Source organism: Plecotus auritus, assembly GCF_963455305.1.
Source record: "Plecotus auritus genome assembly, chromosome: 9".
Taxonomy (NCBI): domain Eukaryota; kingdom Metazoa; phylum Chordata; class Mammalia; order Chiroptera; family Vespertilionidae; genus Plecotus; species Plecotus auritus.
In genome coordinates this window covers 129,938,161-130,082,339 of record NC_137783.1, presented here as the reverse complement: position 1 = coordinate 130,082,339, position 144,179 = coordinate 129,938,161, and the positions used below count along the sequence as shown (strand labels likewise).

General features: G+C 40.1%; 2 protein-coding genes across 7 annotated transcripts; both read right to left on the bottom strand.

The window, feature by feature from the left end:
• Positions 1-14,154: 14,154 nt before the first annotated feature.
• LOC308258176 (peptidyl-prolyl cis-trans isomerase A-like) lies at positions 14,155-14,818 on the bottom strand. The gene has a single exon (XM_080688449.1). The coding sequence runs from the start codon at positions 14,780-14,782 to the stop codon at positions 14,288-14,290; it is 495 nt and encodes a 164-aa protein (XP_080544575.1). The 5' UTR covers positions 14,783-14,818; the 3' UTR covers positions 14,155-14,287.
• Positions 14,819-61,069: 46,251 nt separating this feature from the next.
• On the bottom strand, positions 61,070-118,563 carry BBOX1 (gamma-butyrobetaine hydroxylase 1). 6 transcript variants are annotated; one of them, XM_080642768.1, is made up of 9 exons: positions 117,884-118,235; positions 117,469-117,743; positions 107,873-108,126; positions 106,618-106,732; positions 89,239-89,437; positions 74,097-74,202; positions 68,367-68,563; positions 63,453-63,619; positions 61,070-61,642 (listed from the first exon to the last, which is right to left on the bottom strand). In XM_080642768.1, the coding sequence occupies exons 3-9, from the start codon at positions 108,089-108,091 to the stop codon at positions 61,482-61,484; spliced, it is 1,164 nt and encodes a 387-aa protein (XP_080498894.1). In that variant the 5' UTR covers positions 108,092-108,126; positions 117,469-117,743; positions 117,884-118,235; the 3' UTR covers positions 61,070-61,481. The 6 variants fall into 6 exon arrangements, with proteins under 6 accessions (XP_080498894.1, XP_080498893.1, XP_080498896.1 ...); XM_080642767.1 differs by lacking the exon at positions 117,469-117,743 and having other exon boundaries at positions 117,928-118,563; XM_080642770.1 differs by lacking the exon at positions 117,469-117,743 and having other exon boundaries at positions 118,092-118,402.
• Positions 118,564-144,179: the final 25,616 nt, after the last annotated feature.

Below are 144,179 nucleotides of genomic sequence, written 5' to 3'. Positions count from 1 at the left end.
ATATACTTTTAGTGAACATTTGTTGAATGGAGACATGAGTTGATTTTGTTCATTTAACTAATATTTATTGAATGCCATTTGCCTGAACTCTGACAACACAACACAGGACTTGATAGGATTTGAACTCTCCTGGAACTAGAATCCTGGTGAGGAGGTAAAGACAACAAATAAATGAGCAAAATAATGATAGAGAGTGACGAATGCCACGTGAAGTCGAGGAGGCAGGCTGATGGAGGAGAGAAAGCTGGAGATGAGGAGCTACTTTAGATACAAAGGCCTTCCCTCCTTGAAGAGATGATATTTGAACTAAGACCTGAACAATGGGAAGGCACTAGTCATGGAATATATGGGAATGTGTGTTCCCTGTGAGATAGAACACGTTTCCAGAAGGCGGAAGGCAGACTGAAGTTATGGGAGGGAGGAAACTATGGTCCAAACACCTCAGCTGAGGATGGGGCTCATCTTTCTTCCAGAACGTGGGCGAAGGAGAGGAAGTAAAGTATAAGGAGTAGGAACAAGAGATGGTGGCAAAAACAAGGCGTTTAATGGAAAGTCTATTGCTATTCAGAATAGGTGACTCTCTGCCCTTGTGCTGGGACCTCTGGCAGTTAAGTCTCTAACACCAAGACAAGCCAATGGAAGTGTTATTCTCCGAAGGCACAGGATGGCCTTTAGAGAAATAACTTCTCTATTGAGGCATTTAGGGGATCCCCACAATGTCACTTCCCACCTGAATGCCTTAAGGGGAAGCCCGTTGTTAGCTCCCAGCAGCTGTTGATTGCTTTCTTTGTAAATGTGGACACTGAAGCTTCACTAGATATGTGGACAATACTTGCAGTAGAAATGAATGAATAATAGTTCCACTTATTCAATTCCTGGCCTGTGAATGACTTACTTAGGGCCTATCAGAGTTGGGGCATCCTTGGGAGCCAGGTACCCTGAAAGCTTTCAAAGTTGGGTGTAGTTTTTTTTTTGTTTTTTTTTACATTATTTAGAAATGTGCAGATAGGACTGAAAGAGGAAGATATTCAGTATACATCTTTAAACTTATGTCCCATCACTGAAATGCATGCCTGAACTATAGTATGAATCTATATTACATACATCCTGCATTTAAACTTTGAGTAGCACAATTATAGCACAGTGTATTTTTGAGTGTTAAAAGCGTAATTTTGTTAATTATATGCACCTCATAACTTTTAAAACTGTTTTGACATTTAAAAAAATTTGCTATGAGCCCCAAGAAATGGAAAAGCTCTGGGCACCCGAGTCGTCTGGGTTGGATTGGAGTGTATATTTAAATGTGTAATGTAAGCATCATTATACATTTGCTGCAGCTTCTGGGATGATTCTCTCACTAATGCCGGTTCCTCTTGCATGTGAATTGTACTGACTTATCACTCAAATGAAATCCTTGTATCTGAGATCAAGGGACAGAGCTAACAAGTTGGACGATATCAGCCTACTCAGGAGAGAGCACTGGGTGTCCCCTTAGACTTAGAGCATTTTCAACATGGTAAGAGAAGTCCTAGGTAATAAAGACAGGAGTTAAAACTGAATTAAAATATAGGAAATAGAAGTTTAGGAGGATCAGCAGGGGTTGCGTGGAAGAATATTGCATGCCAGCTTCACGCTGAATGCCTTCTGTAAAGATTTCCAAATAGACTTTTGCAGGCTTTCCCATCATTACTACCAGTCCATCAAAATCCTACCCATTTGTCAAGGTCTGTCAAATGCTGCATTTTCTGTAAAGCTCTCCTTGAATTTCCAGCTGGAAGTAATCACTCCTTTCCTCATATTCTTATGGTGCTCTTAATTCTCTCTCTCATTCCCCACCCCCCTCTCATATCTATCTATCTATCTATCTATCTATCTATCTATCTATCTATCTATCTATCATCTATCTAATCTGTCTATCATCTATCTATTCTGTGCTTCACTCTGCTGAGCATTAATATTTGTACCATGCATTTCAGTTCACAAGGTGACTTTTATGTACATTTTCTCATTTAACCCTCAGCAACTCTATGACACTCACTAAAAATAGAGACACAGAGGTCCAGAGAGGTGAGGTTGTTAGTAGATTGGCTTCATAAATTATGACTACAGGTCAGACAAAATCATGTGAGATATTTAAAATTTGGTAATCAGAGAATACAAGATTCTGTGAAGTTAGAAAAGACATTCACATTGTTTTGGATTTAAGACTTACAGAGATTGTAAGTGCTAAAGAAAACACACAGTCTACTCAAGAGATCAGGCTGAGCTGGAGCTACAGACACTGGGGAGGCTGAAGTGGGGTTATGTATAACTTGAGTTCCAGTATGTTACCCTGCCCCTGTGGAGTTACAGAATCATTGACATAACCTATAAAAATAGAGTTCAGTATGTCACGTCAAGGTTACCAAAGTCTTTGATCACTATTCGTCTAAGAATGCTGAGATGGCAACTCCCCTACTTCTTGGGATGATTTTAATGGTTTTCTTAGTTTTTGTAGAAAGCACCACCCAGGAAGCCTGAATTGCCAAATTGCATGTTCAGCCAAGGTGATTTCAGATAACGGGTGCTTTCTTACCAAGCAGGCAAATTTCATTTCCTGGAAGGTTTAGGTTATATACACACATGTTTAAAATAATCAAAAGTACAGTATAAATATTTTTGTATTAAGGAAGAGTTAAGCCATATTTAGTATTTCTATATACTTATAAGGTTTAAGAATATTTGGCCTTTTGAAATGATATTCTTGTCATTGTAGCTTAAGACATATAATTGACAAATTATCGAGATACAATTTTAAGAGGGAATTCATGTCAATCGTATTTATAAACATACTTTATTAGGTTAACTATTTGGAACACTTGTTGATCAGATAATTGATGTGCTTAAAATGAAAACTAAGTTTATAAATGCAGTTTAAACTATTTGAAGGAATTTAAGACCTAAGTTTGCAAATGTAACCAAACATTGGCTAAAAGCCCTTTCAAAGTGCCTGAAAAAAAGTAATGGTTAAAATTTGCTCCACTTATAAATAGAAAAGTAATATTTGTAAGTGAAATGTAAAACTCAAGGAGAAAGTATCTTTTAAAATGTGTGACTTTAATAAATTGACCATTCATTTATAAATCCAAGCTACACTTCTCAACAGTCTTTTAGTACACAGAACTCCCAGGGCATCAATATAACTTAGAGTCACAGAGGAGACCCTTTCTAGGTCACATGGCTAAGAAGTGGCACAGGCACGTCTTGAACTCAGTGTCTAGATCCTGTATCTCTCAGTTGAACCCTGCTGTCCTCCTTGGCTGCTGCATTTTTAGTACCTCTTTTATAGCACCTGTAATATTTTACCTGGTAGTTGAGTTATTTATCTGTCTTTTTTGACTACTTGCCTCTTCCCAGCCGCCAACACAGGGTCAGACTCAGACATGGGGGGTGGGGAGAATTCAATAAATGTGTCAGATTCAAATGGTTGTGGGTCATAAATAGCCTCTGAAAAAGTGTGGCTGGCATGAGGAATGCATATAGAATGTTATCTCTCTGTGACAATGTAGCTTTAAGGGGGTCTGACTCTATAGCCCTGAACTCCAGAGGCCCAAGCTCTGATGAAGTGGATGTAAACTAGCTTTATGCGTCTTATTTTAAGATTTGAGTCCGTGGGTATCTTTCAATGTCTCCCCACTGCTTAGGAAGTCCTTTCTATGCTTAGTGAGACTGGGATGGTTCAGCCCTTGCCCATCTCTCTAGATTCCTACTCCACTTGCTCTGAGTATGTGACCTTTATTGAGTTCCCCGAACAAACCAAGATTTTCTGCAGATGAAGTTAGGTCTCTACACAAGACACTCTTACAACTCACTGAACCTCTCCATCACAACACTTGCTACAGGTTGTAATGATAGATTTCTTATTTGTAGTTATATAGCTAATATCTTCCTCCTATGGAAGGTCTTACTTTCTTTTTTTTTAAATTAAACTTTATTGTTCAGATTATTACAGATGTTCCTCTTTTTCTCCCCATAGCTCCCCTCCACCTGGTTCCCCCCACCAGGCTCTGCCCCCCCCCCCCCCCCGCCACTGTCCTTGTCCATAGGTGTAAGCTCTTTGTCCAATCTCTTCCTGCACCCCCCACACCTCCTTCTCCCTGAGAATTGTCAGTCCGCACCCTTTCCATGCCCCTGATTCTATTACTTTCACCAGTTTGTTCTGTTCATCATATTTTTTAATAATTTGATTTTTAGATTCACTTGTTGATAGATATGTATTTGTTGTCACTTTGTTGTTCATAATTTTTTATCTTTATCTTTTTCTTCTTCTTCCTCTTCCTAAAGAATACCCTTCAGCATTTCATATAATACTGGTTTAGTGGTGATGAACTCCTGTAGCTTTTTCTTGTCTGTGAAGCTCTTTATCTGACCTTCAATTCTAAATGATAGCTTTGACGGGTAGAGTAATCTTGGTTGTAGGATCTTGCTATTCATCACTTTGAATATTTCTTGCCACTCCCTTCTGGCCTGCATAGTTTCTGTTGAGAAATCAGCTGACAGTTGTATGGGTACTCCCTTGTAGGTAACTAACTGTTTTTCTCTTGCTGCTTTTAAGATTCTCTCTTTGTCTTTTGTCCTTGGCATTTTAATTATGATGTGTCTTGGTGTGGTCCTCTTTGGATTCCTTTTGTTTGGGGTTCTCTGCGCTTCCTGGACTTGTAAGTCTATTTCTTTTACCAGGTAGGGTAAGTTTTCTGTCATTATTTCTTCAAATAGGTTTTCAATATCTTGCTTTCTCTCTTCTTCTGGCACCCCCATAATTCGGATGTTGGTATGCTTGAAGTTGTCCCAGAGGCTCCTTACACTATCTTCATATTTTTGGATTCCTTTTTCTTTTTGCTCTTCCAGTTGGGTGTTTTTGCTTCCTTATATTTCAAATCATTGACTTGATTCTTGAGATCCTCTAGTCTACTGTTGAATCTCTGTATATTATTCTTTATTTCAGTCAGTGTATGCTTAATTTCTGACTGGTCCTTTTTCATTTTTTTGGCATTCTCACTAAGATTCTTGTAGGTCATACTAAGTTCCTCGGAGCTTTCTAGAAGATTCTTGAATAACCTTATAACTGTGGTTTTGAACTCTATATCCATTATTTTGCTTTCATACATTTCTTTCATTTGTGACATGTTTCTTTGTCTCCACATTTTGGCTGCTTCCCTGTGTTTGTTTCTATGTATTGGGTAGCTGCTAAGTCTCCTTGAGTTGAGAGAGTGGCCTTGTGTGTTAGGTGTCCTATAGGGCCCAGTGGCTCAGCCTCCCCAGTCACCTGAAGTGGACATTCTTGGTGCATCCCTTCGTGGGCTGTGTGCACAGTCTTGTTGTAGCTGTGCCTTGATTGCTGTTGGTATCACTGGGAGGAATTGACCTCCAGGCCAATTGGCTGTGAGGACCAGCTGTGTCTACAATGGAAAAGCTGCTATGCAGGAGACACCCTTATGGGGCAGGACTTGCTTCAGTGGGGCTTTGGTGCTCACTGAGTCTGCCCCTTGAGTGTGTCACTTATGGATGTGAAGAATTGTAATCCAGTATGGTCTCACACTGACCACTGGGTACACAGGCTCTTGGATCTCCAAGGAGGTGAAAAGTCAGCCACTGCCTGGGGCTGCCCAGCAGGAGCTACAGAGACATATGCAGATTCCTCCTCTTTGTATTGGGTTTGGAAGTGCCCAGACAAGGCAGGCTGCTGCTGCTGGATTGATTGCTTTGGTGCTCCCTGACCCAGCTGCTGCCTGTTTGACAGGTTTTAGGCTGATAAAGGACAGGCCATTTATATGCAAAAGCTGCTGCACATAGTTTGGGTGGGGTTGTAAATTGGGTGGGGCGGGGTCTCAGGTAGTCACCAGGGCAGAGCAAACAGCAATGGCTGCCAGTCAGCTCTGTGCTGGAGAGGTCCCAGTGCAGGAACAATGATGGCTGCATGCACCTCCATCTGAAAGAAAACCACCCTCCCATTCAAGTCCCGATGCCAGACAGTCCAGTTTCTCCCCTCTGTGTCTGGGTCCCCCAGAGTCTTGCCCAGAACTGGAGCTCAGAGCAAGTGGGAGCTTATATCTCCCTCCTGATTAAAAAAGTAGCACACCCAGGTGCCAGCCCGTTCCACGCCTCCGCACCTCCTACCAGTCTCAGTGCGCTTTCTTCACCTCTCTAGTTGTAGAACTTCCACTCAGCCAGCTTTCTGGGTGATAGTTGTTCTGTCTTTTAGTTGTAATTTTGATGTGGTTGTGAGAGGCATCAAGTATAGGTGTTTACCTATGCCGCCATCTTGGTTAATCCATGGAAAGTCTTTCGCTCTGTGCACTTTGTCTGTTTTGCTCATCATTACAGCATTGTAGGGGCTTAATCAATGTAGGCTTTTATTATTGTTAGTATTAACATTTAATAAATGTCTGTTGTTGGGATGAGTGAATGAATGGATGAATGAATGAGTATGGGAGTATCGACTGTATGGTGATCTTTTAGACTGGCCTGATCTCCACTCAGCCAGGAAGGATTTTAGATTGAAATCTTATCAGACAGGTTGGGGACATGATGTCTGAGATTCCTTCCAGGCCAGCGAACCTTTTGCTCCAGGAAGGCTGTCTGTCACTTTGCTTTAGTCATTGCTTTTATCATTCTCTTGGGGAAGTGTGTGTGTGTGTGTGTGTGAGAGAGAGAGAGAGAGAGAGAGAGAGAGAGAGAAGAGAGAGAGAGAGAGAGAGAGAGAGAGAGAGAGAGAGAGAGAGAGAGATACAGAGGCAGAGACAGAAAGACACACAGAGAAACAGAGAGAAAGAGGTTGTGCTGGGCCGCTAGGTGATGGGAAATGACTCAGGGAGGCCCCTGCAAACAACCCAGGTCTCCCTTTTCACCTCATTCAAGCAAGTGAGATCCATCAGGCAGGGAGTAGGCCAGCTGACAAATGTCAGGCCCCTGAACATCAATGAGTTTGGCATTTCCAAATGATGGGTTTATGATTAAACTCCAATAACTCAAATGCACCCTCCGTGAAGAATGCCAGTTTCAACTGGTCATTCTTGTTCTCTTTAATCCCTCCCCCCACCCTTATTTTTTAATCTATGTCCCCAAATCCCCCCAAACACAGCAATGAGTGGGGCTTTGGTGAAATTTTCTGATACCATGGAGACGCTTACCCATTATAGTGAATTCCTCCTGAAAATTTTAGGAAAAGACACGAAAAAACAAGAGGCTGGGAAGGCAGACAGTTTCTAAAAATAAGCCGTAGGATTCTCGCCTTCTTCCTCAGAGTGACTGGAGTTACACTGACCTCTAGCTGGACGGAGAGAGGGAGTTCAGGTGGTGTTTTCTCCTCTAGTTGTTAGATGTTGGCTGATCTGAAATGAAAAGAGGCTATTTGGAAATGTCTTCCTCTCCTCAAATAATAATATCAACATTTCTTTAGTGTTCATGGTGTACTAGCAATTATAGGTTTCTACATTAGCTCTAATTATTCCCAATGACCCTGTCAGGTAGGTGTTATTGCACCCATTTTTCCTGGCAGGAAAACTGAGGCTTAGGAGTTCTCTAGCTTGCCCAGCATGGACCCTTATGAGGTGGCTGAACCAGTATTCTAACCGAGCTTGTCAACTCCACAGCCTGTGCTCCTTCTGCAAACTCTGAGTCTGGCAGAGACCCAGGGAGAGTTTGGGTGTCTGGTCCTCCCACAGGGGCCGGCTCTCTGGGAAAGGTCTCGCAGTCACTGTGCTTATTTGTTCTGCTTCTACCTTACTAATTCCTGTTTATATTCAGAAGCCAGGCGGAGTCTCCTTCCAGATACGTCAGTCCCTGTAAAAGCAACCAGCTGCCTCCCAGGCCCTTCACTTTCTCAGTGATAACATCTTCATTTTCACAGACTGAGAGCTCTGTGTTAAGCCATCGGGTGCCTTGTTTAGTAGGGAATCAATGAAGCTACCCAATAATGACCTAAAATGGAATCTGAAAACCCACGGAGGATTGAAATGTTCAAGAGAGTGTAATTCAGTTTTCTGTTTATCTTTCGCTGTGTGTTTTTAAAGATGTTCTAGTTGAGATTTTTCTGGGTGATAAATGGGTTTCAAGCTAGCTCTGTTCAAACAGGATTGAGCGTTGAATGGAGGAAAATAGTTTCATTCTCACTTTGATGAAATGATTGAGCTGAGCATGTGGGTGGCGAGATGGGTTTAATAAGAGGAGCAGTTCTAAAAAGAGAAAAGCAATAACAATGTTGGTTCTTTAAGAAGTGCATTAGCTGATGTAAGGCCTATTATTGCTTGTGCAATGGGGGTGTTTCAGCTCCTCATGGTGGGGAGTCTTCCAGCGTGTCTCTGGGTTGTCCCACTGATGTGGCCAAGCTTTCCATGGCTTGCAAGCTATGAGACAATAGGCTAATGGCTTGTTTTCTGGATCACTTCATTCAGATGGAAGCTTCTCTACAGCAATTTGGCATGTTCCATTGAGGTACAGTGTTTAGCTGATTTCATAATATCTTTTTTTTTTTTTAATTTTCAAATCTTTGAGTCACCTAGCAAAAAACAGTCAGGTGTTCTTTTAGACAGTTTCTATAAATGGAAAACATTTTTGTTTAAAAATTTGAATTTAATATCCAAACTACATTTTTATTTATTAACATGGCATTGCCATCTTTAAGGCTGCAAATACTTCTATTTCTATTCCATTTTATTGTTCTGTGTTTATAGGGTAGACACTCTCCCTGGTGTTAGGCTACAGGCTAGAAGATTCCACTCCATTCCATTGTAAAGATAAGTCATGGTTGGACATTTTTATTTTATTTTTTTGTATAAAATTGTTATGCTATAAGCATTGCTGTGGTAAACTTCTGAAGTGGAGTTGCCAGACCAGGAGTGACAACTCCACTTCTAAAAATATGCATTTAAATTCCTCTTCTGAAAAGTGGTACTATTCACGTTTCATCCATGAGTGTGCATTTCATCCATGCTTTAGCCTACACATGTGACTTCTTCACCTACAATAAGAAGTAGAAGGAAACTGACAAAGTTGGAGGCCCTGAATACTGTCCAGGAGTCTCAATGGCAATGAGTGAGGCATTCTGCAAACTTGAAAGAATACAAATACCATTAAGAACAGCCATTGTCTGAGAAACCCAAGGTAGAGTGGGGGGAATTGGATATGAAAGAGCAGAGTGTGTCTGGAGAAACTCTGACAGACTGGTGTGGCTGGAGCTGAGGATGAGACAGAGAACGGGTGGTTAAATGGTGGGACTCGTGAATTTCTCTCTAAGGGCATGGGCTGTTTGTTTGTGGACAGACATGAAAGCTTTGGAGAAAGGAAATGTTATGAGTACATTTGATGTTTTGAAAATCATCCAAGTTCCATTTCATCCTTCTCCCCTTGTAATTCTTCTGTTCCTGCTTCTTTTGGGAAGAGAGGGTTGTGAAAGTACATGGTTGTTTGTGTGTGTCTGCATTGCTTACTTCTTAAAATTAAAAGTTGGGGAAAGAGAAGGTTTTTCTTATTGTGTTGCTGTTCATGTGGAAACCTTGGGAAGCTTAAGAATAAAACAGGGGCTAATAACTCCCTTAACAACATTTTCCATTTTTTTTTTTTTTTTTTTTTTTACGCTGGGACAAAAAAATGGAGATTGATTTTGGAAAAAATTACAAATTTAGCTTTTTTTTTTATAAAAGACATTTTTCTATTTGCATTTCAAATTCATCAGCTTAAATATGTTCAATTCAATAATAATAGTCTGGCCTTATGTTTCAAGAAATTAAATATTATGCATGGCATTCTCATTGAAGAGAATTTAGCACTACAGTTAGTTCTGCAAAGGGTGCTATATTTGAAAAATCTAACAAGTTAAAATATGGATATTAATGAAGAAAGGGCAAATCAAAGGAAGGAGAGCAGGGTAAGAGGTGAAAAAAAGAAGGAAAATTGAGAGCTTGAGTATAGTTTTCCAAGTTTTTTTTTTTTTTTTTTTTTTTCTGAAGCAGGTAAAAAAGAAAATTCTTCACACACATAAACCTTTATTAGTCCTCTTTAGGTTAATTTAACATAAATTGCAACTCATACACAAGACTCAGTGAACCAGTAATCTGTTGTCAGGACAGAGGTCACACCTCTCACATTTTCACCAGAACAGAATGAGCCCCAAGTATGTGCCAGAGCAATGCTGCTGTGCAGTTGACAACTGGCTTTCCTTAAACATATCTGTTTCCAATTCTCCCGAGCTCCAGCCACTCTCGTTTTGTGTCATTTCCCCCTTTGATAACTGGAACCAGGTTTCTCCATGACACTTCTGGTACAGATAATTTTTACTAATTGGTCTTATAATGTCTTACACACTGACCAGGAGTTTTATTGACTCTCCTGTTTAAAAATTAATACTAATGAAACAGGAATGACAATCATTATATTCAGGAATTTCTGAAATAGTTATCATTGTGTTTGATCAATGACCTATAATCTGCTATCATAAATCTCTCTTTTGCAGAAATGGGTCATTCTATTTCTTTCTTGAGTTTTTAAATATGTTTTATTTCATGAACGATGATTCACATTCTACTTAAAACTCCATAAGGCGTTTTTCCAAGATACAAACAAAAGGAAGTAAACAGGCACAATGAAGGAAGACCACCAGGAGGCTCAGAGATAGCTTACAATTTCTTATTAAAAGGAAGGGTCGTTTTTTTTACATTCTGTTATTTTTTAACTAATTCATTTACACAGATTTGCAATGTCAGTTAATTATGGAATTTAAAGGAATAGCCATATGATTTTCTTCTCTAGTCTCTTGCTTTAGACATTTGACTCCTTAAAAATGTTTAATACATTTTCCTGGAGACCTACCTCTCCCCAGCATTTTTATCTCCTATGCTATGCAGGTGTTTTCTATGCACAGCTGGAAACTTCCCAACTTTCTTTAAACCCTGCTGGTTTTGGATAGGCCCCTGATGTTCTATTTGAGGTGAACCTGGGAAGAGAAAGAATGTTAGATTATCCAGGGCCATTGGCTCAGCTTCCAACAGAGTGATCATAGGTCTTGGTTGAAATGAAGGGAATTGATGATCCTGTCCTGAATGGATTATTGATGGAGGACCTGAGTTGCCCAACCTGACCCTTTGGCCTTCAAATCTGGTGGAACATGAAAAACCCCTTCCAGGGCCATCCTTCTTCATGGCAGCGTCAGGAGCCTTTTGTTTGAATATCTGACTTGTTTGGATCCTTAGAAGGGAGACAAGGCCTACTCAGAGAAATGATGTTTACCATGAGCAGGGGAGAAGACTGATGGGAAATCTCCGCTTATCTAAAACCCAGAGGCCAGGCCTTGAGATAACAGTATACTGTTTTAAAAGCAGAAAGAGGAATTTTGCAAAGCACCAAAGCTTGGCCACTGTGGCACGAACAGGATCACCTAAATACTGCCCAACCTTGTGATGCCTTTTTTGGAGAGTACAGAGGTGTCCTTACGAAGATGAAATTATACAGTGTCTATGAGCCTGAAATCTTAACAATTGATAATAGCAAAGCGAGATAATATTGGTTTGGGAGAAAGTGAGGTAAATATGAGAGGTAAATTTATTTATGAATCCCCCCTCCCCATTTGCTGATAATAAATATAAACTTAAGGGCTTACTATTCTAAATGCATTATGTAGACTTATCACAACCTTGATTTTTATCATCCCCTTTTATATTTGAGAAAACTGAGGGTCAGAAAATTTAAATAACTTTCCCATGACTCAGAGCTACATACATTATTATGTTAGGGGCAAAAATAGAATACTGAGGACAGCTATAGTTACTAGTATACAAAATATTAATCATGCTCTGTTAACCGTGATTGCCTTGTTCTGATTAAAGGAAGGACATTCTAACCTGGCTGGAAGTTGTATGCCCCTAGGACCTGGGAGTCAACCATGGACCAGGCAGTCAACTTTGGACCTGGGAAGTCAACCTTGGAATGCAGTCCATTTTCATTCAAGAACTGCCTGTTATCATGGAAAGATTAACAGCCTTGTTGCCCAAACAATGAAGTCCCGCCCCAGTCTGCATTGCCTACTTCCCTTTCCGGTGATTCCTATTTCCCCATGTAATCTTTGTTTTACCTGATATAAGCAGCTGGCTTTTGGGGGGTTGCAGAGCAGATTTTTGTGGATGACCTGCTGCTCTCCCATACTGCCAGCATTATTGGAATAAATGCTCGTATATGATTCAACCCTGTCTCTGCTTAATTGGCTCAAGCAGTGACAGGCAGCCCAGACCCATTGTCTGGTTTCAATTACACATAGATACATATATACACATACACTGATGATTCCATTTATATACACTTAAAAACAGGTGAGACAAAAACAAAAAATGCCCGGTCTAAGAATATTTACATAAGTAGTGAAGCTCAAAAGAGATACCAAGGGAATGGGGGGAAAAGACAAAATTAAAGAGAGTGGACACCTCTTGGCAGGGAGATGGAGCGGTGACAACAGGGAGGGGCACACAAGTAGCTTCTAGCTCATAGATTAAAGGGTGGATGATGGGTGTTTATTATTTTATGTCCTATTACTCTGTGTGTTAAATACATTCCTCTGTAGATAGCTACAATTGCACAAGAAAACAATAAAAAGGGAAGAGAAAAATATCATAGGATCTTTTCAAATGACAAAATAAGTTGGTTCAAAGTATGCCATAAACACCTCGCTGAGGCAGGAGAACCAGTCAGGCCCTTCAGAAGAGAAAGCACATGCATGCTCCTCCTCTACCCACCTTCCAGCCCTGGGTTGATCTGCCGCAGGGTTATAACGCTTTGACAACTTACCCCTTGTCACTTAGCTCAGTGACCTTGACCAGGTCCCTTTCATTCTCTGTGTCTTAGCTTCCCTAACTAAAAAAGAAAGGGGGGTGGGGAGGCTGAACTGGAAGTCAGGGTTGGTAAGCATGCCTATCTTCCTGTATTCTGTGACCATGCCTGACATAAGTGACATGAGTAACTGACATGACACAACACGCATGCTCTCCAAATTGGGAAGAGGCCTCCCAGTTATTTTCAACATAGAACTTCAGTCCATTGGTCACATGGAGCAGAAGAGAAGTCTATATTCCTGAGACTTCATTTCCGAAGTTCTGTCCAAGTTTGTCATCCTTTGTGTCCCTTCCCTCCCATTCTATTAGTCACCCTAATTTGTTTGGGGGCTCTTTAAAGGATGGGACTATGCCTTATTTCCATGGTACCCCCCATTCCTCCTGCTGTTCTTTAAAAACTCACTGGGTAGAAAGCATGATTTCTTCCACCTTCTGTGTCATTCATGTCCCAGATCAAGAGTGAAGCAGTTCTTCTAGAGCCCACTGAATGGGTTCTGCCCATCTGGGAGCTACGCCCATTCAGCATTCTAGGCCACATTCAAAAGAACCAGAATCTAGCTTCTGCCAGAGATTTGTGAAAAAGACAAAGAAACTTTGACTTTTCTCTCTGTTGACTTTGCCAACTCACATAATCTCTCAGGGCTGCACCTCCTCTGCTAAGTCTGTTAAGTGGGGGAGGTAGTTTCTTTGATTCTCTGATTCCAGTTCAGTTGAATGGAAAAGTTGTGAGCAAGAGAACAAAAGGCCAGAAGGATATTTTACAACCAAGCACTGCACGCCCTCCAGTGGCAGGAAACAAATAACTCAGGTGAACATAGAGAACTCAATAGTTGCCTAAACTAGATTTTGGAAGTATTATATTTTTTTTCTTTTGCACTTAGCTGGATACTATACTTAGGATTCTATATATGTTAAGTGCCGCAGTGTTGTGCAGGAGTGTTATGTAATGTTATCAATACATAGAATGTCAGAGCTAAAATGAATCATACCTAAGACATGAAGGTTCAATGAGGTAGAGGGACAGGGCTGATATTGTGATCTCCACCTGCTGGCTCCCAGTTCAGGGCTTGCTCCACTCTGTCTCTTGGCTTCCCCTGTAGCAGTATTTTTTGGGCATTTGCCATGTGCATGGCATTGCATTGTTGGGGAATAATAACAGTTATCCATTATTGTCTTAGTCTTTGTAAAGTACTATTCTAAGTGCTTCCCACTTCTTTCTTTCTTTCTTTTTTTAACGGTTTAGTTTTTATTTCATAATCATAAACTTAACTCTGCAATCCAGCTAGACTGGGAGGGGGAAGGAAATTATGGAACCCAATGAACTGGCAAGAGCAGAGAGGTTATGGAACATTCCAAGCAGCTGGGGGTGAAGGGCGCTCTCCTGAGCGACAGAGGAACCGTCAGGTGGGAAGATAAAGCCCCAGTCAGATTCATCAGAGCTGTCCACAGTCAGCAATGGTGATCTTCTTGCTGGTCTTGCCATTCCTGGACCCAAAGCGCTCCATGGCCGTCACAATATCCATGCCCTCTTTTACTTGGCTGAAGACCACGTGCTTGCCATCCAACCACTCGGTCTTGGCAGTGCAGATGAAAAATTGGGAGCCGTTTGTGTTGGGCCCAGCATTCGCCATGGACAGGATGCCAGGGCCTGTATGTTTCAGGATGAAGTTCTCGTCCTCAAATTTCTCCCCATAGGTGGACTTGCCGCCTGTGCCATTATGGCATGTGAAGTCACCGCCCTGGCACATAAATCCCGGGATGATCCTGTGGAAGCAGGAGCCTTTGTAACCGAATCCTCTCTCCCCAGTGCTCAGCGCACAGAAGTTTTCTGCGGTCTTTGGAACTTGGTCTGCAAACAACTCGAAGGAGACGCGGCCCAAGGGCTCGCCATCAACGGCGATGTCGAAGAACACGGTAGGGTTCACCATGGCTGATCACGAGCGGCTTCGGAGTGGCGGTGTCTGCAAAGCCCCACTTATTTCTTATTACTTCTCACAACAACCTTATAAGATAGTATTATTATCCTTATCTTGTAGATAAAATTGAGGCTCAATGATATTAAGGAAGTTACTAAAAGTAGATGATATGTCCCTGCCCTCAAGCCATTTGCAGCCTACTGGAAAAGACAACCTTGCTTAATTCGCTAGAAGGAAAGAGATGTCTGTCATTAACTGGCTCATTTGTCTGGGACACAGAATTTTGGAGCCAAGACACAAAGGCCTGAGAAAAGTGGGGTTTCTAAGTGGATTTCTTTGTAATGTTAAAAGATGGGACTTACATCAGAGCTTTAGGTCCAGGTGACCAGTAGGTTTCATCTCATAAATCACTCCTACAGAGAGGAGAGTGGTCGTATCTGGGCTCAGGAAGAAAACTGTGTTTGAACAATTAGTTATCTCTGCTATGGGTGAGGGATGGGGGCGGTGGGCATGCTGGCATATATTTGTGTCATTATTGCTCCAAACAAACTGAATTCTGCCCATACATTCTGGAGGGCTGTCTGCAGGCACAGAAGAAGGGCAGCACCTGATAGCTCTATAGAAATGCAGAAACTCAGGCTCCCTTCCAGGCCCATCGAAGGAGCATCTTTCAGCCTGAAGTGACTTGTGTGCCTATCAAAGTTAGGGAAGTGTCGTGTAAAGTTTGTTTACAAACACAGCTGTGACATTTCAGAGCACTAGGCCTGCGTTAGGAATGTGGTTATTTTATGACTTAGGAATGTGGTTATTTTTTCTCTTTTAGTAATTTTATTTTTAAATGATAATATGGTAAAATTGACTGGTTTTTGGTGTATAGTCCCATGAACACGTGTATAGATTTGTGAACCGCAATTACAGTCAGGATGCAACACGGTTTAGTCACCCCAAATAATCTCTTATGCTGTTCCTCTGTGGGCACACCCTGCCCCCATCCTGAACCCCTTAATCAGAGAAACTACCTCCCCTCACTGATCTATTTTCCGTCACTGTAGTTTTTGTCTTTTTGAGAATATCATGTAATTGAAACCATACCATCTGTAACTTTTTGAGACTGGCTTCTTTCACTCAGTAAAATGTCTTTCGTAACTGGGTTTTAATAGCATTTTTTTCCCCCTTTGTTTCCCAGTGGTCAAGAAAATACTGTATAGGAAAGTTCCATGTCTCCACAGAGAAATGGTGATTTCTCACATCAATGCTGAGAGTCTAAGTTATTCTAAGAATAATATGTCAATATTTTCTTGTTTATGCTTTTTTAAGTGACACCTTGTTCCGAGTTTACTCCCTAGACACACTCAATCTGATGATGTCTTGAGTTAAATTGTCACTTGGTATTTGATGTACTTCATTAAATGAATATTCATATTTGCTTTATTGGCTAACATTTTATTTACTTTTATTTTTACTAATATTTAAAAAAATTAATAATATTTTTAAAGAATGCTAGTCTTTAACTGCCTTTGTGAATCACATTTTGGGTGAAGCCGTTATGAACATACCTGCTCCATCCCACCAAACATTACAAAATGGAATGAACTTAATTCTTTAAAAAAAAAAAAATCTTTTGAAACAAAGGGCTCTAAAGGCTCACTTTAAGGAGGAAAACAATAAGTACAACAATAAAAACAATAAAAACAATAAGTACTACAATATAATGTTCACCATCATACCCTCCTTCATGCTTGCAAATCCGGTTCCCATCCACCCTTTTAGGAGTCAGTGGCCCTGGGAATGTTTCTGTCATTATGCAGATGACAAAAGTGAAGACCAGCCCTTGCTAGTTTGGCTCAGGCAGGCGTCCTCAAACTACGGCCTGGGGCCACATGCGGCCCGCCGAGGACATTTATCCGGCCCGCCGGGTGCCACTGCCTGTCCTGCTTAGCAGCCGACTCGTCCCTGGCCCGCGGTGCGCATAGGAATTTGTTCATAGTTTTTTTTTTAAACTATAGTCTGGCCCTCCAACATCTGAGGGACAGTGAACTGGCCCCCTGTTTAAAAAGTTTGAGGACCCCTGGGATAGAGCATCTGCCTGTGGACTGAAGGGTCTCAGGTTTGATTCCAGTCAAGGGCACATGCCGGGATTTCGGGCTCGATCCTCAGTAGGGGGCATGCAGAAGGCAGCCAATTGGTGATTCTCTCTCATCATTGATATTTCTCTCTCTCCCTTTCCCTTCCTCTTTGAAATCAATAAAAATATATTTTTTTAAAAAAGTGAAGACTAGACAGGGAGGAGAGTGGTCAAAGGTTACACAGCTGTCTGGGGATAGAGCCAGAATTAGATTGTAAAACTGAGTTCTAATTATGTTCACTAGCATCTGGCATTATTGATATTTTTCTATCAGCTAATCACAAAGACTTCCTTCAATCTATTGCATTCTAAAAGACAGGGAAAATCAATCTTCTTCTAAAAACCAAAGTTTTTTTCTATTCACGTAATCTTCTAAAACTTCAAGAACATTTTGATGGTGATTCTGTTCCATTGCATTGTTTTTGTTTGACTCCAGCCACACATTTATACCTGGTTTGAGGATATGATCCATTTGCCATGCTAATCACACAAATAGACATTTTTGTTTTTAGAGACTAAAACTGCAAAGGCTGAGGCCATTTGCAGGTTCAGTTCCTCTGCTTCCCAGTTTAGGGCTTTCTAAGGATGGCAACTGTTATGAAGCAGGAGTTTGTAGAAGAGTCAGGCTTCTCCACTCCCTTGGAGTTGCCATGGGATCCGGTAGCTGCTTCTTTACCTCTCTGATCACGGTTACTGGGACATCTTACAAGGCAGGGAGCAATTGGTATTTCAGTGGAAGTGGCTATAATTTTAGTTTACATCTTCAGGGACCCTTCACGTGGCATTGCTCTGAAATGCACTGTCCATTTGTAATTTGGGAGCCAATGTCTTCAAACATATGGACACAAATGGAGAGCCTCTTTGAACTTGATTAGGGTTGCAGGGGTGGGCAAACTTTTTGACTCGAGGACCACAATGGGTTCTTAAACTGGACCGGAGGGCCGGAACAAAAGCATGGATGGAGTGTTTGTGTGAACTAATATAAATTCAAAGTAAAGGAGCGGAGGGGAGAGGAAGAGAACTGGATAGAACAGCCGGATCCGGCCCGTGGGCCGTAGTTTGCCCACGGCTGGTTTAGAGGATGGGAGAAACTTCGAGCATAAAGCTTGCCTTGTGTATGCCAGCCACCGTTTTACCATCCCCACGTCATTCCCTGCACGGCCCCCAATGAAGCCCAGGGCCCAGATGCTGTGCAGCTGTCCTGCAGGGATAACCTGCCACCATCCCACACTGCAGACGTCTATTCAGGGTGAGAAACAGGCCCAGGATTCATTAATTAGTGAGGGCGATGGGAAGTTGTAAACACAGCTGTTGGCGGCTGGCTCCGCAGACCTGCCTGCATATGGCACATGAAGAAAAGTCGGGCAGTAACACAGCCTCATTGTTCGGGCCTCCTTAACTGAACCTGACAGCAGATCGTTGGCAGGGGAGCCAACAGCAACAAGCCAGTCTCTCCGGAGGCACCGAGAGCCTGGGCTCCTTTCTGCCTGGAGTTGCTGTCCTTAGAGTCAACCCGATGATGGGAGAGAGTCTTGGAGAAGAAAGCAGCCCCCTATTTACAGCCACTGAGCACTTACGTTTTGGTGAGTCGCGAGAGGGGACATTAGCTGACCTTTTTCTTCTAACTGCCTTTGAGTAGTGATTACTTATCCATCACCTTAAACTGGACCATGGCAATTTCTTTTTATTTATTTATTATTATTTTTAAAATATATTTTTATTGATTTCAGAGAGGAAGGGAAAGGGAGAGAGAGATAGAAACATCAGTGATGAGAGAGAATCATTGATCAGCTGCCTCCTGCATGCCCCACACTGGGGATCCATCCCTGACCAGGAAGTGAACCGTGACCTCCTGCTTCACAGGTCTACGCTCAACCACTGAGCTATGCGGGCCAGGTGGCAATTTCTTTCTGAAAGAGACACACTCATCCCTTTAGTGGACAAAATTGTTTGATATGTGAGAATGATGGCACCTTATTTTCCAGAGAATCAGAGGCTATAATATATGTCCACACTGGCTTTTTCAGAAAAACTCATTTGAATCTCACCAGTCCCAAGGTACAGATGAAGAAACTGAGGTTCAGAGAGGTTAAGCAGCCCGCACAAGGTGATATAAGGCGCAAGTGACAGGGTTCAAACTTGAGGGGAATCTGCAGTCTCCACACTTAGTTCTCTTTCCACTGTCTCCTAGAAGCCGCCCCAGGCCTCCTGAGAGAAGTGGGGACTCACGAGGAAGTCTGACGGTCGGCCTCAGGTGTTGGAGCCCCTCACATGTCTTTGAAACCGAGGCCCAGCCTGGCTGAGCAGCTCCTGCGCCAGTGTTTGGACCAACACTCCAAGCTCACTGACAGCGGGTTCCAGGAGCAGAAAAAGGAAACACATGTGGCAGCTTGTTTCATAATTAAAAGTGAGAGGAAAACAGGAAAACAAGTGGACTCACAGGCAGGCCAAAGATGATGGTTGGTTTGATGAGTTTCTTCCTGTTTCTGGGAAAGTATTTTCCATTCATGTTTCAGAAGGCCCACACGATGTTTAATGTCACTGGGGTTTCTAACACTGGGTTCTTTGTAACAGTTTAACATGAATATATATATATATATATATATATATATATATATATATATGCACACACACACACATATATATACATATATACATATATATATTTCTTTGCAAATATCAGATGCACTATATATGTATTATATTAATGGCATATTACATATATAATTTCTGACCAGATTTATTGGGCTCCCAATCTACAATATATTTATTGTGCATCTGTGGTTTGCATGGCATGATGGTTGGTAGATGCTGAGGGACATCAGAAGTGACTAAAAGGCTCCCTGCTTTGAGTTGCTTCCAGTCATGTTGGAAAAACAGACCTGTTGTAAACAACTTTTGAAATATGAGGTAGAATGAAGTAAGTGCTATGACTGAATGAAAAATTAAGTGCTATGTGAGCAGAGGAGGGAGAACTTATTCCGAGAGGGATAATGAAGGACTCAGGTAGAGGAGAGATGTGTGGCGTGTCTTGAAGGACAGTAGGATTAGAAAGAAGAAGCCTGGGAAAGGCATTCTGGGCTTAAGGCCCTGGGTATTTGCAATGTTCTTATCACCAGGGGGTAACTGTTGTGTGAGGGACCTGGGACAGGCTGGGAGCAGAGGAAAAGGCCAGCTTAAAGGAGGACTTAGGAATCAAGGTGGAATTTTTGATGGTTCTATGTCCAGAAACCTGGGAAGGCTTAGACCTTCTCCACCAGATACTTTTTCTTCTAGTTGATTTTCCAATGGAAGTAGAGTAAAGGAGCAATGGCTAAATGGGTATCAAATTAGTCCTAGGAGTATCCAGTAACCTGCACTGTGGAGTTCTGGGGAAAATGCTGAAGACTGGGGGAAAAGCTTGAAGACTAAGTAGAATTGCAAGTCTCAAAAACTTGACTTTGAATCCTACTGACTAGCTCAATTACACAGAAAGGGAAGGGCCAGACACTTGGGCGTGTGCATGGAGATATGGTTGGTCTGCCTGAATATGAACTCCTAGCCACAAGGAGAAGGTAAAGGGATAGATGGGTTTTGTACCTTTAGCACACAGTAATCTGACTCCAAAGAAAATGTGGCAGGAAAATGATCTGGAATTTTTAGCAATCAGATTAGTAACTTTTCCTCTCTTGAAGGTAAGGGAGAGAGCTAGGAAGGGCTGGCAGAATTTTTCCTGGCATGAGGAAAGGGTGGAAACATCCCTTCTTCTACAGGTGGGGGGAAGGGGGAGGGGAGTTACTGAATCTCCATGGACTAGGAGGATACCAATTCTGGTTGGTAGAACAAAATGTGCAGGCCCAGGCTAGGAAACAGTCAGAAAATGTTTCCTGGTAAAATTGATGATGTTCATAGGCCAGAAAAAGGTGGATGGTCAAAGGAGCAAGAGACTGAAAGGAAATGAGGAGCAGGGCAACACAGCAGGAGGAGGAACAAGACAAATGGAAACGTTGCCACCCAACTGTCCTCTTACCTGGTTGTGATCGAGTCCCTGGTGAATCTCAGGCAATGGTGACTGCAAGCAGCAGACCTGATAGTAATGAATGGGGGCGGGGGCGGGGGGGCGGGTCATGGGGAGACATTTGTCTGTGGTGGAAGGAAGAAGGGATGGATGGAAGGCACTTCAGGCCCCTCTCCCCAACTCTAACAAGAGTGACTCTGGCATGTTACATACTCATGTGCCATGTACAATATTGTTTTCTTAAAGATGGATTTCAGTGTTTTGAAATGTTTGAAAACTATCAGTATGACAGAAAATATTGGATTGGAAGTCAGCAAACAATAGAGTCTGCTATTTCAGCTATATGACCTTAATTAAAACTATAATAATAACCATGATAATCACCAACTGATAGTATGTTAAGTTGTGTGTTAGACAGTATATGTAGTAAGTACCTTATGTATACTACTTCATTTAATCCTCATAATAACTCTACGATATAGGTATAGTATTCCCATTTCACAGATGAGGCAAATTAGATACAAAAAGGTAACTTACTAATGGAGATACACAGCAGGTATCAGATCTAGGTCACAAACCCAGGTCTGTCTGGTATTCATTCAACTATTTTTTATGACTTTTGCTCCACCTCTAATAGATGAGTAAGGATCCTTGTCTATCCTCACAAAATATACTGAAGAATCAAATGAATGAATGCATGTTGAGAAAAATGTTTTAAGTCAAAAGTGCTTTAAAAAGGAAGCAATATTATTCTATTCAAAGTCTGGTGCTTTTACATGTTTGTTGAATGAATACATACTAAGCTGGGAATGCAATTTATCTCTCTCAGAATTTTTTTTTTTTCATTCTCAGTGTGTGAAGAATTGTTCTAAACCACAGAAAAACAATTTTCTAGAAACACTTTAGTAGAAAAGCTTCCTCCACAAATTTGGTCGGTTTTAGAGGATTTAAAAATGGTTGACCTTGGGGTACCCTTCATGAAAAGAATTATAAAAGAGCTCCCTCTTTTTTTTTTATTAAAAAAAAGATATGTTTTTATTGATTTCAGAGAGGAAGGGAGAGGGGAAGAGAGATAGAAACATCAATGATGAGAGAGAATCATTCATCAGTTGCCTCCTGCATGCCCCCTACTGGGGATGGAGCCCGCAACCCTGGCATGTGCCCTTGACTGGAATCCAGCCCGGGACCCTTCAATCCGCAGGCTGAGGCTCTCCACTGAGCCAAACCTGCTAGTGCAGAGCTCCTACTTTTAAACATACTATACATAGGTGTACTTGTTATCTCATTTAATCCTCAAGTGTGGGCATTATCATTTTCATTCTGTGGGTGAAGGAACTTAACCTTTAAGAGATGGAACAATTCACTCAAATTTATATAGCTCAAAGTGCAAGCATGAAGCCTGGAAATGCAGAATGCCGTGGAAGAGGAACACAGCTTGAGAGGCATAGCCAGGGGATGACTTATTATGACCTTTCACTTCTTACCAAGCCCAGAAGAGAAAATGGGCCTGCTAGAATAACATTCCCCAAAGGTCTGGATACACATGAATCGTTTTGGCAGCCCTGTGACCCCGCAGAGTGAGGCCTGGTGACTCCCCGGAGCCCTGGTACGTGTCTCCAGATCTTCTCAGTAGCCTTGGCTCTCACATGCATCTGGCGGGAATCTTGTTTTCCGCCCCAGCATAGCTGGGCTGGAGTTTTTGATAGCATTTGACTTCAGCAAGCCTCCACATGAGCCTCTGATCTAATGTTGGAACAAAGCAAAGGTGGAGGGAGGCCCAGCGTGGAATGAGTCAGGTGGAGACTGATGCCGGGTTTCTTGTTAAACGCTGTTCTCCCTCCAGGTATGTACTTTTCCCCAACAGTCAAACTCTGTCAACACAAGTCCGGGCTTCCCTCTCCCCACCAAGGCAAACACGGTCAACAGCAGGAGAGGAAAAAAAAAAAAAGTCCATGGCTGGAATTTGAATACCTATGCTTTCATGTGAAGGATCAAGAGCCCTTCACCTTGCCAAACATTATTTGACTTTTGTAGAACCAACACTGGAGTTTAAGTGACATCCTTGAATTCAGTATTTGGCACAGGACTCGCTGGTGGTTACTCCCACTCGGTGTACCGGTGAATTGCTTTGAGATAAAGTGACAGACCCTATCAGAGATTTGTGAGTACACTTGCATCACCTCACTATTTTCTTTTAATTTAAATTCTTTATTGATTAAAGTATTACATAAGTCTCCTTTCCCCGCCCCCATTGACCTCTCCCCGGCTGCTCCCACCTCCCAACACATGCCCTCCCCGCCCCCCCCACCCCGCCCCACACACTGTCTGTGCCCATTGGTTATGCTCATATGCATGCATACAAGTCCTTTGGTTGAACTGAGTCCCAGAGAAGGTGATTTACCCAGGATTCTGCAGCTACTTCAAGCGTGAGCTGTAGAACCAAGGGCTTCTAACTTGTATTAGGGTGACTTTTCAATTGTAGCAGACTTATTTTGTGTATTAGTATCCACTGAAATAAAGCTATTTGTCTTGGATCAGCTTGAAAACACATTCTTAAGATGTGATCTGCTAGTAACTAGTAGTACTTACTATTGCTAAGTATTCTGACTCAGTTTACCAGAATCTTCAATGCTGTGGTTGAGGGTGCAGCTTCAGGAATCGACCTAGGTTTGTGTCTCAGCTGTGCCACTTATTTGCTCTGTTATCTTAGGAAGTGTTACCTCTTTGCATGCCAGCTTCCCATTTCATAAAGTGGCATGCTAATAACACACACCCAGTGAAATTATTGGGAGAATTAAGTGAGATTATACATATGCAGAAGTCTGAACAGTGCCAAGCACATGAGAAATGTCCAATAAATGTCAGGTGTCGCTACTATGACACGAGACCTCAAGACCTTTAGTTCTGTGTTTGTCACTAACTAGCCTCTTACTCTCTGTGCCTCAGTTTTCTCATCTGCAAGATGAAAATTCTTATTGCTTCACCATTCAAAACGGAATGAGTGTCTTACATACCATGCAATGGAGACACTTGTGTGTTTAACTTAATATTATTTTTAAATATATTTTTATTGATTTCAGAGAAGAAGGGAAAGGGAGAGAAATATGGAAACATCAATGATGAGAGAGAATCATTGATCGGCTGCCTCCTGCATGCCCCCAATGAGGATCGAGCTTTCAACCCGGGCATGTGCCCTTGACCAGAATCGAAACCGGGACCCTTCAGTCCACAGGCTGATGCTCTATCCACTGGACCAAACCTGCTAGGGCTGTGCTAGCTTATTTATTACTGAATGACTAGTTATTGAGTGCCAACTGTGCCAGGCACAACGTGAGCAAGACAGAGGAATTCCCTGTTTTTAAGGAGTTTAGAGCCTGTGGGGGAGACAGAAAATATTACGAGCCGTTAGAGTAAAGGGTGATAATTGTAAGGAGAGCTGAAGTATGGGGCACTGTGCAGGTACACAGCGGGGTAACTCAGTCTGAGGGGGAGGTGGGGAGGTTAAGGAAGACTTCTTGGAAGTGATAATTATGCCAAAACCCAGAGGATGGGTGGGAGTGAACCAGGCAAAGGGAGAGAAGTATTGTGGGAGGGGAGGGCGAGCAGAACACATACAAGCCCAGGGTCGGAGAAAGCAACCGGGCAATGTGCTTCTGCCATATTTCATCTTCTATGCGACACCATTCGTTTTAAGGCATGCCTTTATTTTATGTGCCCTGAAGGGGAAAAATGCCAGTCCAGCTACAGCATATGGTTTCCTAATCACTTAGGGCAGTGGTCGGCAAACTGCGGCTCGCGAGCCACATGCGGCTCGTGAGCCGTGGTTTGCTGCTCTGTTGACTAATGAGTTTGCCGACCACTGACTAAGGGTTATAATGCCCCCGATTCACCACCTGCCCCCCCACCTCCCCACAACCTTTGGTACTTAGGGTTTAAAAGGGTCCACTGTTGTTTCTGGGATTTTCTTACAAGCTAACACCCATCCTGACAGTTTTGAAGCTGGTGCTTTTCATGTTTGTGCATGTAAGGCCAAAACAATTAGTTAACAAGTGTTGCCTGCTCTACAACAATTTTCAAATGTGATGACATAAAAAAAAGTGAATCTCCAAAAACGGAGGGTGTGTGTGTGTGTGTGTGTGTGTGTGTGTGTGTGTGTGTGTGTAGCAGGGTGAGGTGAGCAAGTGGTAGCCTGTGGTCAGATCAAATATCTTAAGGTGTTTCGATTTGATTATAAAATGTGAGTTAAGCTAATAAGGATATTAAGCAGAGGAATGACCCTTGCTGCTGAGTGTAGAATAGATTGGGTGGGAGCAAGACAAATATGGCGGTTCCAGGGAAGAGGCAGGCTGTGGAGGATCCCTGCTCTGTGGGTTCTTGTTCTAGAAACAGGAGGAATGATCCTCATCAAGTTGGAAGCTCTCCGTGGGGGCTGCAGCCATGAAAGATCATTCATCCAGGGTAGCCAGCCCCCCTGTCTCCCAACTTCTACAAAAAGGGGGTAGAAAGATGCCTAAAGTTTCACTCTAAATGAATTAATATTCCAGATAACTGAAACTTATTCCTTTAAAAGATGAAATTCTCTTGTGGATTAAAATCTCTCCATTCAGTATCAATTAAAATGCCTTCTTATACTATCGCCTATTAAATATAACCTATGCTTTTTGCTAAGCAGTATCATTAAGAATATTAATATTCTTTGAATGAAGCATCAATATTAATTAGTAAACAGGGAAGCAATGCAATAAGTTCCAAAAGACTATTGAAACTATTGAATTGTATAAAACAATTTCCCTGAATTTTTAAAAAGTGGTAATACCTAATACCTGCTGTTCCTGCTGTTGTTTTTGAAGGATGTTTATAGGGTGTGTAAACGTCTCATTTGATTGTCACAGCATCCTGTGTGTCAGGTCAGGCGCTCCTGAAAGCAGATGCTTAGATACAATTAAAAGTGCGAGAGATTTATTGAAGGAAATGCCTGGGAAAGGTAAAGGAAAGGGGAGAGGAAGCAGGGGCAGGCAGGGAGGACCTTTGAGTACAGTGCAGGTCTGATAGCCATGACTGGGTGAGAGGAGGAAGGAGACTCAGTGGGAGGAGCCTCAGGTGGTAGGGTAGCTGTGAGCAATTCTCTATGGGCTGCTGGGATCAGTGCCCCTCAGAGGGATCCTGGGACAAGCAGAAATGGTCTGCTTCCAGTTTACTCACTAGCTGGGAGCAGCCTGCCACTCCCTGGCCCTGTGAGGTCGGCAGAGAAGGTACTATTAGTCCTATTTTAAAGAAGTGTCAGGTAATTAAAAATGTTCAGTGTGATACTGGCAGATTCACAGGTTTCATGGTTTTAGTAAGTGAATTTTTAAAGCATTTTTGAAAATGCAGGTGTGATAGGCGGTCTTCCAAGATGACTATCATCTATTACTGCATTCCTGTAGGTCAGACTGCTCCTCACATCAGAGGTGGGATCTGTTGGCCCTCTCCTTGAATCTGGGCTGGCGCTATGCCGTGCTTTGACCAACAGAATATAGACAAAGTGGCGTTCTGCAGGTTTTAAGAAGATAAGCAGCTGCCTCTCATAGAAATCCAGCCTCGTGTGAGTATTATGACCATAACCGCATCCCAATTATGAGAAAACATCAGAAAGAACCAAACTGAGTGACATTCTACAAAATAACTGATTAGTCAAAAGTGTTAAGATCCTGAAAGATGAGGCAGATGAATTATTTTTTTAATTTTTTTTAAAATATATTTTATTGATATTTTACAGAGAGGAAGGGAGAGTGATAGAGAGCTAGAAACATCGATGAGAGAGAAACATCGATCAGCTGCCTCCTGCACACCTCCCACTGGGGATGTGCCCGCAACCAAGGTACATGCCCTTGACTGGAATCGAACCCGGAACCCTTCAGTCTGCAGGCTGATGCTCTATCCACTGAGCCAAACCGGTTTTGGCAAGGCAGGTGAATTATTACAGATTGGAAAAGACTAAGGGAGAAATAACAACTGAATACAATGGGGACCCTGGATAGAATCTTGAGATAGGAAAAGATCATTAGTAGATCAACTGGTGAAATGTAATAGTGTCTGTAGCTTAGTTTATAGTATTGTACCATGTTAATTTCTTAGCTGTGATGATGTATTAAGGTTGTATAAGAAGTTAACCTTAGGAGACCCTGGGTGATGGGTATATGGAAACGCTATGTACTATTTTTTTTGCATTTTAATTTCTTTATTGATTAAGGTATTACATATGTGTCCTCATCCCCCCATTACCTTCCAAACCACCCCCCCCCCGATGCCCTCATCCCCCACTTTGTCTGTGTCCATTGGTGCTATGCACTATTTTTGTAACACTAAGTTTCAGGGTAATTTTTGATGCAGCAGTAGATACTTGGAACATCATAACAGACGTGAAAGCTCAGGTAATACCAGCAAAAGTCTTTCTTCTTTAAGAGCCACCTTAGCAGCAATTGTCCATGCTGCCACGCCCTGTGAGGTTGGCAGAGCAGGTACTATTAGTCTTATTTTAAAGAAGTGTCAGGTAATTAAAAATTGACTCAGGGCTATTGGAAAACAGGACTGATCTCAAGTTTGGGGAGTTGATGGCTTTTCCTGTGATGTTATCTAAGGGGACCAGAGACCTTTGGTTTTCAAAGAACCTATTCACTGGTCTATCTTGAAGCCTGAAATTCCCATTCTTCATATAATCCTTTAATTTAAGGCAAGTACCATAAAAGATATCTCATAACAGTTAATCTGGGAGATCCACCACACAAGAAAAATGTTGGGTTAGATTTTGACAAATAATTGCACAATTTATCTACTTTTTGAAGATTAACTATGGACACTAGCATATGAAAAGCTCTGAGAAATTCTACAGTTAAGAAATCTCTGTAACTTTATTTAACCTGGCACTTATTCCCCAAATTCAACCACGGAATTCTAAATGTGTGTATGTAAAATTTTTTCTATGGAAGATACCTTGGGGAATGCCAGATGAAAGCATCATGAACTGCAAGGGATTCTGAGTAGCAAAATGAATTCTCTTTCCCCAGAAGAGATCAAAAGGAGGCTGAATGTCAACATCAATTTAAAAATGGTCTCCCACATGGGAAGTAGTTCAGACTCAATGACCCCTATATGCCTGTTTCCATTTCAAAAATAAGTCAATGGAAGAGTATGTATTAGCCCAAACTCTATAACAGAATTCATTCCGGGGAAGGGATTTGTTATATTCATTAATATTAAGGACATTAATTAGTTTATTAAATTTAAATGAAGGCCAGAGAACCTGATTTGATGCTACACAGCTAAGCTACCATTGCTACTTAGAAGAACACAGCAAGGAGAAACCCTCAACTCCAATATGAAGCCATCTAGAAGAAATCCCACTGCCAAGGATGTCTACCTCTTATTAGCTGTGATGTCAAATCTTAGTCATAGCTATGCAGAACTAAGTGCCTGGTAGCATGGAGTGAGAGTATTACTCTATTTCTTGTCACTTCTGCTTGCCAAGGTTTGAGTGGATATGTCTCTTCACAGACTACAAGTCATATAATAGCTTAGCTGCAAAGGGTTCTGGGAAATGTAGCTCTCACCCGCCCCCCCCCCCCGCCCCCGCTTTTAGCAGTTATAATATAAGAAGGTGTGTGAGAAAAGTTTTTGAACAGGAGTCATGTAAACCAATTTGCAGCATCAGCCAACGGGTGCTACATTTACCCATCCTTCACTGACATATAAAAACATGAGATTGGTTTTATATCATGATGGTCATTTCTCCCCATTTCTACCCAGATCACAGAACTAATTACTACAACACTAAACATGGTGGCAATAATAAAAAATAGAATTGTAATCTATCTATATAAAAGCCTAAGCAACCGTCTGACTGTTCAATCATTCGACTGGTAGCTATGATGCACAATGACCACCAAGGGGCAGATGCTCAACACAGGAGCTACCAAGCTGCGGTGACTTGGCAGCTGTGGTTCTCAGGTGACACACCCGGAACCAGAGAGGAGGGAGCCCGATTCAAGAGTGCATGACCTGAGAACCGCCCTCTTGCAATCTGGGACCCCTTGGGGGATGTCAGAGAGTCGGTTTCGGCCCGATCCTCGCAGGCCAGGCTGAGGGACCCCACCTGTGCATGAATCTGTGTACTGGGCCTCTAGTAATGATAATAATTATCATCATAAAACCAGTCCTAAGATAATACATGCAATATAGTATTTTCTTTTGCAATATAGTATTAATAGCAAGCCAAGTATTATAATTATACTTATACTAAAATTCAAACTATGGCCATAAAACTTAATGCTAATAAAAACTCATTACTAGAGTAGAACAAAAGTCAGTATTATAATGGCAAAAAAACCTTAACTTTCTAAATAGACTGAATGAAATGGTTTGAATCTCAGTATTTGAACTTAGTTTATTTCCTTTTAGTGCTTAAGAACCTGGGTTTTGGTATCAGAGTGCCTGCCTCTACCCTGACTTTCTGACATTAGGTTAGAAAGCAATTTGGCTCTCAGTTTCTCATTAGGAGAACCGGAGATAATAGTAGTACCTCCCTCATGGGGCTGTTGTGAGAATTAAATGAGAAAAAGCAGGAAAGTACCCTGTATGGTTAGCACTCCATAAATGTTAGGGGATAGGGAAGAGCTGAAGGGTATGTCAATGAAACTTTCTCTGCTTCCCCAGGGACAGGAAGCTGCCTCTGTAATCTAGCTTTCTATGACAGATGTCCTATTACTGCCCTGTTTAGCTCATTTCTGCTAAGTTACCATTGCTACTTAGAAGAATTTGCCATTCATTTCCAGTTTCAGATTGATCCCTACTCATAAACATGGGATTTGGGACCTGAATTCTGTCGTCGAGCTGTGAGGTCCTTTCTGGATTTCTGTCTTTAGGGACTAGCCACCCATGGAGCTCTTAACTACCTTTCCTTGGTTGTGGCTTTACAAAGAGAGACAAGGCCTTTGGAGCCAGTCACAGTTGGACTCAAACATTATTTTTATCTCTTAGTAGTTGAGTGACCTTAGGCACATTATTTCACCTCTCGGAATCTTGGGATCTCATGTGAGACGGCATTAATAATACTTTTCTAAAAAGGTTGCTATGAAAAACAGTTAAGTAATATTGGATGGTGTCTGGCACAGTTCTTAGTACATAGTAGGTGCTTTATAACTAATATTCCATTTCCTCTCCACTCTCTGATTCCTGCTTTGACATTATTCTTTCTTCTCATAATACATTTATGGTAGTAGGGGCTGGAGACTGAAACTTGAGTTTGTTCTGACCCCTCGAAACCCCCTGGATGTTGTTGTGAATTTTGTTTTAGTTCAAGGAAAAAGAAGTCAGCATGTTACCTTGTCCGTTTCTTTCCCTAGAAGTGTCAACCAGCTCAAATTCTGGGAACAGAGTGTTCAGGTTAACTAGGTTCTGCTTGAGAGGTTTTGCTGAGCTCTCCGTGGAGTGGGCTGTTCCGGTCTCTTGCTTGGGCAGGTACTTGACTTACTCTTTACTTAAGAGGTTAAAGACTGCATTTTCCTTAGGCCCTCAGTAACTTTGTATAACTTCTGAGACTCTATATCAGATCTTAGTATAATTGTATAATCTTAATATGATTATTATCACAGTGCTGGCATTCAATATTTTGGCTTTAGGGCAGAGAACTGTGGGACATTGAGAAAATTAGATTAGAACCTCCTGTTATGCCTTGAAAGGGTACACTAATGCCCCCAGCTCTTGGGTGGCCAGTGCCCCACCAATGCCAATACCTACAGTGAGATGTACAAATGGTATCCTTTTCTGTTTCTGCTTTGACATGACACATCCCGGGTCCTTCATCTGTAAAATGGGGATAACAATAGTATCTACCCCATAGGGAGCTATAAGGATGAAAATAATTAATATTTACAAAATATTTAGAACATGACCTATCACAGACTAAGTAATACACTGCATGTAAGCAATTATTGTTATTAGCTCTAATTGTTATGTAGCTTTTACCTATGAGGGGATTTATGAATATTTATTTTGTACTTTGGGTAATAATCTGATACTATGTTATTTTGTTGCTCAAATTGTTTTGGTTTTGGCCACTGAGAGCTCTTTCGAGGTGACGCTGTTCATCTCTGGCATGCCTCCATTCTTTGGGTTTTGAGCTCTTTTGTACTTTCTGGCACTGTGAGGTTCTTCCAACTTTGCTTTCCCTGTTGCAGCTCTGGGATTGGCTGTTTCATGAAGATGCCCTGCTTGCTTTTATTGAAGAATGGTATTAGAAACCAAGGTGTGGCCCTAACCAGTTTGGCTCAGTGGATAGAACATCGGCCTGCAGACTGAAAGGTCCCAGGTTCGATTCCAGTCAACCTTGGTTGCATGCGCATCCCCAGTAGAAGGTGTGCAGGAGGCAGCTGATCAATGTTTCTCTCTCATCGATGTTTCTAACTCTCTATCCCTCTCCCTTCCTCTCTGTAAAAAATCAATAAAATATATTTAAAAAAAAAGAAACCAAGGTGTGGATGCTGACTGAGCCACTAGATTTTGATCCAAATCCTTCCATTGTTATGTTACATCTGTGAAATATAACAGACTTCAATAGGTCAGGGAGGCCCTGTAGAGCTGGATATCCTGTATAATAAAAGCCTAATATGCAAATTGACCAAACAGTGCAATGACTGGTTGGTGGGGGGCAGGGCCAGCAAGTGGACGGTATCAGGCCAGCCAAGGTGGGTACCAGTGGGCAGAGGGAGGGGACTGCAATCAGGGGGTGGCGATGACTAGAGGTGGTGGAGGGGTAATCGGGGGGTGGGGGTGGCTGCTCACCAGCTGGTGCCATCCCCTGATCAGCCAGCCAGTTGCCTGGAGGCCAGACTGCAGCTTAGGCCCGCTCCCTGTGGGGAGCGGGCCTAAGCTGTCAGTTGGACGTCCCCCAAGGGCTCCCGGACTGCAAGAGGGTGCAGGCTGGGCTGAGGGGACCCCCCTCCCGAGTGCACGAATTTTCGTGCACCAGGCCTCTAGTCCTATATAAGAAAAGGCTAATATGCAAATTGACTGAATGGTGGAACGACTGGTCGCTATGATGTGCACTGACCACCAGGGGACAGACGCTCAGTGCAGGAGCTGCCTCCTGGTGGTCAGTGTGCTCCCACAGGGGGAGTGCCACTCAGCCAGAAGCTGGGCTCACGGCTGGTGAGTGCAGAGGCAGTGGCGGGAGCCTCTCCCACCTCCACAGCAGTGCTAAGGATGTCTGATTGCTGGCTTAAGCCCACTCCCCATGGGGAACAGGCCTAAGCCATCATTCGTACATCCCCCGAGAACTCCTGGACTGTGAGAGGGTGCAGGCCGGGCTGAGGAAGGTGCCCCCCCCCCCCCCCCCCCGCCGAGTGCTCGGTTTTCTTGCACTGGGCCTCTAGTAGATTAATAAGACCATTCAGGATCCAAGGAAGTAGTCACTATTATACTGGAGCTCAAGCATCCCCGAAGGGGAGATCTACTGAGGGGAAGCTGTGGAAGAAATTGTGCACATATTTATAGACGGTGTGGGACACAGTGATTCTGTAGTAGTGATTATATTCTAACAATTCCTGAGTTCTTTTCTTTTTTTGCTTTAATCTTTCATTCTGTTCCAACTATCCACTGCTGTGTCATAAATTACTCTAAAACATAGTGGTTTAAAACAGAAATTATTATCTCTCTTGGTTTCTGTGGGTTAATAACTTGGGGAAAGGCTCCGCTGATTGGCCCTGGAGTCTTGCATTTAGATTCAATCAGTTGGTGGCTACCGCTGGAACAGTAGGCGGTCCAGAGCAGCTGGGGACCAGCCGGTCTCTCTCGTGTATCTCTCCATCATGCAGTCTCAGGGCTTCTCCACGTGGTCTGTTCCTGTGAACTAGTTTGACTTCCTCACACCATGACGGCCTCAGAATACTTAGACTACTTATGTGGTGGCTAAGGCCTTCAGTGCAGGCATTTCAGTGGACAAGGCAGAGGGACCCTCACCCTTTCTGACCTAACTTTGGGATTTACTTCCATTGCATTCTATTGGTTCTAAGTGAGTCAAAGAGCACTCAGATTTAAGGGCAGGGGACATGGGCCCGCTTTTCACATTTTAAGAAACATCTGCAGAACAAGACACACTGTCTTGGTCATCTTTGCAAAAATGTTCTGCCACACATCACCTCAGCAATGCTGTCAAAATTTCTAGCATTTTATTGTTATTAATTATTATTATTATTTTAAAATATATTTTTATTGATTTCAGAGAGGAAGGGAGAGGGGGACAGAGAGAGAAACAACAATGATGAGAGAGAATCACCAATCAGCTGAGGATCAATCCACACTGGAGATTGAGCCCACAACCTGGGCATGTGCCCTTGACCTGAATCGAACCCAGGACCCTTCAGTCTGCAGGTCGACGCTCTATCCACTGAGCCAAAACAGCTAGGGCAAGATTTCTAGCATTTTCAAATGTGTTACAAAAGTTGAAAGCTGCTGCCTTAAAATTGATGGGTCTGTATCTGGTGTCTTCCTGTATTCCTTTCCCTCCCTCTGTTTTCACGCTCTCATGGTTTCTTAGGGTCCCTTTCCTATCCACGATCATTCATTTGTTTTCCTATGCTGAGTTTTCTGATTCTTTCTTATGGGTATAAATATTTCCTTTAAAAACAGTTTGCTCTTGGTGTTTGAAAGGCTGAAACGCAACACGTCAAATAAAGAAAGCACATATATGGAAAGAAAAGACAAATGGGAAATAAAATAGAAGACACAGGTGGAATAAAAAATGCTGGGGGAAACAGAGTTAGTGGCCTCGAATGAAATGTGAGAGCACACGAAGTAGGGCCTGAAAAATACTGAGGAGTGGAAGGAAGGAAGGAAATACTCAGGAATGTAAAAATTGCACCAGCACTAAGAATTGCCACAGGCCTATTTTTAAAGGAAAAGTGAACCTAGAGATCAGAGATGGGTTTGAGAGACATCTGTAAACCATCAAAATTATGTGCAGCCTTATATATAAAAACGGAAGAAGAAGGTCTATAGCACTTATTAGAACTGCAAAGGGGCATGTGGTCAAAGAGGCTTTAAAATACACGGATAGAGAATGTCAGAAGCTCAGATAGGGACAGACTTAATTCAAGTCACATGCTGTAGGAGCAGGGGGGCTCTGGCGACCTGAGGTCACTTCTTCAGGGCCATGAGCTATGTGTGTCCTGGATGACATTTGGGCCATACTCTGCTTCCCAGTCCCGAGAGGCGCCATGCTGTCCCTCCCTTGAAAGTTTGTGCACCCGCTTTTATTTAATTGCCCATTCATTCCTTCCCATTCATTTATTCTCCTGATGTTCTTATCGGTATGTAACCTATGCCCCCAATTTAACAACTGCTGTTGTTCATTTTATTCCACAACTGGGCTCTTTCTCAGAACATCCCAGCCCATCAGATACACACACACACACACACACACACACACACATGCACACACACAGCTTTGCTTCTTTTGGTAATTAGAAATCATTTTTCTTCTCTGTGCATGAGATAAACTGGATATGAGAGCTCCAGGAATGGAGAAGGTATGGCAGAATCTAGAGGTTAGGAAACCTGCACCTCATGGCCACCGAGGGACAGTGTTCAGGGAGCCCAGAGGGGACTCTTCCAGGCAACAAGAGGGAACTCTATGTTTTCTATTTTCATATAGTTTGTGAAAGGAAATTGTCTGTGTGTGTGTGTGTGTGTGTGTGTAAGGAAGGCTCTGGGATAATTTCCTGTGCACACCACTAGATGGAGGTCCTGCCTAAAGAACACACTGGAAGGCTCAAGCACTTGAATCCCTCTAATTTCCACCTCTTGATGAAAATGTGAATTTATGAGATGAAACCCCAATCCGTCCAAAGGGCTCTGTAACCTTGTTTTGGAACATGCTTCTTCTTGATATGCTTCAGCAACTTACTCAAGAATTGCCCCAAATATGGGCCATTGGGTACCCCATGGTTCATTACACTCATAGGAATGTTTACTTTTTCAATCTTTTTTTCCTGTGAATGCCAGGTGGCCAGTTTTATCTCTTATTTTCCATTTTATGAGCTTTAAGTGCTGCCTGTCCTGTGAAAAGTTCTTTGTTTCTTGAAAGGAAACCTTTAAACACAGGTAATACTCCCCGTATGGGATTTTGAGCAAGGAAGGTAGTAAGTAAAGGCAGATAAATCTGAAGCGAGCTAACCTCTCTTTCTAGGGGTTGAGCTGAGTTTTTCCGACTGATACTGATTATCCCATAGCTAAGGAACTTGGGACAGACTTTATTTTTATTGCAAGGATTACTAGAAGCAAGTATGCATTTTTTTTTCTGCAAATAAAGCTCCATTCATTTAAATGCAGTATGGTTTGATTTAATGAACTATAAACCCACAATATCTGACGTTTTTGCCACAAAAAGGCTTCACACTTGAGATTTGGAAGTGAACTGACCATCACAGGGCTTGCCTGTCTCCCTTTTGTGTGTGAAATCAACAACTTTGTACTTGACAAAGAATGATTTGTTTTCTAGCTCAGCCAGATGAAGAATTAGGTTGCACTGTCAGCCTTAGGAAAGCTTGATACTAAGTAGTCTCTGAATCCCTCCCTGCTAGGCAGATTACGGTCAAGGTGTCAGAAGCAAATTTAAGGGCTGAAGATGTTTCTTTTATTTTCATCTTTTTTTTATTGTTTGAAGTATTGAAGATGTTTCTTTTTTAAAAATATATTTTTAAATTGATTTCAGAGAGAAAAGGAGAGGGAGAGAGAGAGGCGGGGGGTGGGGGGAGAGAGAGAGAGAGAGAGAGAGAGAGAGAGAGAGAGAGAGAGAGAAATAGATCAATGATGAGAGTATCACTGATTGGCTGCCTCCTGCATGCCCCTGGTTCATAGGTCGAACCTCAACCACTGAACCATGCTGGCTGAGCTGAAGATGTTTCTTTCCAGTGTCCTCAGTGCTGTGTTAGGGTCCCTGCCACTGTTTAGCTCCCTTAACTCTGCATTCTTTGCAGTCAGTAGCTGGAACACGTTTGTCATTTTGCCTGCTTGCCCCCACCCTTCATCCAGGACTGGGCAGAGGGCAACATTATCCTATAATCCCAGCCAACTAGACCAGGGTGATGCCCTCAAGATCTACCAGGATAAGGTAAACGGTTCTGCGCATTTATTTATTTATTTATTTATGTTTTATTTTTTTATTTTTTTAAATAAATCTTCATTCAGATTATTACAATTGTTTCTCCTTTTTCCCCCCATAGCTCCCCTCCACCCGGTTCCCACCCCACCCTCTGCCCTTACCTCCCCCACACTGTCCTCATCCATGGGTGTATGATTTTTGTCCAGTCTCTTCCTGAACATCCCCATACCCCTTTCCCCCTGAGAATTATCAGTCCACTCCCTTTCTATGCCCCTGATTCTATTATATTCACCAGATTATTCTGTTCCTCAGGTTTTTAATTCACTTGATTTTTAGGTTCACTTGTTGATAGATATGTATTTGTTGTTCATAATTTTTCTCTTTACTTTTTTCTTCTTCCTCTTCTTTAAGAATACCTTTCAGCGTTTCATATAATACTGGTTTGGTGGTGATGAACTCCTTCAGCTTTTTCTTATATGTGAAGCTCTTTATCTGCCCTTCAATTCTGAATGATAGCTTTGCTGGGTAGAGTAATCTTGGTTGTGGGTTCTTGCTATTCATCACTTTGAAAATTTCTTGCCACTCCCGTCTGGCCTGCATAGTTTCTGTAGAGAAATCAGCTGACAATCGTATGGGTGCTCCCTAGTAGGTAATTAACTGTTTTTCTCTTGCTGCTTTTAAGATTCTCTCTTTGTCTTTTGCTCTTGGAATTTTAATTATGATGTGTCTTGGTGTGGTCCTCTTTGGATTCCTTTTGTTTGGGGTTCTGTGTGCTTCCTGGACTTGTAAGTCTATTTCTTTCACCAGGTGGGGGAAGTTTTCAGTCATTATTTCTTCAAATAGGTTTTCAGTATCTCGCTCTCTCTCTTCTTCTGGCACCCCCATAATTCTGATGTTGGTACGCTTAAAGTTGTCCCAGAGTCTTCTTACACTATCTTCAACTTTTTGGATTTTTTTTTCTTTTTGCTTTTTCGGTTGAGTGTTTTTTGCTTCTTTGTATTTCAATTCTTTGACTTGATTCTTGTGTTCCTTTAGTCTGTTGTTGGGTCTCTGTATAATATTTTTTATTTCAGTCAGTGTATGTTTAATTTCTAGTTGGTCCTTTTTCATATCTTCGAGGGTCTCATTATATTTATCGGCCTTCTCTAGGATATTCTTGAAAAGCCTTATAACCGTGGTTTTGAATTCTATATCCAGTCGTTTGTTTTCCTCCATTTCTTTTGTTTGTGATCTGTTTCTTTGATGCCGCATTTTCACTGCTTCCCTGAGTTGGTAGGGTAGATTTGTGTGCTAGGTTTCCTATATGGCTCAATGGGTCGGCCTCCTCAGTTAACCTGAGGTGGACACTCTTGGTGCACCCCTTTGTGGACTGTGTGTACAGCCTTGTTGTAGTTAAGTCTTGATTGTTGTTGGTATCACTGGGAGGAATTGATCTCCAGTTGGCTGTAAGGATCAGCTGTGTCTACGCTGGGAGAAGTTTGGTGTTGGAGACAGCCTTATAGGATTAGACTTGCCAAATTGCAATAGCCTCTGTGCTCAGCTTGGATGGGGTGGAGTCTCAGGGCGGAGCAGACAATCTTGGCTTCCAGTCAGCCTTGCCCTTGCGCACGTGCGTGCCTGCAGACCTCTGCCTTCCCCGGCTCCCGAGTCTCCGCCCGAGAGTCCAGATTCCCCCCCCCGTAAGAACGCGGGTCCCCAGGGGCTCGCCTGGAACTGGGGTTCAGTGCAGTCAGAATTGGGGTTCAGTGCAGTCAGGAGCTTCGGACTCCCTTCTGCTAGGGAAAGCCTGTGGCAACCTCCGCAGCCTTTGTGCACACTGGCGCGCGCGCCTCCAGAACCCTGCCTGCCGGGGGTCCCCCGGGTCTCCCCCGGGTCTCCGAGTCTCCGGGTGCCTTTCTCTCTACCTGACAGTCCAGACTCCCCCTGTATGAGCCTGGGTCCACGGGGTTTCGCCCAGAACTGGGGTTCAGTGCAGTCAGAACTGGGGTTCAGTGCGGTCGGGGGCTTCCTTCCCCCTTCCGCCAGAGAAAGTCAGCCAGGCTCTCAGCCACCCTTCGCTCTGCGTGCGCAAAGACCCTTTGCCGTACCTCCAATTCTCTGTGAGCTTTTCTCTTTCCTTCTAGTTGTAGAATTTTCACTCAGCCAGCTTCTCTGTGGTTCTGGATGGTGTCCGTTCTGTCTTTTAGTTGAAGTTTTGAAATTGTTGTGCGAGGCAGCAGTTTAGGTGCTTACCTATGCCGCCATCTTGGTTTCTCTCCTGTTCTGCATATTTAAAAACAAAGGAAACTATTTAACGCTGGTACTTGGTTACACAAATGATGGAAGATCTGAGAAGCCTGAGAGGGCAGTCAGACAACCCAAGAAGTCATCACTAGGCTGGAAGGGATAAAGGAAGAAGGTGGTGTTACCTGAGCCTAAGGGGCAGGACCACCAAGCAGACCTGGAACTGGAGCCTTGGGGAAGATGCCACCACAGCAGAGCAGGAGCAGGGAACCCTGGCTTTGCCCTTCATTGGTTCTCCAATCCTCCAATGGCCGAGCTCACCAGAAGCCTAAAAGGGTAATAAAAACTCTTCCTACAAGGGGCCAGGACCCGGGTTCTAGGGCAAAACAGAAGAAGGGCAAAGGGGACCAGGGGAGGCACAAAGTAAGGCACACCCACACTAAGTAAGACCAATCCAATCCTTTCCTTCAGGAATTGGTATTGATTATGGAAACTAGTACAGTTGCTTTTGGGTGTTGTAGCCGGGAGGTCATATCGAGCTAGCGCTGTGGTTTCCTGTTAACGTTTTTGCAAAAAAAGGAGAAAACCAGTATGGGAGGGGAAAGGGGGAGATAGAGAGAGGGCAAGCGGGGGAGGGAAAGGGAGAAGCAGAGCTGTTGGCAGTATTATGGAGCTGGGAGATAAAGTTTGGGAATCAGGCCTTTCAAGGACTAAATACTCCAAATAAAAGACAAAAGCACAGGAAGAACTGAACGATACTTAGACTATCTCTAATTAGGAAAGAATCTTTTGATGGAGCTTCTAATTTTTATTGGGTATGTTTATATTCTGTTCCAGAATAGAATGAAATGAAAGGCCTATAATTTTGTAGCACCTAAATTTGGTGACACATTCAAAAGAATTATACAACTTTTTTTTTGATAGCTGTAGCCTTGTAATAAAATATCTAGCAAATGAAGATATTTTAACCAGAGGCTAAAAAAGAGTGCCTTTGGGTATATTTGGGCTGAATTTTGATACATTGAATCCAAAAAGTGTAGAAAATGCTAATGTCTTCTTTTTAGCAGATTTGTATATGTGTTTTCTATGAACCTTAGCATCTATAAAGTAACTTTAAATGAAATAAATGGCCTATTGAGAAGAGTGACATAAAGGTGTCACCAATTTATTACCCCCCCCAAAAGCAACTTGGATGTTTTTAGACAATTTTATGACAGAACTAAAAATATTATGTAAAACAAAATGTTTAGTAGCATACCAGTGACACAATATTAGATCTAGGTATATGTTCCAATGATAGTCTGCTCAGTTATTTTTTCAATGTTTACATTATTAATTGATAGAAACTTTAAAATTATTTAATGTACACAGACATATGTCATTATAACTTTTTAATATGAATATAAAATAGTTTGAAAATTACATATTTTATACATTCGGTAATACAATAAAACTAATTTGTCAATCAGTAAATAAGCATTAAAAAATAATAATAATGATTGGCCCAGCCAGTGTGGCTCAGTGGTTGAGTGTTGACCCATGAACCAGAAGGTCACAGTTTTGATTCCCAGTCAAGGCACGTGCCAGGGTTGCAGGCTTGATTCCTTAGTAGGGGCCATGTAGGAGGCAACTGGTAGATGGGATTCTCTCTCATCATTAATATTCCCCTCTCTCTCTTCCTCTCCCTTCCTCTCTATGAAATCAATTAACAATTAAAAAAATAATAATCAGACCCACTCTTCCCCAGAAGCTGTTGTGATACTGAGGCTCAGAAGTGCTGTTTGCTGACTCTGAGCTGCCCAGCAGCACCCCTGCGTGAAGGACACAGCCTCTCATCTCCTCCTCCCCTTAATTTTACTTGTGGACATTTCTTCTCCCCAGCAGGGGGATTTAAGCCCCCAGCTCTCAGATAGATTCTGTATTATACTTCATCTTAGTTCCCTCACCCTGAGAGCAGACTGTTAGCAATTCTCGCTAACATCTCAGAAATTACCACAGAACAAATTGGCAGGTTCCTGGAGGAGAAAATATTCCACTTTTCTTTCTTGGACTCCAGATTACCCCTGCAGATGATATCCATATGCTTTCCAATGATATAACTTAGATAACCAGAAAAGGTAAAGAATTACTTGACTAGAAAATAAAAAAAAGAATGCTAAAGCAATTCAAATTAGAAAACAGGACAAAATAATAAAATAAACGAATTATAATAAGGCCCTAAAAAGAGCAACAAAAAAAGAGCAGTATATCCTATATAATAAAAGCCCAACAACTGAAATGGCAGAATGACCAGAATGACCAGAACAACCACTGCCCCTTGACCCTGTTGGCTGTAGGGGGACTGGCCTTCAAACCACCATGGCCCCTCAACCCCAGCTGGCCCTGCCCCCTAGCGGGGACCCCCACCCTGATCAGGGGCCCCTATTAGGGCAGGTCGGCCGGCCCCCACCTGTGCACTGGGCCTCTATCCTATATATAAAATGCTAATATGCAAATTGACTGAATGGCAGAATGACTGGTCGCTATGACACGCACTGACCACTACGGGGCAGATGCTTAATGCAGGAGCTGCCCCCTGGTGGTCAGTGTGCTCCCACAGGGGGAGCACCACTCAGCCAGAAGCCAGGCTCACGGCTGGCAAGCACAGCGGTGGTGGCGGGAGCCTCTCCTGCCTTTGTAGTAGCACTAAGAATGTCCGACTGCTGGCTTAGACCTGCTCCCTGCAGGAAGTGGGCCTAAGCCATCAGTTGGACATCCCTAGAGAGCTCCTGGACTGTGAGAGGGTGCAGGCCGGGCTGAGGGACCCGCCCTGCCCCCGAGTACACGGTTTTCTTGCACCAGGCCTCTAGTAAATAATAAAATCACAAAGTAGACCAAAGACAGTGAAAGAAGAATAAAAGATTTGAAATGAAAGGAATAAAATATTCAAAGAATAAATCAAGCTAAAAAGAGATGAGAGTAAGTGCAGGTTTAGGTTTATAATCAGTAAATCAATTAAGGAGTGGACGTGGACTTGGGCAGCATTAGGAGTTCTTTGTCTCACCCTGTCATACAAAAACAATCATGGCTGTACTGGCTGAGCCAGACCTGTAAATTCTAGAGACCTGGAGGGACTGGAAAGAACTCCAGGGCAGAGGGCCCTTAGGGCTATGAGGTGAATACTGTAATGTAGCTTAAATCTGCTAAGAAAAACCTCTTAGACCTCATTGACTGTTTAGGTCACAGATCATGGTGCACTGGATGGTTCCTTAGAAAAATCATCTAGTCCAATTTCTTTTCTATAGTTGCAAACTAAGGCCAAAGTTGAAGAAAAAGCTGTATTCCAGAGGTGGGGATGAATAGGTGGTGACAGGGAAACTTTCTTGGCAACACCACCTGATTAGGAGGCCTGCCCAATTAAAGACCTTCTTCTCAAGCACCTTCTTAAATAATACTTTTTTTTTTTTTTTTTACCTGAACTTTTGGAATTGACACAAGTGGGTTTGATGGTGGTCATTTACTCCTTTGGGATCCATTCCCAGAGTTGGCTAGTTTCGTTCAGTGATCTGAGCTGCACAGCTGAGAGCAATGTTTTCTTATCAAAGACACAGGAAGCTCTGTGGCCTGGGGTGAGTCAAGATTGATTCAGAGGTGGGAGAGGATAGTCCCACAGAACCCTTGGCTGGGTTTAGTAGAGCAGCTGGAGGAAACCCCTCAAGGGGGAAGAAAGATGCAGAGCAGACCACACTCCTGAACTGGCCTCAGATTCACTCTGCCTCTCAAGTGGTGCCTGGGGCTGTCTGCAGAGCTGCTTACAGATCTGGCCCCAAACAGAGCCAGTGGTACTTCAAGGCATCTAAGGTAAGACCCAAAGGGCCTGCAGGCCTTCTCAGTTATGCCAGTTCTTGAGTGAGGGTCTGTATTTGTTTCCTCTTGCTGCTGTAGCAGATTACAACTGTAGTGATTTAAAACAACACAAATTTAGCCCGGCCAGCATGGCTAAGTGGTTGAGTGTCAACCTATGAACCAGGAGGTCATGGTTCAATTCCTGGTCAGGGCACATGCCCGGGTTGTGGGCTTAATCTCCCATGGGAGGTGTGTAAGGAGGTGGCTGATGGGTGATTCTCTCTCATCATTGATGTTTCTATCTCTCTCTCCCTCGTCCTTCATCTCTGAAATTAAAACAAAATATATTAAAAAAAAACACAACACAAAATTATTATTTTGCAGTTCTGGAGGTCAGAAGTCTGAAATGAGCCCTACAGAGCTAAAATCAAGGTGTTGGCAGGGTGATTTCCTTTTAAAGATTCTAGGGGAGAATTCAGTTCTTCTCGTTTCTAGCTTCTAGGGACCACCTATATTTCTTGGTTCCTGGCTCCTTTCTCTGTCTTCCAGCAACTTAATATCTTCACATTTTCCCCCTGACATCTTACCACATATTCTTTTCTCTTTCGTATATTTACTTCTACGCTGACCCTCCCAATTGGCTCTTATGAGTGCCTTGTGATTGTATTGGGCCCACTTAAACAATCCAGGATAATCTCATCATCTCGAAATCCTTAATTGAATCACATCTGCAAAGTCCCCTTGACCATGTAAGAACTCATTCACAGATTCAGGGGGTTAAGATGTGGATATCTTTGGGGGCCATTATTCAGAAGGCCACAAGGGCTCTAATCATGACAGGATCCTTGCAGAATCACCACCTGGAAATGCCTATTCTTTAGCTTCTGGTCCACACCACTCTTCTGGTGGGAGCTGAGGAAGGCTCTGCCTTGTGACTTCATTAAATTGATGAGTAATTGAACCAGCTGCTTTAGGGCGAGTTGGGACTCCACCTGCTGTTGGAATTCTCAGCAACTTAGGCACTGGTTCTTTAGGAATAAGGGAGCTGAGGATTGGGTATAAACTTCATAGTATTAGGCATATTGATTGAACAAATATGTACTTAGTACTTACAGGGTACTGAACACTAGACTAGGCAGCAGAATATTATTGGTGAATAAGTCTTGGATTTTATTGATTTTGCTTATTTATTGTTTCCCCATGTGCTGTAGTCTAAGCTACATTATGGCATAGACTTTTATCTTATTCACTACTGAACACCTATGTTCATCTTTTTAGGAGTGTTTATGGTAAATTCTCAAATTTTTACTGAATTAGAAAAGATTCAATCTTTGACCTCAGTGAGTTTATAGTTTAACTAGAGGCCCAGTGCACGAATTTGTGCATGGGTGAGGTCTGGCTGACTGTCCCAATGGGGGCCGATCGGGGGCGGGTCTTGCCGGGGGGAGGGGCCAAGGGTGGTTGGCTGGCCAGCCCTGCCCTCAATCAGGTTGCGGGGGTGATCAGTTTTGGGGCTGGCTGGGGGGAGGGGCTGTAAGTGGTTGGCCACCAGGCCCCATCCCTGATCAGGGTGGAGGCGGTTGATTGGGGGTGTGGCTGGCTGGGGGGAGGGGCCAAAGGCTGTTGGTGGGGGCTGATTGGGGCCCCATTCAGGCTGGTTGGCCTCCCCAGTCATAGTGTCTAGTTGTTCTGGTTGTTCCATCATTCCGGTTGCTTGATATACTGAACTAGGGGTTGGAAAATTATGGTTCTTGGGCCAAATCTGGCCTACCACTTGTGTTTGTAAATATAGTTCTTTAGATCACTGTCATACCCATTCATTAACATAGTGTTTTGGCTGTGTTTGTGCTACAGCGGTAGAGTTGAATGGCTGTGACAGACTGCACAGGTTGCAGTTTGGGGCTAAGATATTTACTATTTGGCTCTTTACAGAAAATGTTTGTTGTCTCCTGGACTGACAAATAAATAGTAACTGCATGGAGTATAATAAGATCTATGATAGGAAATATACTTTAGAATGGATAGGATGCCTTAGGGCCTAGGCCATACTTTGATTATTCTTAGAGCTTCCATGCTCCCAAGGCCCTTAGGGTATTTGTTAAACTGTCCACAGTGGTTGTCATGGAGATGCCATTGTTCCAGTTTTCATGGTCCCTGTAGGCTTGTTGCCTTCCAGTCACCTATAAAAATCTTTGCTGAGATGGGAACTCTAGTGTTAGCATCTTGAGTCCCTGGACTAGCCACTCTGCTTTCCTTCCTAAGTTCTCTCCACCTTCTTGCTATACTGTTGAAGTGTAGGGCTTGGATCTCTACTGCTCATAAACTTCTCCCTTTTCCCTCAATGGCCTAACAGTTGTTTCCGGTGACCTAATCACTCCTCTTTCTCTGTCTCTCCCTCTCTCCCTTCCATAATCTAATTTCTTCAAAAGATTTAGATGTTTACAAAATCCCTCAGCTTCTAATTTTCTCCTATAAGAATCCTTAAAGCAAGAAATTACCAAGCTTTGTTACTAGTTTGAAATAAGTGAAAAATTCTAGGGATAAAATAGGCAGGTTTAGGGAGTTTTAGGAATAAAGAGGGTCCATAGGGTGGAATGCATAGGTAGGGCATGGAGCTGCCAGAGGACATTCATTCACAGGGAATAAAAAGGTGCCCCAGGATAAGGGGAGAGGAAGACATACATTCTCAGAGGATCAAGAAAAATCACAAGAGTATGGGGAAGAAGGAAACAAACTTTCACAGGGGATAGAGAAATGTTACAAGATAAGGGGAAGAGTAAGAGGAGGGCACCATGTGGGTTTTATGCTTTGAAGCTGATATTATGCAAAAAGAGTGACCAATTAGAAAAGTATAGGATCATAAAATGAGGAAGGGGTCCAATTAGAAGGGAGCATCAAGAGAAAAAGAACTACAGCATTTATAAACCTTAGAAAAAGGGGCTTTGTGGGTTACCCTCTTGGGATCCCCTCCCTACGTAGGAGTTTGTATTTGCTTCCAATAAATTTCCACCCTTTTCACCTACCACCCTTTTCTGTGGCTTCATTCTTCGAATCCATCTGGACAAGGATCCAGGAAAGAAATCACCCTTGCATCCTGCTCGGGAAAACAACCCAAATCATAAGCATTAGGTATTTGAAAAATTGGTATTTGAAAAATTATCTTGTCTTATTTGCTTTGCTAAATAGTTTGGACCATTACCTGAGAGCAATACATTTTAAATAAGAAAAAGGGTTTAAGGAAGAGAGTGACAGCATTAGCCATCAGGATGATATTCAGTATTTAACAACTGCTACAGGCCCAAATAACTGTTATAACAATGTGGGTACATAGGGGCTGAGGATGGGCTGGATTTGTGTGTTGAAAGTGGTCTAGCTGTCAAGGGGAGAAAACAGTAGATGGGAGGCATCCTACAAAATTAGAAGGAGATTAGGAAGGAGATATTAAAGAGATGATGGGGCCTCTACTTGGAAATTGACAGTGGAATGGGTGTGAATGTACAGAATCTGACTTTCAGATGTAGAATCAAAGGGATTAAGAGAGTGATTGGATGCCAATATTGAAACGGAGAAAAAGACATAGATTGCTCATAGGTTATGGGCTTGGGCAATGGGATGAATGGTGAAGCCCTTCACTGAGTTAGGAGACCAGGTGGAGAAGCACGTGTAGAGTACGTGGGGAGAATGTAGAATGAATGTGGTTGGGCCATTGAACCTTCTGCTCTACCTCTGGAGTCACTTCAATAATTTAGTGAAGTACTTAGGTACCTCAGGAAGAAGAAGGCCCCTTAGACAGGAAAGGTGAACATCTCTGCATCAAGAGAACCATTCTGTTTTGATCAAACTCAGTTCAGGGGGCTGAAGGGTGCATATTGTGATGGGGACATGAATGTTTACTAAGTGATTTTCTGCTGGATTGCCAGCATTTCTGTGTGTAGACATCCATTTATTTGGAGCCCTCTAGTCTGATCTCTTTCTCCTCTACTAGTATTTTAGTTCCAGATAGTTCTATGTGGCCTTTGAGATCATGTGAAAAAACACAAAGCCTTTTCCATCCTGATTGTATTAAGAGTTACGGTTTTTAAATTTACTTTTTCTTTCAAAATAAGTTTTATAAACCCCATAAAATACAATCCATGCTGGTGCCATTTACTGTGACTCTACACAGAGAGATTTCCTGACAGGAAAACACAGATAAGGCACATGGTCAAATTGGCATTTGGTCTTAATTTTTTTCTAATCTCAAATATTATGAAAAAAACCTTCTATAAAGACAGGATCTGACAATAATAAAATGGTCATTTATTAGGCTATCAAATTATAACCTGCCATTGAAGCAGATGGCAAAGTTATAGAAAGTATTTAAGACTACTTCCTCCTCTCTCCTCCCACTTTTCCCCCATCCTTTCCTTTTTTTCCACCCTCTGTTTCTCCTCCCTCTTATCTTCCTTCCTCCCATAATAGTAAGCACCGATGACCACACAGTAGTCTAAACACCCTTCTCTGCCTAGAATCCCCAAAATGGAAAACAAGGATGAGGGCAAGAAATGCATGTATGAAGAATCAAATGATGAAAACTGTTCAAAACTTCTCCAAATAAAATTTAATTTCTGATTCAGTCCTAATTCTTTTTAATTTAAGTGTTTGGATCCCGCTTAGGATCTCTTCAGACAGTAAAATAAAATATTAAGAAGCAAAATCCTCCTGGTAATTTAACACACTGGAGCCTGCTGCTCTTGGCTTCCCATTAGGTCCATAGCCAGAGAAGGACAGATGTGTTGAATATGTAAATGTACTTTTAGAGACAGTTTTTAAATTCTTGAATTTATTTTTAAATTCATTAACAATTTTTAGAGCAGTTTACAGAAAAATGAAGCAGAAAGTGCAGAGAATTCTTGTACACTCCCTTACACATGAGCAACCTCCCACACCACAGTGGTATGTTTGTTATAATTGATGAACCTACCTGGACTCATCATCACACAGAGTCCATAGTTTCCATCAGGGTTCACTCTTGGGGTGGTACATTCCATGGGCTTTGACAAATGTACAATGACACGTATCCACCACTCTAGTATACAGACATCTACACATGTACATATATGATTTATATGCATACATATATAATGGTTACTAAGCATAAATCATAGATATAATCATAAAGAAATTTTATTTTTGTTTTCTATTGTCCCTTGAAGGAGCTGGTTCTTCTCCTGCCCTGGATGAAAACACAGTTAGGTGTTAGGCCTTCTCTAGCTACTTCAAGACACAAATGCCACCTCAGTGCACTAATTACCAGGTTAAGGCCCAAGTAACAATTAAAAAACCTGGATTTGCTTTAAAGTTGGGACTTAGTCTCTATTTCATGTTGGCCTTGCTTCAGGAAAAGAGGAGTAATTACTTTTATCCAGATTTCCTCATCTAGACTGTCTGCTTGTCAGAGTACCTTTTTCCTTACTCTGCCCCATCATTGCATGCCTGTTATTTTTTGTTGTTGTTGTTTTAAAAATATATTTTTATTGATTTCAGAGAGGAAGGGAGAGGGAGAGAGAGATAGAAACATCAATGATGAGAGAGAATCATTGATCAGCTGCCTCCTGCACTTCCCCTACTGGGGATCAAGCACCCAACCTACACATGTGCCCTTGATGGTAATTGAACCCAGGACCCTTCAGTCCACAGGCTGATGCTCTATCCACTGAGCCAAATTAGCTAGGGCTGCATGTTCGTTTTTAAATAAATTTTCCCCCACTCTGATAGACAAAAAATTTTAAATTTATAATTTCCTAATTACTAGTGAGATAGAGCATCTTCTCATATATTTATTAGACAATCACATTTCTTCCATAAGTTGCCTGTTCATTTTTATAATTTCTTGATTAGTTACTTAAAATAATTTGTAATCCTTTATTTTGTCTATAATGTCATTTGTATAATATTTTGGAAATATTTTCTCTCAGCTTGTTATATGATTTTTGTCTTTATGTTGATGTTTTGCTTTTTTTATGTCAGAGTTTTCCTTTATCTTCTAGGTTTTGTGTCTTACCTAGGAAGGTCTTCCCTACTCCAAAGATGATCAAATATTCTCCTACAGTTCTTATGATATGCTCATGTTTTCTGCACTTATTTTAAATCCATAATCTATTGAGTTTATTTTTTTATATCACGTAAGGTGGATGGGAAGGTGGAGGGAGGGCCTAAATTTAAAGCTTTCAAAATGCATGGCCCATAGTTTTCAATGCTGTTTATTGATATGCAATACCACTTTTATTCTCCCCATTGATATGAAATATCACTTTTATTAAAATAACATTACATATATATATTTCTGGACTCTATCTTATACCATGAGTTTTCTATTCTTGTGCCAATGCCATGGTTTTTGTTACTGCAGCATAGTTTGCTTTGACATCTGGTTGGGTAGAAGTTCTTTATTCTTCTTTGTTTACTTTGTTTCTCATGTTCTTGGCTATTCCTGCGCCTTTTGTCTTCTTCGTGAATTTTCAAATTAGCTTTTTATAGTTCATAAATGATCCAGTTGGAATTATGGTTCTAATTTTATTTTATTACAAATTAATTAATTGGAACAGAACCGACATTTTTATAATATTGAGTTTTTCCATCCTGAGCCACAGTATCTCTACATTGTTTAGGTCTTTTTATGTGTTCTGGTGAAGTTAACATTGTTTTTCATCTAAATCTTTCATATATGTTGCTAGATTTATTTATTCCTCTCCATTCCAAGTTTTCTTTTAAATTGCCTTCTCTAGTTGGTATTGCCACCCTTGTTTTGGCAAGAGTTTACTCATTTCAGAGAAATTTGTTTGAGTCATGTAGTATTCTGTCATGCTGAACAATATGGTAACATTAATTTTAAGTAGAAGAAAATATACTAGATTTAGAATAAAAAATAGGATTATGCCTCACTACTAGAAATAAATATTAATGAAGGGCCAAGGCCAGGCCCCAGTCTCTGTTCGCCTCAGTGAGTTTGAGGAGAGGGGCGGAATGCCTGCACCCAGCACCATGGAAGATCATTCTTGTTTGCCACCACTTCACCTGGGAACTTCTCTCTTCACTCTTTTATTTTAAAATTTTTTATTATTTTTTGTTAATCCTCACCTGAGGATTTTTTAAAATAAGAATTCTTTATTGTTGCAAGTATTACATATGTTCCCCTTTTCCCCCCATTAACCCCCCTTGAGCCCTACCCGGCTCCAGGCCTTCACCAATCCATTGTCTGTGTCCATGGGCCATGCATATATGCATACAAGGTTCTTGGTTGATTACCTCCCACCCACCCACCCTCCCTGCCTTCCCTCCGAGATTCCACACTCTGTTCCATGCTTTCATGGAACACTGGATCCACTCCATTTATCAGTTTATTTTGTTACTTAGATGCCACATATGAGTGACATCATGTGATACTTGTCTTTCTCTGATGACTTATTTCACTTAGCATGATAATCTCCAGGTCTCTCCATGCTGTCTCAAAGGGTAGGAGATTCTTCCTTTTTACTGCTGCATAGTATTCTATGGTATAAATGTGCCACGGCTTTTTTATCCACTCATCTACTGATCTCTCTTCACTCTTGGGAGGCAATAGCATGGTGAGGAGGTAATAGCTGTAGGTTGTCATGTTGCCAGTCCTGGGGTTTTGGAAGTAAAAGGGTAGGATCTGGGAAGCTGGATCCATTTTCAACAAATCTCACCTCATTGAGGCTTTGAGTTGCCTTGGTTTTACCTGGCTGACTCCTGCAGCCCTGGGTATTGTTCTTTGGGTGCTGAGGGGACAGGCCCTGGTTTTCCCAAGGTAACAAGCCTGAGACAAGAAGAGAATGTAAGAGTCTTTCCCCAACTTACCTTCTCACTGCTTTTCAGACCATCTTCAGCCTCATGCTGCATTCACATATTTCCTACACAACCTGGTCAAGGTACTCATAATTCTCCCAGGGTTTGTCATATTTTCTTGATGCTTCCGGAATCCATGGTTTTCTCTGATGGTTGTGGTTTCATCAGGTTGGATATTTGGTAGGGAGCCAGCAATAGCCCCTTCTGGTTTGCTATTCAGACCAAAAACTTGCAAAAAATTTCTTATATACTCAAGTGGTTATGATTTTATTGTATAACTCTGGGATTTTGGGGGCAGATTATACATGCAGTCTAGGTCCTAGGTTTATTGTCAAGATTTTATTCTTTAAAAAATGTAAGCTCTATATCCATCTATAATTATTTATCGTTTTGTAGATGGTGTAAGATCAGGATAGGGAGGTTTTTTATTTTTATTTTTCCAGAAGGATTGCCAGTTGTGACATCATCATTTAATAAATAACCATCCTTTTACTTTGGAATTGAATTGCCATTTTTGCCATGTAAATTCTTTTACACAGAAGTTTTATTTCTGGATTCTCTATTTCATGTCACTTGATCTGTTTGGCTATTTCAGTATCAATACCATAACAAGTGGATTAAAGTGACTTTGCTGTGAATCTCTTGAATCCTCAGGGGCTCAGCTGAAGTTACTCTCAGGACAATTATGTCACCAAGAACAAGGCACATTTCCAGAGTCCCCAGTGCGGGCCACAGCTCACTATTTTAATCAGAAATACTTGCTGAACCACTTTTTTTTTCATGTGTGCCAAAATGTAAAAGGTAAAAATTGCCAAATTTTACATTTGATATAAGTGTCATCTGGTTTGGTTGGTCTATTAGATAAATAAATTGAATTTTTTTTTCTTTTTAAGTACCACACTGTTTTTAAAAAATGAATGAATGAATGAATTCATTTAAACATATTTTTATTGATTTCAGAGAGGAAGGGAGAGGGAGGACAGATAGAAATATCAATGATGAGAGAAAATCATTGATTGGCTGCCTCCTGCTTGCCCCACATTGGGGATTGAGCCCACAACCTAGGCATGTGCCCTGACAGGGAATCGAACCTCAACCTCCTGGTTCATAGGTCGACACTCATCCACTGAGCCATGCTGGCCAGGCTAAAATTAATTTATTAAAAAAAAACTTTATTGTTCAAAGTATTACATATATCCCCCTTTTAAAAATTAATTTAAATGCTATGTAATTAGTGGTCGTTGCTAAGGGAAATGACCCTTGGTTTGTCTTACCTGAGAGACTTCCCCTTGGATCCTGGTTCAGTTTGTTCATCAGATGGTTCCAGGGAGAATAGCTTGATGACAGCGTCAGATAGGGGCCTCTTCAAACTTGAGATCCTTTGGTTCCTGGGAAAGAAGGTACATTACTTACCATCACCAGTTGCTTTCAGTGGTATCCAAGTAAATGTGGAGGACTTTAATGATCCAGAGATCATTAAATTCTAGCTTTCATGAAGGTTTCATTTTAATTCCAGTTGAAACCAACATTTCAAAGATACTGCCTAAAATTTGAAAGCAAATTGTATAGGTGGAAAACAGAAACCATGAAATAAGTTTTCTTTTCATGTGCATATTTATACTCATTTCATCCTTTTCCCCATCTGGATCTGCCCTACCACTAGCCCAGAAATTAAGACTCTCCATGTTTGATGTAAGTCAAAACAACCAGGGCTGCAATTTTGCCCAAGTGTATTAAAACGGAAATGCTGTAATTGATGTCTTGAAATGAAACCACATATCTATGTGTGTTGCATCTTCCGTACCCTGCTTCTCCACCACCATTTGGAGAATTAAGTCTCTTTGTGTATGACTTAACCCAGAACAACTAGTGTGGTAAGATCTGTAATGTTGCCTAAATCTATTAAAAGGGAAACCTTGTGATTTATGTCTTTAAATATATAATGAGCATTAAGCAGCTGGGGCAGCACAGGAAGATGTCTTGGAGGAAAACTAACAGTGTTTGGGCTCATCAAACATCACTGACAGTGATATTTTCCATATGTCTTCCAGAGAATGGAAAGCATAGCTCAGGGCCACTGCTTACATTATACATACATAAGCCAAAAGAAGCTCCTCTTTTTTTTTTTTTTTTTTAAGCTTATTGTAAATGTTTTCTTATTATATTTATTTAACAGTTGGAGAACATTTATAACTAGAATCTTCCAGGCCACAACATAGAATGACTTTGGAAGTGCCACTTTCTCCAAAAATAAAGGGAGGAAAATTTCCTTTCTTCTACCTACCAAATATAAAATTTTGATCCTTTTCAAAAGAAAAAAAATCTGTACCCCAAAGTGATACTTTTCTTGGGTATTCAGCAACAATCCATTGATTATCTCCTGTCCCCCTTATATGCTGTGTACTATGAATATCACAATGCCCAGGGGAAAATGATCACAATGCCTAGATAATTTATGTGGAAAACTCTTTGATTACAGTTATGATAAACTAGAGGCCCATTGCATGAAGATTCGTGCAATAGGCCTTCCTTCCCCTGGCTTCCGGCACCGGTTTTCCTCTGGCACCCGGGACCCAAGCCTTCGCTCTGGCTACTGTCTTCCACCTTTGCTCTGGCCAGAGTCTGCTGCCTTTGCTGCCAGCCGGAGTCTGCCATCTTCATCTTCACTGCTGACTTCGGCAGGAGTCTGCCATCTTTATCTTCACTGCAGACTCTGACTGGAGTCTGCCGTCTTCGTCTTCGCTGCGGCCAGAGTGCTGCTCCTGTAGATCCCTTCGCCCCCTGCCCTTCCTCTCATAGCAGGCATCCTGCCCCGCCCGGCTGCTCCACACCTGGAGTGGCTGGGTGGCGGGGTCGCCGCCATCTTTGTCCATCTAATTTGCATATTCCCTCCTGATTGGCTGGTGGGCATCGCAGAGGTACAGTCAATTTGCATCGTTCTCTTTTATTAGTGTAGATACTTTCAAGGAAACATTCTGTTTATAAGGAGAGTGTGTGGTGGGCAAGATTCTGAGGAAAAATTGACCTCCTGGGGCTAACAGAAAGACCTAGTGACTGTCTCCTAATAACATAGAGTAGGGCAAGGAGACCCTCTCTGACATCTCTTTTCCTTACTTGTGTACCAAGGAAAATCTTGAGCAAGGAAGGTGAAGCAAATGCAGACAATATGTGGCTATTAGAAGTCCCAGAGGCCTTTGAAGTCAGGACTGGAATACTTCTTTTAGACCATGTGATCAGGGCACTAAGTGTGGTCCATGGACCACCTACCGCCAGATCCCTGGGATGCTTGTTAAATATCAAGATTCCTAGACCGAGGCCTACTGAATCCAACTGAGGGTGTATTGGGAGTCAGCATTTTAAACAGGATTGCCTATGTTTGTACGCATTCTATAATATGAGACCTTTTGCGCTGATTTAGATTCTCATGTTGAGTAGACCCTCACATCAACGACTTTGGTGCCCTTTCACTTTGTCTCTAGATCAATTCTGGGGTTACTTTATAGGAAATGTGAAGTAAAGCCATTGGTCAGACATTTGGAAACAGCAAGGAGCCAACCTAATTCTACATGAAATTAAAATCCTCACAGTGTGGAAAAATAGAAGGAAAGAGAACTGAACTGAAAACCAAAACTTGCGTTTAAATTTTGGCTCCGTCACTCACTCTACATGGCCAAGGAAGTAATTACTCCTCTCTCATTCCATTTGCTTGTTCATAAAATGATCAGCATTTTCCAAACTGCAGTCAATGGAGAACCACCTTCAAAATAGTATCACCTGTACTGTTAGAAATATTTTTTCTTTCAATAGTTAAGTTTCATTTGAAAAAAATCTTTATATCATACCATAAATGGAAAACCAATCATTACTTTCTGTAATTAGAAGTTTGTCACTATAAAACAGATAACAATTAAAATTAAAACGTTTATCCCTGAAGCTCTGAAATGCAAGTCCTTGAATATTCTGCTTTCTATTTTTTTCCAGTCTTTTTTTCTCTTCACTTTACAGTCTTGGAAATTTCTATTTTTATTTTCTCCAGCTTAGAAATTCTTTCCTCAGCTATGTTCACTCTACTAATGAGTCCATCAAAGATATTATTCATTTCAGTTATAGTGTTTTTGATCTCTAGAATTTCTTTCAGAATGTTTCTTAGAAGAATTTTCATCTCTCTGCTTCCACTACCCACCTGTTCTTCCTTTTTTTTAAAAAATTCTAACCTGAGGAGATTTTTCCATTGAGTTTTAGAGAGAGTGGAAAAGAGAGGGAAAGACAGAGAGAAATCTCAATTTGAGAGAAACACATCAATTGGTTGTCTCCTACATGCAGCTTGACCAGGGCCCCAGGCCGGGGAGGAGCCTGCAACCGAGTTACATGCTCTTGACCGGAATCAAACCTGGGACCCTTCGATCTGCAGGCCGATGCTCTATCTAATGAGCCAAATTGGCCAGGCATCCCACCTGTTCTTTCATGTTTTCTACTTTTTCCATTACAGCCCTTAGCTACTAATCATAATTTTTTTTTTTTTTTTTTTTAATTTCCTTGCCTGGCAATTCCAATAGGCCTACCTTACTGAATCTGGTTCTGATGCTTGTTCAGGCTCTTCACACTGGGTTTTGGCCTTTTAGTATGTCATGTAAATTTTTTGTTGTTGAAACCTGGCCATGATGTATTAGGCAAAAGGAAATGTGGTAGATAGGTCTTTAATACTGTAGTGGTTAGATGTGGGAGGGAAGGGGTGTGTTCTCTAATTAAGTCTCTGACTAAGTCTCAGTCCCTCGGTGAACCTGTGTCTCTGAGCTGTGAACTTCACCAGGGCATCTTATTTGTGTATTTTCCTTCCTCCAGGTAAGGTAGGATAAAAGAGTTTCTCCTGAGAGCAGGCCTCCATAAGAACAGAAGAATCTGGCGCATTTCAAAATGGTCTCTCTTCCCCTCCCCCTGTTGGAAACACAGGAAATTTTTTCTGGATAGTCACTATGAGGATCTGTTAGAGTGTCTGAGGCAAAACACACACAAATGTAAAGCCTCCCTGTGGCTGTGTCCCCCTGGAGTTTTTCTCTTTTAGGCTTGTCCACATTGAGCCTGCCCTGGCCCTGGTTCCTAGGGAGGTTTTTTGCTCTGGGAAGTTGTGCTTTTCTGTGTTTGCCTGTTTGTCTCTATAGTTTTGGGGGCAATGATTTGCCCTGTGACCTCACTTGTCTGATGAATCTGAACCGAGTCACTGATTTTTCAGTTTGTCCAGCTTTTCATTTGTTCTTAGGATAGAGTGAGGATATTGAAGCTCCTTACACGATGGCCTGGACACTGGAAGTTCCCTGCTGGGATGTTTTAAATTGATGAATGGACTGATCCTAGTAGAAAATGGGAAAGCTTTTGAGGCTAACATTGGGTATGTGCACAGATAAAACGTGTTAGGAGGGAAGAGAAATGAAGTCCTCCCTGGTATAGAAACCAAGACTTTTCTCCATGACTGAATTCCTGGAGACATGATTTGGTTTCAAGATATAAAATGGAGAATGATCAAAGAAAGAGTCACCTAGCTCCTTTCGTTTGTTTCACAGATATTTAGGCACTGGGGAGACACAGAAATATCTCTGCCTAAACAGTTCACAATTTATTGGACACTGTTGATTGGCTACTCAACTGCTAGACTCATGGTCTTTATCTGTTTATTCGAGAGCTCCATCTTGCCAACTAGGTCAGAGACCTTACTCTGTTCTGCCTGGTACACTCTCCCTGCCTGCTTTCTCCTTCAACCTAGATAAGCATCTCTTATCTAGAGCAGACCCTGGTAGTTGCCTACACATCATCTAACATTCATCTCCATCCTAATTTTTAGTGATCCACTCCTCCACACAACCATGGACTCCAGGGGGTAGAAACCACCTCCCTAGCCTGAGGGTGTATCTGATACATTTAAGGTAATCATGGACATTTCATTTACTATAGCTGTAATTAGTTTATGAGTGTATTTGACATAATTCTGTTTGAGGAGGCATTAGAGAAAGCCTGTAGGAGGGGTTTTAAGGAAGGTTTCTTTTCTTTTAAGAAAGACACAGGAAAAGTTAGCCTCTTAATTTTATCCATGTCATCAGCTTGAGGAGAAAGCACAGAACCAAGAGAACTACAGAGATGTGGGACTGGGAATGTATAATGTGGAGAGCCTGCCTTATATCCTGGACTTTATGTTTTATAAGATTAAAAATGTCCTTATTCTTAGATTCAGAGTTTCTGTTAATTGAAGCCCAAAGTATCATAATTGCATATCATCCTTCATCAAATAGCTCAAAAGTCACTTCCTTAGGGAAGCCTTCCTCGAGCTCCACTCCCCTGAGATGAGTCCTGTCTTATTTTCTGATCTTGTAGCTTCTCAGACTTTTCATATATGGCATTTACCACAGTTAGCAGTGTATTTCTGTGATTATGTGATCAATGCCTGATGTTCCTGTTAGACTTTAGCTTTATGAAATTCCTTATGTCTGTCTTGTGCATCAGTGGCCCGAATAGTGTCTGGCACATAGTAGGTATGCATGAGTAATGCTAGAATGAATAGATAAATGTAAAAACGTGTATGTGAGGCTCAATGGGAACCCAAGGAAAGAGTGCTTAAGCCTAACTGGGAGAACTAGGGAAGGATTTATAGGGGAGGTGAAACTTAAGCTGAATCTTGAAGGAAGAGAAGGAGTTTTCCAGGCATACAAGATTGTAGGGCAGAGGAGTCCAGGCAGCTGGAAAAATATGTGTAGAAGCCCAGAGGTATGCTCTAAGCCTTTAAGTCCAATCAAATCACATTTTCATTGCAAGAACTTACAGTTCAAATTTATCCTCAAAATGATATTTTTTTGAGGATGACATAAAGGCATATTTTTGTTTATAAAATGTCTCCTGTTTCTTAGTTTAAATTCCCGAACAGAGAAATTACCCTCCATGTTACTCAGTTTTTCCATAGAATTCTGTCTGTTGCATAAATTCTCTCTACCTCTCTAGTAGACATTTATGTACTCGCTGTTTAGTGGTCAACTGGGGGGAGAAATAGAAACCAATGAAGATACCTTGTGTCTGACATGTCATTCTGGTGACCTGGGGAGTCATTCCAATGAACCAGCCAAGAAGGTAATGTGCTTTGAGTCAAATCAGTGAAATGAATAGACAGTAAGTCCATGCTGCCAAATAGGGGTAAGTTTTAATCCAAGTTACATCAGATCTATTATGAATTTGGGGGAAAGTCAAATCTTTAGACCGTTATATCCAGGAAACCTAATCATCTGTAGTCGGAACCAACTGCCGTAGCCCATAATATGTCATGTCCTATATAACACTTCAGAAATTGTTGCAACTGTATCCAATCCTTCTGTTCTTCCTTTCCAGGGCAAAAAATAATTTTTTTTTCAACAGAGAAGGAAACAGCTAGTCCATGGGGTGCTGGCTTGGGATGCTGTCATCTAATGACAAAATAAAACGTGTAAGTGGTCTAGCTGATTTTGAATACAAGCCACCATTGTTTCTTTATGTATAAAGTGTAACCGATTCCACAAATGAGGCCAATATAACTAGCTTATCATCATACCATGAGGCTTATAACCTTGGTCCCAATCACGAAATGTCTCCAGGAAAATAAGTAATGATTTCATCCACCATGGATATACTTTCCAACTAGAGATCTCTAATCCATGTCTTTGTCCTGAGCTGTATGTGTATGTATATCCAACTGCCAAGTGAAATAGCTCAGGGGCAATGCAAGTTCAGTCTGTTCAAGATTGCATTCATTTTCTTGCTCAAAATCTCGCTTCTGCTATTGTGGCTTCTCTCCTTGAGCAATGGAATTGGGGTTAATTTCTCCCACCTAGAAACCTGGGAGACATCATAGGCATCTCCCTCATCCTTCACTTACACTGCGTCATCAAGTCTAGATTGAGCCTCTTAAGTATCTCTCCATTCCCTCTTCCAGCATTTTAATTCAATCTTCTTAATTTCTCATATGAGTTCCTAAGGTAGCTTTATAAACGCATACATGGATTTATGACCTCTTATCTTTCTCATTTATAATTTCCTCCACAATGTACCCAGATAGATATTTAAAAAATGAATATCTGATCAAGGCAGTCTATCACTTGAACACCTTTAAATGGCTCCTCACTGCTTTCAGGATTAAATATCAACTCTTTAGTGCAACACATTTTCAACACTTTATGACTTGGCTCTCATCTCTGTCTCCAGCCTTGTATATGTCTTCTCACCTTAATCCATCCTCTCCCTCTTCAGCCTCTTATTATACCTAATAATAGTTAACATCTATTGGGCACTCACCCTAAGCTAGGATCTATGCTAAAGGCTTTTTTAAAAATTTCTTTATTGATTAAGGTATCACATATTTGTGCTCATCCCCCCATTCCCATCCCAAACCCCTCCCCACGCATGCCCCCACCACCTTGTTGTCCGTTACCACTGGTTAGGCTTATATGCACGCATACAAGTCCTTTGTTGATCTCTCCCCCTTACCCCCACCCTCCCCTACCTTCCCTCTGAGGTTTGACAGTCTGATCGATGCTTCCCTGTCTCCGGGTCTGTTTTTGTTCATCAGTTTATGTTGTTCATTATTTCCCCTAGATGAGTGAGATCATGTGATACTAGAAATACACTTATAAGAACCGAAAATGAGACTAGCAATAACGGTTATGCTGAGAGGCAAATGAATCAGTCTGTAGTGAGTTTCTTTCTGGGCCAACAGTTCTTTTGAGTCCCAATTTCAATGTCAAACAGTTCCTTATGTGTACATGTCGGCAATGATATTTCAGTTCTGGATGGTGGACAAATGGTGGTAATGCAGGTCCGACCCTCTCTGGTTTGGTCCTGGGCAACCTGCCGCGACACACAGCTGCTGACTGCTAGTATGCTAAAGGCTTTAAATCAGTATTTTCCAAAATTCTCTGGAGATACGTATCACCTGAGGTGTTTGCTAAAAATCTAATTCCTGGTCCCTATTCCAGACCCATTGAATCAAAATCATCAGGGAATGACTCTGGGAAGTTGAAACAAACACACACACACACACACACACACACACACACACACACACACACACACCATCATGGTGACTCGTATCATTAGAGACATTTGGGAAAACAATGCTTTACATAAGCTTTCATTTAAACCTCATTAAAATGAATGAGATACGAAATGTTGTTAGTCTCATTTATGGATAGAAAAACTGAGGCTTAAGGGAAGAGGTAATTTGTCCAAAGACACATAGTTAACTGATTGTCATTATTATGATTTGAACCGAGGCATCCAGTTCCAGAGTTTACACCACTGTTAATTTCTACTTTATCACGTGTGTGTTAACACATGTGCTGTGTGCACTCTTAATTCTCTGTGCCTCTTCTGCCCTTTGAGTTGGGAAGTCGTTTTCCCATCTTCGCCTAGAAAACTACTATCAATCCTTATTCAACTCAGCTGAAGCTTTCATTACCTCCCCAGTCTGGTTGGCTGCTTTCCTATGAACCATTCTGTTATTTTGTTGACATAATGTATCACCATTTATAACCTTGTCTGTTCCCCTACCAGACTAGAGCAGGCACATCTCCAGTCTTTCTGTGCCCTTGGTTTAGCAGAGTTCCTGACATATCCAAGTTATATGATAAATATCTTCTGAATGAATAAAGTGTAATAAGTCACTTTAGCTTGGCAAGTGCTTGGGGTTTAGATGCTGTGAGTTGATGGGGTTAGGCTCACTCCAGAAAATTACTTGTTTTGGGGTATTGAATGCTGCCTCTGAGAACCAGGCCATGTCCCTTTGAACTCACTTGGTTTTTCATTCTAGGGATGTTGTTAGGAGAGATGGGATTGAGAAACCAACCCATTCTTTTTAAAGTTCAAAGGAATCAAATGTGTGATATGCTTTGGTAGCTCCAATAGGAAAAGAGAATGAAGGCCCCAGAAAGGGGCAGTGTTATTAGGGGAAGGGATGACTGAGCTGGCAATGTGAACTCTGAATATAGAAGGCTCAGTGTCAGAGTTCAGAGAGTTAGAGAGGTGTGCTGACATGGGCGTGGGGCACTCTCGATCCAGACTCCCAGTGCTATGGGTGCACTATACGTGCAAAGCAAAAGCTAAAACATAGTTGGAAGTACTGTTCTCACTTGGTCTTAAGGCAACAGGGAGAGCTCTGTAGTGGTGTCAGTGAGTAAGACTTTTAAGACAGGAGGCTTGGTGAGGGCCCAAAATGTATGGACTAAGGGTCTACCTATTCCCAGGATTTCAGCAAACGGTAATGCTCAGGCTGCCCTTTTTGGCAGGGGTACGAAAGGGACCGGGCTCACAGGAGTGGGATTTCCATGGCTGCCAGTGACATCAGTGTTCCACTATTGGGGACGAGGCCACAGAGGAAGCCAAGACCATCAGGTGAAGCTGTCCAGAAGTTCACCAGACACCGTGTTCATTTATGAGGGTTGCATGTGTCTTGGTTATACCTTTCCCAGTTATGAGTTGAAGGCAAGGAATGAGGGGAGCTGGCTCATGGACAGGTGTAAGCTATCCTGGCAGGTCTTGAAATATTTATTTGTGGCACGAGAAACTTAGGCAGACTAGATTTTTCTCTTAATGTGCATGCTTGGGTGTGGTGTCATAACTTATGTTTAAAGGAAATGTTGAAATCACCAGGTCCAGGAGATGTGGAAATTTGGGTAATAGAATTCTTTAACAAAAGTGAATTAAACAAGATCAACCAAAGACTTGTCTGCATACATATAAGCATAACCAATGGACACAGACACTAGGGGGGGTGAGGGCACGAGCAGAGTGTGGGGGCAATGGGGGGATAAGGAAACATATGTAATACCTTAATCAATAAAGAAAAAAAAGTAAAAAAAACACCCTAAAAATAAACAAACAAACAAAAAACCCAAGAAAGGCATCCTTTGTCGGGGGGAACTTGTATGCATATATGCATAGCCCATGGACACAGACAACAGTTTGGTGAGGGCCTGGGGGGAGGGAGGAAGTGGAGGGAAAATAGGCAACATCTGTAATAATGTCAACAATAAAAAATAAACTTAAAGTGAATAAAACAAATCTTTGAAAATATGAACCTTTTCTCAAGCATGGTCAAGACAATCATATGCAGTCACAAAAAAATGAGACCATATAGGCAATAGAGCAAAACCACATTTTATATGAGACAAGTTTTATTTGAAACAAGCTTTATTTGAAACAAAGGCTTTCTTTAAAAAAGGTGTTATTTGAAGAAAGGTTTTATTTGGTACAACACTATTTGTGGGCATTCTGGAGACTCATTTATGGGCAACAGAAATTAGATCTCACATGCGCTACCCCAGAAGGGATGCTCTGTTAGGAAAAAGAGAGAGCACAGCTGCAAACACCTAAAGAGTTGGCACTGGAGATGGTTACAAAGAAAAGAAAACTCTCTTGAGAAAGGTGACACATTCAATGCCAAAGAAATTAATATGTAAATGACATGGATCAGGTCCGTGAAGACAAATATCCTTAGCATAGCTTACCAGATACACTCATTGGAATCTTACTGAGATTACAGGCAGGAGATTCAGTTTCTATTCTGAACACTCCGCCTTAAGATGCGAAGCCTTGACATGACCACATCCCAGTCGGCGTAAGCTCCTTCTAGATGGCGGGATATCTCAGTCCCAGCTTCGTAGCTGCGGCGGCCATGCAGTAAGCGCCAGTTATCAAAAGTAATCACATCACCTGGACAAAAGATTTTTCAATATGAACAATCATGTCTTTAATGTTTGCAGAGCTAGAAAATGCAAAATATCCTTGCTGCTTAGCTCACATCAAGAAACAGTATGTTTACTTCATTACATAAACCCCATGCATTCACTTTGCACCCAAATCAGGCCACTGGATGCAAACAGCTTTAGACATTTTGACATTTAAACTACACAGCCTGGCCAGCTCCTGTGGGCATTTATATTGTTCTTACTTAAAAGCTTATCTTTGTGTAAAATGTTTGAGTTGTTCTTCCTGACGGTTATTTATCTCTTACTTAGAAATGTTTATTTCCAGGATAATAGCATCAAATAATTATAAAGATAATGACCTTCTTGGTTTGTCTTCTATGTTTCTGGTATTTTATGGACATTATTTCGAAGCCTTGTAAAAATCCTAAAGAAAGAGAGCATTATCTCATCTTTTCATACGTGAGAAAACTGGGGCTCCGAGAAGTTGAGGGATTTGCCTGAAGCTACGGTGCCATTAAATGGTGAAGCTTAGATTCCAGCTCCTATTTATTTTGTATTTTTCTCCCATGGTATTTCCATTTTACGTTACTGCTCTAAAAATCAGCCTGGTGTGACTGCATAGTAGTGGGTTTATGAAGATTCCCAGTATTTATTATACCACGATCAATTCAAGAAATAATCACAAGTGAAAAAAGTCTTCTATTTGGTCAAATCAGTGGTAGAGAGAAATTATGCTTTTTATTTGAAGCCTGGAGTTTGATGTTGTTTTACTGAGTCAAGATAGTCCAGGAAAAACACAGTGCTTCCTGTTCCTTTATTTATTTATTTTTTAAAACATTTTTTTTTTTTTATTGAGAGAGGAAGGGTAAGGGATATAGAGATAGAAACATCATCGATCAGCTTCCTCCTGCATGCCCATTCCTGGAGACAGAGCCCACAACCTGGGCATGTGCCCTGACAGAGAATTGAACCAGTGATCTCTTGGTTCAAAGGTCCATGCTCTACCACCGAGCCACATCGTTCCAGCAAAATAAAGCAGTTCTTGAAGTTTTCCAGCTACTTGAAATAAAGGAGCAGAACAGGCTGTTGTGGCTCATTGGTTGAGCATTGACCCATGAACCAAGAGGTCACTGGTTTGATTCTCAGTCAGGGCACATGCCAGGTTGTGGGCTTGATCCCCAGTAGGGGTGTGCAGGAGGCAGCTGATCATTGATTCTCTGTCATCATTGATGTTTCTATCTCTCTCTCTCCCTCTCCCTTCCTTTCTGAAATAAATAAAAAAATATCTTTTTTAAAAAAAGAACTGCTTTATTTCTGGTAACACTATGTTGACCAGATCAGATAAGTTTAATGAATAAACATTACTCTTATAGTTTAGAGTGAGAATCATGAGGCTAATTTGATGTCTACCAGGATAGAAGAATTAAGTACAAGCTTCAGTTTATATTGATTGGCTATCAGGGTAGAAAATATAAGTCATCAGTCTTGGCATCAAACATGAGATTTCCTTAGGTCTATAGCTTATCTTTCAGGTATTTATTCTTTAGGTTGGAGTTATTGCATTTTGCTGTGCTTAAGAAACACCTAGGAACTTGTTAAAATGAATATTGTCCAGAGAGTCAATAGAGTGGGAGTGGGATAGAGCGGGAGTAGGGTCTGGGAGTCTGTTCTTTCAGCAAGCTGGCTTCTCCCCAAGATCCTACTGTAAGTGTTCCACATTCAGTGCTTGAGCAAAACAGCTCTCTATTGCTCTAAATGGTTAAGGTTGAGGGAAATACATCCTTTCAGTTGTTTGAGAAAACATGTTCACTGACCTGGATTCATCTTAAAAGTGAACTTGGATTCTTTACAGTTCATGAGGTCCACAAACTCCTTCAGAGCAGCATAGAAAGGCTGAACCTTTTCAACAGGTACATCGAATATCGTGTCTCTCGTTGCATTATTGAAGTTGATTCGAATCACTTGGCCTTTATCATCTAATCTGTTTTTTTGAAAGAGAAAAAGTTAAATATATAAGTCACAAAGTATCGATTTACATTTATAAGGGTCAATTTGTCTTGGAAGATGTTTCTGAAATACAGTATTGAAGAATCCAAGCGCATGTACAGAAAAAGTTAATGTTAACTGTGTATTTATTTCTTTTTTCATTTAGAGAATAGTTTTGAAATCTTACCCCCCTAAGTGCCAGAACGATTCAAATTAATTTAAAATAAACATTACTGAAGACTATCATTATAAAGTTTTTATGTTTGGAGAAACAAATTCATTCTTCATTCTTTAAAACAGTAGCTTTTACATTGCTAAAGTATTTTTATGTTATACTTTAGAAATTGGGCTTTTAAGTATGATTTTATTGGAACATTATTGGAAAGAAAGACCTGTTTTTTAAAAGTTTGAAACATGCTTTTCTAACTCAATCCCTAGTTTACAGATGAGGAAACTGAGGGACAGAGAAAAGAAGAGACTAGCCTAAGGTACATTCTTTGAATCTTTCTACCTGTGGCACCCTTTGTGCCATCCTCCATGTTACTGACAAGGTTGCCATGACTTTAACTTCTTGGGGGTCTTTCATCTTAGCCATTCTGGTGATCAGTTCTTTTTTTAAAATATATTTTTATTGATTTCAGAGAGGAATGGAGAGGGAGAGAGAGATAGAAACATCAATGATGAGAGAGAATAATTGATTGGCTGCCTCCTGCATGCCCCACACTGGGGACAGAGACCACAACCCAGGCATGTGTCCTGCCTGGGAATCGAACCCTGACTTCCTGGTTCATAGGTGGACACTCAGCCACTGAGCCATGCTGGCCGGGCAGTTCTTTTTTCCACTAATACCATAATTTCCTGATGGGAATGGTTATGGCAATTATGAACTCTCTCTTTTAGAGTGAAAGGAACCTTGTGATTCATTAATCAAATGCAATAATAATTGTGTATCTCATGGTATATTGTGCTAAGCTTTAATTTCCGAGAGTTCACATACATAAGCAAAAATAATCAGTTTTCTGTGTGTGTGTGTGTGTGTGTGTGTGTGTGTGTGTGTGTGTAACACGATCTCTGTCTCCTTTCACCTAGTATTTACTCTCTGAGAAAACAAGACACATTTATTATTTAGCATTCTCAGCAATGACATGAGGGGAAATAGAAAGCAAATTAGTTATAAGGTCTATAGAAGACATTGTTTTGTTGATTGAAAAATGTTAGAGGAGATGAATAGCTGGCATCTTGAAAAGCTGCCTATGACCTTATAACATAAAAAAATACTTTAATATGTAAAAGCTTTGTAAGAAGGAAATCATGTGTACAATAACAGAATAAAAGGAAGGTTACAGTGCAGGGTTACATGCCAAGAAAAGGTAAAAAGCTCCCCAAAATGAGGAATGACTGGCTATATATTAACTATACAAAGACAAGAATTTAAATGTAAACTAGCACCATGGTAACTATAAACCAGCAAGAGATCATCAGTGATGCCAACTATAGAACACAATGAAAGGACTGTAGCATCACCTCCTACAATCTGCTGGTGCTGTGACTCCTCCTCACTACTTACAATATTATGTGTCATTGAGAGATAATGATACTTGATGGGACTCCTTGAATTTGTTGAGGAAATGGCACTATGGTGTTATCCACTACATCACATTTTATGGGGATGGGCAATAAAAATTTCAGATTAGAAACGTCTTGAATCTTGCAAATTAAATATGTTCCCTCCTTTCTTTGGTCTCTTGACCAAACTTGGAGCTGAAATCTATTACCAGTATATGTGTTGAACTTTATGGAAATTCTAGCTAGCTAAAATTTATTCTGCCCTTTCTGAGTCAGAAGGGGGCATTCATTGATCATCTCTATTCATTCCTATTTCAATAGTATGTGGTTATTATTAAATTACTCCCCTTTTACTGGCTCCCTTTTTACCATGGGTTAGCCAGCATAAGTCAGTTGACCAAAATCATAAAACTAGGGAAGGAGTTTCTTTATGTGATTGAATTTGAAACCACTAAGAAGCATTGCTATAGCTTAATCTCACCATTATTATTTTTTGTCCAAGTTTCTTATTTGTTTATTTTTTCTTGTACTGTATCTAACTCTGTCAACAGCCCCCAAGTCTTTTTGTACTAGATAGAACATAAACATCTCAAAAGAATTATAGCATGTACAAACAAAGAAAATGAAATGAACCCAAACACAAAGGGGACCAAGGCCCTTGATTAACTAAAACCCTCATTGTTTCATCTCCTATTGTTAAAAATACATTTTTAAGTGAGTTAATGTTAACCATTTGATATTCTCTAGGCATGTTCTGAGACCTTGAAAATGGTCAAATTTTGGAATTTTACTACCAAAAATAACAAAGCCAAATCATGATTCAGATGGTGAACATTCAGGTAATTTCACTCAATTAGCTAAGTTTTTGGCCTCTCTTCACTAGCCTTGCAGAATTGGCAATCATATTGGGCCACAAAAAAATACACATTTGTCACGGGTCCCCCACCTCCAGTGGATCCCCTCTGATAAGTCTAGTACCCACCTGACAGCATGCACAGTTATTACAGTATTATTTACTGTATTACCTAAGCAGTACTGCACATCCCCATCACTACTTTGTAACTACCTAACCTCTTTACTTTTTCAACCATCCTCCTCAACCCCTCCCATTGATAACCAGCAATTTATTATCTGTATCTATGAGTCTGTTTCTGTTTTGTTTGTTTGATTATTTTGTTCTGCAGATGCCACATTCAAGTGAAATCATATAGTATTAGTCGTTCTCTGTCTCTCATAGGTTTTTAAGGTAACTTTTGAATAGTTAAAACTGTCATGTCAAAACTAGTAATCCAAGAGTTAGTTCTTCTCTTTCTCATCTCTATGACTGACCTCTCAGAGAATGTTATCTTGAACTAGAGTTTATTTTTGACCTCTGTCTTTTTCTCACATCCTTCATCTACTATGTCAGAAAAATATGCTGTTTTGACCTACAAAATATGTCCCAAAATGAATGTGTCTCCACACTTCCGCTATTACCACTTGGACCATTCATGTTCAAGGCACCCTCTCCTCTAACTTGAAGTCCTGCAGTAGCTTCCAAACTGGTCTTCCTGCGCCAGTCCTTGCTCTTCTACATTCCATTCAACCCAGCAGCCAGGATGATGGGTTTAAAATGTACGTAAGTTTGTATAAATGCAAATGTCTCTCTTTTGGTCAAAATCTTGCAGCAGCTCCTATTTCATTAACAGTGAAAGCCAATGACTTACAATAGCTAGCAAGGCTCTTCATGGACTTTCCCCCATTTGACCTCCTCTCTTAATACTCAGCTCCACCCTGGCCCTTGGCTTGACTGATTGCAACAGACATGCTCCTAGGCCTTCTCAAGTCCTTTGCTCTAGCTGTTTCAGGAAATGCTTACCTCTGAGCAATCTTCCTCATTTCTTTAAGTTTTTGCTCAAGTATCGCCTATTCAGTAAAGCTTTCCTCACCACATTATTTAATCATGCAAGTTCTATCCTCCCTAAGTATTTGGTCCTACAAATTCTCTTTATCCTGCCCTACCTTTCCTTTTTTTCTTGAGTATGTAAAAATGTTTTAACATTCATTGTAATTTATTCATTTGTTTTAAAATTTCTAATTCTCCCATTCTCTGTTAGACTGTAAACAGGGATCTTTGTTTTGTTCACTGATATATGCCAAGCACCAAGAAGAGTGGCTGGCCTCCATAAATATTTGTTGAATGAATAAATGAAGGCTCTATTGTGTATAACAGACAACTGAGTTAGTACACTGGAAATCTGATTATTTATTAAATGAGTTTACTTTCATATTATTTGGCTATTTCTCCTGAAAGAAGAATATAAACTCAATTCTAAATTTGGAAACAACCCCAAATCCACCAATGGGATCTTATTAAATAAACCATATCCTAGAAATACAGTGTAAAATAATTTTCAAATAGAAGGATCTATTTTTGGCCTTTTGTAGATACTTAAAAAATTATGATCAGATAATGTCAGATGAAAAGAGAACACAAAATGTTCCATGTAGGGAACATATGATTTTTGTTGGCATCAATTTGGGAAGACATCCTGTTTCATTCTCAGTCCATGTGGTTCATATGAGGCTGTCCTTGCCCTGGGAATGAACATGTGACCTAGGAATGGTTAATAAGAATTGTCTGACTTTCTGTCTATGGTGATTGTTTCAAGGATATACTTGGACACAAATTGGGCAGTGAGTCATTTAGCTTTGTTGTAGCCATTGGGAAATAAACACTTTCTCTGTGCTGTGTTTACCAGCTCTCAGGATAATGAACACTTGGAACTTCCATTGATTATCTTTGAAAAATGAAGTCAACACAAAGGATGGCAAAGCTAAGAGGTGAAGAAAAAAAGAGATCAATTTCAGATTAACACTGTTTTAACTCCTGGATCTATCTCATCATTAGATTCTTCTACTTCTGGCTGAAAATGTTCTGACTAGCACAATCATACTGATCATAACTAGGTAGAACTTATGTTTTAAAAACTAAGTAAAAATTAAGTGTATATGAAGTCTTAGTTATGTCTCATATGAAATTTGATAATTGTTTTATGGTGGAAAGATTCTTTTTTACTGTAATAAAAAGTAGAGCTCTGGCATTAACTGAACCTTTCTGTGTTTTAGCTTTAGGTTAATGAAGCTTTTGCTGTCAGCTGTTGTATTGCTGTGAGAAATTTATCAATAACTCTTACTCTATAATTTTGTGTTTGGATTGCACAGAGAAATCGCAGTAATCCACTCCAATGTCTGTGAAGTCCACAAAGGTAGAGGATAAAAGCTGGAATGCCCGAGGATTATTTTCCTTGAGCTTTCGGCATACGTTAAATCCATCTACAATTTCTGAATCGCCCCCGGTGACTGTTTGTTTTATGCAGTGCAGAAGCTGAACCTATAAAAAGAAATAGAGAAGTAGGTTTTTAAATGATACGTACTCACATTTTTTTTTGACACTGCATTAAAGAAAGCTACAGAAAGATATGGATGCACTAAAATTGACAAACCTTTTTTATCTGTCTTTGGGTCATCAGACAAAGGGGCTGGGGAGAAAAAGTTGCTCACCATCAATAGTTTATAATTCAAAGATTGTTGCAGTTGAAGACATGGACATGGACATACTAATGTTCATTAGTAAACAAAAGGCACAGATGAAAATAGGGGCAGGGAGCTAGCACTTCAGGTTGGAGTATTTATGCACCCCGCCTTGGCCGTACAAAGGAGGTTGGACCTAATCTGGGTCAAGGAGGGTGGATACAATTTTGAATACATAGAAGAGAATGGAGAGAGTAATCAGGCGGCAGTGATGATCGGCATGCAAAAACGCACACTTCCCTGGGCATCAAAAAGTTTGGCTGCCATAGAGGATCGCACCTGGGAGTGGTAGATGCAGTTGGAAAGGCAATTTGGAACCTCATCATGGAGAGTCTTAAATAGCAGATGAAGGGTATTGGACTTTGTGTTGTGCTCAGATGAGAGTCATTAAAGGCTTTTGAATATGGAGGTAAAGACTGAATTAAACAATCTCAGTCCAGTGGTGTTATATGAGATAAATTATTTAAGGTGGGAACTAATGAGAGTGTAATATAATAGTTCATATGGATGGATAAGAAGCTAATGATGGCCCTCGCTGGTTTGGCTCAGTGGATAGAGCGTTGGCCTGCAGACACTCTATCCACAGAAGGGTCCCAGGTTCGATTCCGGTCAAGGGCACATGCCCGGGTTGCAGGCTCGATCCCTAAAAGGGGGTGTGCAGGAGGCAGCCAATCAATGATTCTCGTCTTTGATGTTTCTATCTCTCTCACCCTCTCCCTTCCTCTGAAATCAATAAAAAATATTAAAAATAAAGAAGCTAATGATGAGGGCTATGAGGATGAATAAACCTAAGAAACATTGGGAATGAGAAACCAAGAGTAAGTAATAGTTATTTTTATTAAGGTTTATTAGGAAACATTAAACATTATTTCATTTTGTAAAGCAAAACATAGTAAAATTTAGAAAATACTTTCTTCTATTAAGCAGAGCTTGTTTTCTTTGGTTATGTGACTCCTTTTGGTATGTCAGCATGGGTGGGTTATTTTTAATAATTAAATTTAGATCCTGACTTTCTGCTTAGAGAGACTAACCGCATTCAGCTGTGAAAACTTTATTCTTACAGAGTGGAATTAAAAAAAAACAAAGAAGCACCCAATGTCTGGCAGTTCTTATTGAAAGGAAGAGGCAAATATGATCAAATACCCAGACTAGGGGGTAATTACGAGTGGGAAAAATATCGATTTAACTTGCTTATCTCCATAGATTTTCTAGAACAGTGCCGTCCATTTGAACTTCCTGTAATGATGGAAACGTAGTGACTAGTCCCACATGGCTACTGTGCATTTGAAATGTGGTTAGTACGACCAAGGAGCTGAATTTTAGATTTTATTTAATCATAACTAATTTAAATTAAAATTTGAAAAGTCATTTGTGGCTCATGACTACTGTAGGAAATAGTGCAGGTCTAGACCACAATCCTCTGCCCTCCCAAAACTGTATACATTTTCTCAATGTTTTAAATCTTATACATACTTGTTCTCAAACTATGATTGTGTAATTTACATTTATTAAGTCCTCACTCTGGTCCTTAGAATTTTATACTTTTCGTCTTCCTTTTATAGGTGAAGAAGCTGAGACCTAGAGTTGAAAAATTCAGCCAGCTAGTAAAACTCAGCTAACCCATGGTAACACTGCTATTCAAACTTTGGTCTATTTGCCTCAAAATCCTCATACATCAACTTCCTTTCCTATAAAGAGAGAAATCTCTTTATAACACTCTTCATAATTCAGTATTGTTTGGTTGTGTGTCTCTGTGGTTTGTAAATATAAACTTCCATCTTAGATTGATGATGCCTTATTTTCTGATGTTAGGAGAAAACTGGTCTAAATTAATAATAATTCAGTCCTTAAGTTGATGCTATTTTCTTTTAAACTAAAACACATACATGTGCCAAAGCTGACCAAGTCATTACAGAAAACCATCTCATCACTAGGGCAGCGAGGGGTGAAGCAGCATGATTAAAAACAAGATAAAATGAAAATTTCCACTTCAAATATACTAAACTCCAAGAAGACAAAACAATAGCATAACTTTGTCTCTGGGAGAATCAAAATGTTTCTTAAATCCTTTTAGATTTTGCTATAATGTAGTCATAGAATATTTCAAATATAAAACTTAAAAAAAATCAACTGATGCCTTTTACATATGGCAAGGCCAACTAATAATGTTCTCTTGTATATTTACATTTTAATGCAATCTTATGAAATAAAAAAGGTGATGGAGCCAGACAACATTTTCACTGCTAATTCCAAAGGAAAATACTGTATATGCGTGATGTGTATAAAACCCAATTTTATTTCATGTAAGTCATACAGAACCAAAAATATTTTCTTTCTAAATGTTGCTTTATGACAGCATGTGACTTCTGGCCCAGACAGAGAAGTCAGCGAAGCAACATCTGTGTTTCATTAGAGCCGTGTCTCCTTGTCCCTGCCCCATATGATCCAAATTGATCAAATGGAACTCTCGACAGGTTAACTTATCCAGATCATTTCATCTGTACTGGAAGAACATGGACTAATTCTGTTATGAAAACACTGGAACTTAAGGATAAATCCCCCTCAGTAATTCAAAATGGAAACTTGAACAATACACAAACAGTGCCTACATTTTAATGATTCCTCTGCTAGAATTTAGACATTTCGGGAATCATCTTTTATTTTAAAAATCTCCCATGGGGTCATTAACTTTAGATGTTTCATTTGCTGATGGGAGACAGGCACACTTTTGTGGCATTTCTTTGCCTCTTTATAGCATACCTGTTACTAGTATGTCTCTCTTGCAAGGAAAGGTGCTGGGTCAAGTCTTGAGATATAGAGAAGTCTAAAATTAAGTTCTATATTTAAAGAGTTTGAAATATATGATAATGTATATAAATAATCATCATATTATATAAATTATGGAAATTTGAAAGTCCAACTCAAGACCCATATTGTGCAGTGAAAGATGGAGGCCCAAGTTCAAGTCCAAGTTCCCTATTCATCAGATGTCACCCTGTGAAAGTATTCAGCCTTGCTGTACATCATTTCCTCATTTGACATAAAAAAGACATGATTTATTCTGTCTACCTTAAAGGAATGTAGCAGATAAAATGGTATAAGTAAAAATACTTTGAAGGGGTGTAAAATGCTGTGAAAATGTCAAGCATTATACTTCAGGTATATTTATGAAGTAATTTAGTCACTATTCCATAGGCTTTCAATTTTAACCCAGAAACAAAACCTAAACTCATAAAAAACAAACAACAACAACAACAAAAACAACAGCAGGTAATTTAAAAATTCAAATAAAAGCTTTCTAGTTTGATTTTTAAAACTTGTTTCATCTAACTTCTCCAACTTATCTTGAACAGATGAATGGGGCTGATTAGTTTGGTTTTTAACCCCAAGGGTTTTAGAAAATTTCTGGGCCACAATTAGAACAAATCACATTTGTGTCTCTTCCTGCCTCCAAACCCCATCTGAAAATGTGACTAGAATGGTCATTTCAGTATCATTTAGTTCAAAGAAATCATGTGGTATCATTCTCAACAAAATAATTTAAAATATTAAGTCATATTCTAGGCTAGCTTAGTTAATGCAGGCTAGGACAATGGGTAATAAGAAGGGCACAGAGAAAATGTGTTCAGTCAACATGTTGGAAAAAAAAACAGACAAATTTTGATTTTTATCCATTTTACCTTCATTAACTAGAGAATTAACCCAAATTTCCACTTCCATTTACCCTTGGAGGTATGGATTTCTGTGTAATATTTAATTGTCCTATTTAACTCTAAAAATAGAAACAAGCTCAGCTGGTGTTGCTCTGTAGTTGAGCAATGACCTAGGAACCAAGAGGTCATGATTCAATTCCCAGTCAGGGCATATGCCTGGGTTGCGGGCTAGCTTCCCAGTGTGGGGTGTTCAGATGGCAGCTGATCAATTATTCTTTCTCATTATTGATGTTTCTATTTCTCTCTCCTTTCCTCTCTGAAATCAGTAAAAATATATTAAAAAAATAGAAACAAAATATCTTTTTAAAGGTAGTTTCCTGACCATATATCTTTTGGTTTAGCAAAATAATGCTTTTGCAAAAATGTAGCTGATTTACTAAAATGACAGTTTCGGCCCTAACTGGTTGGGCTCAGTGGATAGAGTGTTGGTCTGCGGACTGAAGGGTCCCAGGTTCGATTCTGATTAAGGGCATGTACCTTGGTTGAGGGCACATCCCCAGTAGGGGCTGTGCAGGGGCAGCCAATCGATGTTTCTCTATCATCGATGTTTCTAACTCTCTATCCCTCTCCCTTCCTCTCTGTAAAAAAAATCAGTAAAATATATATTTAAAAAATAAAAAAATAAAATAAAATGACAGTTTTGTAATAACATAGGGGAAGAGGATCCTAGACATTCTCCCGAGAGATTTGTGGCTCCACGCTGAACATCCTCCTTGACGAGGAATCTGATAGATGGGAGAGTAGATGGTTTCCCACACTAGCCAGGGTTACTCTGCTCCATGCACTTACACCCCCTTTGCACTCTGTCTTTGCAGCTTCTCCCATAAAAGGCGAACTCTACTTCCCCCACTTCTTGAATCTGGTCTAAACTTATGATGTACTTTGACCAAAAAGTATAGCAGAAATGACATTATGTTGGTTACTAGCCTTAGTCTCGAGAGGCTTTGTATATTTGGTTTGCTCTCTGGAAACTCTGCCAGCTGCCCTGTGCATAAGCCTGAACTAGCCAGCTGGAGGATGATATGATAGAGCAAGTGGGACAGGGACAAGCCATCTCAACCATCACCTCGGTCAACCAGCCTCAGCCAACTCAGCAGCAGCAGCAGCAGAACTGCCCAGAAGAACGCATCCCAAACTGTAAAAACATGACCTAAGTAAGTGGCTGGTCTTTTAAACCCCTAAGTTATGGAGATGGTGCTTGTTTTTGTGGTTTTAGTAATAGCTAATTCATATGAATGATCGCCGTATGACTTTGTGGGGGACATCTACATTGTGTTCGCCTTTTTCTTTTTTCTTTTCCCTATTTTTTCTTTTAACTCTCTTGCAATTGGTAAATGTGCAAAAAGACCTCAAGCTGTACTGCTGTGGTAAAATGTCTAGGCAAAGCCAAAAGAGTCAATGGTTGCAGGAACAAACCAAAAATGTTAAGAAATATACATGAGAATCTTTGATCCTTTGGGAATGGGAAGCTATTCAGGATTTAGGTACAGAGATATTGAGTTTGGATTGTATTTGGAGAAAGCATAGGGCAAATTAGCTATATATTATGATCGTCTAGGCTCCAAATAGAGGATATTGGTCCTTGGCCTGCCTTGTAGAATGTGGTGAGGCTCACCTTACCCCAGGTGGGTGATGGAGCGCTGGGTAATCAGTGTGAAAGCTGAGCTTCCCAGTTGTGTAAGCCACATTGTTTGCGTCGATTTTGTCTTGCACCTGCCAAGTATGTCTGTAAAATACAAGAAACATATGTTTAAACAGGCTGTAACTGAGCCAGAGGAAATGTGTTAAAATGAACTTGATACATGGGGGGGAATGGAAACTTTTCATTTTATGAAATAATTCCCATAATGATGATGAGCCAAGGAAGATGAGTCTGACCTTTCTTTGTCTAAAGTAATCATTTCCAAATTAGCATCTCCTCACTGCTCTTCTCTCCAAAAGAGAGTAAATTTGTCTATGTGACAGAGTTTATAAAGACGTGTATGTGGAATTTAGGTTGTTTTTAATAGCTTCATGCCTTTCTAGAAATGATTTATTGAGGTGAAATTGATATAACATAAACCATTTTAAAATGAATAATTCAGCGGCATGTTATACCTTTATAATGTTGGTAACTACCATCTCTATCTATCTGGTTTCAAAAACATTTCCATTACTCTAAAACCTCTTACCCATTAAGAAGTTTCTTTCCATTCTACAGTCATAGTTCAACATCTTCCCCTCTTCTCTGTGTTACTAAAAAATGCAGAGGCTTGGACAGACTCTATTTTCTTTCTTTGGCAAAACTATAGATGATATTATCTTCTTTTATGACAAGACAGAATATCTAGGTGTCTTTCTGTTTGTAATGTTTTTTCACTTTTAACTTTTCTCTCAACTACTATTTGGTTTCCCCATATAATAGCTTATATAGGTATGATGAGAAAAATGCTTGATTCTTTCTTTTTATTTAACACTAGAGGTCCGGTGCACGGATTCGTGCACTGCTGGGATCCCTCAGCTTGGCCTGTGCCCTCTTGCAATCCAGGACACCTTGGGGGATGTTGGACTGCTGGTTTTGGCCCGATTCCCTGGCCTGCGGGGATTGGGCTGAAACCGGCAGTCCATCTCCTGAGGGATGTAGTAGTGTGTGAAGTGAAATGGCAGGCAGCCAGGGAGAAGCCTGAGCCCAGGCTGGGCACCACGCTGTTCCCGCTCATCCTGGCCCCACTGCATCTGCCACCGCTGCCACAGGTAGCGCAGCTACGGAGACGGGAGAGGCTCCCGCTGCTGCAACTGTGCTCGCCAGTCATGAGCCAGGTGTCTGGCTCCCATCAGTCAGCTGAGCGGTGCTCCCGCTGGGGGAGTGAACTGACCACCAGGGGGCAGCTTCTGTGTTGAGCATCTGCCCCCTGCTGTTCACTGTGCATCATAGCAACTGGCCAACTAGTTGTCCAGTTGTTCTGTCACTTAGGCTTTTATATATATAGATATTGCAATGTAATGAATTAGTGTTTTACCACTATAAGGGGAATGTTAATTTTTTAAAAAGAACATTATTGATAAAAATGTATTAAAACTAGACAGAGATAATGGTTTCACAACGTTGTCATTTTACTAAATGACACAGAATTGTATGCTTTAAAATGGTGAAATTTATGTTACATAAAATTTACTCCCATTACCAAAAAATAGCTTGCCTTAAAAGTTAAAAAAAAGTTAACAGAACTAGTAATGACTTGCAACCCTGTGACAAGGAAAGAAACCATTTTTCAGATTTTGTAAAGCTTTTCAGAAGATGAAGACAGTGGGTAATTGGAAGGAAACAGGTTTCCTAAATGAACCCAAGTGTAGTTTGAAAAAAAAAGTCACTATACATGCACATCATTTTATTGCTGTTACAATGTATATTTATTAACTATGTTCACATTTATGAAATCATTTTTAAATGTATATTGAGCACCTATTCTATTCGAGGCATTGTTTTTCAATAAAGCTAGAGCAGGGAACAAAAAAGTCAAACAAATGACCAAATTTAATATCACACAGAGATAAGGGCTATAAAAAAATAAAGTCGGGTAAGGAGGTAAGGACTGGGGGCCAGAGGACTATCATGGCAGAGATGATGCTTTGGTAAGTGCTCTGGAAAGAGCTGGAGGTCTCCACAGAGATTTGAATGGAGTCAGGGAAGGAGAAGTACGCATTTCTGGGACATTTATTTAGGCAGAGAATCTGACAAGAAAATTTGGGTTTTCTCCCCATGTTCTGGGGCAGAGCGTAAAACTACCTATTTTTTTTCTTCTCATTTAAAACTATTTTTATTAATTTTTAGTGAGAGGAAGAGAAAGAAACAGCAACGTGAGAGTACATTATACATGGGCTGCCTTCGGGGAATCCCACAACTGGGGCATGTGCCCTGACTGGGAATTGAACCAGCAACCTTTTGGTGCACAGGATGATGCCCAACCAACTGAGCCACATCGGCCAGGGCTTTTTCTTCTCATATAAATTCTGGATGGAAAGCCTGGTGTATCTTTCATATCTTTCAGAAAAGGTTAAAGAGCTATCCACTTGTGGCCATGAACGGCAAAGAGAGCCAGTGAAAAGTGGAGAAGCATATATATCCTGCTGCAACTCATTTCAAGTATGAGTCAAGCAATTCAGTATATATAGTGACGGTTGCCAAGAAATACACAATCTCTATGAAGTTCATGCCACTCCACGTAACATATATAATACAGATTCAGAATATTGTCAGCATCAGCATCCTAAGAATTACCAAGACATAGGAAGGGATGGGATTTAAGGAATCAAAAGAACTAACTTCATCAAGTTGCAGAATATAAATATCTTTTGACTAAGAAGATATTGCTGTTGACACTGTCAGTAGGGAATGACTGCATTCAAATTTTCTTTTCAAAAATGATGATAGTTTTGTATTGGTCCACCTCCATTCTCTTTCTTGATCCTTCTATGATCAAGGGTCAACTAATGAGTTTTGCTGCAGCCAGGAGCTGGCTGAGAGAGCAGGTGAGCGCTTTAGCCGGGGAACAACTCTCTTCTTTGTTTGACATGAATTGGCTTCCACAGGGAAGGGGGCCAGTGACTTGGCTTCATCGGAGCAGTTCTCCGGCCCTCTGAGCTAACTGGCAGGGGATGATAAACATTTTTTAGCCCTAGAGTATCTTTGCGATGTGTAGTCTACACGTCTGTGTTCATACATAATGATAAGTCCCAAGAAAGGAGCTTGCCAGTTCCAATCACAAAATATCCTCCTAATAGTTTTAGCATAAGTCTGGAAAAATCCTGAAAATGTCATCTGGTCTACCTTTCTTTGCAGAAATGAATCATGCCAAGAAGACTGCTGACTGTCTGGGACTCTAGGCTTTCACTTATCCTTCTCAAGTCCAAATCTCCCATGAAACATGGCTGAAACAAATGCAAACTCAATTCATCGGCCTGTGTAGAAACTATCTTTTAAAAGCTCACTTGTGTAGCTTTCATGAGATGACGGTGTACTGACATGCACCTCTCACTTGAGACATATTCTAAAGTGTTCCAAGTAAGGCAAAACTCAAGCATGATTATGAAGAATTCCCAGGACTGAAGCAGAGGGGCAGGACTGATCCTTCTGCAACTGAAGGCTCAGCACAGCATCTCCCCCATCACCCCCCCCCCCCTTTTTTTTTTTTTAAAAAATATTTTTATTGATTTCAGAGAGGAAGGAAGAGGGAAATATATATATATATACTGTATATATATCATTGATTGGCTGCCTCCTGCATGCCCCACACTGGAGACTGAGCCTGCAACCCTGGGCATGTGCCCTGACTGGGAATTGAACTGTGACCTCCTGGGTCATAGGTTGATGCTCAACCACTGGGCCACACCGCTGGGCCTCAGCATAGCATTTTATCTAATGGTGTAGATGCTTGGTATAGTGCTACAAGTAATCCTGCTTTTGCCAAAGATGCTGTTTTAAACAAAGCTAAACAAACAAAGATGCAGTTTTAAACAAACCACTGAGCTAAAAGTACAAGGTGTCATTCTCAGCATTTAATTAGAATTTTTCCTTATATTTTTCTCCATTCGAAGGTTTTGTGAATAGCGCATGTGTATTATAATACTTATTTTTAGAAAATATTTCATGGACTTGGTTTAAAAGCTAATTTACTAGCTTCCCCCTAATCTAGATGATATTGTATGATGTTAATAGTATTTTGTGACAAATTAAAAACCTTCAGAATGTATAGGATGTTTATTGTTTTTGCTAAATTGGTCCTTTTTGTCCTGGATGATACATTTTATTCCTTTTTGGTTAGTGGCTCCCATTTGGTTAATCATGCTGGATTTTTTTGTAATATTTTTTCACTTTCGAAATGCTACTTATATAAAAAGGTGTTCTATATTTTATCAGTAGCAGCTACAACTCCCAATGTTGACCTGCTTCAAGATCTTCTTGTCAGGTCATGAAAGAATACCTTCTTTGGGACATCATTGCTTTTCCCAATGAATTGAAAACATATGTACATACTAGTATATTATTTTTTAAATTTTAACATGCAAAATGATCTTTACCTAAAATAAACAAAACATTTTATAGTTAGCCATCCAAAGGAATATCATATTGTGTATTATTTGTAACTACAGTTGTGACACTTCCACATATGACTTCCTAGAGGCAGTCACTCACTGGAGCTTCAGACATCATTTATTTTTGCATTATTAAGCACACACAATGGGCAAGGGATTGAGGATATAGAATGGGATCGAATGGGATGGGATGGGATGGAATGGAATGGAATGGAATGGAATGGAATAGAATAGAATAGAATAGAATAGAATAGAATAGAATAGAATAGAATAGAATAGACAACATCTAATCAAAATTAGGTGAAAAGATATATCTATGACCACCCCCTCCCCCCCACACAAACACACAATGAAACTTGCACCTCATGAAATTTATAGTCTATGGGAAAGACAATATGATTAATTTTTCAAAGCTAAAGTACAAGGTGTTATTAGAGTAAAGAAGTGAAGATCGAATGGAGACCTGAAGGTTGAATAGGATTTGCGTGGAAGAGTAAAGGTCATTGTAGGCAGAAGAAAGAGTTTGTCAGAAAGCTCACTGGAGGGAGAGCATGTCCTCACAGAAGTGAGAGGAGTTCACTCTGGGCCGAGTGACGATTTGCTCTATGTCTACTCTTGGATTTTCTTCAAATTTCTGCTCCCTTATTGTCCTGTAAAGTCTTACAAAAATATCTTAGTGCATTAGGGAACTGAGTTAAAACATATTCATTATCTCATAACAACGGACCCTCTATCAAAAATGTTTTTTGAATGAAAACACGGACTTGATAATAATAAATAATGTTATTTTCCTGGTTGTCTATTAACTTTAATCCTGCTATAAGCTCTATATTTTAGGTCTATTCAGTGGTGACTATTTTGGCCATCCATTATTATTGTTATTTCTAGGGGAAGGGTTATGGTTATTTGTAAATAATACTTGGCATTTGTGTTTTAGCATTTTTTAAATCCTCAGATGAGGATATGTTTATTGATCTTAGAGAGAGGAAAGGAGAAAAAGAGAGAGAAACATGGATGTGAGAGGGAAACGTTGATTGGTTGCCTTTCATATGGGACTGAACCCAAAACTTAAGTATGTGCCCTGACCAGAAATCGAACCCATGACCTTTTGGTGCATAGGATGATGTTCCAACCAACTGAGCCACACTGGCCAGGGCCTAAGTTTATGTTTTAAAAAATCATTATCTTTCTGTTCTACTTGCATTATGGACACATATTACATTGCATTTATTCCTAAATATGAAAAAGTCCATACCATTTTTAGGTGAGAATTAATATTCCCAAACACAAACTAGAAAGACAAAAGTAACCTCTCTGATATGTTCTTACTCAATCCATTAAGCTAATATGTAAATCTCTATGCGATATAAAGATGTAAACAAGGAAGATTCTGAGGTTAAGATACTGACATAGTTTTTAATTTCTCTGAATTCTCCCTCCAAGACATCTGGAGCACAAACCCCAAAACTCAGGGACAACATCTAATCCAAATTATTAGGTGAAGAGATATATCTATGACCTCCTCCCCCCGCCACACACAAACACACAATGAGTGGGTATAGATAGACCTTCACAATACATGTATCAACAACTGTGTATGAGAGAGCAGAGGGAAGCAACTAGGTACCTAATGGATCTGAAAAATTCCCAAATCGCTAATAGATACTTGCTAGAAAGTGCAGACGGGCAATTTATGAATGGCAGTTAAATCTGAGAGGGGACTTTCACATTCCAAGTAGCTGAGTACAAGAAGCTCATGGTAAGGGACTGGAATAGTCTGGGCCCAATGAACTCTTAAAAATTTACCAGACGCATTCCCTTCCACGATTAAGCTTCCATGTGAGAAAAACAACAACTCCAAATTGAGCATTATAGGGACAAAGTAATGAAAAGGTCCAGATGAAAGCGAAGAACCAGGTCTTAGAGTGTTATCAGCCATAGTTTTGAAATACAGATTAAAATCACAAGCTTCAAAAGTTTTCTGAATCATATCCCTCCTTAATAGTTAAGAAAACAGATTTTTACATAGAAATTGGTGACATAAAATGATTAAAGTTTAGGATTTTAATAAATGATACCATATATGAAAAAATAATCTACCTGAGAATTGGAAACTAAAAAATAGGGTGACATATTCAGGAATTTCTTTTAAATCATTAAAAATGAAGACAAAACTAGAAGGAATGCAAGATCAATACACATAAAAGATAATGCCTTTAGATAACTAGAAGATAAAAGAAGGAAAAATTTAAATGTAAAAAAAAAAAAAAAGAAGAGATAAGGAGGATCTGAGAGAAAGTAACAAGAGAAAAGGCCAAGATGATTTAATATAGCATATTAGGATTCCTTACAAGAAAAAACCCAAAGTAAAGACCAGAACAAACACTAAAAATTACAATTAAAAAAAATTCTTGAAATTAAAGAAAAAGGTTTGAAACCGCATACTGAAAGACCATATCATATACTCTCTTAAAAATTGCCCCAGAACAACCACCAACTTTACATAGTCTGTAAACTTACTGATCCTTAAAAAATATATATTTGGGCATCCAGGTTAAAAAAAAATCAAATTATTTAGAAGGAAAAGAAAATTATATAACCAATAAAACCATGGTGCATATTGAAGATGCCTTGAGCCAAGAATTTTATATTTAGCCAACTCGATTTTCAAGTATAAAGGACTTAAACTGCTGTCAACATGCAAGAATTCAGAGAATATTGTTCCCCTGAGTCCTTCCTGAGGAATTTACAAGGGAATGAGCTTCAGACAACTAAAGTGAGTAGTGATACATAGTCATAGCACTGGTGCTGATTACTCATCTTGTTTTACTAACAGAACTAATTGCAGGGAAGGAAAAAAAAAAAAACAGATACCAAAAAATTGCAAAATTGGGAAACCAAGCTGTAGTGCTAAGTGATGCACACTTGGTGAGAATATTTTAATCCCTCAAAAATAAGGTGGTCAATATCATAAAATTCAGAAGAGCCGTTACATTTGGGAACTGGTTAGGATATGTGGGCAGGATCTGGAGTGAGTGGCAATGTTCCATTTCTTTTTTTTTTTTTTTTAAATATATTTTATTGATTTTTTTACAGAGAGGAAGGGAGAGGAATAGAGAGTTAGAAACATCGATGAGAGAGAAACATCGATCAGCTGCCTCCTGCACACCCCCCACTGGGGACATGCCCGCAACCAAGGTACATGCCCTTGACCGGAATCGAACCTGGGACCTTTTAGTCCGCAGGCCGACGCTCTACCACTGAGCCAAACCGGTTTCGGCAATGTTCCATTTCTTGACCTGGATGGTATTCAAGTGTTTGCCTTGCTATAATTTATTTTGCTTTATGTGATTTTTATGTATCTGTATTATATGTTACCGTGGGAAGTGCTTTTAAAAATTTATTTTTAAAGGTTAATAATACTCCCAATAGTCAAAATGAAGACAGGTAATTATAGAAAGATAACACCCTCTAAAAACATAAAGAAAAATGTTATAACAACTTGCTCCAAAGTCCCAAAGGACTTTCTTATGAAAAATTTAGAATACATTGCATTACAAAGTAATTCCATATTAAGCATATTTAGTAGTTTTTTTTTTGGAGGGTGGCGGTGGGGTGGGAAGTCAAATTGTGCTTAATTTATTTCATCTGAATAAGAATTAGATGCTAGTTTAGATTCCTGATGTGAAAGATTAAATTATACACTCTATCTTCTCTTGTGACAAGTTAGCTGCTGCTTTGTCATTTCCCTTTGCATAAACATTTAGCTATAATTGAACTTAATGGGGGTAAGGGAATTAATATTCTGTTGCTGTTGTTATAATTTAGAAAAATCTATATTATTCTATCAAATTATTTCCTAGCATCTGAGCCAAAAATATGAGTAGAAGCCACATTTGATAGCCAACATTATCATGGCTTAGGAACTATAGGGGAAATGTTAGATGATAACAAACTGCCATAGTATCATAATATAAAGGAAATATTGCAGATAGTTGAATCAAGTAACCCTGGGTTTGCAACCTGATTATTCTGCCTCAGTTTTCTTACCTTTGAAATGGGGATAATGATTCTTATCAGAATCATGAAGATGCAAGATAATGATGATAAAGCATTTAGCTCAATACTTAGCCCATAAAAGGTGCTTCATAAAAAATTATTTTTCCCATCCCAATAATAACAGCTGTCTGTCCTGGCTACTTATAATAGAACCACAGACGTAATGGGGTTCAGAGGACTTGAGGGAAACTACCTTATTAGGGAATTTTATAAATTTTCTCAAATGATTTCTAGAGGAGCATGCGACACAGAAGTTATTTTTCCTTTCATTCATGAGGTGAGCTCATGCTCAAGTGGTTTTGTTGGCAGCAACTTTAATTACCACGAAACCTGATATTGCAGAGGGAACCCCAGGGACTGGCTCTTGGCTGATAACATAACCTGGGGTTCACAATGGCCAAAAAACATAGCTTGTAACTCTGCTTAGGAAACTCTAATACTCACAAGAACACACATTTTAAAGGCCCCTGCCCCAAAGTCAAACACTATGGTTAGTACTAAATCTTTAAACAACTCATTAAGAAATCCCAGTGTGAATTTTTTACAAAGTAGGATGGAATTACAACTAAAGTCACAACTCAGACAAGTTTTCTTTGCTTTCTTCCCAAGTCTGAATTGCTTTTAGGTTGTTGTTTTTTTCATAACTCAGAAGCCATTTTTATTCAAGATGGGTTGTGTGGTTTTCTCAAGCAATTTCTTGGCTACAGCTTCACCAAAATGGGTAAATATGTTTTTTTCCTTCCCAGTTCAGCCCCACACTTCACAAATGTTTTCTAATAGCATGAATATCAAGCAAGTAGCTGCTTCAAAGTCAGTTCTGGAGGCTGTGCTACCAGTAAGGGGAGTTGCAATTTCTAAGGGTCCCAATGCCAAGGAATAATAATATTTTTCACTCGTACATCCTCAATCTCTAATACAACCTAATGTGTGAAATGCTGCCAGCCTGGCTTATAGAAATGCTAGCAGAAATTCAGTAAATGCTGGGAGATATTCTTGTACTCCCCAGAAGCCATTTCAATTTCGTTAATTCTTAATTGGACTGGCTGGTGTATTTGACAAAGTGCCAACTGTGGACACTTTCTGGTTTACATTATTTTATCCACCTCATGAAGCCTGCGTGCAAGGCACCCATGCAGATGCAAAGCTGGACAGTAGTATAGAACTTTACATTTCTCCAGCAAACTTTTATTCAAAGGCCTCAAAGGGCATGGCAGGTATTCACACACTCCTACAGAAAGAGAGAAGCAAGTCTGCAGTTGAGGGGAGTCCTAGAGCTCTGGGAAATTAAATGAAAAGTTTGGATCTACTTCTCACAAATAGCCAACAGGGAAGCCATGATTAAACAGTTTCCCTATTGGTCCTATGGTCAGCTGTCCGGGGCAGTAACAGAATACAGCTGCTTTGGGGCATTGGGTCCTCAATTCTTTTGGAACTAAATATTTTGCAGTGTTTATTTATATTTTCTCTACAATTTGTGGCCTTATAAATTTTATTCAGCAATCATACAGCTTTCATGCTCATTTCCTCAGGTAAAATTTAACTATCATAAAGATCCATAAGTTTCTTTACTTTTTAAAAAATATATATTTTTGCCGAAACCGGTTTGGCTCAGTGGATAGAGCGTCGGCCTGTGGACTGAAGGGTCCCAGGTTCGATTCCGGTCAAGGGCATGTACCTTGGTTGCAGGCACATCCCCAGTAGGGAGTGTGCAGGAGGCAGCTGATCGATGTTTCTCTCTCATCGATGTTTCTAACTCTCTATCCCTCTCCCTTCCTCTCTGTAAAAAATCAATAAAATATATTAAAAAAAATATATATATATTTATTGATTGGGGAGAGGAAGAGAGAGGGAGAGAGAGATAGAAACATCAGTGATGATAGAGAGTCATTGATCAGCTGCCTCATGCACACCCTTATTGGGGATCGATCCAGCAATGTGCCCTGACCAGGAATTGAACCTTGACTTCCTGGTTCATAGGTTTATGCTCAACCACTGAGCCACGCTGGCTGGGCCTGATTGACTTTCTAATGAAGAAGAGTCCCTCAGAATTGGTCATGAGGTTAATTTTCTAAGTAAGGACCGGCAAATGACAATAACGCTAAGAAAGAATTTTAGCATATATTCCCTTTCATTAAAATTTCCTGAGAGAGAGTGTGTGTGAGGCACTGAGCTAGTACTCTTTTCTGTTGGGTTAAATTTTGCCATAAAATTCAGATAATTTCTCCAATAAAGAAAGTAATTTTTGCCAAATTTTGGGGGGTGAGCATCAGGGATATGGGATGAGGCATCTGGCCCCACTCTGTAAAAACTGCATTGCCCCAAATCAAAGGCTTAACTCCTAAAAAGTTATCATTTTACAAACTGTCCCACAAGTAGATATATTTGATGACATTGACAATGGAAGTCTCTTTACCAACTCTTAATCTTTTCTGCCAGGAATGCTTTCATCATCAAGGCATTAGGTTGCCAAGCATTTCACAGGGTTGCATGAAAAGTATGTTGTCTGATGATACACTAACATAATAATGACAAGCATCTGAGAAAATACAGATGTGGATAATGACATGCACGTTTGTCCTCAAAGCTGTTACCATTTTTGTCTTAGTAGTTGAACATAATTTTATAGTTATAAAATGTTCTAATAATTATTGCCTTCATCTGCTGCTTTGCAATCCTTTAAAAACATCCAGGCATGCATTTATCCACTAAACATTTATTCTTTGCCCACTATATACCAAGGCTGCACAAAATGCTGGGATCTACTGTTTTTGTTCATCCAGTCAACCATTTAACAATTGAGATGACAGCCAAACACCAAAAGTAGATATAGTACTTCTCATTTTAGACCCATGCAATTCAAATTCGCCAAATATAACCCTATTTGAATGAAAAATGCTAGGTGGGTATTAGTTTGCAAGGGTGGCATATGTAAAGTAAGACCACACTATTACTGGTTTTGGCATCTAAACAAGAGTGGAAACCAGTCTCCTTGAAAAATCTACATGAAGAGCAAAGTTTACCTTTAACCTTATCCATTTTCCTTTCTCTATCCCTCTCCTAATTTTGGCAATGCCTCTTCTCCATTATTTATTGTCCTCATTTATTCATTACATACATTCACTCACTAACCAATTATTTTTCTTTTTTTAAAAAAATTCTTTATTGATTAAGGTATTCCATATGTGTCCTTATCCCCCCATTGCCCCTCTACCCCCCACTCATGCCCTCACCCCCCTGTTGTCTGTGTCCTTTTCAACCAATTGTTTTTCAAACAGAGTAAGGTGCTTCACCAGTGGAAAAACAAAGATATGAAAGAGAGGGGCCCTGATTAAGGCAGCTACTGATTCTTTTGTTAGGATAAGTCATGTCCAGGCATCAGCACGTGATAAATGCTATTTAGTGTACATAATTGTGAGAGCTCAGAGGATGTAAAATACCCAAGTTATTTGCCAATTGAGACCCGCCTTCCCTTGAAGAACCTCTTCCTCTCAACCAGAGGTTTGTAACCATTGCTGCACATCAGAATCACCTACAGAGTTTTCAAAAGTCCTGATACTCGGGTCAAATCCAAGTCCTGTTTAAAAAAAAAATCTCTGGACTATTGTCTGTGTCTATGGGTTATGCATATATGCATATAAATGCATTTGTTAATCTCTTCCCATCCCCTTTCCCCTTCCCTCTGGGGAAAATAGGGGCCATCTGTAATACTGTCAACAATAAAGATAAGATAAATTTTTAAAATAGTTTATAATGGAACCTAAGGAAAAAAATACCTGGAGAATGGTGCAGCCTAGGTTGAGAACCATTGTTCTAAATATTCCCTGTCCTTTTAAATCTCATGTTACCCAAACTTTAATATCACTTTCCCTCACTACCATGGAGAGGAGCAAGAAAGAAAAATAACTTCAAGGAAAATACTCACTTTTCTCATTTTCTTCACAACAATAACAAAACCCCACAAATAAGCAAACAAATACAAAGCAAAACCCAATAAAACTGTCCTCTTCTGTAACTTCATAGATAGGAAATGAAAAAATTCCCCCCCCCTCCCCACTAAAGGAGAGATCTTGGTAATCAGTGGTGGGAAAAGCAGTAAGGAGGCAAGAAGGGCATTTGTGGCCTGGGGTATATAGTTTGAGAGATTCTGCAAAGAAATGTGATCATCTGAGGAAGGTGAGACTGAGTAGGTTAAACCTATCTGATTAGATGCACAGGTCTTGGACAAAGGAAATGGAATAGTAGAAGGAGGTTGATTTATTTTGACAACAAACCCTTAGTATTTATTCCAATAAATTAAACAATATTAGATCAGTGGTCAAATTGTATTTTTACGATTTGTAGTAATAAAACAAACAAACAAAGACACAACTGACAAATCAGGACTCAGAATCTGACCCTTATGTGATGGATAAGGGTGGGCTTTAGGGAACTACAATAAAGAGCCCCCCATTTGGCCACTATTATGAAATTGTGAAATGTGTTGGCATAGATACAAAAAGTCTGCTGTCAGCAAATAAAAGCTAAGTGCAACAACATAGGAGAGATTTATTTTGAAATGTTCTGTTTACCTCTGGTGCCTGAAAGCATCCTTTCTCTGTTTTTCCTTTGTACTATTGATAGTGACATGGATTAAGAAGTCCGGGGATAGAAAAGACCCACGTCCCAACCCTGGTTCCTTTTTAACCACCTGTGGGAATGTGGGTATAGTTTAATGTGGGCTTCAGATTTCTTATCAGTGAAATGGGGGATAATAACTGGTTCAGAAAGTTGTGAAAATTAATAAAGAACAAATAATACAGTTGAGGCTCTTAGTCATTTTTTGTTTGCCTGTTGTAACTGCTGTGATCTCTAAGGCTGTTCAAAGTCTTGCAGATGTAGGAAAGGTACGCATTTTATACGGCATTCGTGGAGTGGGTCATCCAGGTCTAAATATAGCATCTTCTGTAATGAATGAACTTGCTGAGATCATTGGGGGCAAGTGATTGAGCTTTCTCAATCCTCTTCTGAGGTCTTATTATACTAGTAGTTTAGGGCTGGCGAACTCAAAGGCCAGCAGGGCCCTTGCAGGCCTGAGGCTGGGAAGGACTTTGGCAAACTGGAGAGTATGTGTTCTCTCAAGGGGAGCCTCCACTTAGGTCCACGTTTGTTGGCATGAAGGAACTTAGGCTCAGCTGTTGCCAGATTTGATTTTTCAAGAAAAGTCAGATCCATATTTAATGTAAAATCTCCCACTTTTAAAGTACTGATGACTAATTTAATTTTATTTCAACATCATGTGGGCCAAACAAAACATCTGAGTACAGCCTGTGTGCCATCAGTTTTCAATCTTGGGATTTTGAAGGTCCTTTTCACTTCCAGTGTTCTCTACTCTATGAGCCCAAGAATAATTATATCTCATATGAGAGGTTCACCCTAAAAGTTGGAAATAAAGTCATGCCCCCACTTCCAGATAAGTGTTTCCTGTTGTTAGTGTTTCACCATCTATAATTAGTTTTACCTCCCAGGCATTTCTTATGCAGACAGGTTCTTGTTCCAAAGTTAAAATATGTTTCCTGTTACTTGCTGAAGTGCCTAGACTTAATTTTCTGCATGTTAATTTTATCCTTTTTTTTTTTTTTTTTAACACATCTGGTGACTGGTTTCAGTCCCCCAGGGCCCAATTTTATTTTATTATTATTAATTTTTTGGTTAATCCTTACCAGAGGATATTTTTTTCCCATTTATTTTCAGAGAGAGTGGAAGGGAGGGAGGGGAAGAGAGAGAGAGAAACATTAATGTGAGAGAGACACATCGAGATAGGGCCTGTAAGATTGCCTCCCGCCCTGACTGGGGCCTGGATCGAACCTGCAACCCAGGTGTGTGCCCTTGACCAGGAATCAAACCCATGACCCCTCAGTGCACTGGCTGGTGCTCTAACCATTGAGCAATGTTGGCCAGGGCCCAATTTTATTTTTCATCAACCCTTGGGAGGTAAAACTTGAATGAACTTGAACATTTGTAACACTAAGTGTTTTGTAAAAATCTTGAAGAAACACATTCTTCCATCCTACCTCTTATGGGCTGAATTGTGCCCCTTGAAAATTATATGATGAAGTCCTAACTAACCCCCAATGTGACTATGTTGGGAGATAGGGCCAATAAGGGAGGATTAAGGTTAAGTCATAAGAGTGGGGCCTACGGGACTGGTAAGAAGAAGAGCAGATACTAGGACTGTGGGTACAAAGAGGAGACAGTGAGGAAGTGGTCATCTGCAAGCCAGGAAGAGGGGTCTCACCAGAAACCAACCCTGCTGGCAGCCTGATCTTGAACTTCTGGCCTCCAAACTGTGAGGAAACAAATTTCTGCTATCTAAGCCACCCAATCTATGGTATTCTCTTATGGCAGCTCTAGCAAACTAATACACACCTATAACTAGCCTGATGCCCTTGGTATCTGATGTCTTTGGACTTTTAGACTTCTTAAAAATTCCAGTCATTCTCAGAGCAACCTCATTTTTAGATCTATCTTCTCATCTGATTTCCTGCTGAAGATATTATAGAGATTTCTGTATCTCCAACCAAAAGATTATCCCTTCTGAAAAATATATTAAACTTTACATATAATGGCAGAATATAAACTTTTGATAACTCACCCATAAAATGTGAGGTAAAGGAAACCAATCCTTTTCCCAAGTTTGACAACTTCCCCTCGTTTGTCGGATGCTCCAGTGAGTCGCACTATGCCTACTTTCTTGAGGCTGGAGAGCCACTTGTATGCATGTTCATCATTTTTTAAAACATCCTCAAAATCCAGAGTAGGTAGCTGGAGTTCTGAGCCCCAGTACTGACATTCTGTGAATTAAGAAAATGAAGAAAACAGATGGGATTTCTTTGTTTTTATTTACAGTGATAACCTCAGGGAAGGGGCTAGTTCTTTGAAGTTGGCTTTTGATTCATCATGGACTTTCAGTCATATTACAAATGCCTAAGTTACCAGATTTTCTTCCTTGGAGACATTTTAGTCTACTTACACACCTCCCCCGCCCCCTGCCCTGCTTTCTGCTATGCCTGATCCATGACAGATATTCATTATACCACAGTTGTTGAGAGAATGTAGTTTAGCTCATGGATGACTCTTGATCTGTATATCCGTCTGGACACTGCTTAAAAATAACCTTGAACACTGTGTGTTTTAACAGCCAAGTCATATTGCTCAACTCCAAATAGATGATAAAATTGGGATGGTGGCCTAGAACATCATATGCCTAATCTTGAGAGAGTGGGGACTGTTTCTCATGGTAGGTACAGTTCCTTCTTTCTTATTTCGTCTGATAAGATGATTTCTCTGAGGTTGCATTGTCCTTTGGAGTCAGCAAAAGCTGGCAGTGGGAAGAGAAGTTGGAAGGTGCATAGACACCTTGGTGACAAAGCCACAGGAGATAAAGTCAAATGCACACCTTAGCTCTTTGATTCTTTATCTTAAATGCTCATAAAATGTTTGCTTGAAAAAAAACAACAGAAAGGAAAACAAGTATAAAAAACAATTTGATTGCAAACCAGGATCTCCCAAAAGAGGTGGAACACAGAGGAGATGGAATTTTGACAGGGGAAATAACTCAGACATTACAACTGCATTCAGGAAAGACTTAAGTCGAGCTAATCCATTTGGTTTCTTTATTTTTTTCAGGAATGAATTTACCTTAGGAAGGTAAACCTTCCTAACAAGTGGCAGAATGAGAAATTATGATCTCAATATCTAAGCAATGCCTCACTTTTCTAACTGGGAACATACGCCATGTTACAGAAAACAACCTTAACACCCCCCTCCCATTTAAGAATGAGGAATGGGTCAATATTGCCTGGTAGTAGTTGTAGACTGGAAATCATTCCTTCAATGTCAGCATGGCTTTCTTAGGAGTCAGAGAGTGAAAAGATGCAGGCAGGTGCAAGGAACCACTTCCTGCTCTTCTACCAGCTAGTGGCAGAAGGACATTCACAGAGGTGAGTAGGTCTGTGCCTGTGGGAAGACCCAATCAGACTATGCATGCATATATTGCCGAAGTTTCTGGGTTATTATGCATAACAGCTTGCATAATGAGGCAGAGCTTCTGGGGCCTAAATTAAAAACTATAAATTAGTTCTTCCAGGTTGCCAAATTAATACTTTTGGGTGTTAATATTAATTAGTATTTCATACATTCCACAAGCCAAAATAACTTATTGTATCTTCTCCAAAAGTCGAGTTTATATTCAGCCATTGGTTCCTAACTTCTCCTTTTATAATTTCTCCTTTTAACTCTTCTCTGTCTTTGGGACCAATAGAACTGAAAGGACAATAGCCTTACCTGCTCCCCTCTTTTTATTTTTTAAAGCATTGCTTATCAAGTGCTTCTTATACTTGAGACAACCTTAGGTGTAATGTAAACCAAATCACTTTGGCAAAGAGAAGCAGCTCAGCACATGGGCCATTTTGTATTATGCCAAAGCAAGTTGGCTAAAGTAATAACAGACAACGACATGTGAAGGTTTGGAAGTAATGGTCATACTTTTTTTTTTTGGGGGGGGGGGAGTTGGTTTAACATACAAGTTCTTGGTATTCCTTGATTATATTAGTGACTCAACAATTATTTGTTGGTTTATCTTTTCAATAAGCCTAATATTTTACCAGGTCAAGGCACTGTGATAGGCGGTAGGTTTTAAGGAGCTCATAGTCTATGGGAGAAGTAGACCTGGGAACTGACAATGAAAACACTGTATGATAGAGGCTATAGTTCAGGGGTGGGGCATGTTTTTTTCTGCCAAGAGCCATTTGGATGTTTATAACATCATTCACAGGCCATAAAAAATTATCAACTTAAAAATTAGCCTGCTATATCTGGTCAAACATTTAATTAACTCCCCCTAATGCCTTGGCAGGGCCAGGCCAAATGATTTTGCAGGCCTTATACAGCCCGTGGGTGGGATGTTCCCCCTTCCCCCCCTTCTATAGTTGAAATATGTTCAAGATACCATGAAGGTATCAGATCTTCTGACCCCTTATCCCATGCTCTTTCTTGGATGCCAGCTATTCTTTTACATGCATGAAGTCCCACAGGTCTGTTCCTCATGGCTCAACTATTCCTTCTAAAATCAAACAGACCTGATTTCATAGGGGGGAGCCTCTTCTCAAAGAGGCACTCTACTTGACTTTGTTGTGAATGTTCAATTATGTGGTTGTTTGCTTCGCCATCCCACTTGCTCTTTTTGTTTAAAGTCTCCAGACTGTAATATCTGATACCAATCAAGAAAGTCCGCAGAAAGAAGGTGATACATGTCATAAATAATCCTTATTGGCTGCCTCACTAGAAAAGTCATTTGGCTTCCAGTTAAGAGAACCATTTCCTGGGCAAAACGTCAGTGTTAAGGACATAAATAACAAATCACCATCTCTTCTTTCCAAAGCTTACCCTAAGTAAACCATATCTAGAAACTTGAAAAATATTTCAAACTGCTTTAAGGCCCCAAAGGAAAAGCACTGGCCCATTGAGTCTTAGAGGCAGGGACCCAGCTGGCATCTTCCCATGGCTTTAGGATTTCCCGTCATCATTAGTTCTCATTATTGACCAACAAGATTGTTTAAACCACAACCAAGGATCCTCTTAGTTCTTGGACACTGTGATGGTCTGACTGAGGACAGGTTGTTCATTGCTGGGTAGACGGATAGATAGATTAGTTTTCTACATGGCCATATAGCAAATGTGTTACCTTTATTACAAACTGTTAAATAATTTACTGATGAACCTTCATTGTAATGTTTAGAGGAAAATCTTATGTCCTGGTGACAACAGACCAGCGTGGAGAGTTGGTATGCTCCAGATGCAGTATTGTCAAGCAGAACTTCTGAGAAAATTAAGAAATATTCTGTTGTACTGTCCAGTACTGTGGCTACTAGCAACAACCTATGGCTATTGAGACTTGACATATGGCAAGTGGAACTGAAGAACTAAGTTTTAAAATTTAATATTAACTAATTTAAACTTAAACTTAAGTAGTTACATGTGACTGGTAGTAGATGAGATAGGGCATGAATAAAGTAAAGTGCATGGAGGCAAAGAGGTCTGGTTTTAAATATTAATTTTTGCCTCTTAGCAGCTAGTTTCTTGGTCTCTTCTCTGAACCTCTGTCTCATAATCTGTAAAACAGCCATTGTTATATTTACCTTGCAGGTCTTTTATTAACAATGCAGTGAGATTGTACAAGGAGCCTAGCACAGTGCCTGGCACATAGTAGACTAATAATCCTATCTAATAAAAGAGTAATATGCAAATTAACCCTCACTCCACTACACCCACCAGCCACGCCCACCAGCCACGCGCACCAGCCAATCAGAGAGAATATGCAAATAAACCCAACCAAGATGGCTACGGCCACAGAGAGCAGGAGGGAGGCTTGGGTTTCCCTGGCGATGGAGGAAGCCAAGCTTTCTGCCTGCTCTTGAGGCCTAGGCTTCCACTCAAGGCTACAAAGTTTCAATGATAGAAGATAAATATAGCCCAACAGAAATGGCGGCAGCCAAGGAGCTGGAAAGAGCAGGAGGCTAGGGTTGCCCCCGCTAATGGAAGAAGCCAAGCTTTCCCAGGCCTCCGCTTAAGGCTACAAAGTTTCAATTATAAAAGATACATAAATCCCCCCAAAAAAGGCCAGAAGGCTTGGCTCCGCTCTAGGCTACAAAGTTTCAATTGTAGAAGATAAATAAACCCCAGATACCAGGGCCTCCGCTTGGGTCACCAGGGGGCGTGGCCGGCCTGCAAACCACCATAGGCCCCTCGCCCAGGCCGCCCCACGCCCCAAGGGAACCCCCACCCTGATCTGGGACATCCTTCAGGGCAAACCAGCTGGCCCCCACCCGTGCACCAGGCCTCTATCCTATCTAATAAAAGAGTAATATGCAAATTGACCATCACTCCAACACACAAGATGGCTGCCCCCATGTGGTCAAAGATCCTGCCCCCATGTGGACACAAGATGGCTGCCACAAGATGGCCAGCAGGGGAGGGCAGTTGGGAGGGACCAGGCCTGCAAAGGAGGGCAGTTGGGGGCGATCAAGCCTGCAGGGAAAGGCAGTTAGGAGGGACCCAGGCCTGCAGGGGAGGGCAGTTAGGGGTGACCAGGCCTGCAGGGGAGGGCAGTTGGGGGCGATCAAGCCTGCAGGGAAAGGCAGTTAGGAGGGACCCAGGCCTGCAGGGGAGGGCAGTGAGGGGTGACCAGGCCTGCAGGGGAGGGCAGTTAGGGGTGACCAGGCCTGCAGGGGAGCAGTTAGGCATCAATCAGGCTGGCAGGGGAGCAGTTAGGCATCAATCAGGCTGGCAGGGGAGTGGTTAGGGGGTGATCAGGCTGGCAGGCAGAAGCGGTTAGGAGCAATCAGGAAGGTATGCAGGCGAGCAGTTGGGAGCCAGCAGTCCTGGATTGTGAGGCCCAGTGGGATCGGGCCTAAAAGGGCAGTCGGACATCCTTCGAGGGGTCCCAGATTGGAGAGGGTGCAGGCTGGGCTGAGGGATACACACACCCCCATGCACGAATTTCGTGCACCGGGCCTCTAGTAATAATAATAATAATAATTAGTATAGCTAGTAATTTCTGAGTACTTTCTAGGTGTCAGGAATAGTGCTAGGTGCTCCCTATATATTATTTCCTTTAATGTCCACAATAAATATATGTGAGAGATGCTTTCAGTATTTTCATGTTACAGAGAAGGGAACAGAGATCCAAGTCCTGTAGCTAACGATTTGCAGAGTTAGTCAGTCAAATCTAGGTGACTGATTCCAAAGACTGTAATTTTAACAACTACACATAAAACAAACATTGGATGCCCTGAAATACGGTCATCCCATGTATTTTTATGTTCCATGTCTGAATGTCCATAGCTTTTCCTGTCCCTTATTGAAGGAATTCTACTAGATAAATAAGAAAGCAGAGCAATTTGCAATAGGGAACACTGTGTCTGAACTTGTTCTAGCATGGGTGTTTAAAGGTAAACCTTGGCTCCTCGTCAGGATTTTACACGCAGAAGAAAACATTATGAGTAGGCTCCATTGCACAACTCTACAACAGCATTGCTTTTCACCTGTTGTGAAATGAACTGTGGCTTCAAAATCAGCCGGCTCCTCTACCTTATGCCATTGTAATTCAGGGATCCATGTCAGTTTGGTTTTACTTGAGGCCAGTATCACTTTCCAGAGAGCTTTGGTGACCGTGGCCAGGAAATAAAATAAAGAGAGATTGGAAAAACAATTTCACTAGATGTAAATGTTTTTAAAACTTTGAGTTTGTATTTTGACTACTTTGGGGGATTCCAGAAGCATCTGCTTTGGGCACACACTAAATACATCTGTATACATTTATAGCATGTTTCAGTGAATTTGTTTCCACGTGAGTCACTTTCCCATGATAGAATAACACGCACACACAGCACGCTCGCCAACACACAAGTGCACATACACAATACTCTTTGTTTTAAAACTGCAGAAGGAGTTAGATTCTCTCAATCAAGGTTATACTCTGCATATGTAAAGTTAACCAATTTCACACAAAGATACTGGGTATCAAGCAAGGTTATCAGCCCCATAGAAGCATGGTGTGGACCATAAATAATTCAGGCCGGCAGGACTTCACTTTCAGAGTGTGGTTACAAAGATTTTTAAGTTCCACAAAGTTTGCAGTGTTCCAGCTATAGCTCTCATTGTGGTGTGCCCTGGCAGGAGTTTTGCAGAAATCAGTGACCGAGGGCCACAGCCCCGTGTGGAACCTGTGTCCTAGGATGAGCCACTCAGACACTTCATAACGCTAAGGGTGTCTTTCAGAAACAGCACTGTGACTCACCAGTTTCCAAATCCATCATCACATTTCGAATGTAAGCCACTCACATTTCTGTGAGAGAGAAACTGCATTTTTATGAAATCCATGAAAGATAAACTACATTTTATGAAATCCACAGTAACTTTAATATTGAAAACGTAATTTAGAAGCATCTTTTTCTTTTTCAGTCTCCCCCAACTGTAAAACATGATTCCTGGGGCCCAAAAGAAAACCCGTTTGACTAGAGTAAATCATTTATCAGGCAGATACACTGAAAGCTAATTGAAATTTCCCACGTGGGTCTGGATACATAAACAGTGTGGAAAATGACGGAGTATTTAAGGCATGAACCACCCCATTTAATTTAACTTATGGGCCCGCTAATAAAGACTTCCTTGAACATGTGCTTCACACATCATAAAGTTTACGAACAGGCTACAGGCTGACTTTCAAGAAACCGTTTGTACAAGGTTTCCTTCTTGGGGTTATGAATCACATTCCCGGCTCCTAAGTTCTATTTCAGAAAAGGAAAAGGCACAAAGAAGCGCTTCAGCTACAGACTCATGAGCGCGACATGCCAAGTTGCAACGTGTTATTTCAAGAGGTTAGGACCTTCTGACCACCTGCGCCTAACTGTGCTGTTGGCTCTGAAACAGCCAATCTCTTACTGTCTTTTCCTACAAATGCCTCATAGGGGTCCAGTTAAAACAAAAATCTGACCCCTAAGACACCCGAGTGGAAATGGGGCTTTGATTCTTCTCTCTGCACTAAGGGGATCCAGCCCTCTTTGGATGTGCTTTTTCTTCTTGTCTAGTGAACTCAACATGTCTTTCACGATTCTGGTCACGTGTCCTCACTTCGATTGAGATCTTCTGACTCTGAGATGAGGATGTGAATGCAAGCAATTGATTAAAGAGCTCTCCTGGGGGCACTATTAGGAGGTGGAAGGTGTATTACTGATCAGGTTACTGCTTTTGGCCACAGGGCTTGGCACTGCTGGACCTCATGGCAACACTGTAGAATACACTTCAGAGTTGTCCCACCCTGGGGCAGGGAATCCCCTCACTCCTGGTCTTTCTGGCCTTCCGTGTGTCCTGGCCAATGGTGCTCCCAGGCAGAGAAACCTTCCAGCAGAGAGACAACCAAGCAGCACGGAGCTGCTGGCAAATGTAGGAAGAGTGCTGGGGTCTATGGGCGGGCACTGGCAGCCTCTACTGTGCCTCCTTCAGGATCTGCAAGAGTGGGTGAGCTGGCTGTCTTCTCTGGTCCCCGATACATACCACAGTTACAGTGATTGTCACATTATGCTGAAGTGATCTTTCACTTATTCAACACATGTTTATTGAAAGCCTTCTGAGGCAGAAGAGATCTCATGGGTGAATAGAAATAGATGTAATTGCTTCCCCTGTGAGGAAAACAGTGAATAAACAGGGAAACAAACACATAAGCACATAAAAGTACACATTGCAGCAAGTGCTGGGGGGTTAACAGGGCATATTGATACTCATTGGGAGATAGATGGGGACGTATTTTTACATGGCAGTTATGAAAGGACTAGCTGAAGGGATGCTATTTAAGTCAAATCCTTAGCGGTGAGAGAACCCAGTCATGCCTAGGTCAAGGGGGCAAGGAGATGAGTTTCCTGGTGGGAGGGGCAAAAGGAAGATGGAGAATCTCTTAGCTTGTTGGAGGAATTCAAAGTCACTGAGGGAGAACACACGAGGCAACAAGGGCATTTAGCAGATGAAGTGGAAGTTATTTCCAAAGCTAGCTCATCGAGGATGTACGAGGCACACCCAGAGATGAATATATTGGTACAATTTGATAGGGATGTTGTGTCAAAGTTATTAACTCAAGGTTTGAAGGTAACAGATCTGGATTCAAATATGAATTCTGATACTTCCCATCTAATGACCCTCAGAAAGTGATCTATTCTCTCGGTTCAATTTCTTCATCTGCAAGTTACGGGATGAAAACAATCTGCAGGGTTGCTGTTAAAGTTAAATGAGATGATGTCTACGAAAAGCTCACCATAGTATACTTGATTAAATATGCACTTGAACCAGACCATCTGGAGGAAAACACACTATGATGTCTAATCATGCTGCACGCCCACTAATCTCTAGTGAAGTCTTATACTCTTCTCGCTGACAGTTTCTCATGTTCTCTGTCATCAAATCTCCCACACTTCCTTTTCCTACTCATGCTCAGCTGACAACTTTGCTTCGTATTTCAGTAAAAAACACAGAAGGACTCAGAAGAGACCTTCCATGTACTCCCACCATCACATTTGCCAACCTGGCTGCATCCCATGTCCCTATCACCACTTGTGTAGTATAAGATATATTTATAAATGTATTGATTGCTTTCTCTACCAAGATGTAAACTATTTAGGGACAAGGCCTTCCTCTGTTTGGTTCACCACTACATTCCCAGCACCTAGGACAGTGCCTGGTACATAGTAAACACTCATAAATATTTGCTGAATAAATTCATAATAAATGCTAGATGCTCAATAAATGGTCATTAATCTTAGATATTTTCCTAGATTCCAACTGTCTAGTGGGGAAGATGGTCAATACATAGACACTGACCATTCATTGCAATAACTGCAGTGACACTGAGAAAGGAGCCCACACAAACTGCTGTGACCACACAGAAGAGGGAGGGGGGTGAACGGTATTTAATAGAACAGATGATCTTTATTTAAATTTTGGCTCTGCTAGTACTTGTCTCTTTGATTTTGGATTAATTACTTCATTTCTATCAGCCTCATTTTCCTCATGTGTAAAATGATTGTAATAATAATGCAGCCTTTGTGAAGCTGTTGCTAGGGTTAAATTGATAAATAAATATAAAGTACTGAGCTCAGTGCCTGACCTAGAGTAATGCTTTTTAAAAAAATCTGAATATATTAAATATTGATAAAATGACACATTAATTCTAGGATACAAACAGACTGATGACACTGGTGGTAAACAGAACCAGAAAGTTGTCTTTGTACTTAATCCTTGCCTTGCAGATGAAAAAGAGGATTTCTTCAAGGCATATGAGTTGATAATATTCTATTGACATATAAATTCTTTAAAAAATGTGAGGAAGAAGATTGGCGATCGAGTAGAAAAAGTGATAGAGGAAAAAGAAGGCAAATGATGTTGGTAGTTCAGAGAGTTGTAGTGAAGGCAGGAAGATTCGATTGGATTCTGAATTATTTTGATGATGGAGCTAACAGATTTTCTTGAGATACTGGATGTACAGTATAAGAGATAAAGGGGAATAAAGGGTGATTCTGCTACCAGAGAGATGGAATTGCCCTCAACTGAGATGGAAAAGACTGTGTGAGGAGCAGGATTATCTAAAACCTTTGAGTCTCATTGGAGGATCATCTTTTCTCTTTTTTATTTCTTATTGCTCTAAGTATATTATTTTATAAATCCCCTTCTTGGCTGTCCATCATATATTTTGCTTGATCACGTTATTCTGAGGTAGAAACTCCCCTTATGCCCTATTGAAGTTAGAGTTTGGAGACTCTGCTTCCACCTGGTATGAGCATATTGTTTTTCTTTAGTTATCTTCCCTGTATCTTCCTTATTGAGATTATCTACTTGTATACAGTCATGAGATTGTACCTAATTTGGGCCTGAAATTTATTTCATCTAAGTATTTAGCTTACACATGAAATATATCTGCTGATTGCTGGTATTTTAATCTATAGAAATCCTTTAACTATTACTAAATAACACAGCCACTTTCTCTCAAGTTTGTTGGCCATCCCAGCTTCAGCAAACATTTCTAACTCACAGATTGAAATTAGGTTTATAGTTGATCAGACTTTTCACTGCTATCCTTAACTTTATTTCAAACTATCTGCCAGGAAGGTAAAATTTTGGCCCAGACTTTGAACTAATGTCTGAATGACCAAAATTCTTTCCAGGGCAATAGTTCACTCCTGAGCCACTCTCATGTTTTTAATCAGAAATATAACATGATTACTTTCACGTAAGGGACAGTCTAACATAAGATCTTACCATGCCACTGTTGTTTCCCTCTCCTCCTGTTCACCCAAATGCTCTTCACTATGCCTCTGATCCAAGTTCATGGCTCTCTGAATTGGAGGAAAAAGGGAGAGGGAAAGGACCTAACAGGCTTTGAGATCTGTGTCCAGGCACTGTATGAAGCCCAGCTGTTGCATTTTATCCTCTATTCTTCACATCCCCAAACTGAGAGGACTGCCTCTTTTACATAGAAAAAAGTGAGGCTCAGATCATTTATGAAACTAAGTCAAGTTCACAGAGCAGAGAGTCAAAGACAGCTCTGCTGATTCCAAAGCCTTATCTCCTTTCATTACACAGTGTTCCACAGGTGAAGAGCATTCCTGACATACAACACTCTTTCACTTTCTCTCTAGTCACCTTTTTTTTTTTTTGAAGAAAATGTATATGCTTCCATTGTTATAGTACAGCTTTGCATTTTAGTGTTAAATTATGTCTATTTCCTGGGCTTGCTTACCTTCTAATCTGTAGTTTATGGTTTGGCTCAGGGATGCATATAAATAACAGATTGAATCACTGGTAAAGGGCTTCATTGGGATGTGAGTTGGACCCTGCAAGGTGAAATTTGGTCAGACAGAAAGAATGGACTAGGCGATCTAGGAAACAAGGAAACTTGGATAAGAGTAAGAATTCATATGCTTGTGGGCATGGCACCAGGTTGTGGGATAATGGGAAAACATTGGACTTCATTGTGCCACAGTGAGACACAGAGTAAGAGGGAGCAGAGAAGATGGTGGGCAACAGGAGAGGGAAAGGACCTAACAGGCTTTGAGATCTGTGTCCAGGCACTGTATGAAGCCCAGCTGTTGCATTTTATCCTCTATTCTTCACATCCCCAAACTGAGAGGACTGCCTCTTTTACATAGAAAAAAGTGAGGCTCAGATCATTTATGAAACTAAGTCAAGTTCACAGAGCAGAGAGTCAAAGACAGCTCTGCTGATTCCAAAGCCTTATCTCCTTTCATTACACAGTGTTCCACAGGTGAAGAGCATTCCTGACATACAACACTCTTTCACTTTCTCTCTAGTCACCTTTTTTTTTTTTTTTGAAGAAAATGTATATGCTTCCATTGTTATAGTACAGCTTTGCATTTTAGTGTTAAATTATGTCTATTTCCTGGGCTTGCTTACCTTCTAATCTGTAGTTTATGGTTTGGCTCAGGGATGCATATAAATAACAGATTGAATCACTGGTAAAGGGCTTCATTGGGATGTGAGTTGGACCCTGCAAGGTGAAATTTGGTCAGACAGAAAGAATGGACTAGGCGATCTAGGAAACAAGGAAACTTGGATAAGAGTAAGAATTCATATGCTTGTGGGCATGGCACCAGGTTGTGGGATAATGGGAAAACATTGGACTTCATTGTGCCACAGTGAGACACAGAGTAAGAGGGAGCAGAGAAGATGGTGGGCAACAGGAAAATTACCCTACAGAGTTGTGCAAGCCAGGTGTGAACACAGAGGCATATTATTTCAGACATGAGATGATGAAAAGCTCCAACCAGACATGAGATGATAAAAGTCAACTAAATTGTTGGCAAAAGAGATAACCAAAGCAATATTTCCCCCCTATAACCTGTTGAGTATCAGTCTTTTCTGGGAAAACATACAATATGCATGGAATTTTGACAGCCAATGGAAAAAGGAGAAGTGAATTTCACTAATAGATTTCAGCATTTTTTCTTTCTTTGTAAACAAATATACTGCTCAAGAGGTTCAAGCAGCCTCTTAGGACTAGCTGGTCTCTATAGTTATTTACATCCGCCTTCTAGGGAAACTTGTGAAGATTGACTTAATCTGTAAAGCGTGACTTTGCCCTTCATTCAGCATTGCACTACTCTAGAAGATAACTAGACACTATTTCTATCATGTAGATAAAGATTTGGAGGCATAAGAAGGTTAAGTAACTGGCTCAAGATCATAGACCTAGCAACACCTAAGATCAAGAGCACTCTTAACTTCAATGCTACACTGTTTTCTTGATTAACAGCAAAGTTACAGATTGAGAAAAATGCAGAGTTTTGAGGGAAAAAAATAGTAATATTAGAGGATTCATTGAATAGAACAGAGGCTGAAAGTCAGCTAATGTGTTTGATTATTTTTATTTATTTTTTGCCACGGGCACATTTAAAAGTTTGGAACTGAAACTTAAAAAGAATAAATTTAAGTATGATGAAAATATTTATTACCCCCAAACTAAAGTTGTGTAGTTCTGTGATCTGCCACTTTGAAAAAGCAAAGTAGAATCAGAAGTGAGAGGTAACAGTTTTTAACCAGTTGTCGTGTGTGTGTGTGTGTGTGTGTGTGTGTGTGTGTGTCTGTCTGATGACTCTCCTGATGTGTAGGCACTAGCAAAAATGGCAGGCTAAATATGTAACATATGTGCAGGTTTGGTAACAATGAAGCCAGCATATAAAGTGGTCCAACTTTACTTCTTGAAATTGCCACACTTTTACATTGTCTAAATTTATAAATGCTAATTTTAGAGTCCAACTGCCAATGGTATAAAACCCACTTCTAGCCTGCAAGAAAAAGTAAGCCTAGTTTCTGAGAAATGAAAGTTTTTCATTCACTGAAGAAAGCTCATTCTACTTTTACTCTGTTAGGAAAAAAAAGAAACATAAAGAGGAAATTTAGTTTAATGTAACTGCAGAACATTGTTTTTCCAATAGTAAAAAAGGTATATTTACCTTAATTTTTGATGTGGCAAGTGTACTGAAAAAAAAAACACAAAACATGGAAAGGAAGGGGACTGTAATAATTCTTCCTTGAATTAGATTTGCTTTAGGTTTTCAAAAATATCCTCAGATGTTTTAGAGGTTTTTAAACACATCAGCTTTTAAAAAATGTAATTAAAAACACATGGCCAGGGTATTATTTATTTAAACATTTTTTCTATTTGTTATTTTTTTAATCGAGGTAAAATTGGTACATAACATATTAGTTTTAGGTATATGGCATAATAATTTGATCTTTGTATATACTACAAAGTGATCCCAACAATAAGTCTAGTTATCATCATCAGCATATTGACCCCCTTGACTCATGTTGCCCATCCCCAACTCCCTTCCTCTCTGATAACCACCAATCTATTCTTTGAATCTACAAATTTTATTTTGTTTTGTTTGTTGATTTATTCTTTAAGCTTCTCTATATAAGTGAAATTATACAGTACTTGTCTTTCTCTGTCTGACTTATTTCACTTAGCACAATACTCTCTAAGTCCATTCATATTGTCACAAATGGCAAGATTTCCTTCTTTTTTATGGCTGCCTAGTATTCTGGTGTGTGTGTGTGTGTGTGTGTGTGTGTCTATGTGTGACATCTTTATCCATTTATATATCAATGGACACATAGGTTGTTTCCATATGTTGGTTATTGTGAATAATACTGCAATGAATACAGGGTGCTTATATCTGTTGGAATTAGTGTTTTGGTAGAGATTAAAGAACAGGACCACTGACCTCCTATCCTACAGGACGATATATGTTTCTCTTGAATACAGATTCTACCCCCATCCTCTCTGCTACTTCCCTGGTTTAGGCTCTCAAAGTCTTTTGAAGGATCATTTCTAGGCTGTGAAGGGGTCACCCTGCTCCCAGTCACTCCCCAGACCAGTCCATTCAACACAGATGACCAGACCAGGACCTTTCTACAACACAGATCCAATAACTTAACTGTCTTTTTAAAAATGAATACAAGCCAAGAACCAAAGAGGTACAGTGGAGAAGGGGGAGTGCAACAAAACTAAGGAGACATTCACAAACATTATATGCCTTTGTCAAAATCAGAAAGATTCAACTCTGAAACTGTAAAATGCATTCTAAAAAAAGCAAAGCAATATTATTATTAAATTTATCAAGATCTTAAATTCATTTCTCTGGCTTTATAACATAAGCCTGAGAACTAATGGAGGGAATAATCCTGAGCTCTATGTTGAGAAACTCCCTTGCCGAAGGGTTTAGGACTGAGACTCTTAATAGGGCACTTAAGCCTCTTCCTGGTTTGGCCCCTTCCTTCGGTCTTGTGGACTAATAATTTTAACTTTACCAGCATTAAACTAATTGCAGATTCCTAACCCTACCCTGCTATTTTATACTTCTGTGATTTTCCACAGGCTTTTTTCTCTGTTGAGAATTTCCTCACTTTCTGTCTTTGCCTGACAAACTGATTCTTCAAAAGCCAGCTAAAGCATGACTTCCCTTTGAGAACCCTTTCCTCATCTCTTCAGATTCCTTCCTCTATGTTGTAGTTAACCTTCTATACATGCTGTCATGGACTTAAATTAATGTATTTTACTTATTTGTTTCCATGGCTCATGCACCCTCCTAGACTTGGTACATCCTGGAGGACAGAATACATATCTTTTTTTTTTTTTTTTAAACTTGGTATTTCCTTAAAGAGCTTCCAGCACAAAATAAATACCCAATCTATGTGCCACTAGAGAGGACATTGTGAGGGCTGATTATTAGCCACGTCTTCCTCCCACCTGTGCCTGTCCCATGACAAAAGCCTTTTCTGGCTGATTATCATCTGTCTCTTCAGTTTTGAGTTCCACATCCAGTGTCAAGGGAAGATCAAGGAAAAGTGTTCTGCATCTTGACGCCAGATTTTAAAAGGCTCTCCTCACTCTAAGGAATGCGCAGAAGAGGAGGAATTGCCACTGAGTACCGAAAACCCAACAAAGGCCTTTCACAAATATCACCGAGTCTGTTTACATGTTCTGGAGTACAAATGTTTGAAAATATGCAATGGCAGTAAAATAACGTGTCAAGTTTTATGGGCAAAAAGCCATAAAAGCAATACTCTCTAAAATGGCCCATTAATTTATTCCCTAACCCACCGACTGCACAGCTTGAGAATATATTTTAAAAATCTGATCTTGTTTTAAACCATTAAAATATTTTCCAGTGTCTAAATAGCAGCCAGTTCTCCTTATATTATTCATGATTGCTGTGTGACCAGCTTTTTCCACTACTTAACTGAGTATAGTATCATTTCCATTTTGCTACTGCCTGATAGCATTGAGAAATGTAAGCTATAAACTGTGCTCTTCAAGGAATATTAATGGGAGGGGGGTGGCCATATCCTTTTACAATGCTTAAAAGCTTAAGCTGTAATAATAAGAAGTTGGCTTTTATTCCCTGAAATAATTAAAAGAAGAGCCTGAAGGAAATGAAAGTAAAATCCAACAGGATTACAAAATCAGGGCAGGGTTAAAGAAAAATATTTTGAGTGCCAGAAGAAATTTAAAATAAATAAAAAAATAATAATACATTTGTGATTCTGCTATTTGACCCAATTGCTACTCAGTTATGTAACTGGAGAGTCCATGAAGTAACTAGCAATGTACTCACTGGGGAAGGCAGGGAAAACATATTTCCCCGGCTACCCATATGGATTCCGCCAGCTGGCTGGGCTTGAGAAAGAGGAAAATGATTCCTGGTGGTTTAGACAGAAAGCACTGGAACAAAATCGTGTCAGTTGTCAGAATGGTGAGGCTAAGGGACTAGAGGGACCTAGTTCTTTTATTTTTTTAATTTTTATTGATTTCAGAGAGGAAGTGCGAGGGAGAGATAGAAACATCGGTGATGAGAATCATTGATTGGCTGCCTCCTGCACCCTCCCCCCTTACTGGGGATCGAGCCCACAACCAAGGTATGTGCCCAGGACTGGAATCAAATCCAGGACCCTTCAGTCTGCAGACGGACACTATATTCACCAAGAAAAGCTGGCTGGCTAGGGACCTAGTTCTTGACAAGACTGGCCTGTACTTGAAGTGAAAGGAACAGTCATACCCTGTTGATAAACACAGGACAAGGTCAAGCTGTGTGGTTGAAGTCAATTAATTAGTAACATTTCCATACCCAGTAAACTATTATAAGTCTAGCAATTAAAAGCATGGAGAGTTACCGCACACATCTGAGATGTTCAGAATTGAAAAGAGTAAGGTACTATCTCTATTTTGGGATATGACCCAGAATTTCCAGAGAGGTGTTACAAAATTCAAGGAGCCTGGTCAGTTGCTCAAAGAGGCAGAGGTCCAATATTTCCGGTTAACAGTGGAAAAGATAGTTCAGGAAAACTGTCCTTGTTAGTGTGTTTGTAGAAGTTGAGATTCTAGAAAATACATAAGAATCATCATGTTTCTAGAATTTGCCTTTGTCCCACATAATCTTTGATACAAATCTTCAAAATACACAGAGAGTGAATTATTAACACTTCCTACTTCTCTCTAGTGCCTCTTCTTCTTCTTCTTCTTTTAAATATATTTTATTGATTTTTTACAGAGAGGAAGGGAGAGGGATAGAGAGCTGGAAACATCGATGAGAGAGAAACATCGATCAGCTGACTCCTGCACACCTCCTACTGGGGATGTGCCTGCAACCAAGGTACATGCCCTTGACCAGAATCGAACCTGGGACCTTTCAGTCCGCAGGCCGATGCTCTATCCACTGAGCCAAATCAGTTAGGGCACTAGTGCCTCTTCTTGAGCTAATGTGTATCTTTTAAAAGTCATACTTTAAAAATACCTATATTAGTATTTATTTTATTTTGTCTCTCTGCTCAAGAATGAAGTCTTTTTTTTCTTCCATAGCTTTAATTAATGCAGATTTCCTGAACATTTATGTGCCACAGGTTCCCTTGAGACCCATATAAATTCTCCCCAAGCAAATGTGCTGTGCATACTTACACAAACATACACAAACACACACACAGACACTCATATAAACACATAATGGGGTTCATGGATCACACAATTTTATCTGTGGATATCAGGTTAGGAATTCCTGCTTTGTTGATTTGGTGTTATTCTGGCCTTGGGTCAAATTATTAAGAAGAGCAACTCTGGTTTGTTCTGCCACTATGCAGCAGACACTTTCGGAATATCTGCTGTGCCAGATTTCACAGTATATGACAAGGATACAAGTTTGCTGTATTTCTTTCCTTCCTGTCTCTTGAGAATGTCTAGAACGGATCTATATTTCTTTCATCACTATCCAAATGACCTGTGTTTGTAAGTCATTAGACACTCCACATAAATTACCATAACATTTTAACGAAAGCACAAGGGTTTGAATTTGATTCTGAGCAAATTTCTTTCCATACGAGTTTTAAACGACATTGAAGACCATGATAAGGTTACCTGGAAAAAACAATTCTCTTTGGAGTTTTTCTCTGGCCTGCTGTGAAAAGCATCTCTTCTTCAGCCAATCAGCTTCAAATTCACTGTAATGTTCGCTTGGCCATGTGATAAGAACCTTATAACACAGAAAGCAAATATCACCTATATGTATATTATGCTTCTATATACTCAGTTCTCCACTATTGCCCTGTTTCTGAATGTCATTTAGATAACCAGGGAATCAAGTTTTCCTTCTTTTTGCATATGTATGCACAGGCATAGAATAAGCTTTTGAGAAAACAAGATCACTGAAAGCCACTGGGATCTGAGTTCTGAAGCCCCTTAAATATCATACAAGTAATAAAACCTGGCTAGACCTGACATTCTTGTTCTATATTCTCTAAACCTTTGATTTCCAAACTTTCTGCCATGACTTGAAGTTAGAGTATCAGAAATAGTAATGATGTGACCAGGCAGATAATAATAATAGCACAAAATAACACCACATCGAGTGCATACTGTATAATGAGCACTACAAACATAACTCATTAGTCCTCATTCTACTCTAGGGAGAAGGCATTACTATCACTGACATTATTTCAGGTGAGACATGTAAGAGTAAATACTATTTCTATGGTCACACAGCTAGCATGCAGGGAACGCTGGGAGTAAAGTGCTCGAGTGGAGATGAAGACAAGAGTGGGAGGAGTGTGACCTTGCTGGTCACATTTGCTTCTCTGGTAACTATCCTAGTATTTGGAAGAGAAGCATAGGGTGGTGGCCACATCTAGTTTGTGGTTTTGAGAGCTATGCTTTTGGGAATTCTAGAACAAGCCTTGTACATCTACTTACTAATTTTGAGTGCTTACTATAATGCTAGGCACTATGCTAAACATTTTATCCATATTATCTCATTGAACCCTCACATTATCTCTCTGAACAAAGTCTGTTAGTATCCCTATTTCACAGATGAGTTAACTGACGCCCAGAAGCATTCTTGTTATTATAGAAATAGTTTGTTTGTGTCTCCAAGGCTGTCAGTCACTAAAGGAATAATGAGCAACACTAGATTTTATGAACAATAGTCATAGTAATAAAAATAGTAGTAATAATAATAGAATCTTTCAGTTACTGAGCAGGCTTACTTTGCACTCAGCACTACCCAAACCTGATGACATGTATGATCCAATAATAATTCATTATTTACATTATTGGAGATCAACCCCTTTATTTATCTTGGGAAGGAAGGGAGAAATGGTAATTTAGAGATAATTACCCTTTTTCTGTCAAACGACAAGTCTTTAATACCAATGTTCACATCAAGAGATTCCACGAGAAATTTCCGTGCTTTTGCAGAATCCAGGTAGCAGTTGGGGCACTGGCAGTTGTCCCTCAGCCACACGGCAGGGTAGAAGGACTCCGTACCATCCTGCCAGAGAATCTGCATCAGATGAGCCCCATCCAGCACTTCTACCTTCTGGATGGCGCAGTGCATGTTTCTGGTCCTCGCAGGTAAATCTCGTCAGCTACCTGCTATGGCAAATCAGTGTTATAAGGCATCTCAGGCAGATTGGGTCTGAACTTGACCTCTAAGAGTGTAAACAATTCAAGTAGACCCTGGCTTTGGCTATTTGCCAGTTTGAGGTTTGACTTAGCAGCACTGGGACCTTTGTCCTGGTGAGAGTATTTCATATGCGGTAAATAGAAACACATTGACTAAAAGTCAATAAGATAAACATGCTGAGTCAGGATCCAAAGAATTCCTTGTTTTTCTCACAGTCATTTTAAATAATAAATTCAGAACCAATGACGTGCACTTTTAAGTTCTGTTTGTATAAAAGCTCTGGAATTTTTGTAAGAGAGAAAAATGCTTCATAGACTGAAAGCACAACAATCATACTTGTACTATTTTAACGGATGCCTAATTGTACATGCCATTAAAAAAAAGAACAGTTTATTGATTTTTAGAGAGAGAGGAAGGAAGAGAAATATCATTGTGAGAGCACAATATCTATTGACTGTCTCCTATATGCCCCCCACCGGGGATGGAGTCCACAACCTGGGCATGTGCCCTGACTGGGAATTGAACTGGCAACCTTTGGTGCCCAAGAGGATGCCCAACCAACTGAGCCACACAGGACAGAGCTGCACATAACTTTTGAAAAAAAATGTTTCTGTGACACAAAATTACTAAGCTTGTTCTAATAAGGAGAATATTAATGCAATTTTAAATTTTACTTGAAGAGGTACTGTAATCCAATACATTGTACTATGTCTATTCTATCATTAATTTTCTTTAACTTATATAGTGCATTTTCTCAATGTGATATAAAAGTTCCTGGGCTCTGCAAAGAATGTTTGGTTTGTTCGCTGAAGATTTTCTGTTTGAATAGAGTGCACCTTGAGATTTTGGTTAGTTTTCTCTAACCCTTTCATGAGTACTTTCATGGCTTTCCTTGGGAATGCATCACTTCTTTTTATTAAGAAATCCACCAAATTTCAGAAGATGCAGTATTGGCAGGAAAGGGAGTCAAGTGAGAGAGAGGCATGTGCTGTGAACTGAGCACCTCAGTGTTGATTCTGATTCCAATCATGGCTATAAATTTAACCTTCAGAAATCATATCAATGTTTTAAATCTCACTTTCTTCATATGTCATTCTCCAGGAATCTAAACTTAGGTGGAAGAAATAGAATTTATACTGAAGAAGTAGAACTTCTTAATTTCTTTCATATTGTAATTAAGTCATCATTAATAGAAGGGAACATGTGACAATAGAAACAAAGCTTCATTGTCTTGGGACGAAGGGGAGGCAGACACACACACAGTGACTGCTTAACAAGTATCTTCTATGTGCCAGGCACAGCAATTGTCAATGGAGGGTTCAGTGACAAGCAAGACAAAATAGCTCTCCATCTTTCTTAAACTCATAGATGGAAAAACTTGATACATCATTAAAAGAACTTAAAAAATACTTCCCACAACATTAAAATAAAACAGCTTTTAGGTGATTGTTTTATATATACTTCATTAGCTTGGATAATGTAGTCAGGTTATAAAGGAGGGCCACGACCAAAAAAAAAAAAGGCCTCTTTTTTTTCATTTAGCTAAATCCTTCTAAAGTTATCTAATGATGAAAAGGAAAATAAAATTCACTGGGATTCATGCTTATTCCCATTTGGGAACTCCCATCTACTTTCTCTTAATAATTTATATAGCAACAGGAGAGCGCTGTTACCTAAAAAATCATCAAAAATCTAATTTAGTTCAAACCTGGGTATTTATCTCAGATTGAAAAAAAGGCCCTCGGGAAGTCCCAATGTCAGTTTCTCTGCGGAAGGAGTAGGGAATTTAGTTTTCCTGATAGAAGGGGCGGCTGGCAGGTTTTCTCATAAGAATGGTTTCCAAGGACAGTGATGGTCCCAGTAAGCCTGGCATAGTGTAACCAGTCCATTAAATCACACATGATACACATGGACAAAATGGAAAAGTGTAGTAAATTTTATCTAAGTCAGGAGTTGGCAATAATTTTTGTAAAAGGACAGATAGTACATATTTCAGGGCTTGTAGGCTACATACAGTCCCTGTTGCGTATTCTTGTTTTATTTTTTCAAACACTATAAGAATATAAAAGCTATCCTTACACCATGGGCTGTAGAAAAATAGGCTGTAGGCCATATCTGGTGGAGGGTTGCCTGTTTTGGTCAAGTTACCAAAGTCATGCTTTCACTACAGTGGAATAGAATCACACTTAACTACAGAAAACAGCCCTCCTTTTCCTCCTCATATATCAGGTTAAACCTATTCAAATATATACTAATTAACGTTGTGCCTGCTGCACTAGAGGGTACAAAGATCACCATGAAGTTCTAGACCTCAAGGAAAAGAAAGTTAATTATGAAAGTCAATAAAAAATAAGTCTGGGCACAAATGGCATTTATACTAGTAGTTGTCCGAGAGGCTCCAGGACACCTCCTTAGGGAAAATGGCAATTTGAGTAAGCCGAAAAGGCTTTATGATGAATGTTGCTGAATGCATGTTGATTCCATCTTATTTTTTTTTCTCCCTCATTCTTTTTTTTAAATCCTCACCTGAGGATATTTTTCTATTGATTTCTTTTAGAGAGAGTGGAAAAGAGAGGGAAAGACAGAGAGAAATATCAATGTGAGAGAAACACATCCATTGGTTGCCTCCTGCACAAACCCTAACCAGGGCTGGGGCCAGAGAGGAGCCTGCAATCAAGATACATGCTCTTGAGCGCAATCGAACCTGGGACCCTTCAGTCCACAGGCCAACGCTCTATCCACTGAGCCAAACCAGCGAGGGCTTTTCCTCTCTTATTCTTTAGCACAAGCATGTGACTAGTAATTTGCTATATTCACAACTTCTCTTTGTAGCCAAGGTTAGTGTGTGATATGATACTGGCCAATGAAATATATCTGAAAGTGGCTGAATTTAGAACAATTTTAAAATAAGCAGACTTAGCTGCCACATGATGTTTCCCCTTCTTCCTGCCTGGAATATTGATGTGGTGTTGGCAATGGAGCAGTCATTTTGCAAACATGAGGCAAGAAGCAGAAGATTAAAATCTAAAAGTAGCCTGGGCTCCCCATGGTTCTGTGAAATCATATGCCCAGTACTGGACAGTCATGTCTGGACTTGTTTTTACACAAGAAAAAAACTCCTTATGGATGTAAACCTCCATCTGCCAGCTTTTCTGGATACAGATAGACTGAATCACAAGCAGAAAAATTTGTGAAAGGTCATTCCAAGGAGAGGGGTGGAATGAGCCAAGGAACTAAGATTTTCTGAGTTTGAACAACAGAAAATATTTGGTTTAGCTGGAGCCAAAGGCTATGAGAGACAATACAGGTTAAAAGAAATTAAAAGGTATGTTGTTACCAGGTCAAGAAGCTCTAGGCACACAGGAGTTTGGCCTTTATTCTGTTATAAATGGAACATTTAAAATATTTCTTCCAGGAGGGAGATTGACAAGGGAGATGACACTGAGTATAGTGTACTGGAGGCAGGTAAAAACACTAGAATTAGAGAAATTGTTTGGAGTTTTAGTAGTGATGAGGTTAAGAATAAATGAGAATGCTGGGAGTGGACGTGTAGAGGAAAAGCTGGGAGGAGAGGTGTGAGCCACGTTGTAAAGATACATTTGAAAGTGTTCCTTAGTGTTTGTCCTCTTTAATTTCTCTTTGGCCCTTTTATTAAAAACCATTTTATGAAAGAGAATGACTTTTTTTTTCTGATTCCGTAAGAAAACAATTCTTTGGTGAGCTTGCTTAAAAGGAGCAATTACAATAATCTATTAACGATGATCAAGAAATGCAATGCAGAAGGCAATTGTTCACATGGACAGCCATGTGAAAACACGGATGTGTTACCAGGCATGTGGTTATACCAAGATTTCTTCTAGTGTGAGGCTATGCTTTTTTAGTGAGTGGAAAGCAGACAAAGGGGAGATTCTGGTTTCCCAGCAAATAAATATCCACAGGCATGATGGAGAGCCCAGAGGCCAAATAGCAGCAAGAAAAATTATTTACATACTAGAAGCCCGTTGCAGGAAGATTCCTGCAAGAACAGGGCTTCCAGCGGGCTTCCCTCCCGCCACCGCCACCCCTCCCGCCCCCTGCACTTTCCCTGGTGCTTTCCCTCCCGCCGCCACAGGCCCCCTTGCTTTCCGCTTTCCCTCTCTCTTCCTTCTATGCTGTCTTCAGTCTTCACTCCATCTGTGTATGCAAATTAACCGCCATCTTTCGTTGGATTAATTTGCATACTCGCTCTGATTGGCTGGTGGGCGTATCGGAGTGATGGTTAATTTGCATGTTTCTCTTTTATTAGTGAAGATATCCCTTTTTGTTTATCTGAGTATTCTTTTTGGTACTTAACCTATTTATAAACTGATGGATTAATCACGTGCTAAGATTACTTGCCAAGAACCAAAGGCAAAAACATATCTTGAAATATCAACACATGAGGAAAAACCTTTGTAGCTTTCAAGCACATCTTCTTTCCCCTGTGACCATATTTAATTTTTAAAGTACAATGTACAAAATAGCCAAGGGAGGTGTAAAGTACAGCATAGGGAATACAGTCAATAATATTGTAATAACTATGTATGGTGCCAGGCGGGTATTTAAAATATTGGGGGGACTACTCTGCAAAGCTTCTGATTGTCTAACCACTCTGTGGCACACTTGAAATGAGTGCAAAATAATGTTGAATGTAAACTGTAATTAAAAATAAAATCTTAAAAAATACATTTACAAATTGGTCCTGGCCTGTTAGTTCAGTTATTGTAGACTTTAATCATACCCCCTTCATCCTCTCTCTTCTCTAAATCCACTCAGTTTTTCAGGCAATTTTTCATAAGATGTGATATCTAGATTCTGCACCTTTCCAATCTATAAGTGTTTTTTAAAAATGGTTTACAAGATACCATAGATGAAATATTTCTAGTACAGAAAAACATGAAAACTAGTACTTTCTATGTAGGAAGAGTAAAGAATATCTAGAAGTTTTTTTTTTAAATTTTTTTTTGACCTTGTGAGTTTTAAAGAATAGTGGTAACTGCTTATGGGCAAGTCGTTGGTTCTAAAATAAGAATATTTGTTTTAATTATATTGCTATTAAGGTTACAATAATAGTAACAGTAGAAGCTTACTTTATTGAATGCCTTTTCATGCCACTCACTGTTCTAAGTGCTTCATGTATATTAACTCATGGGATCTTCATTACAACCCATGAGAAATCTACTGCAATTACCCAAATAAGCAGCAAAGAAAGAGGTTAAGGGATATTAGCATATAGATAATAACAAAAGCCATCTTAAGCTCTTCAAGGGAGTAAGACTATTAAGAAAAATCTTACTCATTTATTTTTATCATCCAAGTTCCATGTGTGCTGATCTATATTCTAAATTCAACTAATTTTCAGTACTGTGGTCATTAATGGGTTTGAAAATGTTTTGGTTGGAAAGGATTTTTATAAAACTTAAAATCAGATACATTGATTCTTAATGGATACATTATTTGAAGGGTGCATGTTTTCACCACAATAAACATTGTTCCTGTACTTAAAGATGGCACTGTGCCCATGTCCTAGTTATTGTTGAAGTGATCACACCTACAGACATCTGCACCAACAAACACTAATTATAACCCAAACTTCTACTTCAAGCTTTCTGTCTCTCTATTTCCTCCTCTTTTGTTTTATTCTCCTCTTCCTATCTAGCATGTTTGAACAGGAGAGGGAAAAGCATTTTTTCCAGATATTAGGGGAACCTGAGACTCTTCCCCCAACCCACTTGACCAGTACATATCCTTAGGAGGGTATTTCAAGAGAGGTTGCACCATCTGTACTTGGCTGATGAGAGGTTGCCTGAGGCACATGAGAGTGTGGAAGAACTGGAAAGACATGGGTGTTGCTGAAGTTAATTGTTTGAGTGTCTATGAAGGAGTTGGCGGGTCATTTCTACTCTTGACAATCCCTTTCTCAGCTGTAGGACAGATGTGCATAGCAATCCAAACCAAAGTACGGAGGAACGAATGGGAAACAGTTTCCCTCTTTAATATTCCTTGGCTTATGTAAAGGAATTTGCTTCACATTCTGTTGGAGCAAATGTGAAGAACATTAAAAAAGAAAAAAGTCAAGGATCATCAGTATTTGAAAGCAAATTATGAAAATGTATAAGCTGTATATGAGTGTAATTTTTTAAAATCTATTTTTCAATTTCGTCCACTTGACTTGTTAAAAGTGAGCCCATTTGAAGCATCATGGACATTTAGATATTTGATAAACTATTGTGTTTCTTTGGAGGAAAGAAATAGAAAAAATTAGATAACTCATATATATTATATATATTATATATATTATATATATATTTCTACTTGCTCCACGATTATAATTTAATTTATGAAATATCACATTAGTTTTGGGGGGGAGGAAGTAGTTTTTCTTGGCCCAAGAATCAGAGCTTGGATTGGTGGAGATTCCTATCTGATATGATAGAGTTCTTTTAATTTCATCCTATTACTTGGTGGGTGTGTGTGTGTGTGTGTGTGTGTGTGTGTGTGTGTGTGTGTGTGTTATTTCTTCCCCACTCCCTTACCCTATTTTTCCCCTTCAGAGTTATGGAAGTTTGTTTGAAATTCCTGTTTGGCACAACCAAGTTTGTTTTAGAGATTATCTTGCTGCAGCTATGGGTGTGGTTTCTGTCTTTTTATCTTTTTAAAAATGTGATGAATTCACATTTTGTCAGCTGGTTTCTCCAGCGCTTTTTGGAAAGTCAAGAAAGTGGCTCTGAAAATTATTTTATGCATTGAAATTAGAAATGAAATAAAAAATAAACTTAGAACTAGAACTCTTGAACCAGAGAGAAACAACCGGGGATATCACTGGGTTCGGTGCAAGGAAAAGGGAAGCTCAGAGATGTTGGGTGTGACTTGTCCAAGCCCACACTGCTGGTTAGTGGCAGAGGGTGTCCCAAAACAGGTTGGCCAGCCCATTGTGCACAAATAAAGTGAATATTTTCTAATTCTAATAAAAGACAGTGCAAAAATTTCACGAATGCGAATTATAACTAATTTGAATTATAGGTTTCAGGTGGGATTCTCAGGAAGTTGATGCAGAAACTTCATAGTAACTATACATAAAATTAAAATTGAAGGAGGTTAATAATATACACTTGAGAAGGCTGATTCATCTACTTGATTACTCATCACCCAGAATAAAAAGTAATTATTTCTTGACTGTTTTTTAATTGGAAGATAAGAATAGAGTGAACTCATGTTACCAAATATCAGTTAAAATTCATTTTCTCTTCCTTAGGTAAGTCATCAGACCTGCTGTCGTACTAGCAGGATCCCATGTATTTGACCTCCTGCTCCTAGGTCAGGTGTGGGCAAACTTTTTGACTCGAGGGCCACAATGGGTTCTTAAACTGGACCAGAGGGCCGGAACAAAATCATGGATGGAGTGTTTGTGTGAACTAATATAAATTCAAAGTAAAGGAGCGGAGGGGAGAGCAAGAGAACCGGATAGAACAGCCGAATCTGGCCCGCGGGCCGTAGTTTGCCCACGGCTGTCCTAGGTGGTAGGATCAGAAAATGATCAAAATGCAAGAAACATGCATATTGTAGGGGTGTATATGTATAAGGTGTATATATAAAACCATTTATTCAGCACTTACTATGTTCTGGCCACTCTGATAGTGCTTTCTATGTGTTAACCTTATTTAATCTTCCTGACAATCCTATGAGATCAGTACCATCACTTCCATTTTATAGATAATCTCCCTTAAAAACATGTTTTTATTGATTTCAAAGAGGAAAGGAGAGGGAGAGAGAGATAGAAACATCAATGATGAGAAGGAATCATTGATGGGCTATCCCCTGCACATCCCACACTGGGGATTGAGCCTGCAATCCGGGCATATGCCCTCATGAGGAATCAAATAGTGACCTCCTAGTTCATAGGTCAACCCTCAACCACTGAGCCATGCCAGTGGGCTTTAGATCGATCTTGAGCTTGGATAGATGAAGTAGCTGACTTGAAAGCAGAGGAAATAGGAATTTTTGACCACTGCCTAGTACTACATCATGAAGAACCGATGGCTGAATGATTTTCCAGGCAATAAATTCAATTCACCAAAAATGTACTGTTAAAATAGTAGCTAAAATCTCAAGACTATTGGTTGTTAGTTGACCTCACCATGCTACATTTCATCCTTGGAGGGAGAAGACCTAAAGTTGTTTCCTAGACATTACACCATAAAGGCTTAAAAATATTGCTCTTCCTTTATATTTCAACTTTTAATCATAAAACTCAATTAACTTCCATTTAGTAAGGTTGAGGTTGACTGGATTTTATTAGCAGTGTCTGAACTTTAATATAATTTGAATATATACACGCTCTAATAATTATACTTGCTACATAAGGCCCTTCAACTTATATATAATTTTATTTTTTAAACTTGATTTAATAAGTGGTTGAGTTACTTAATAATTTATGAATATATGTTCAGCTGAATAACATATTCTATAAAGCCATTCAAAGAACCAGTTCATTATCTTGACCAGGTTCACTATTCTGCTTGCTATTTTGTTTCAAGTCTCAAATTATATGCACTCACTTGTTTCTAAATTATAAAAGGGAAAACTTTAGCTTCGCTCTGATGGAATTGCCACATTCAGATTGGAACTCCAGTGATCAAGGCGTCCCTTTACCGATGTAATGCAGAGTATTGATGCTAGACTTAAGAAGATTTCTAAAGCTCTGAACCAGGACATATATTCATTATGATAAATTTTATATTTCAATAAAATTGATGCAAAATACCTGTCATAGCTCTTCTTGAGCTACATTTAAGGAGCAAAACAGTTGAAAGGGTGCACACTATCCTTTCTAAAGACGTTTGGTACATCTAGCTTTTGGGGCTTAACAAAGGGCCAAGGTTTAATATGCAGTCACCTTTCTTTGGGTTGGGTTGTGAATTATTCAATGAGGAACATTCCCAACCAGAACACTCCTCCCCCACCCCCTACCACCCAGTCTGCTTTATAGACAATCTTCTCTCTGTCCCCTCTGTATGCTTTCTGGATCAACTTAGGGATTGCAAAGTAACTTGACTGCTAGACTAAGCCAAACATAATTAGGAGAGAGAAGCTGCCAAGAAGTAATCAGATCCACTGCATTCCAAAATCAAGTCTATTCCAAATGCCTGTTAGACCATCCCCATTGCACCCCACGTGGCCATGAGATCCATGCGCCTGGATTTCCAATCGGATGCTCCCCCCCCCACACCCAATGCATAGACCTGAATCCACAGACTCTTCAAAGATAGGAAAGTTCAGCTCCATCATACCTGTTCTCAGATGTGCGTTAGACGCCAAACCACGCAAAATATACCAAACGAAAGAAAATGTCTCCTAAATGTTCTTTGAGGAGGGAGCCTCCTGGTGCCCGTCACCTCCCGGATTGATCTGCCCCCAGTTTCCGATGTCTGATGTAGGGCTAGTACTTGGGAACCTTTCTCTCTGCTCCTGGCAGCTCCACTGCAGCCCTGCCCCCAGACACAGCTAAGGCTTCCAAATGAGGAGCGATGTCACAATCTGAAGGTGTAGCAACTCCTGAGAGGAGCTTGGAAATTTTAAAGAAGAAAAGAAAAAAAAAAAAGCTTTTATGGCCTAAAGTGAAAGCAGTTAGAAAGAAAAAAAAATACTTTCTCTCCTACAAGTGCCTGAAACCACAATGCCCAAGGATTCAATGAAAAGCATTACCTTAGTTCAGAACCTTTTTTGACAGAAGGAGGCGCAGGTCTCACCTGTCTTGTCTCCTGTCCCAGCACCAGCAGCAGCAACAGCAGCAAGTGAAGGAGCTGTCACTCCTGTCCCACCTGTTCGCAGTGACAACTCTCTTATTGCAAAACTCGCTTGGAGAAAAGGCATTGAGATGCACATTTAACAGGGAGGAGCTACTAGCTCTCACCTGAGCAAGAGGTGAGGTGGTATCTACCCAGCCACCATAGAATATTCCATGAGGGAGCTTGATCGGTTGTCCTGGGCTGGTACAAGGCGGGAACGGGGCCCCCTGAGCTCTATGCCCTGCTTTCTCTGCTGCTTTGGCTGGAATGAACAGTAGCTGCCAGAGAGGACTTTTCTGAAGGCACCTGGTTGCCCAGTGACTTGATTCACAACACACAGCCCTTAGGGTAACAAAAGGGAAAGGCCAGGATGGGCAGAGAGCCAGGGACCCAGAGCCTGGCTGCTGGGCATTCAGATGGGAAGTGCCCAGTGCAGGGGGAGGGCTGGTGGACAAGGCTAAAGTCCTAGTTCCTAAAAGTGTCCAGATTCCATTAAAAGGAAGTCTGCAGGTGGCAACAAATATCCAGGAAAGAGGGGCCTGAGCCCTCTGCCTTCCTCTCACCACCACCAGAAGCAGCATCAGCCTGCTACTTGCTGCTTCTTGCCTGAAGGGCATTCACAGCTGGGAGACTCAGGCACAAAAGAGCTAGACATAGAGAAAGCCCAACTCTCCATGGCCTCCTTCACGGTTGGCTGTCCAGGACAACTCCCCTTCCAGGGCTGCAGCATCCCCTCCTCCCTCCCTCAGTGATGTCCTGACAACTCCTTTCACAACATTTAAATTGTGCCCCTTCCTGCGGTCCCGCCTCCACCTTCTTCCTTCCTTCCTCCAAGTCCAGGTCAAGTTACTGACACCCAGTGCCCAGTGACAATAACAGCAGGTTTTGTTTCCCATGCAGGGAAGGACAGTGTGTGGATTTGGGATGCTTTTGTAAGCACCCCCAGCCATTGAAACCCACGCATGCCAGTGGGTTTCAGTTTGTTGTTTTTTTTACAGGCATGCCAGTAGCAATCAGTTAATTATATTCTAAAATTTCTGATGATATAATAAAAATACACTCAACTATTTTTATTTCACACCTGGTGATTAGTAACAATTATTGGAATACATTTGGTAAATTCTGTTTAAGCTTTGAAAATGTTGCTGAAAAAAAGGTGTTGCATGTACATGGTTTCTCAAAGACAAGTAAAACAAAAACAGCAAACAACAAACAAGCCTGTCAATAGTTAAAGTTTAAAAACCTGCACATATTGCCCTAGCTGGTTTTGCTCAGCTGATAGAGCATGGGCCTGCGGGCTGAAGCATCCTGGGTTCGATTCTGGCCAAGGGCATAGACCTCAGTTGCAGGCTCAATCCCCAGCACTGGTTGGGGCATGTGCCAGAGGCTACCAATCAGATATGTCCCTTTCATTTCGAGGTTTCTTTCTCTCTTTGTCTCTCTCCCCTTCCCTTCTACTCTCTCTAAAAATCAATGGAAAAATACCCTTGAGTGAAGATTAACAACAACAAAACCCCCTACATTGAAAAAAAAACCCAATAAAACAAACAAACAACTCCTAACCTTGAGTGTGAGAAGCCCCTTTAAGATTAAAAAAAAGGAGCATTTCCCTGAAGGTTCTCTCTCCCCTGTGCTAACCCTTCAGTCTTCAGCTTGTTTCACACATGGCTTCTCAGTCTAATATCCTGGAAGTCACAAACACTATTAACTCTGAAATCCAGATGAAGAAAATGAGACTGTAGAGGTTCATGAACTACAAAAGGTGACAAAGGTGCATTGGTACCAAAGCAAGAAATGTTCAAACTTTGCCCAGGTGTTCTTTTTGTCTTCTTCTTTTTTTTAGATTTAAGAAAAGTTTGTTCTTAAAATTAATTCCATGTTAAGGTCAGCTAATTGAACTTCACTGTAGCCAATGTATTAGACATTAGAAACACGTTCACACTCAGTGTTCATTTTAAGCAGAAATATACCAATGCCCTCATTATCAGGGAGCACAGATGAATGAAAGATGCTCTGGATTGCTTGAAAGACTTCTTCAGTAATGTCCAAATAGCAGGGTTTTATGACATTGAGCAGGATCTCACTCAGAGAATTTATTATTATTATTATTTAATTGCTAGAGGCCCGGTGCACAAAATTTGTGCAAGGGGGGGGGGTGGTGTCTCTCAACCTGGCCTGCACCCTCTCGCAATCCGGGACCCACTGGGGGATGTCCGACTGCCAGTTTAGGCCTGATCCCGCAGGACTGCTGGCTCCTAACTGCTTGCTTGCCTGCCTGCCTGAGCGCCCCTAACCACTTTGCCTGCCTGCCTCATTGCCCCTAACCCCTCTGCCTGCCTGCCTGATCATCCCTAACCCCTCTGTCTACCTGCCTGATCACCCCTAATCACTTGCCTGCCTGCCTGATCACCTCTAACCTCTCTGCCTGCCTGCCTGATTGCTCCTAACCACTCGCCTGCCTGCCTCATCGCCCCTAACCCCTCTGCCTGCCTGCCTCATTGCCCCTAACTGCTTGTCTGCTTGCCTGATCACCCCTAAACACCTCTGCCTTGGCCCCTGCTGTGGCGGCTTCATCCAGAATGACGTCCGAAAGGTTGTTAGGCTGTCCGGTCTAATTAGCATATTATGCTTTTATTATTATAGATATGACATATAATATTATATTAGTTTCATGTATACAACATAGTGATCAAATATTTATATACCTCATGAAGTGATCACTATGATAATTCTAGTAACCATCAGTCACCACACATAGTTGTTATGATTTTATGGACTATGTTTTCTATGATTTACATTACTAATTTCATGACTGGCAGTTTGTACCTCCTAATCCCCTTCACCTATTTTGCTTACCCCTCTCTACACCCTTGCCATTAGCAATCATTAATTTGTTGTCTGCATCTATGAGTTTATTTCTGTTTTATTTCAGTTTTTAGATTCCACATGTAACTGAAATCATACGGTATTTGTCCTTCTCTGTCTGACTTATTTTACTGAGCAGGGTATCCTCTAGGTCTGTCCATCACTCAGAGATTTGATGGCGGGTGGTGTTTCTTGAGGATGAAGCCATTGGAGTCTGGTGACTCCAGTGGCAGCAGACTTGTATTATTTTTAGCATATGCTGGTGCTCAGGGAGCTGTCCTGGGAATAACAAGATGTTATAGAGGGCAGGACTAATTAGCTTCATTGAAATCTAGTACCTATAGAAAGATTCCACAGCTCACACCATTTCCTATTTTGAAGAAGAAAAAACGGGATTTGCCAAGGATACTTCTCATACAAACAGTTGATAGCAGCATTTTTTAAATTAAATTTTGGTAATTGTCTAAAGGTTTAAAAATTTCATATCATTTAAGCACAAAAATGTGTTTTAATGATACTAAAGACAATTATATATATATATATTTCTATAAAAAGAAGAAAACCAAAATGGCCTATAATCCCACAGCCCTCATATTATTAAGAAAATGATAGAAAGATATTAAATGACATGTACTTCTCTTTTATCCTTCTTTCAAATTCCTTTTCCCAAAGGTAATTACTGTTAATAATTTTTTGGCCTGTACTGAAGTATTTACTATGCATATGTATAAACGCAGTGGTATGCTGGTAGACACTGAACAATCTGCTCTGTGTGCCCATGTGTTTTTAATTCCCAGGTAATAATGAAAGTGCTTTTATTAACCAGGATGACAGGACCCATGAGCAAGGAGAGAGCCCAGTCCAGAATTTGCAAAAGGATTTGGCTGGGTATGCATTGAGTAGGAAGCTGTCTTGAGTCTTTCCAATAACAAAAACTATTATGATAAATAAATATTAGTACTCATTTTGCTAACTCAAATCAATAGCTAAGTTCTGAAGTTGTAGTCATTCAGTCTCTAAGAACTTAGTAATTTTTGAGTAAATAATAAGCTGTCATTAAATGGTAATTCTTCATGTTATTTTTCTTGGGCTGAAAAGAAGGGTGGTAATAGTCCAATTTAATCTTGAAAATAATTTATCTTAGGTATTTAAATATTTAATATTTAAACTGTTATACCTTCTTGTAGTAGAACATACCCTCTATGAAAGCTTCAGGACTTCTGTATTTAGTCCCATTCTTACAATAGGAAATGGAGGCTACCTGTGTTTTAGGGGGCTCTATTCTGGCCCTCTTCCATTTGTACCACTCTCCATAGTGATATATCTATGGTACCAAGGGACCCACCCAGAGCCTGCACCATCCCCCAACTCTAGGTAGTGCTCTGCCAGCCAGACCCTGACATTTCTGACTTTCAAAGACTTGTGTCTACTTCCAGGGCCTGTGAGTTTTCCCTTCCCTTCCACCAGGTTGCTCTGCCCTGCTGGTCTGTACACGTTCATCCCAGGATGTGGTCCGGGGGCAGCTCTCTATGTGTGTGCTGTGTAGATAGATGTCGCTTAGATGCATGGTCTGGAGTGCCCACATGATCTCCCTCCCACTGCGGGATGAAACTTGAAATTCGACGGGAAGTGGAGAAAGTTGTGGGCCATGGGCTGCAGGATGGGGGCTAGAGTCTAGGGACTGGTTCTCCCTTCCCCACCAAATTTTAATGTGGAACAACAAGGAATATGGCAATTCTAAAGTGAAGCTTGAGTTTCTAGGCTATGAAGGTATATTTTTTAGGTTAGGTTATATAGCACATTTTATTCAACAGGTTATTACAAGCAGTGGTGTGTTGCTGGTAGCTGTTTAACAAGAGGCTCTCTGAAAAAGCAATGACTTGATTCCAGTGTTTGCCATTGTGATGGTGTAAATGATCCTGCCATGGCCAATTTCAAACTACCAATGCAACGTCATTGAATGTGAATTTAGGAAAGGTGCATATAGTTGGCTCTCCTGAGCTGATAACTGCTGGACCTGGCACACCCCTGTTTATAATTTTAAATACAATCATGCGCCACTTAACAACGGGGGTATGTTCTGAGAAATTATTGTTAGGCGGTTGTGGGAGCATCATAGAGTGCACTTACACAAACCTAGATGATATAGCCTACTGCACCCCTAGGCTACATGGTATAGCATATTGCTCTTATGCTACAAGACTATAAGGCATGTCATTGTACACAACAACATGGAATTAAATAAAGCACAAGAGAAAATGATGCAATCAAGAGGCAGTAAACAGGAGATGTATGAGGCTACTGCCAACATAACTGGCATAGTTTTACAGCAAACTTTTTTAATAAGTAGAAATAGTACATTCTAAAAAAAAAAAAATAAAGATATAGTATAGTAAATACATAAATCAGTACCACAGTCATTTATTATCATTATCAAGTATGTACTGTAAACAATTGTATGTGCTATACTTTTATATGACTGGAAGTGCAGTAAGTTTGTTTACATCAGCATCACCATTGCATTATGAGTAATACATTGCATTATGACATTAGGACAGCTATGATGTCACTAGGTGAAATAGGAATTTTTCATTTCCATTATTATTTCACAGGATCACCGTGGTATACACAGTCCATCATTGACTGAAACATTGTTATGTAATGTGTGACTGACTATATTGAGGCATGGTATGGGAGCCTCAATTTGTACTCTCATCCTTGGACCCCCAAATGTTAATATTTCATTCTAGTGCATAGAAAATTGCTGATATGTAATGGATCCTTAATAAATGCCTCTTGAATAAAAGGCCCTATTAGTTGTATGACTTTAAGTAAGCCATTCATCTGTAAATTAATCTGCACTTTACAGAGTTATTGACCAAATGATACAGTTCATGTGAAAGCATCTAGCACAGTTCTTGGCAGCTCATATACAAACAATAAATGTTGAAAGGATAATTTCCATTCAATCAATCTTATCTTTTTTATTATCATACTAGAGGCCTGTTGCAGGAAGATTCCTGCAATAGGGTTTCCTGTGGCAGTCTGCTTCCCTCCCTTCTCCCCCGCCCCGCCTGCTTAGGGGAGGAAAGGCAGTGTTTTATGCTCTAATTTTGTTCTCAGTTGTATATTATATTCTGAGATAGTAGAGAGAAAAATGGTTTTGAATTAATACTTGAATTTTTATCATTCCAAATTTTATCAAGCCCTGCCTGCTTCCCTCCCTTCTCCCCTGCTGCTTGCTTCCTTCTCCACAGCTTCGCTCCCTTCTGCAGTGCTTGGCTTCCTTCTATGCTGTCTTCAGTCTTCACTTTGCGCCTGGATATGCAAATTAACTGCCATCTTGGTTGGGTTAGTTTGCATACTCGCTCCTGATTGGCTGGTGGGCGTGGCTTGTGGGCGTAGCAGAGGTAGGGTCAATTTGCATGTTTCTCTTTTATTAGATAGGATTTGGGGAAATTCAAGTTTTTTAGTTTAAACTAATCTTAGGTGTTTATAATTTTCTGCATTTGTCTCTAGGTCAAGACACATGCCCATAGCTTTTAGGGTTTTCCTTGGAGAACCTTTTGTGATAGACATCTCATTTTCATACAGTTCCCAAGGGAACAGTGTTCACATAATGTTACTCATTTCAGAAAGTTTGGTAAAATTCCATTTGGCTACAATTCTGAGCCTAGGGGAGGAAAGGCAGTGTTTTATGCTCTAATTTTGTTCTCAGTTGTATTTTATATTCTGAGATAGTAGAGAGAAAAATGGTTTTGAATTAATACTTGAAATTTTATCATTCCATATGATACCCTGAGTGAGGAATGTATCAAGTTTTTAAGATGAACCCATAAGAAATAGGAAATACAAATGATTCAACAGTGGCACCCTTCCTCTGATTTGCTTGGCTAATTTAGTAAAGCTTGATGAGTGATAATTTCCAGTTGGGATAGTTGTCACTCATGAACAAAATCCATTGGTTGGTGATTGATACACTTAGTATAAACATTATCTTCAGTAATTCCCAAGAGAAGGTATTTTGCTTCTCATGGGAATGTTTTCTTCCTCCCAAAGTACTTCAGTGTTGCTACCATGAGCTCGATGAGCCATTGTTTTCCCTCCTCAATATTGCTCCAGCAGTTAGATAGACATTTTTTTCTCTTTTCAGTGCCACAAATTGCTTTTAGTTTCTCCTATGAATTCCTACAAAGCAGTTGTTAGACTGAGTTCTGTTTTTATAAACTCAAAAACCTTAGGAAATAAATCTCTGGTAAACATAGTAGAGACTTTGGGAATCTTCCTTTATATTATTAAAAAAAACCAGTTCTTTCTCTGAGAGATCTCCTTAAAGGAGTATCCCCTATCAGATTACTCAAGTGTTGAAAAGTCATCTGAACAGGCTGCTGAATGAAAACACAGATTCATCAAAATGGACATTAAGTTAAAGGCAGAGCTCAGGAAAATCATCAGCAAATATAGATATATAACTTACAGTTTGGAAGAAACTTAGATTTCTTCTGATCCAACAATCTTATCCTATAGATAGTGAATCTGGAATACTTCCAATCTAAAGGAAAACCAAATATCATCAAGGGACACTCAGATTTTCATGTCTATATTAGTGAGAATGGGCTGGGTTATGGTATATAAATAGATAACTGTAAAAGCTCAGCGGCTTAAGACAACTAAGGGGTATTTCTCACACACATGGCATGCCAATCACGTGTAGGCAGTGGAATCTGCTCCATGAGGTTGGGGATCAAGACTGATAAAGTCTCTACTACCTGGAACACCACTTGATGCTGTGAAGAGGGAAAGTAAGTCCAGTGGTCATTTGTCCCTTCAAGGAAGTAGGGAACTATAGTCCAACTATGTTATTGAAAGGGGGAAACTGGAATATTATTTTAATAGTCCCAATATCTGGAAATCCTTATGACTTCTATTGTCATTGACAATTTTCAAATGTATGAACTCAAAGACACAAATAGTAAATAAGAAATATACTAAGGCATAATAAGATCTTAAAATAATATGTTTTGAGATTCTAGAAAATTTATTCTAGAAAATTATTACAGTATTGAGTGGGTCAGTGGTCAGCAAACTCATTAGTCAACAGAGCCAAATATTAACAGTACAATGATTGAAATTTCTTTTGAGAGCCAAATTTTTTAAACTTAAACTTCTTTTAATGCCACTTCTTCAAAATAGACTCGCCCAGGCCATGGTATTTTGTGGAAGAGCCACACTCAAGGGGCCAAAGAGCTGCATGTGGCTTGCGAGCCGCAGTTTGCCAACCACGGGAGTGTGTGAAAAGTTTCTTCCATATCTCACCTGGCTGCATTAGTAAGACCCAAGCACTTGTAGGATAAATTATATTAACATATCTAAGGAAAGGATCAGTAGGAAGGTGAGGAAACATGGAAAAACAAGAGTTACAATAGGAAATCTGATGTCACCCCTCCTGCACCATCCAAGGATTTGGCAAAACGGATGGATGCATTAATGACTGATGTATTATTCAGTAACATTAGAGACCCAAAGATAGTTTGCTCAGAGACTTTTTTATGTCAAAATTTGGTCTCCACAGATTTTTTTTTTTAAGAGGGAGACAATGGACTGCTCAGGCTAATATGAATATTTGACATTTGAAAGCTGTATTCTTATTCTAATCCAACAAATTGGTCTTTGCATTATATGCTGAAGTTTGGACATTGTAGGGCAGTCTCACTAAGTGTGATCAACTCTGGAGACTGACATTTTCGGGGTCTGCATGGCCAATATTTGATTGTGGTAAATTCATCCAAGAAATGCTGCTGGATAAGCCTTCTACTCATCGGTCAGGTAACCTTCTGGCAATATCTGAACTCCTGTTTCAACCAACTAACCCTCCAAAGACAGTTCTTTCCTTCTCACATTGATAATAATATCTTCAAAGTGTGATGTGAAGGGTGCTAGTTAACTTTCCTCCTTAATATGGCCTATTTTCTGCCCAAAGAAAGTACACTAGTGGTAGGTATCCTATTGATTGCAAGCATCTCTTCATTAAGATTTAATCTTTTCCTGAGCTCTTTTTAAATGCAAATGTCCTTTGAGAGAAGCACTACTTTGTCATTACTATTTACTGAGCATTTCTTATGGAGCAGATACTTTAATTAGCGTTTTATGCTTTATTTTGTTTACTCTTCACAAAACCCATGAGGTAGCTAGGATTATTTCCTACTTTACCAACCAGGAAACTGAAGCCCAGCGGTCTGGGAATGCCCCCGAGTTTACTAAGCTAGTAATTAGTAAGGCTGGGATTCAAATGCAGTTCTGACTTCAAAACCCAAACTCCCATCGCCGTGTAGCAATGAAGAGACCAAACATGACTGCAATGGTCATTTATTCAACAAGCGTGTTTAAGAGCCTACTATGAACTCTTCAGACAACAAGCAAATAAATGAATGAGATAATTTCAATGAGTGGTAAGTCCTGTAAAAAATACTAAGCAGCGTAATAAGATGGAGAGAAATTTGAGTGAAAAGATAGTAGTCATACTGGTTTGGGGAAAGTTTAAAAAACCAACAACAATTTTATGGAGAAAATTCTCAGGCTGAGCCCTGAATGATGAGACAGAGCCAGTCTTTGGGAGAGGGTGGAAAACCTCCCAGGCAGAGAGAGCAGCAGGCTGGAGAGAGGATGAGGACATCCCAGGCAGGCAGAAGAGTGCTGCAGAAATGCTTGAGTGAAGGTCAGCCTGGTGCCCTTGTGGCCCAGACAGGTCACTGCAGATGCACCTAGTGATAAGGGAGAGGACAGGAGGAGCTGACGACGTGAGACAGATGGGCAGGCACCAAATCATTTACAGCAGAACATGAAAAGAGCAACATCTGCTCTTGGATAAAAGGTACAAGAAGAAAAGTTTAGGAGTCTCAGAACACAAGCATTTTTCTTTATATTTCTTTCTAGGTTAAGCCATGCTCCCAGTCATTCTTAACTTTAATCCCCTACCCCCAAACCTGGCGATGTGTACTACAGATTTGGTTTTAGATATGCAAACCATTGCATTCCTTCAAGCACCTTTTGAACACAAGACATGGGATTTTCTATAGCATTGTCTTCAGTTAGGTCAAGCACTCATTATTACATGAGTGCCCAGTGCACTAATTCATGCACCTTGAAAGGAACTGTGGGCTGTGAGGCTACTGTGGGCACAGGGGAGGGTCTTGGCCCATCCTCCGTGCCCCTGCCAGGCTCCTCCACCATGGACCCCAGTCCGCTGTCTGCCAGTAGCCTCGCTGCCGCAGCCGCTGCTCCCATGTGCTGAGGGTGCTGGCCCTGGTCAAACCCGCTGACGGCTCCAAGCAATTGGGGTCGGCGCCGTCAGTGGGTGCGGGTAGCAGCTTCTGCCCCAATCGCCCCTCAGGAGCAGGGGGAGGTGGAGAAGCCCTGAGGAATGATCGGGGCCGGCAGCTGCTTCTCGCACCCACTGATGGTGCTGAGTGATCGGGGCTGGTGCCGGGCGCTGGTAGCGGGTATGAGCGTTAGCTCTGGCGCTGGCAGTGGGTGTGAGCGGGGCCAGCGCCAGCAGCAGGTGTGAGTGCCCGGCAGGACCGCGGCACATGGGAGCAAAGAATTTTCGGTAGCCACCAGAGGCTTGCTCCGATGACAGCAACCGGCGCCCCGCCTTGGTCTGGGGCCCCCGCTCACCTGCTCCCCCATCCCGCCGTGGCCGATGCCTGCCATGTTCCACACTCTGCCACCTGCTGCTGACACCTGCCATGTTCCGCGTGCGCCCCCTGGTGGTCAGCGCGCGTCATAGCAACTGGTTGTTTGGTTGTTCCGCTGTTCCGTCTATTTGCATATTAGGGTTTTATATGTATATATTAGTGTTTAGAATTTTACATTTGGAAGGATGTGTAACAAAGGGATGGTGGCTGAAATGAACTCCAATGGCTAGAAGTGGGACTAAATGAATGTTACCTGTGGATTTGAGGACATACACTGATAAACTGATGCTTTCCTAAGATTATCAAATAGTTACCAAATCAAAACTGTAACATTTGTCAGAATCCCATAGGTCCACCTTGAAATTAATAGGTTTCCTCCGAGTCTCATGACAAAAATTCAAGTGATCTGGAAGATAGAATATGTCTTATATTCTTTGGCTAAATTCTAGGAGACTCAATGGGACCCCAGGGTGCTTTCCTTGCTATTTTCCCTTTTTTTCTTCTATTTTTTAAAAGCTGAGATATAAGTGACATATAACATTATATTAGTTTCAGATGTACAACATAATGATTTGATATTTGTATTTATTGTGAAGCAATCACCAAAGTAAGTCTAGTTAACATCCATCACCACACATTGTTACAAATTTCCTTTTTAAGACTTACTCTCTTAGCAACTTTCAGATGTCCTTGCTGTTTTCTTGTAAGTGTACCTACTGTGTGAATCTTTGCCACAAGTCGGCTCTGAAGTTATTTCAGCAAAGTAACACATACTTCCTCTGTTTGCTGACTTGTTTAACAAACGAAGTACTCTCCATGCTGTTGGGACACCTCTACAAAGGACTTAAACAGTTGCCTGGGCAAATAGATTTAGGATTTGATAATATGCTGTGAAAGATGAGTTTAGAATGTGTCTGGAAGAAAATATATGCTACACTGGAACCTCTTCACAAACATGGTGCAATGTGTGCGATTCGTGGGCAAACCTGCCTTTGGGAATGTATATTAATGGCTTTTGCTCACTTGAAACTAGATCCGAAGTCTCACATTCTTTTCTTTTTTAGGTGCATTTATGATGCTTTTTATTTGTTCTCAGTTTTATATGGTTCTATAGCATTCTTTGTTTTTCTTTCACGACCATTTTTCCAATTAGCTCACAAGGCTCTGATGGCATTTTTGGCAGAAAGAAGGTCAGTCGCTCCTCCCCCACTGCCTGTTTTGAGCAGTGGGTGAGGAGAGTTCACACACCCTTTATACAAAGCATTTGGAAAACAATGATTTGTGAGTTTATTATTTGGCTAGCCAAATCTGAATTCCTAAAAATACTCTTATTTTTTTCTACTTAGGGAACTATGTCATCTTGAATATCAAAAGCCACCATTGAAGGCTTCATTCAGACATGTGTGCTTAATTTGCCAATGCAGGAGTGAATTTTAAAATGCTTTTAAATAGATAAGTGGAAGATATAAAAACATCTCAAAGGAAAAGTTGTTTTACTCCTCTAATAAATTACTTGAAAGGGTTAGGCAGGCCCATTAATGGCTTTAAACAAAAATTAATAAACAGAGAGCTCTAAAGCTGAAAGTCTCCTAAAAGCAATACAAACAGGAATCTGGAACTCATTTGCGTTACAGTACATTAGCATGACTCGGTTACGTTCATGAGCCCAGTCACATGTATGTATAGCATGAAAATTTTCTTTGTATTTCATCCCTTTTAATTGATAAGGGGATTATCATTACTGACTGCCTAATCAATAAATGATGTTTAAAATATTTATTACTTATAATATTTGATATATCATTAAGTTTAATAACATTAGTGATAAATGCCAGGCACACAAGAATTATGACACATCATGTAAATGAACTAATTTATTTCTCAGTGAGATTATAAGAAATCATTAAGTGGAAATTATGGCTGCAGAATTCTGGGTAATGAAGTTTTTTGTTTTATATTTAGAGAAACGATTTTATCTGTATCAGTTTCTTTTATTATAAAACCTTACATGATCATGAAATTTTAAACAATAGAGAACTATGTAAACTTCAGAATTAAAGTTCTCTCCTTACTCCTCTGTCCCAAAATTAATTTGTCAGGGGGAATCATGGTAATGGTTTGGAGAATATCTTTCAAGATTTTTAATGTTTATATAGACTTGCATAAAGGTATGTCTACAAACATTCCCACATACATACACACATTTACATATACACATGTTTAAGTAGATATGTATATATAAGAAATGAGATAATATTACTAGTTGCTTTTTCACTTATATTGTGAAAACCTTTCCATGTGTGCATATGTAGTAATACCTTACTATTTTCAACCGCTGATATTGAAACAATGAAATGCTATTTTTTACTGGTTTGGTAAAACTGGAAAAGATTAAGGCTTGTTTTTAGGTGGGCATGGAGGAACAGGTCCTCTTATATCCAGTAGGTGGGGATGTAAATAGTGATGATAGTTACAACATCTTTCCTAGGAATTTAGGCAGTATATGACAAAGTTTTAATAAACATGCACCAGAAATGCTACTTCTAGTTTTCCAGCTTATAGAAATACTTTCTCAAATGCATAATGATTTGTGCAAAGAGATGTTCATTGCAGCTCTTTCTTTCTTCTTATTCTTTTTTTTTTTTTTAAATCGAGACTAAAAACAGTCATTCCTGAGGGCTTTGAAGATTGGTTTTATTCCCTCCAGCTCCACCCTGAAGCATTTTTTTGTCTCTCTATCATTTTTTTTTTTATTCCCACCCCTCAACCCCTCCACTTTGGCAACCATCAGCTTATTCTATATATGTGTGTGTTTCCATTTGGTTTTCTTTATTCATTTGCTTTTTGTGGTTTTCTTTTTTTTAGATTCCACATATGAGTGAAATCATTGGACATTTGCCTTTCTCTGTCTTATTTATTTCACTTAGCATGAACATTCTCTGAGTTAAAAAAAACTTGAAAAGATAAACAACCTAATGCTTATGAATATGGTGGACTGGCTGAATTAAATCTATTTATTTCTCACATTGTGCCAGTTATGAGAAATAAATAGATTTGAATTAATTTAGCCAGTCCATTGTTCTAGACGGGGCTTGCCTGCAGTTTGTGAGTTGGGTTCATTTCTGCTCCATGTGTCTTCCATTCTTTTTGGACCAGTGAAGTGGTCCACCCAAATTCACTCTTTCCACATATCTCAGCCTCCCTCAGTTCAGTGTGCTCCTGTGACATAGTTTCCTCTAATGCAATTTGAGTAGTCATTATTCCAAACCTCAGTGTGTTCTTCCATGTTCTCTCCTACACATAACAATGAGGATTTAGAGAGTTATGGAGCCACAACATGGGAGGAGTTTAGGCCACTGGATCATCACATAGGAGAGCCATTTCATTGACTCAAATGATGCTCCCAGGCCCCTATTGTGTTAAAACACTGGGAGTTTAAAGGCTACTTATTGTATAAGTTTAACCAAGCTAATGCATGATCAGGTAGATATAGGCTCAACTCTGATATTTAATTTTTTAAAATATATTTTTTATTGATTTCAGAGAGGAAAAAAGAGGGAGAGAGAGATGGAAACATCAGTGATGAGAATCATTGATCGACTGCCTCCTGCACACTCCTACTGGGGATCAAGCCCCCAACCCAGACACATGCCCTGACTAGAAATCGAACTATGACTCCCGGGTTCCTGGGTTGCCGCTCAACCACTGAGCCACATTGGCCAGGCTAATATTTAATTTTATTAGATACGTAGTATTGGGCTATTCACTTATCCTCTCTGTGATTGTTATTTTGTGTGTAATATGGATATAACAGTAGCTTCATCACATATTATAATTAAGTTTTTGGTTAGGTTTGTAAACCACCATACTTAAAACTATAAGATCATTTCCCCCCCTTCTGTTTTGAACCCAGGAGCCCAGGGTTAGATTAATCAGTCTTTAGTCATGAAGCACTCCCATCACTGGGTCATGATTAGTTGTACTTGTTTCATTGTTTATAATTATTTGAAAAACTAGAGGCCCAGTGCACGACATTCGTGCACTGGGGGGGGGGGGGTCCTCTCAGCTTGGCCTGCACCCTGTAGCAGTCTGCGAGCCCTCAGGGGATGTCTGACTGAAGGCTTAGGCCCGCTCTCTGTGGGGAGCTGTCAGCCCGGCTTGTGGCTGAGTGGTGCACCCCCAGTGGGAGCGCACTGACCACCAGGGGGCAGCTCCTGTGTTGAGCATCATAGTGACTCGTTGTTCCACAGTTCAGTAGATTTGCATATTACCCTTTTATTATATAGGATTTTAATAATACATCAAACACTTGAGGAATCATCACTCAATATAAGAACTAAAATATTTATTGAAATTTCCTTTTGCCCACCTTATTATGGGGTAGGTCACAGTTATCTAGCATAGCTAGATGTCAAACTATAGAAAATCCTTGCTTTTTGGTTACAGGGCTTTTCATCTATCTGGTGAAGGATGCTCGAGCTCCTCTGCCTGTGTGATTGAAGTCCAAAGTAAAATCTATATATATAAAAAGCCAGTGACCATAATGGCCATAATGACTATAACAACTGGTCCCTATGATGCCCATGGTGGCCAGTGAACTTCCCGATCAGGAGGTGGGTCTGGCCAGCCAACCTCATGGCCCCTCTCCCCGTCACCTGCCCCTAATTGGACTCTCCCACCCTAATCAAGAGCGAGGTGGCGGGCCAAATGCCTCCTCCCTTCCCCCCCCCCCCCCCGTCCCAACCAGCCCCAACCGCCCTGGATCAGCCAGCCCACCATGATAGGCCCCCAGCCCCTCCCCCAGGCCAGCCTGCCCCTGATTGCACCCCCACCTCAATAGGGGGTGAGGCCGGCTGGCCAACCTCCCGCAGACCCTCCCCCCACCCAGCACCACCCTAGATCGGCCCCTCCACCCCAATCAGGTGAAGGGCTGACTGGCCAACCATCCATGGCCCCTCCGCTAGGCTGCTGGACCCCAATAGGCCTCCCAACCCCAATTGGGTGCGGGGCCCACTGGCCAATCACCCACAGCCCCTTCCCCCAGCTGGCCTGGCCCTGATTGGGCTCCATCAGGGCCGGGCAGCTGGCCAACCTCCCACCATCTCCTTCTCCTGACAGGCCTAGCCCCGGTCCACCCCAATTGGGGCCAGGCCAGCCAGACCCCACCCATACACGAATTCGTGCACTGGGCCTCTAGTATAACATAACATAGCAGAACTTTTTTTTTTTTTCAGATAAATATTTTTATTTATTTATTAGTCATCAAACATTTTGTAAGAAGGGAAGACTCAGATATAGTAACATTTAAAACAAGGATAAATGAACAATTGTCAAATAATGAAGGATTGGGAGCATATTATTATATCACAAGAACTAGACTAACATAGCAGAACTTTTAGTCCAGCCTTATTCTGCTAGTTAAGTCTTCTTGGAGAGTAGCACCAACTTCTCCCTTGCAGTAATGAGGAGGTCAGGTTCCCAATCTCACAGCTGTGTGATGATGTGAGCAAGTGGCAGAATTTGCTATATGACATGCGTCACATGTTTGTGGAAGCACCCTTCCATCTTGGGGCATAATAGGGGACTGGGGTCTAAGACTCTTGGTTAACTACATAGTTTGATGGCCTTAAGTATTTGACCAGGGCTGGTTTCCATGGAGCTTTGCAGCTCTTTTTCTGAGAGGTAAGCCCGAAGTGGCTTGGTCTGGGAAAGTTAATCTTTACTTCTCAATCCTGTTCATCTGACTTTTTTCCCACATTTGGTATTGACAAACAGTAGTAGTATAATTTTTTATTATTTTGCCAGTCTAAAAGAGTATCTTATGTTGTAATTTGTATTCTTCAGATATCTGATCAAACTAAATCTTATTGTTTCACATGTGTTTTCTTTACCTGAAGTGCTTGCTCATTCCTCTGACCATTTGTTATTGCTTTATTAATCCTTTCCTTATGATTTTAAAAAGTTCTTTAGATATTATTAATCTTTTATTGATTATGCATGTTGAAAATATCTTCTTCCAGTTCATAACAGGTGTTTTCATTTGCTTTAATATTTCTTCTGATTAGCATGTGGTCTTAATTTTAACATAGTTAAATTCATTCATGTTTTAATTTACATTGGCATATTTCATGTTTTAACAAATCCTTCTTTACCTGAAGTTCAGACAGAAATTCACCAATATTTTTTACTAAAATATTTACTTTTGCCATTTAGGTTTTTAATCCATCTGGAATTGATTTTTGTGGGGCAGGCAGAAATCCAATTTTATTTTTTCCTGTATGGATAAGCAATTTATGATGGTTTTTCTATTACATCATTTGTATTTTCTGGGATTGAATTGGACATTCTACCTTGGTTAAAATCATGCACAGTACAGAATGGGCCACATTTCTTAGACAAAGTCTTTCCATCATTAACTGAGGGGGTAGGAGAGAGGTTCTCTGTTCACCAATACGCTTTTTTTTTTTTTGAAGCTGTAAACTTTGTTTCTTATATTTTCTTAGTGTCATAATTATTTGATTTACTTTGCTCTAGATAATTCTCAGAGAGGTTCTTTCAGGGTAATTTAGGCTGGACTATATATTATTGGCCCCAAAACCTCCTTTCCTCATCACTAACAATGACTGGCGAAATGTGTGATTTGAGTGTTTCATCTTCCTCAGTGGAGGTTCCATCCAGATCATTCAAGGGTCACTGTGAGGAAAGTATATATTTGAATGTTCTGTACATTTGGGTAAGGACACACTGGATCAGGAGTGAAAAGCTGCTGAGATGGTATTGTCTGCACGGCATATGTGTGTGTACCCAGTACAAGTGTGGGGTGGTGTTTAGAGAGCACTGTGGCCTCAGAGATGAAATCCAGATCTCTGTGGCTAGCAAGAGCTAGTGGCTTCCAATTATGGTTCTCCAGGAAGAGAGATTTATTCTCAGAAGCAAGGAGAAATACTACTTGACAAAGTTAGCATATATTATTATTATTTTTTGTAATCTTTTGAGCCATATACTAGTAAATACTGGCCACTTTAAAAAAACCAGCCTATCCTTATTATTTTAAAATGTTATCTTATTAAACAAGTTGCATCAGAAGAGTTTCCCAGGAACACAACAGCAATCTCTCATTTTTATTTAACAAGAGTTTTGCACAATTGACAAATGCAATTGATCTAATGCTAAAGAAGGGAGGTATTATAGAAACCTAGTAACATAGAGAGAAAACATTGTTTTCCCTGAGCTTCAGAAGGAAAACCCAACCCGGCTATTATCTGCAATTCTTATCCAGCATACATTCCTCCCTCTGATTCTGCAAACCGATGTTGCTGTTGAGTCAGTCTGTGGTTAAACCAGAGGCCCACACGATACTGCCGTCAACCGCCTCACAATGACACACCATGTGCAAACGCAGGCAGTTGCTTTGGAAAAACATTTGTCTTGCAAATTCTTGACAGAACTCCTAGTAATGTAGTGAGACGCAGAATTTGTCTAAGAAGTGTTTAAATAAGGAGTTGCTGAAATCTTATCTGTCAAGATTCCAGAATGTAATCTTGTGAGCACAATTTTCTGAATGGCGATGAAATAGTCTAGTTTTATAGTTGCTATGGGTCTGAGAAAAGCCTGCTTAATTCATTTCAATTCAATTCCATTCAATTATAGTTGCTGAATATCTAACACACAATAGGTCCATTATACAGACTTTACTGAGTATCTATTGTATACAAGACTGTGCTGGGGGAGGTGATGAAAAGCCATTTTTTTGCCGCTTTCATGAGGAGACTAAAAACATCTTGGCAGCAAACAATAAGAATTCCTCTGGCAACTTGAAACAAATGGGTTTAGTGGAAATATTTCAGGGGATCTTAGAATTGTAGAATTATTTTGTTCTGTCATTTGCAACACTCATAGAAGCAAATAGATGTGTAAGCAACATTCATACAACCAGTAATGATTTAAATGTACACTTGTCATTGTACATTTGTCCTTATTGCCATATATTGATATTTTGCATGACAAAATAAACATCACAAGCTTATAAAAACAGTTCTGATCAGATGCATTCTTGTTTATGACTTTTAGAAACTAGTTAAAAAAATTGAGGAAACATGGATAAAGGTGGGTAAATGTTATAATCCTTGAAATTCCTTAAGAAATATTATTGAAGAATTAATGAACATGTTATAGAAATTAGCCTGTTATTGTTTTCATCTGTGAAGAATCTGTTGAATTTTACCATATATTAAGCATTTACATTTGGTTTGTCATCTAGCTAATGAGATAGCTAGATATGGACAATTGAATGACGTTGAAATATTCAATATGCCATAACTTGTAGTTTTAAGTTTAATTAAATGAAGTTGTGTTGGAGAAATTTAATTTCTACTGCAAAAGGACTAACCAGCCAAGGCTTCAAACTCAAGACATTTATTTAAAATGTTTTCAATTACGCCGAAACCGGTTTGGCTCAGTGGGTGGAGCGTCGGCCTGCGGACTGGAAGGTCCCAGGTTCGATTCCGGTCGAGGGCATGTGCCTTGGTTGCGGGCACATCCCCAGTGGGGGGTGTGCAGGAGGCGGCTGATCGGTGTTTCTCTCTCATCGATGTTTCTGGCTCTCTGTCCCTCTCCTTTCCTCTCTGTGAAATATCAATAAAATATTAAAAAATAAATAAATAAATAAAATGTTTTCAATTGCAATAAAAGCATTATAACATAAAAACAAAGAGAGTTGGGAGACAAGGCTTAGGAATAATAGAAACTAATATGTAATATTTAATAACATAATATTTAATATAATATTTAACAGGATAATATATTGCAATTGTATGTAATAAATTATTGCATAATATAATATATAATATATAATAATATAATATATAATGTATTATATAGTATAGATTTTATTACATATGTAATAAAATATATAATATACAATGATTATATTAGTCTACATATATTAGTTCAGAGGCCCAAAATCCAGGAAGCTTGGACCATTTGACAAATATCTCTAGCAGGAACTAACATTCTGTATGTTGGTGGTAAGAAGGACTCCTCCTCAAAGTCCCAAAAACATCTGATTGGTTGAGGTTTGGTCACATCTAATGCTAAAGAAGGTTAGGTATTATAGAAACCTAGTAACATAGAGAGAACCAGAGTCTGATCCATAATTGGAGGTGGACATGTGCAAGCCAGGAATTTCCCTTCACAAAACTTCCAATACAATGAGGGAAAGGTAATTCTCTCCCCGTTAAATTGGAGGACTACTGAGAAGAAGAATAATGCTGGGAACTGCCTACTGCAGGCAAGGTGGGCATTGTTATGCTACATAGACATGAAGGAGAATGAGGGCCAGGTAGGGCACATTGAATTCGAAGATGAATTAAAAGGCCATTATGGTTGATGATAGGTGGAGTAACAAGAAATACCTTTGATAACACACCAAGTGAAAGAACACAAAAGGTACAATAAGGTGACCACATAAAAGTTAAACTATAAAATGAACACTTTAGGTTTGATTGGCCAGAGATAGGCAAAATTATATAAAAGAGACAAAGTGTAGTTCAGGCAGTAATACGGAACTGAAACCTGATTAAAAAAAATCTGTTGGGACAGACCTCTCCCCTAAATCATTTGTAAATACCCTGGTTTTGTAACCATTTGAAAATTCACTTTAGTGTTCCTGATCTATAAACAGCTCTTTTGATTTCTTTAAACCTCTTTTAATATCTCCTTGGTCCCCTCACTTAAAAATGAGTTGAATACAATATTTGACACAATTAAAAAATAAATAAATAAATAAATAAATAAATAAATAAATAAATAAAGGCATTGCCTTATCAAAAGAAAGAATGTGTCATTCAGAAGGGATGTTGGCCAGCGAAGAAGAATCAGAGAAACACAAGCCAGAGAAGGGAGTGTCCTTATTAGATGGTATAAGCATCTGTTTCTCACAGGCAGATGCATCATTATCCTGGAAGCAAGCACAATGGGGTCATTAAACATACCAATCACCAGAGTTGACTCCCAGAGCCATTTTTTTGCTTACCAAGGTACTTTTGGATAAATTGGCTTTTCTACAGGGAGAGTAAGTGCAACAGAAAGGGATTGCCCAACAGTTCTATCTCTCTGGTTTATATACCTTGGTTTATCTATAAAAATCAGCACGCATTTTCATCCCAAATATAATCAACTCTGAAAAACTACTAAGGCCAATTACTAATAATGTGATTTTGAGCTATAAGTCCCAATGAAGAGAGTAACTGAAGCCAGATGGCAGGGGGTTTAAACATGAAAGTGTCTTAATAATAACACTCCCTTAAACTTGTGTAATGTCTTACAATTTTCAGAGCACCTTTACTTACATTATCTCATTTGACTATTTTGTGAGGGAAAGCAAGAAATTGAAAACCCTCTTGAAAATAGGGATACTAGCATGTGATTTACAGGTGAGAAGTGGCAGAGAGACACTGCCATTCCAGTGTTTACCATTGATCTACACTTCCTATAATTTCTTCAGCATTGTGCTGATCACCATTGGATTGCAAATGGGGAGTGGGACACTATTCTGGCCCTACAAGAGCAGGCATTGCTACAAAGCTGTACACTTACGTAATTTATTCTGTATTTAAGCTTTAAGAGAGATCAATCCAGTCATTCACTAACCCAATCTAAGCACCATAAAATCAACATTTATAAAATACATGAAAGCATAAGAAAGAAAATAGTATTATTTAATTCTACTACAACCCCCATGTGTATTTTACACACACATCGAAACTGACATCTGCTCCACTATTTCCTAATTGTTTTCATTTTTATTATTTTCTCTTCCTCATCTTCCTTTTCTTTTTTTCAGTTTTTGGCTTTAAAGGAAAGTCTTGGCTGCTGACCCACCAAATCACTCACAGCCTTGGAACAAACAACGTGTCTTCAGCGCTACAGCTCTGGGGGTCACTCAGCTCTAGATCTCTTCTGCTTTCCTTTCTCCCAGCAAGACCTTCCCATGTTTCTCTCTTGCTGACTGCCTCCTTTGAGAACATTTTCTGTTTCTTCCTCTGTGTAAAGACATTTCCAATGAACTCTTTGCTTAGGAAACACAAAACACTCTTTTAAAAGTTGTCCTCACATTTTGAAAGAGGTATTTCTTCAAACTGAGAAAGAATGATTTTCCCTTTAATGCTGATTTTCTAGCAGAGGGATAGAACAGATTCCACATCTTATTTTTCTTGATCAATTTTTGTAAAAATTAATTTTCCCATTATTCAGGGGATTCCTTGACTACTTAATTAATTAGTAGCTGTGGCCTCGGAGAGTTGCTCTAAAATATTTTGAAACAAATTCTATTCTCTGACACCAAGGAAAGTTTAAAGTGATAATGTCACTTTTAAGAGAATGGTTAATTGAATAGTAACTAGAAAGAAAATAGTCCCTTACTTACTTTCCTCCTGAACATAACATGTAAAGATTTTTTAAAATAAAAAATTATTTTCTTCCCTGATTTTCACTCACCAGGTATAATACCCTTAATACAAACTGTTATAAAAAGATCTACTTCTCAAAATCCTCAACAAAATTCTAGCAAATCGGATCCAGCAGTACATCAGAAAGATCATACACCATGACCAAGTAGGGTTTATCCCAGGAATGCAAGGATGGTACAATATCCGCAAATCAATAAATGTGATACATCACATAAACAAATTGAGAAATAAAAATCACATAGTCATATCAATTGATGCAGAAAAAGCATTTGACAAAATCCAACACCCTTTCTTGATAAATACTCTCAATAAGGTGGGAATAGAAGGATCATACCTCAACATAATAAAAGCTATATATGATAAACCCACAGCTAACATCATACTCAATGGGCAAAAACTAAAACCATTTCCCCTAAGAACAGGAACAGGACAGGGATGCCCACTCTCACCACTCCTGTTCAACATAGTACTGGAAGTATTAGCCATTGCAGTTAGACAAGAAGAAGAAATAAAAGGCATCCAAATTGGAAAAGAAGAAGTAAAGCTGTCCTTATTTGCAGATGACATGATATTGTACATAAAAAACCCGAAAGACTCCTTCAAAAAACTAACAGACTTAATAAATGAATTCGGCAATGTAGCAGGATACAAAATTAACGCCAAGAAATCTATGGCATTTCTATACACCAATAGTGAACTTACAGAAAGAGAGACTAAAAAAGCAATCCCATTTACCATAGCACCAAAAAAATTAAGATACTTAGGAATAAACCTCACCAAGGAGGTAAAAGACCTATACGCGGAAAACTATAGGACACTGAAAAAAGAGATAGAGGAAGATGTAAACAGATGGAAGAATATACCATGTTCATGGATTGGTAGAATCAACATCATTAAAATGTCCATACTACCCAAAGCAATCTATAGATTCAATGCACTCCCCATTAAAATACCAACGGCATATTTCACAGACCTAGAAAGAACTCTCAAAAAATTCATCTGGAATAAAAAAGGACCCCGAATAGCCACAGCAATCCTGAGAAAGAAGAATAAAGTTGGAGGGATTTCAATACCAGATTTCAAGCTGTATTACAAAGCCACTGTCCTCAAAACAGCCTGGTACTGGCACAGAACACAGACATATAGATCAATGGAATAGAATAGAGAATCCAGATATCGACCCAAACCACTATGCGCAATTAATATTTGACAAAGGAGGCATGAACATACAATGGAGTCAAGACAGTCTCTTCAATAAATGGTGTTGGGAAAATTGGACAGATACATGCAAAAAAAATGAAACTAGATTACCAACTTACACCATACACAAAAATAAACTCAAAATGGATACAGGACTTAAATATAAGACGGGAAACCATAAAAATACTAGAGGAATCCACAGGCAGCAAAATCTCAGACATGTGCCAAAAGAACTTCTTCACTGATACTGCCCCTAGGGCAACGGAAGCCAAAGAGAAAATAAACAAATGGGACTATATCAAAATAAAAAGCTTTTGCACAGCAAAAGAGACCATCAACAAAACAACAAGAAATCCGACTGTATGGGAGAACATATTTTCAAATGTTATCACTGATAAAGGTTTAATCTCCAACATCTACAGGCAGCTTATACAACTTAATAAAAGGAAGATAAATGATCCAATAAAAAAATGGGCAACGGACCTAAATAGAATCTTTTCGAAAGAAGACAGAAGGAAGGCCAAGAGACACATGAAAACATGCTCAAAGTCACTAATTATCCGAGAGATGCAAATCAAAACGACAATGCGATACCATCTCACACCTGTCAGAATGGCTATCATCAACAAATCAACAAACGACAAGTGTTGGCGAGGATGTGGAGAAAAAGGAACCCTCGTGCACTGCTGGTGGGAATGCAGACTGGTGCAGCCACTGTGGAGAACAGTATGGAGTTTCCTCAAAAAACTGAAAATGGAACTCCAATTTGACCCAGTAATACCACTCCTAGGAATATATCCTAAGAAACTAGAAACACCAATCAGAAAGGATATATGCACCCCTATGTTCATAGCAGCACAATTTGCAATAGCTAAGATTTGGAAACAGCCTAGGTGCCCGTCAGCAGATGACTGGATCAGAAAACTATGGTACATCTACACAATGGAATACTATGCTGCCATAAAAAAGAAGGAATTATTACCATTTGTAGGCACCTGGATGGAATTAGAGAACATTATGCTAAGTGAAATAAGCCAGTCAATGAAAGAAAAATACCACATGATCTCACTCATTTGGGGATAATGAAAAACAGTATAAACTGATGAACAAAAAGATAGATACAGAGGCAGTAAAGCATCAAACAGACTGTCAAATTACAGCAGGAAGGTTAGGGAGAGGTGGGGGAAATAAGAGATCAACTGAAGGACTTATATGCATGCATATAAGAGTAACCAACGGATGCAAAACATTGGGGGGTGAGGGCATGTATGGGAGTGGGGTGGGGGGCAATGGTAAGATATGTACACATATAATACCTTAATAAAAAAATTAAAAAAAAGATCTACTCAGTTATTTCACTTATTCTTACAACTATCCATCTATTCATTTTATCGACAAATATTTATTGAGCATTCTGTTCTGTGTCAGGCAATGTTCTAGGCTCTGGGGTCACAGTAGGAAAATGTACAGACAAGGTCCCTGCTCTCAGAGTTTTTCTCCTGTTGGGTGAGACAGACAGCAGGAAACTAAGTAAAATAATTTTAGGTACTGATAAGAGTTATAAAGAAAATAAAACAGGGTAATGTGTTAGAAAAAGAATGAGGTGGCGATCTACCTTAGATATTATGTGTTTTTGCTATCCATTGCTGCAAAATAAATGACCTCCATACCTGTGGCTTAAAACAATAGCAACTTAGATTTCTCACAGTTCTTTGGTTGGCTGGGCTTAGCTGGGTGGTTTTTCTGTTTCACATTGTGAGGTGAGGTCACTCATGGGGCTGAATTCAACCGGGAGCTTGTTAGCCTTAACATGTCCAATGTGGCTTCTCACCTTCTTGGTCTCTCTCCACATGGTTTCCTTCATTTAGTAGTCTAGTCCATGTTCTTCAATCCTTGGTTGCTAGAAAGGGTGGAAGCTGTTAAGTCTTATAAAGTTTGGGCCCAGAACTGGCAGTGTAACTTCCATCATAGTTTATTGGTCAAAGCAAGTCACAAGGCTATCAGATGCAAGGGAAGGGAAGTAAATGCCATATCCTGATGAATGAATCAGCAAAGATTTTGTAGCTGTCATTCATTCATCAAATTGTAGACAATTATTTGATTGCTGACACTTTTCTCTAGACTCTAAGCTCTAAAAAAGCAGGGATAATATCTATTGTTGCTCACTCTTGTTAACACTAGTGTCTAGCACTGGTACCAAAAATAAAAACAATGTCAATAAATTTCAGGAAAGGCTAAGGAAAAGAAATACTCAGTTCATCAATTACCTCCTCTCCATCTTGTAATCATGGAGGCATTGCTAATGGATCATAGAACTCTTTCTCCTTACACTCTGATAAGAACTCAATATTCTGCTTGACACAGTGATCCAGGTAGTAGTTACCAAAGTTGTCATACATTATTATATCACTGTGAACAGGAGCTCCAGGGAAGGCTTTAGAGAGGTAGAATGAGCCGGGCTTGGAAAGTTACATAAGATTTCAGAAAAGAATAAAATAGGGATAAAGCCTTTACTAGCCTATATTGCTCCTTTAGATGAATCTTAACAATATGGCAGATGAATAAAAAATAAACAAACAAATGTTCTCCTTTTGTATGAATGCTTCCCCTTGGGTTTGTGAACAGATTGTAACTTGTGTGTGAAGACAAAGGAGCCCCTTTCTCCAGGCAGATACAATCCTGGTCCAGTGAATGAGGCTTCATCTATTGCTTTGATAGATTGCACAGACTTCCCAGGAGTAAAAATTACTTTGAAAGGGTATTTAGATATGAACAATTGCAGTGAAACATAAATGAAGGTTATTCTTGAGTTTTTTTTTCTTTTTGAGTTTTTCATTTTTAACTTAAGAGCTTTTTCTTATGAGCAATAGTCTTTCAGGTTGAAGATTCATACCTACAATTTTTTATTTTAGGACCAGTTTTTCTACCCTGAAATCAGCTGGGTTTACAATGAGGACTAGCATGCATCCAACAATGATTATGTTTC

Coding starts and splice junctions, on each gene's coding strand:
- LOC308258176 (XM_080688449.1), bottom strand. CDS start 14,782: ATGGTGAACCCTACCGTGTTCTTCGACATCGCCGTTGATGGCGAGCCC.
- BBOX1 (XM_080642767.1), bottom strand. CDS start 108,091: ATGCACTGCGCCATCCAGAAGGTAGAAGTGCTGGATGGGGCTCATCTG. Junction 106,733..107,872: donor TGTCGTTTGACAGAAAAAGG/GTAATTATCTCT, acceptor CTGTGTTATAAG/GTTCTTATCACATGGCCAAG. Junction 74,203..89,238: donor CTTTACCTCACATTTTATGG/GTGAGTTATCAA, acceptor TGTATTTTACAG/ACATACTTGGCAGGTGCAAG.